Here is a 144179-nt window from a genome sequence, read left to right as displayed (position 1 = left end):
ATTGGACAGCATGTCAGAAGACAACTTTCATGAGGCCCCCAAGGATGAGAATTTATCCTAACAAAGGGAATCACTGGGAATGAAGACTTATTTAGTAGTGGGTTTTTTTTCTTTGTTGTCTATAATAATAGATGGTGACGTCGATTCAGTGAAATCCAATCATGTAAACTTGCTTTCCCTCTTTCTCAAAGTAGTTTATCCCAGTGACCTCAAATCACCTTCCTTAGGAAATGACCCTTCAACTGACTTTGAATTTATTAAAAACAAATGATATCTTTTGCCTTGATGAAAGGAAAGTACAGCATTTCCAGTATCTACCAGTCTAGAGACTGTCCTTTTTTTTCATAAAAGGCGTTAACTCACTCAGCAATTTTTTATTGAGTACCTGTCATATACTGGTTTTAGTTCTAAATGGGGATACGTATGTCTAGTAAAAACACAGATAAGGTCATGTTCTTAAGCTCTTTTCCCTAGGGTGTTGCTGTCCATGGAAATATAACAGAAGCCACATATGTAATTTTATTTTTGGAGTAGTCGTATCACAAAAAGTAGAAGGAAACAGGCGAAATTCATTTTAACAATGTGTTGTATTTAACTCAATAGATGCAAAATGTTTTATTAATGAGGCATTTTATATCCCTTTTAATACCAAGTCTTCAAAATCCAGTGCATATGTTTACATACAGCTCATTCCAGGTAGGACCTAGCCCATATTCAAGTGCTTGGTAGCCACTGTGGCTAGTGGCTACTGTGTTGGTCAGCACAGAGGCAGGGATTGGAGGGAGATGATAAAGAAATGAACAAATAAGATCATTTTATCAGTGATATCATATCAGAGATATGATCTATGAGGAAAACGAAATAAGGTCATGGGATCAAGAGTGACTGGATGGGTCCTTTTATTTTTTATGTATTTATTATTTTAAAAAGACTATTTATTAGAGAGAGAGGGCATACGTGCGAGCAGGGGTTGGGGCACAGGGGGTGGGAGAGAGCGAATCTCAAGCAGACTCCCCATTAAGCGCACAGCCCAACCCAGGGCTTGATCTCGTGACCCACCCCCCCTGCCCTGAGATAATGACCTGAGCTGAAATTAAAACTGCAGCCCTTAGCGACGGAGCCACCCAGGTGTCCCTGGGGCAGATGTCTGTGATCAGATGGGTGAGAAGGACCCTGCTCTGCTACAGGGAGGTGGAAGCGGGCAGGGATAACGAGACCAAAGTCTCTGTAGCAGGAAAGCATCTGGGAAGGCGCAGGAACAGAACGAAGGTGAGCGTGGCTGGAGCTCTCCAAGTGTATGTGTGAGCAGTGGGGAGTGGGGACGGGAGGGTGAGGGCGGAGGAGGTAGGAGGGGCGGGTGGGCGGGTGGGATGCTAAGAGACCAGGAAGGAGAGGTCAGCGGGCATCCTGTGGGCATTGTAAGGACTTTGGAAACGATGTTGATTGAAATGCTTTGTTTCTATGTGAAATCACACTTGTTTCTGGTGATTACATTCATTTTTAAAGTATAGACATCCATTTAATAATCAATTCTGGAATTTTGCTGGGGATTGATATCTAGATTTTTCCATTGAAGTTTTCAAAAGCCATCCCTTTTCCCTTGTTGAACCTTGGGACATTGTCCTTTGGTGTATCCCTTAATTCCCGTGATTTTCCCTAGATCTCTTGAGTCTATCCCTGTGAGTTCCTCCAGTACTCAGGGATGTAATCCGAAGAGGTCTGCAGATGTAAACACATTTTCACTGAGTAAATTCTTCTCTTTACCAGATTGTCCCACATTTTTGCTTTCATTTATCTTTTTGTAGAATTTATACTCTTCAGTTCGAAGATGTCACTTGATGGGCAAAGCAGAGAGATACAGTAACAACTGAACTCATTCTGCTCTCTACTGGTTGTTAAAATTGCACCATTCTCCCTACCTTCTTTATTTGCTCTGAACGTACCCATCTTGGTTTGAGTTTTTTTGCACAAGTTTCAGCTCATAGAACGTATGGCTTTCTAAATATCAGCGCTTTCACGATTTCTTTGTCTCGCTATTTACAACAGTTGATGCTGATACACCTTCCTCCCATCACCCCACATGCCAGGGCACCTTGACTCTTCAATTTTCCCTTTATCCAACATTTGGCCAATCCTTATGTTAGTTAGGACTGTCCATTCAAAGGTAAAAAAAACACAGCGCAATCAAGCCCAAAGAAAATGGACTAATTCGTATGATAAGGAAATTGACTGCTTTCAAGCACAGAAGGATCTCAAGTCTCAAAGATGACTCTTTTTTTGTTGTTGTTAGTTTTGTTTTGTTTTTCTTTCTTTTTGCTTTGTGTTTTCTGTTTGTCTTCATCCTCAGGAGGCTCTTTGGCTTTGCCATACCAGCTGGGAAAAAAAAAGTCTCGTTTCTGATAGCACTGGCAAAAATCAGTCCACAAGAGCATAATAACCTTATGGTGTTCTCATGGGCCAGGTTTGGGGTACAGTCCTGCTCAAGCTGGATGGCCTGCACAGGGTAAAGGTGTTTCCTCAGGGAAAGATCAGAGCTGTGTTGTGAGAAGAGAGCGTGGATATTATCGAAGTGCAAAACAGCCACGGGGCCCCACAGTCTGGTTACAGTGCAGCTGGTACTTGTTCTCTGCTCCCCACACACTCCGCCTGTTTAGCGGCTTGGATTTTTTGGGGGAAAAAAAGGCTCTTGGGGCACCGGGTTGCTCAGCGGGTTAGGCCTTTGCCTTCGGCTCAGGTCATGATCTCAGGGTCCTGGGGTAGAGCCCCACATCAGGCTCTCTGCTCAGCAGGGAGTCTGCTTCCCTGCCCCCTTTGCCTGCCTCTCTGCCTACATGTGACCTCTCTCTGTCAAATAAATAAAATCTTTTTGTAAAAAAAAAAAAAAAAAAAAGGCTCTTCACCAACCTCCCAGCTTCTGCTTCTTCAGCACAGCTCAATACACGATTTCATGGGGACACACTTAGTAGGAAAATCTACGAGAACACGCTGCCACACCATGGACCTGACTCTTCCCAGCTCCCCCTGCCCACGTGGAGCCCCCACCCCCAGGATACTCTTCTAATTGTGTAGTTCTCAATGGGCCAGAATCTGTAGAGCCCACCAGACTAGGAAGGAAGTCAGAAAGCTCATTTAGAAGGGGCAGAGAGGTACCATGCTGAACAGGTGGAGCCTGAAATCTGACATAACAACGAGAAACAAGAGCCGCCTTGTATTAGACTAACTCATGAGGGGAACGCGTCAGGAAACATACAAGAACCACTGGCGAACCACAAGGAACTCGCAGTATGGTAAAGGGCGAGAACCTCGCAAGTGTATGCTATAGGGGAGTATGTAGGAAGGCCACACGAGGGTTCCTGTCATATCTCACAGATGACGTACTGTTGGAAGGATGAGGGAGGGCGCCATGATGACAGCCGAGCTGGCCCCTGAAAGACCGGTAGGGTTTTGTTGGCTGGGAGCAGGTGAGAAGGAAGGCACAGCTGGCAAAGGGAACGGCTCAGGCAAAGCCATGGCGGGTTGGTAGGAGGGCGGAGAATGGAGAGTTGCCCAGATGAGCGGTGTCCTGGGTGGCTGGAGACAGATGCTGAGACCAAGTTTCAATGAGATTGTGGAGGGGTGTTGAGTGCATTGGATTTGGGGGATGATGGAAACGTGGCACGTGCCATAAAAGAAGCACAATCCGAAGGACAAGCGGACATTGTCTGGTGTTCTAAGGGATCATTTGCCTTTTTTTTTTTTTTTTTTTTTTTAAGATTCTATTGCTTTATTTGAGCAGGGAGCCCAACTTGGGGCGTGATTCTAGGACCCTGAGACCATGACCCTAGGTGAAACAGACACTCAACCGACTGAGCCACCCAGGGGCCCCTCCCTTTCTATGCTTTCAAGAGAGTGAGAAGGAGAGCTCTCGAGATCTGGCGGTGGGGAGCCTGTCTCCTGACTGCTGTGCGGCTGTGGTTCTCCTACCATCAACGGGAGGGAACCCGCCTGTACCTTGCCAGCTGGGACTCATGCCTCCAGAACAGATTATAGTGCCATCCTGATATTGAATCCTTATTCTTGGCCCCATCTTTGCCCCCTCCAGCCAGGCTGTGTTTATCCGGGGTTTTCTGGTGAAACTGAGGCAGCCACAGGGGCGAAGCAAGGTCCTGGGGCAGGCAGCGGAGACGGCGTGGGCCCTATTTGCATGCTCGGTGTGTGGTATAATTTCCCAGCTGGCCAGAAAGGTCAGCCAGGGAATCTTGGTTGTGAAAATAGAAGGGAGCATAAGTTGCTGACTATTTCTTTCTTAATTCTTTCTCTCTCCTGTCTACCCTGGGCCTGGGAGTTGGGTTCTGCTTCTTGCCAGGAGCGTTCCTTCCTTGTCAACTGACTGCCTCTCTTTCTTCCCTTCTCAAAAGGAAGGATGGGTTCCTTGGCTGTATTTCTGGTAGCTTCTGAAAGGCTTTCGATTCTCTCCTGGCAGAGGCTGGCTTCAGTATGACTCATTCAACATGACATGTTATGTGCATCAGGACTCTGCCCCAGGGTGTCCCCGGAAACACACTTCAGCAAGGCCATCCCTGCTGTCCCCTCAGGGGTTGCTGAAATAGGGGAGCAAGGCGTGGCCGAGTTAAAATACATCTGTGTAGGGTGAACCGCGTGACCAGTGTGGGCAGCTTCTCATGCTCCAGGATCCCAGGCCATTTGGATGAGGTCACAGATGTCTCCTCTTGGATCCAGATTGGTACAGAAAGTGCTGGGCAGCAAACAGATGCTCGGATGTGGGGAGGGTTCATTTCTGTAAGACTTTCCAAGTCCAGGGCTGGATTTCAAGAGCCTTCTCCTGCCCTCCTTCCTTTGGGGGAGGATTGGGGTCGATCTCAGAAACCCAAGGCAGATGCCTCTCTCCCCGCCCATCGGAAGAACAGGTACTGATCTTTTGGCCGGAAATATGTCTGGACTTTGCTTGGAATATGCTTGAGAAAGCTCCCCTGACCTGTGTAAAGGAAGCCCGTCACTGATGTCTGCAAAAAGGAAGCCCACACTGCAGGTGGGGAGAGCATCTTAGAGTCAGACAGACGCAGGCAGAAATCCCCAGCTCACCCGCTTGCCTGTGAGACTGGCAAGCCACATTCGGCGCCACCGTCTCCATATTTGTTAGATGGGATATTAGCAATGCTCACATGATGATGATCGTGGAAGGAATAAACAAGAGAATGCGTGTACATGGTTTAGCACAGTGCTTGGTGCTTAGTAAGCCCTCAGTAAGTGATAGGTATGGTTGACATGAAAGCAGTGGTTTTGCCTTTATTGTTTGGTGTTGATTGACTCGAGAGGGAGGAATGGTCCCAAGGCTGGTCTCTGCGTGCACCAGACGGCTGTGGCTCCCCCAGTCTAGGCAGCTGTTACAGAATAGCATTAACATGGGAGCTAATTTAACACAGTATTAATTTTAAGATGCAGCTGGGTCATCCCCAGGCTCCAGTGCCTTCCCGCTCACGTCTGGCACACTGCCCTGGAGAGACAGTCTTCTCTGTGACTTCCAGATTGACCTCAGGAGGGTGTTCGTGGCTCAGCGATCAAAGGGTTGTTAATTTTATACGCATACCATATTAACACACATTTGAAATGGTCTCATTAGTTTTTCTGCTGATATCCAGCTTTGAAATTATTGCTTTGACTGCAGAGCCTCGGCGGACAGGAGCTCTCATTATTTTTAGGGATAACACCCCCACACACCCATAAATCTAGGACAGCTGCCATTGGGGTTTTTCTCTGTGGTTCCACTGGTCTATTATACTGGCGAGGCAGGAAGTCAGAAACTGCCGCTTTGATGTTCTGTTGGGATAAATGCAGGTAGAGCAAATCAATTGTCAAATGGAGGAAGCGAGCAGGGTGTGTAGGTGAAAAGAATCGGGTGCTACAGTGGACCACAAGCTTGAGAGCGATCACTGTATAACTCAGTTGTGACTAACACTGAGTTAGAGTGTGGGTGTTTGTCCCTTATGCTCAGCCCAGTTAACCCCCGAAAGAAACAACATTACTGTTACATTTTTAGTTTTGTCTCTCTCCAGATCTTAGAACCATTACTTCTCAGGGATTTCTTTTAAAATGAAAGTTAAAAATTACTTTATAAAGCCTTGATTGTTGAAATATCAAGCTGTGTGAGGGTGAGTGCTGAGTCCCTTTCTGAAACAAATATGGGGGGAGGGGTGCAAAGCACCCGCACAGGAAGATCCATAGTTCTGGGGTGCTCTCTCCCCGACCTGAGGTCCGGTGGGAGGCAGCAGCCAGGCTGACGGTTAGCCCTCTCTCTGTGGCTTCCCCTCACCCCTGCTCTAGAGGCATCTGGTCGTGCAGGGGCACCCCCGGACCAGGCATTTACGTTCCTCCACCAGCCGCAGAACAGCCCGAAAAAGTGTTCATCTCCCTCTCCTTGGGACCGGTGCCTGGAACAGTGACCAGCTCCCTGGCGGGGTGGCGGGAGATACATGAGGGTTGGGAGCTTGCGGACGGTCACAGGCCTGACGGTCAGAATCAGGCCTCCCGTCAGAAACGGAGGAGATTGAAGTTCACTGGGCAACTTTACCCAGCTGGCATCTTTGGCACGGAACTCCTGCCAAGGAACCCACGGCTAACTTTAATCCGGCCCGCAGGCAGCTGACCGTGCAAACCCTGTGTGTACATCTCAGAAGCACACCCGACGATGGTGCGAGAAACTCCCGCCAGCAGCGCCCTCACCTGCCCACACAGAGTCAGCACTAAGCCAGCGGGTGCGGGTGCTTGGCGGACGCAGTTCCCCATTCTGGGTATTATTTGATCCTCACGGCATCTCTGTGAAGTCAATGTCATTATTTCCATTTCACAGATGAGGAAACGGAATTTGAGAGGTGAAGCAAGTTGTTGTCCCGGGTCTACCCACTGGGTGACAGGATGGGGATTCAAGCCCAGATTCTGTCCGAAGCAATTCCAAATTTTCTAGGACGACCCAGGTAGAATCTGACCCGTGGATGAGCGGGTCTGGGGCCAACCCGCAAACTCAGTGTGAGCCGGGAAGTAAGGCCACTAGCAGTTTTACTAACAACCGTCCGATATACTCTGGCGTTTGATTTTTCTTCCTAATGCATGTAAGCATTTGATCAAACGGAGTCATTAATAGCATGAGTGTGTGTGTGGGTTTTTAAAGATTGATTGATTGATTGATGATTGATTTTAGAGAGACAGAGTCCAGGGGAACAGGGGACAGTAGGGAGGGAAAGAGGCAGAAGAAGCAGACTCTCTGCTGAGTACAGACCCCCAGTGGAGGTGGGGGGATGGGAGTTGGGGCTTGATCCCAGGACCCAAGAGTTGGGTCATGACCTGAGCCAAAACCAAGAGCTGGCCGATTAATCAACTGAGCTACCCAGGAGCCCTGATTGTGTGTTTTTAAGGTGTCTTTTAAAAAATAATAATAATATTTATTTATTTATTTGAGAGAGAGAGAGAGCAGAAGCAGGGAGGACTCCTGGTAAAGAGGGCATCCAGAATGGGGCTGATCACTGAACCCAGAGATCACGCTTCGAACCAAAGGCAGGTGCTTAACCGACTGAGCCACCCAGGCACCCCAAGACAGTATGTCTTAAAGTATATCAATGTGTTTGATGTATCTTATCACAGAAAATTTAGAGATACAAAAAAAAAAGAAGAAATTACCAGTTGCTTATAATCCTACCAAAACTTAGCATTCTGGTCTTTTTTTCATTGTATGTGCATATAAACACATGATAAAATACAAATTAGACTTAAAAAAAAATCTCGATTTCCATTTTCCCCCTCAACTTAATATAGTAAGAATTTTCCATATAATTATTTCTTGAAAGTAATATTTCAAAAACTTTCCACAGGTTCTGGGACATAGTAAATGGCTAACTACCATTACTTACAACATAACGATCCACTAGATGAGTGGACTGTAATTTTTTTGACTTTCTGATTTTGATGAACATTTAGGTTGCTACCTTTCCCCCACTATTATAAACAATTGTATTAGAAATTTTTTGTATATAAAATTGTGTTTAGGGGCACCTGGGTGGATTCAGCGGTTGGACGTCTGTCTCTTGGTTTCTACTCAGGTCATGATCTCGGGGTCCCCTTTTGGGCTCCACACTCAGCTTGGAATCTGCTTGAGAGTCTTTCTCCCCCACCTCTCTCCCTCTAAAATAATAAATGTTTTAAAATAAGAAAATATTAAAATTGTGTTAATCGTTACGTCATATATGTGAAACGAATATAACTTTCTCAACTATACTCAAATAGAAATAAAAATAAAATAAAAGTGTGTCTGGGTTTCTCATCAATTTCCTAGGTTAGACCCCTGGTAAAGAATTACTGGGTCAAAGCCTGGGCACTTTTTAATTTATCTGGGACACACACTGCCAAACGGCTTTTCTAGAAGGAGCGTATCTGTTTAAATTCTTTTTTTTTTTTTTTTTCCTTTAAGTAGGCTCCACGCTGGGCCCTGAGATCAAGACCTGAGCCACCCAGGTGCCCTTACCTGTTTAAATTCTAACAGCATTGTGGGAGAGGGTCCATTTCTCCATTTCCTTTCACACGGAACTTGGGTAAGAGTGTGACTTTGGTGAGCAGGGCTGTACTTTAAAACAGCCTGCCGGGCCCTACGTGCTTCTCACCCATGGAAGGACTCAACAAACAGGTGAGTTGGTGGGTGCCTGGGTGGCTCAGTGGGTTGGCCCTCTGCCTTCAGCTTGGGTCATGATCTTGGGGTCCTGAGATAGAGCCCTGCATTGGGCTCCCTGCTCAGCGGGGAGCCTGCTGCCCCTTGCCTACTTATGATCTCTCTCTCTCTGTCAAATACATAAATAAAATCTTTGGGGGTGGAGGGGAAGGTGAGTTGACCTTCAGACAACTCCAGTGAGATCTGGGCATTTCCCCTTCAGGTAAAGAGTTTGGGAGGCAGTGGGTTTCTGCTGTAATTAACCTGACCCTTGTGATGTGTCCTGAAAACCCCTGTGCTGCTTGTTATGGAATGTTCTAAGCCCTCCCCATTCCCCTGCCTCCCCCTGACCCCCGCTCCTGGGGAATTACTTGCCTATCCATCCTCCTGGCTGGACTGCAAGGTCCACAAGACCCAGTCTGTTTCAACATGCTGAGGTCCAGCATCGAGCCCGGTAGGCAGCGGTCACCCCGGGACCATTTGCAGTCAGAGAAGCCCAGCACTACGGAAACGTGCTTTGAGCTGAATCATCTTCTTGTGGCTGTGTGGGTTTAAATATGGAAAAAGAGGGGTGCCTGGGTGGCTCAGTGGGTTCAGCCTCTGCCTTCGGCTCGGGTTATGATCTCGGGGTCCTGGGATCAAGCCCCGCATCGGGCTCTCTGCTCAGCAGGGAGCTTGCTTCCGCCTCTCTCTGCCTGCTTCTCTGCCTGCTTGTGATCTATGTCGGTCAAATGGATAAATAAAATCTTTTAAAAAACAATGGAAAAAGTTTCTTATATATGATCAAACAGAGTAAGAAAGTGACAGAACATTCTTTAGGATCCTAGCTCTGTAAGAGAGAGGGGTCAGAGAAAGAGGGAGGAGTGGCTGGAGAGCCGGAGACCACCGCAGATGGGGAGACCCAAGGCAAGGCCTAAACCCTGAAGCATTACCAGGGGTCATCACAGGGAGGGTGATAAGGTTCCCTTTTGGGGGTATGTCTGCATTTTCCAAAGACTTTATAATGGGCGTGAGCTGGAAACGTTTTTTAATTAAAATTACCGGATCTCTCATAGTTCAAAACCTGTGTGGTATTAATGGTGATCTGGCAAACGTCACCTTACTTATGAAGCCCCTTTCTTCAGCTGGAGCCACCTTACTAATGGGCCCGCTTTTCTTCCCAGGGCTGTGATTTTTACTTTCCCTTGAAGACGCAGGGTGGAGAGGGCACCGAAAAGCTCGCAAAGTTCCTAGCTGTCCCCACAGGAGCTAGTCTCTTTGGGAAGGCGAGGGAATGATCTTCCTGAATGGGGGGGAGGGGTGTCTAAGGTCAGCATTAAATAGAGGTGTTGCTTTTCCCAGAGTTGCTTGCAAAGATCGAGTGTCTTCCTCTAGTGAGAATTTACAATGCGATGATTAACAGAAATTCCTCACAGCTTTACCAGGCTTCAGTTCCTATGCCCTGAGCGTGGGCCTCATTACCATCTCTCCTCGCCAGGGAACAGCCTTCAGAGAGCCCAGACCCCAGGGAGGAATGGCAGACTTGCAGCAGATTATATGGCCGGACAGGTACTAAGGGGAAGCCCAGGCGGGGAGGTGGGGGCAGGGCAAAGAGGAGGGGGCCACAAGGGGAGAAGAGGGAGAAACGACAGCTTCTGTCTCTGATGGGCTTCTGTTCTGCCCAGCATTTCTTCTACGGCTTGAAAATTTCCCTCCTCTACATTCTGCCCCCCGCGCACCCCCCCACGGTGATTGTAGGATCCTGTGGCGATAAATACATAGTCCCTGGAAATAGACTCCTAGCATTTTCTGACATCACACAGAAGAAAATGTATAATTCTTTTCATCAGGCATGGTTTAGAACATGTGTTTCTCTTTCTGCCTTAATTTTGAGGCCTGTGTGCGTTAAACTCCTCAAACACCGCCTCAGGGCTCTGGCTAGTTAATCCTGGGGCTTCTGGTAGATAATGACGGATACACTTGGTTTCGTACTGTAATTCCCCTCACAAATGACTGTGATCCTCCTTAGATGCCCGTTGGGCTAAAACGTGGTATATTTTCTTCTGTTCCTTCATTTTTTTTTCGACGGGTATGTAAAGGGTAGGCTGCTCTGACGAAAGCCTAGCCCCTTTCTTTCTAATATACACTGCCCGACATGAACGCCACAGACGGGTCGGTGAGTAGGGGGCTCTGGCCCAGGAGTGCCTTTGAGAAGCTGGTTTCCTGGGTGGCTCAGTGGGTTAAGGCCTCTGCCTTCGGCTCAGGTCATGATCTCAGGGTCCTGGGATCGAGCCCCGCATCGGGCTCTCTGCTCAGCAGGGAGTCTGCTTCCTCCTCTCTCTCTGCCTGCCTCTCTGCCTCCTTGTGATTTCTGTCTGTCAAATAAATAAATAAAATCTTTAAAAAAAAAAAAAAAAGAGAGAGAAGCTGGTTTCCCTAGGGTTGTGGACCTGCCATCCAATGGGGTGACATCACCGGGTGATCAAAAGAAGGCCAGACACTGATGTGCATTTCCGCTTGTTTGCAAAGTGAAAGAGCAAACTCCAGAGCAAACTGGTTATCTTTTTATCTTAAAAACAAAACAAAACAAAAAAACCCACTTTATTTTTTAGAGCAACTGTCAGTTCACAGCAAAACTGAGCTGAAAGTAGAGAAAGTTCCCATATACTCCCTCCCCCGGCACATGCATAGATTTCCTGCTACCAACACCCTGCGCCAGAGTGGGACATCTGTTACAATCCATGAGCCTGCGCTGACACATCGTTATTATCCCAAGTCTGTAATTTACATGGCACTACACTCTTGCTGTTGCACATTCTATGGGTTTGGACAAATGTATAATGACGTGTGTCCGCAGTGATAGTATCCTAATAGTCTCTAAACTCTAAACTCAAACTGTCATAACAATCCTCTGTGCTCTGCCTCTTCAGCCCTCCCTCCCCTCGAATCCCGGGCAAACACTGATCTTTTTACTGTCTCCATAGTTGTGCCTTTTCCAGAATGTAATAAACTGGGAGTCCTACAGTATGAAGCCTTTTCAGATTGGCTTCTTTCACTTAGCAATATGCATTTCTGTTTTTTCTTGTCTGCAGTGATCTTGCAGACGGTAGGTCATGAGACTTCTCAGTTCTCTAGAATTGTGTGAACCAGTCCCTCATAATAAATCTCTTTATATACATATCCTATTTGCTCTCCTTCTCTGAAGAACCTTGACTCTTACACCTGAAATAAAAATCCTCCGTAAACTCCTAGGAATACAGTATCTCCATTTTGAGCTCCTTTTCTAGACTCTAGGTTCCTTGAGGGTGGGAATTGTTCTTTTATTTATTGCTGAATTCATTCAACTGCACATATTTTCCAAATAACATATCATTTACCAATAAGGATAGCAATAAAATGATAGTTCTCACTTAGTGTGTATGCTATGCAGCACTAATGAGCTGTATAATTTTTCTTATTTAATGATCATGCCACAAAAGATGAATGGATAAAGAAGACGTGGCTCATATATACCATAGAATATTACTCAGCCATCAGAAAGGATGCATACCAACCATCTATGTTGATGTGGCTGGATCTGGAGGGGATTATGCTAAGGGAAATCAGTCAATCAGAGAAAGATAATTTTATGGTTTCATTCACATGTGGAATATAAGAAATAGCACAGAGGATCATAGGAGAAGAGAGCGAAAACTGGGAAGAAATCAGAGAGGGAGACAAATTATGAGAGACTTGACTCTGGGAAACAAGCTGAGGGTTGTGGAAGGAGGGGCGGGTAAGGAAATGGGGTAATTGGGTGGTGGGCATTAAGGAGGGCACATCATGTGATGAGCACTGGGTGTTATACACAACTAATGAATCACTGAACATTACATCAAAAACTAATGATGTACTATATGTTGGCTAATTGAATTCAAATTTAAAAAAAGAAGAAGAAAAAAGAATAATTACATACCGAACTGGTGAGAAAGGTAGCAGTATCCTCATTTTTCAGATTAGAAAAAGACAAGTTGTTTGAGTAAAGACACACAGCTAATAAGTGGTACATCTAGAATCAGAAACCAAATCTTATTGCCTCCAAGTCGTACTCTTTTTCTTTTTTTTTTTTTTTTTGCTACTCATATCCTCAGTCTATAAAATGCAGGTTTCAAAGGTCAATTATCAAATGAAGTGGCTTGTCTTAATGATCTCAGCCAGTCCATCAAGCCTCTGTTGAGTGCCTACTATGTATCCTCAATGGGCTGGGCGCTGGGAACTTGAGCCTGAAAGGCATGATGTTTCCCTTAAGGGAAAGAAGCCAATTAATAGACATCAACTTCACTAAGGTGAATGCCCTGGGAGAGACATGGGAGCACAGAAGAGGGGCCCATCCTGCCATTCATGGAGCTTTCTGAACAGGGTCCAATCTGGCTTGAGTCTTGGAGGAAGAGTAGAAGGTAGATGGGTGGCCCATGTGGGGAGGAGACTCCAGGGAGTCCAACCAGCTTGAGAAAGGGCACACAGATATGAGGGGACATGGAAGGACATGGAGGGGACTCTCCTTCTCCTGTCTTGTGGTTTAGAGCTCTCTGAAGGACGCTCCCCCAACACTTCCTGCCCTCTCTCCCTTTTTACTAATCAGAGTGGCTTCTGATTAGTGAATTTGAGAAGAGTGATTTGAGTGGGCCTGACTCAGTGGTCTTGTCTTCCTCATGGCAGGGAGCTCATGTTTGTCTCCTTCTGGGATCCACAAAGACAAAGTCCCCTCGCCTGCAAATAAAAGCCACTTTCTCCTGGGTAGACTTTATCTGTGATAAAAGGGCATGTTGGTTTTTCACATGTGGTCTCCTCGTCCTCTTCCTTTGGAAAGATTCAGAACGCCAGCAGGGAAGAGAGGTGCTATGTAGTGGGCCATCTAGAACACATGGAATGGGAATGTAAGGGGTAAAGTGGAAAGGGCAGGAGAAGATAAGTTTCAACAGGTTTGGAAGAGCCGGCTTATGGACTGCCTTTGTCTTAATGGCCATGGGTGGGATCCCTCTGACTTTGGTTTTAAGGTGGGGAGTAATTCACTGAGAGCTGAATTCTATAGATTTGTCTCTCAGGCCACAGTGCAGAACATGGATGTTGGCGGGATGACAGAAACACAGCCAAAGGTGGAGAGACGAAATGTGAGTGACTACAGCTGTGTGTATTGGGGAAGATGAGACCTGAGCTACATCACGGGACAAAGCATAGAGGATAATCCACTAGACGGCTGGGAGACCATATCGGTGAAATTTAATGATTGTCCACTTGTTGTGGAATGAATTACAATAGTCTGGGATGAGTGTCAGTTTTCTGACTTCAGTAACAGAGTGGATTGTAATGTGGGCTTACCAAGAGAGGAAATAGGAAATCCATCTGGTTTGGGGGAAATGGAGGTAATGATGCATGTGGTTTGGGCCATGCTGATATATATGTTTGGGACCTCCGGCTAAGATGTCCAGCAGTCTACAGTTGGAAAGGGATCCCAAGTCCAGTGGTGATATTTGTCAGTCTAGAAGATTTGAATTTGGAAGCATCAACCTCCCTTCTGGGAAGAGGAGCTTTAAAGTCATGACTGTGTGGGGTAGAGTAGGAAAATAAAACAGTGGGCCAGCAGGAAATCCTTGGGAGATCACAAACATTTTAAGAGGTTGGCAGAGGAGCAAGACCCCAGGAAATAGGACAGGATGGAATGATCAGACATGCAAGAGGAGAATTATGAAAGATGTCCACTCAGAGAATTTCAGGAAGAACTGAAGTCAAACACAGCAGAAAAGCCCAGTTAGACTAGGGGTAGCCAGTGACAATTTGGAGGTAATGTTCCTGAAAGCAGTGTGAGTTGAGTGGTACGGTCAGAAGCCAGGTGCACTGAGTGGAGAGGTAGGACGTGAAGACCCCATTTGGAGGGGCTCTTTTCAAGATGCTTGGCTGGGAAGCCAAGGAGCCATCAAGAGAGATTTTCTCCTCTAAAAGTGAATCTTGATGTAGGGCTGAGAGCAAGAAAATCAATTTATAGAAGAAGGGGGATTATGGATGGACCAAGGTCCTGAAAGAGGAAAGGAGATGATGAATGAAAAGCTGACATGGGGGTTGGGAGAAGGCTCTGTGTGTGTGTGTGTGCACATAACATGCAAGTGTGCCAGAGGGGTGGTGGTTCTCTTGAACAAGAGAAGAGATGCTTTCTTTCCTAAGACCCTGAAGATGAGGGAAAGGTGTGTCCAAAGGAGGTAAGCATTGTTTGGTTGTTGAAGTACCTTTGGTGAAGGCTGGAGGACAGGATGGAAGCCAAAGCTCATGCCCAAGATCAAACCTCATGTTTTATTGGTGAAACAGGAGGTAAGGCTACGTACTGACATGGCGCTGGGACTCGAGAAGAGATTGGAGGTTTGTCATGAACACTAGCAGAATGGGAGAGGGGACTCTAACCGAGAAAACATTCATCTACACTGGAGTTGGCCTGGTTGGAGAGGACAGAGGACTAGAGTTTCCTATAGACTGGGTGGAAATGGCAAGAGTGAGCTCAGCAGTGTCCGAATTACTAGCAGGGGCAAGGAGGGCATGAAAGCAGTGGAAACACAAGAGGTCATCAGCTGGTAGTGGTTTTGTTCAGTGACCCAGTTCTGTGACAATAACTAGTATTTGAACAGCTCTTGACATTTGGGGAAATGTTTTTGCAGACATATTTCATTTGGTTTTCAAAGCAGCGCTACGAGGCATATGGTATTGTGCTCCTGCTCTGCAGAGACCAAGGGAGCCTCCCAGAAATAGTCACTTACTCAAGGTCAGGCAAGTAGCAAAGGCAGGACTTCAAACTAAATTTTTGGTCTCCAGGCCTCATACACATAGAGTTTGATATTTAAATCATCGGTGATTCAAATCAAGAATAAAAATGTATACCATGGGTTGATTTTTCTAAGAGTAAGAATGCATCTTTTTTCTCTCCTTGTGACCCTAAGTACGGGACAGACAAATGACTTACTGATGTGATGTTTACGTCAAGGTGAGTGAGGCTTTACCTGGTTAAGTGGTCCACATTCATGTTGGTCCATGCACACCCTGTGCTCGTTCACACCCGCCCGCTTCTGTACCTGATGCCTTTCTCCCTACAAGATTCTCTCCATGGATGTCTCCTGGCCAGTTCCCACATCTTTCACAGCTCCTTCACCACCTTTCTTTCCACAGCCTACGCCAAAGACGCCATTTTGTGCTCCTGGTAGAACCCTGGGCTCTTCCCTTATTCCATCACACTGAAATTGTGGCCCATGCACCTGTCTCTCTCACTAGACTGAGAGCTCCTTGAGACCAGGAACTGTGTTCTGTGTCTCTCCATCTTCATACGAAGTGCTTGGCCCAGTGCTTTGTGCAGATATGGGTTGTCTCTTACAAACAAGGAACTACGACCCTGTGGCATGACTTTCTGTGGACGCCAACTAAGAACATCAGTCAGTCCACCACACAGTCAGTCTTAACTGTTCTTTTGCTGAGAAGACAAGATGTGGCAGAAGTATTGAGGGGAAGGTAATGAGCAAAGCCTATCCTTCCTTCCCCTGGACTTGTCTTCCTTTGCCCATATACAGTTCTAGAATTTACATCAACCCGGAACCTGACCGCTTTGCCCCACTGCTACTATTGCTGCTGGTCCAAACCAACATCCCCTCTGACCTGGAGACTAGCAAGAGCCTCATCACTGGTCTCCCCATTTTACCCTTCCCAGGGGACAGCCTGTTCCCCACACAGCACCAGAGCAGTCCCCTTATGGTGCAGGTCAGTTGAAGTCACTCCCCAGGTCAGGCGCTTCTATGGCTTGTTTTCTCATGCTGGTAAAAGCCAACATCCTTTCAAATCCCTTCTGAGCTCTAAGTGATGCGGGCCTTGCAAACCCGCGGGCCGCACCTTCTATTCAGCTGCATTGGTTCCTCACTATTTTTAAGGCACCAGGGCCAGCCTTCCCTTGCCTGGAATTTTCCACCTCCCGATTTCATCATCTCTCTCTCCTTTGCTCCCTCAGCTCTCTGGACTCGGGCATGCCCTGGGCGTCACCCCTGGCCCTCCTTCAGACATGATAACTTCTCTCTCCTAACCCTTGACAGGGACAGCCATCCCCTGCTTTATTTTTCTACTTAGCACTCAACGCTGAGTAGAATACTACACGTTGTACTTCCTTGTTTATTTTCTGCCTCCCCCAGTGGAGGCACGACTGAGAACTGACTGGGTCATGTCTGTATCCCTCATGGGGAACGGTGTCTGACACGGAGTGGGTGCCCCATGAATACTGAGTTGAATGAATGATTTCTGATTCATGTCTGACCTCTTATCTCCTGCTTAAAAATGGATGGTTCTCCAGTGGTTTCATACTTATTAACTTGGCTTGTTTAATTAGAGTACTTTTTTTTTTTTTTTTAATTTATTGGACAGAGAGAGACAGCGAGAGAGGGAACACAGCAAGGGGAGTGGGAGAAGGAGAAGCAGGCTTCCCACTGAGCAGGGAGCCTGATGCGGGGCTTGATCCAGGATTCTGGGATCATGACCTGAGGCGAAGGCGAATGCTTAATGACTGAGACCCCAGGCACTCCTAATTAGAGTATATTCGTCAGGAGTAGAGAGCTCGTTTACACTCTGTGCTTGTTGATTTTTTTTTTTTTTTTTTTTTTTAAAGTTTTTTTTGAATTTTTTTTTTTTTAACGATTTTTTTTTTTTTTAATTTATTTGAGAGAGAGAGACAGTGAGACAGAGCATGAGCGAGGAGAAGGTCAGAGAGCGAAGCAGACTCCCCATGGAGCTGGGAGCCTGATGTGGGACTCGATCCCGGGACTCCAGGATCACGCCCTGAGCCGAAGGCAGTCGTCCAACCAACTGCGCCACCCAGGCGTCCCTCTGTGCTTGTTGATTAACGCCAGGTGACAGCCCTCCTAGCTCCACGGCATCTGTCCCTTGTCCCACCCACTCCTACGTCTGGTCTGGCTCGGCTTGTCTCTGCCCACCACTGTCTCCACCTGCTCTCCCTCGACCTGCCCTGTTGCCTTATCTCAGGAAAACCTCATCACTCCCCGAGAAATTCTGCCTTTCCACACCTACTGCTGATTTAATCTTTGCTTTTTAATCAGATAAAAGGAGGTGGGGGTGGGCGTGGAGAATGAACCCAGACCACCATACATCATTTTATGGAAGAGAAAGCCTGCCATTTTCATTGGCAAATAAATCCTGGAGCTCTGGGACTGGAAGGGCCCGAAGAGGGCAGCTCATCCATCTTCACACCTGTGGGCCTTTCTGTATTGGAAAACCAGCCCCCAAATGCAGCTGTCTAGCCTTTTCTCTGACTGTTCTCTAGGGAAGCTACTTCCCTGACCTCCTTTGATCAGACATTTTAGTCTCTTAGTGGAAACTGTAGAATTATTATGGAAGCCCTTGCCGGGCAGTATAGGGCAGGGACTGGAGGACAAATGCTTAACCTGGAGGCCCAGGCAGCAGCCTGAGCTTGGAGGCCAGACCACCTTGGGTTTGAATGTTGCATTGATCCCTAATGAATGGGGTGACCTTGTGCAAGTGAATGTCCAAAAGAGATACTTACCAAGTCCTGAGGACTTTATATGTTTATGTGTGTGTGTAAATGAGTGTGCAAACAGGTGTGTAAAATAATAGATGGATCTGCTCTACCGACACGTCTTCTTTTCTTCCTTTCTTCTATTCCTCTCCCCTCTCCATCCAAATGCATTTCCATGTTTAAGAAATCAGCCAGGCCTTCATTGTAGAAGTTTTGAATCCAAGAGAACCTCCCAGTTTGGTAGTCCCCCCAACATTTGCAAAGAACGATTCCTAAGTCATTCCTATTTGAACATAAACACAGTCGATTTAGAGGTCAGACAATGCAGGCTCTGGAGAATGTGTTTGAATCCCAGCTTCAAAATGTATCTATTGAAGGGGGTGCCTGGGTGGCTCAGTCGGTTAAGCGTCAGCCTTTGTCTCAGGTCATGATCCCAGGGTCCTGGGTCTGAGCCCCAATTCGGAGAGGCCTCTGCCTTTTGCTCTCCCTGCTTGTGCTCTCTTTCTCTCTCTGTCAAATAAATAAACAAAATCTTAAAAAAATAAATAATGACCCACGAAGAAAGGTGATTGAGTTCTTTCCCCTCAAGGGATCTATTTTTTGCTACTAAGTCAGTGTGGAGGGTTGATGTTTATTCTGCTAAAGAGAAGGGGTAAAAGGGGCTCAGAGAGCTGGGGGCGGAAAGAGCAGTCTGTAGGAGGCGCTGACCCACTACTCTGGGTGTGAGAGTTGGTCCTTATTGTGTAAATGTTGGACGCTGAGATTCATTTCTCCTGCCTGACACAGGACTGCCTGCTCTTCCCCAGGGCAGAGTGGGAGAAGGGTGGCCAAGGGAGCCATAGAACTCTGGGGGCATTGTCGCTTAGTTTCTGTGGGTGGTGACTACCCGTCTCTCTGGAGGTACAAGGGACGGGAGGGACGGGGTGTGTGATTTCATTCTGCAAAAAAGCCATAGCAGGTCACCCTGACCTAACCAAATAAGAGGCTTGATTTGAGCCTAACAATGACTTTAATGGTGCTGTCAAAGTGCTCCAAAAACGTTTTCATTTAGACAGTCTTTTTTTAATTGCAAAAAAAAATTATAATGATTATTTTCAAAAACATTAAACAAGACTGAGCAAAAGAAAATTTTGGAGACTGTGACTGTATTATAATTAGTCATGAAAGAGAAAGCCTGCCTCATATTAAAGGTGCCTGTGGCTGCTGAATACCCAGATGATTCCTGACATAGAGATCTCAGGTGTAATTGTTTTCTACACTAAAAGGTGGAGATGGGCCATTTAAAAATAATAATGCAATTCCAGTTATCAGTGCAGGTGGCCAAGCCTGAAATGTCCTCCATGAACTGTTATGCTCTATTGAAACTCCCAATTTGCTTTAATAACGTTTCAACTTTTAGATGGTGAAGTATGAAGGTCAGCTGCTTTCTGAGAGCATTTCTATATGGGTTCCTGAAATACTCGGGGAGACAACAGGAGAACAGGATCATTTTTATTAGGAAGTGCCCCTCCCACTCACACCCCAAGCTCCCGACACAGCTGCCCTCTTTCTTTTGGCTCCTAGAGCCACACCCAGGACTTTGGAACCTAGTTCCTCCCTCCTGCAGTTTCCTCTTCAAGCCACAGTTCCTCCCTCTTGCATTCTCCTGGTGGTTGGCTTGGTGTCCATTAAGTTCAGGATTAAATATCATCCCTTAAGGGAGCTTTATCGTCTACGCCATCTGTGACTCCAGCTTGCAGTGTGCTGGTGTTTCAGAGCACCCATCGGCTTATTTCATGTTTGTTTCCCTGTGATGGGAGAGTCTACTAGGCTCTGAGATCCAGGAGGGGCAGATGGATGGGGTCCAAGCCCATCTCCATTCTCATTATGGTCTTAGCACCCAGCGCACAGGCTGTCATCTAGTGGAAACCCAGTAGATACTGGTTAAATAAGAGAAATAAAAGCTCAATGTTTCCTTTTCATTTATCACACACCTATAGAAAATATACTAGAACATGAGTCCATTTTTAGCTCTGTTCTTAGATCTACATAGGAAATTCATGCAAACTACTTAGCTGAAGATGGTTGGCATTTGACCTTGGGTCATTTAAGACCTGGCATAAGATTATCGAAATGTATTATTCAGTGACATCAATCTTAGCAAAAAAAAAACAAAAAAAAAGTGTGTGTGCGTGTGTGTGTGTAACCTCCATCCATCCTTTGGCAAGGCAACAGAAACAAAAACAAGACAGTATCAAACTAAAAAGATTTTGTGCAACAAAGGAAACCATCAATAAAAACAGAAAAGCAACCTACTGAATGCAAGAAGATATTTGCAAACAATATATCCAATATATTGGGTTATATCCAAACAATATACCCAATAAGGGGTTGATACATCCAATAAGGGGTTGATACTGAAAATATAAAGAATTTGTACAACTTAACAATAAAAACCCCCCAAACAACCTAGTTTAAAAAAAATGGGTAGGGGATCTGAACAGATATTTTTCCGAAGACACACAGATGGCCAACCAGCACATGAAAAGATGTTCAACATCACTCATCATCAGGGAAATGCAAATCAAAACCAAAACGAGATACTACCTACATCTGTCAGAATGGCTAGTATCAAAAAAGACAAGAAATAACAAGTGTTAGTGAGGGTGTGAGAAAAAGCACTGTTGGTGGGAATATAAATTGGTGCGGCCACGGTGGAAAACAGCATGAAGATCCCTCAAAAAATTAAAAGTAGAGCTATTGTACGATCCAGCAATTCCACTTCTGGTATTTATCCAAAGAAAATCAAAACCTAATTCAAAAAGATATATGAATCCCTATGTTCATCACAGTATTATTTATAATAGCCAAGATATGGAAGCAACCTAACTGTCCATTGATAGATGAATGAGTAAAGAGGATGTGATGTACACACACACACACACACACACACACGTGCTGGAATATTACTCAGCCATTAAAAAAAGAAACCTTGCCTTTTGTGACAACATGAGTAGATATGTGGGGTATATACTAACTGAAATAAATCAGACCAGAGAAAGATAAATACTGTATGATTTCACTTTATATGTGGAATCTAAAAGACAAAACAACAGAAATGCCCTCATAGATATAGAACAAATCAGTGGTTGTCATAGGGGAGTAGGTGAAGGGGATGGCTCAAATGGGTGAAGGAGATTAAGAGGTTAAAAAAATATTCCAGTTATAAAATGAGTAAGTCACAGGGATGTAATGTACAGCACAAGGAATACAGTCACTAATATGTAATGACTTTGTATGGTGACAGATGGTAACTAGACCTATCATGTTGGTCATTATGTAACGTATAAACATATCAAATCAGAGTTATACACGTGAAACTAACATAATATTGCATGTCAATTACAGTGTAATAAAGAGGGCATTACTCAACTAAATACAGTTTGATTTAAGGCTCATCTCCATTGGAGTAGTTGAGGACAGAGCTTCCTTACTTTTAACAGAGAAATGAGGGGCACCTGGGTGGCTCAGTTGGTTAAGCATCTGCCTTCAGCTCAGGTCAGGATTCCGGGGTCCTGGGATTGAGCCCTGCATCAGACTTCCACTCAGTGGGGAGTCTGCTTCGCCCTCTGCCCCTCCCACTCCCCCCTGTTCATGCTCTTTCTTTCTCTCTCTCAAATAAATAAGACGTTAAAAAAAAACAAAAAACAGAGAACTGAAAATGCCTTGACCTCGGGCCCTTCATAGCTACAAAGCCAGTATCTTATACAGCATGGGGACAAAAAAAAAAAATCATAGTCTCTTTCCTTTCCTTATAAAATTGTGAAACATAAAGATCAAATCTCAGAGTCTTAATAACATCTGGATCAAGAATCCGCTGTGTGGTGATGCAACATGGGGGCTTAAGTGGGTAGGAGAAGAATCCATGAAACAAGATGGGATAGGGAGGGAGACAAACCATAAGTGACTCTTAATCTCACGAAACAAACTGTGGGTTGCTGGAGGGAGGGGGGTTGGAAGAAGGGGGGTAGGGTTATGGACATTGGGGAGGGTATGTGCTTTTGGGTAAATTGGAAGGGGAGATGAACCATGAGAGACTGTGGACTCTGAAAAACAATCTGAGGGGTTTGAAGTGGCGGGGTGGTGGGAGGTTGGGGTACCAGGTGGTGGGTATTATAGAGGGCACAGCTTGCATGGAGCACTGGGTGTGGTGAAAAAATAATGAATACTGTTTTTCTGAAAATAAATAAATTGGAAAAAAAAAAAAAAAGAATCCGCTGTGTGCCAGGTACAGGGCTCATACTACAGAGTCCTTGGCATAGTAATTCTCATTTTACTAATGATGAAAATGAGGCCAAACGAAAGTAAATAACTTTCCCCTGTCTCCAGACTTAGCAAGTGGCATGGGGCAAGATCCAAAGCCAGGTCTGTCCAATGCCAAAACTCATATACTTAGCCTTATACCAAGTAAACAGTCCAGCTGTGAACAGCATCATTCTGAACCTACACTACACAGAGCCAGCAATGAGCATCTGAGAGCACAAGTTAAAGAAAAAGAGCTATTTCTGTTGGTACCCTTCCTTGGAATATGTTATCACAACATGTACAAAACATCCTGAAAAGGCACCCAGCAAAGGCAAGCCTGACATTTCTGAGTAATCATATGCAGAAGGACAAGAGAATGAGGTAACAGGAGTAGGTGGGCTGATTGCAAAGCCTTTGAAAAGGTGAATATGGTTCACTGGATTGTTTTTTCTTTTAAAGATTTTATTTATTTGACAGAGAGAGAGAAATCACAAGTAGGCAGAGAGGCAGGCAGAGAGAGGGGAAGCAGGCTCCCTGCGGAGTAGAGAGCCTGATGCGGGGCTCGATCCCAGGACCCTGGGATCATGACCTGAGCCGAAGGCAGAGGCTTAACCCACTGAGCCACCCAGGCGCCCTGGTTCACTGGATTTTAATGGGAGGAGAAAGTGGGATGGACGAAGGGAGCCCAGGAATGTGGTTTCCAGGGTGGTCCTTCCTGGCTCCTTCAACACCGTGCGCTGGATGGCTTTTGGGTTGTGGCCTGAAACAGAGCCAGGAAGGATGAGATGGATGGTCAGAATATCACATGTCCCAAGTATAGCCAACACTGGCCATGAGCTTCTTGAGGACCCAGGGCAGTGACCTTCAGGAGATGAGTAATTCTTCTTCCCTGTTTGCTGTTGTAAATAACTAGCTCCACTGTGGCAAAGGGACATGGGGCTGACGTCAGTAGTTGCTGGCACTTTCGCTGGAGTAGGACCCATGTGAGTATGGCTTCTAAGACTGTGCCACCAACGTGAAGTCATTAGAGTTTATATTTAGAATGAGGTGAAGAGCTTCTGTGCCCTTGGTTAACTGTGGGCTCCAACTTAATCCTCCGAGTGTGCTATAGAGGACAATGACTATGAGGGATTTTTTGCAGATTAGATTCCCAAAGAGCTAAGATCTGAAGGGGTATCATAACGCTTACTTGGGGAATGTTCCTGTCTATGGAGCTGGAAATAGAGGAAACTGTAGACTAAGTTCTAACAAAGGGAATTTGGGTTCTGCTGAACCCAAATTTGGTCTTTCTAGAGGACAAGAGCTTCCTCCTCTCCCTCCTCTTGCAAGTGATACCACAAAAAAAGATCTCAGCTTCGGCTAAGAGGATTAACTCTTTCTGGTTCAGAACACTGGATTCCGCCTGATGTTAAGACCAGGAAACAACACATGTGTGCTGCATCTCTGTGCCCTCCTACCCTACGCCAGGGTAGGCTCTAGATGAGTAAAAGTATGATTCATTTCTTCCACTGAATTTCTTCAAACTCCATTGACTCTACTTGTGCTTATTCTTTTTTTTTTTTAAGATTTTATTTATTTGTTTGACAGACAGAGATCACAAGTAGGGACAGAGGCAGGCAGACAGAGAGGGGGAAGCAGGCTCCCCGCTGAGCAGAGAGCCCAATGCGGGGCTCGATCCCAGGACCCTGAGACCATGACCTGAGCCGAAGGCAGAGGCTTCAACCCACTGAGCCACCCAGGCGCCCCTCTATTTGTGTATATTCTTATTGGCCATGCTGTGATATTTAGTATGCACTTAAGGTAGGTATCAAAGAAAGCACTTGCTTATTGCCAACATTTAATACAAGTACCTAATCATGTTCAAGTTACCTTGCTAATTATCATCCTATTCTATAAAGTTTAATAGTATTCTACTGCAATTAGTGATTATGTATTCATTCACCTGCTCAGAGGAGGGAAAAAACCATTAAATGAGGATGTGTAAGGTGAATTGTTGTAGATTAGATTTGATCATAAAATGTTTGTTAGAGTAAAATATACAATTTTGGATTGAACTCGCATCTTCAGTGAGCCCCGCGTCCACCATCAATTTTCACGAGTCTCTTACCTTCATAATCTGTCTTGACCATGAATTACATTTATCTAAATTTGTTTTAAAAAATACAACATTTTAAGAATTTTCTGTGTGCCTCAAGTTCATGAACGCTTTTTGGAAACTTTCTCTTCATAAGGGGTATGTTGAAAAATGTACCCCTTATTCCCTTTTCTTCCTCACGGAGAATATGAGAGTGGCTAGATGGGAAAACTCTCAGATCCTTGCCACTGAACCCACAGACATCCCAGCACCCACACTTATTCTAGGCTCCTTCCTTTCTGTGCCAGCCGATGCACATTCCTCCTTCCGTCCTTGGTCCTTATGCTCTGAATCTCAGCCTCACAAGCCTCCAACGACCGACCTCTGCCGGGACTTGATTCAACTTCCTCCACACAACCCGTCACTTCCTTCGGTCCTTAAATATCCTCTCAGTTTCTTGTGTGTATAAAACACCCCCTACCTTGACCCAGTGCCCAACCATCCACCCCTGGCTCCATCTTTCCCTCACAGTTGCTGGAGGACCTCTTGAAAAGCCATCTGTCTCCATGTCCTCACCAACCAGTCACTGTGGGCCGGCTCTGCTGCTTCCACCCTACTGAGTGGGCTTGTACCAAGCTTACCTGTGACCTCCCTGTGTTCCATGCACCAAGGGTGCCTTAGCCCTGAGTTTGCTCAGCTACTTGGTCACATTTGTTACCACAGAAAGTTCCTTCCATGTCGAAGCAGTCTCTTACCTGGGTTCCCACAAACCAACCTCACGGCATGGGCTCCTTCCAGGTTTCTTTGCTGTGTCCCCTTCTTCTGCTTGACTCTCCAATATTATTGAGCTTATTGTCTCTAGTTCTCTCTTCATTCAACATGTATTCTCTGAGCCACCTCTCTTGGTGCTCTTATTAACATCTATATGCTGCTGATTTCCAAATCTATATCCCCCTCATCCATTCACACAGCAGCCAGCATATTTCTCACACACTGATCTGAATCCGTCACTCCATCCAACACACTCTTCAGTGTGTTCCCATTGCTCTTAGGATAAAACTGAACCACTTTACCTTGTACATTCGTCATCCTCTGTCTCAGAGAATTCCATATTCCCATTGTTGCTAGACCTCCTTTCTGGTCTTTGAACTTTTTTTGGGTGGGGGGGACAGAGAAGGAGATCACAAGTAAGCAGAGGAGTCAGAGAGGAAGGAGCAGGCTCCCTGCTGAGCAGAGCACCTGATGCACAGCTTGATCCCAGAACCCTGAGATCAGGAACTGAGCTGAAGGCAGAGGCTTAACCCACTGAGCCACCCAGGCGCACCCCCTTCCTGGTCTTTAATGACCCATGCGCTTTCAGCTCTCAACTGCCTCTATCCAGTTCTTTCCATCTGGAGCCTTCTTCTACTGGCTTGCCTACCTGTCACCTTCAGATCTGTGATGAATGTTGCATCCTTTTGGGTGTCCTTCCCCCCACCCCAGACTAATTCAGGTCCCACTGCCTTGCGACCCCATTACATTTCTGTATATTTCCTATGACAATGTTTGCTATACTTTATTGATATTTCTGTTTAATTGCTCACTGCTCTATCGCACCTCCTAGACTGATGCCCAATATACACTAGAATCTCACAACTACTAGTTGAATGAACAGATTTACCTAAATGATCATAATAACATTATGTGAACATTCATATCTGAGAATTTTCACATTCCCTCCGGAAGGCAGTCCATGTGCATTCTCCCATTTGTTAATCTACCGCTAATTTAAAAGCAGCCCGTTCATCCAAAAACAACTAGGCTCCTTTATAAAATTGTGGAGGAAAAGACTGTGACACAAAATAACAGCTGTGTTCCTCTCCTTGTTTAGAAAACTGGCGGGAGTTTAATTGAAAAGGTGTCTAACGTCTGATTTAAGTAACTCATGGCTTTTATTCCCTTTTGACTTGCTGGCTAATTTGTGCATACACTCTGCAACCTGCTTTGAGTCGTATGATTAATGGCCGATCATGAAAACACTGTCCTTGAAACATTTAAAAATGACTGTATCCCTGGCTTTATTAACTCTTGGACCTAGGTTTTTCCAAAGGAGGGGGAAATACTGTGATTTCTAATGGAAAATCAGATAACTATGTAGATGCTAGAGCTTCATAGAAAACAATTCAGGAGTATACTAGTTTCATAAAATTGAAAAAGAAATCTTTTCCTATACCTCCTTCTGGGCGAGACACACGTAATTGGAGTAAGTGTCTTCCCGGGGCCAGTGGCAGATGTTCCTCTGTCTAAATCTTGCCCTACTGATTTTTGCGTCTTGCCATTTTGCAAATAGATTTGCCTGATGTTTCTTTCTCTACATCAGGACCCCAAATAGTGGGAAATAACCTAAGAGCAACACGATGCATTGTGAGAAGCCACGGATGACAGTTTGCTAATGTGGAGAACGTAGAGAATCGTGCTGATACCCCGCAGCACCGAGAGCACTCTGCTGCCCCATGGGGAAGCGATGCGGGCACATGCGGGGGCTGGGTTTTGTTCTGGGGGATGTTGGTTTGTGTGTGTCCTTGTTGAGCCTGAAATAAATGGCCAACAATGGAACAGTGGAGGTTTAAACTCAGTCAGAAGGAACGTCGCAGGCAGGATGGGTCACCACGAGGCTGGTTGAAGGGTGAGATTTTCTAAAGACAAGGGAAGGAACAGATGACCTTTCCAGAGCCCTCCTGTCAGCAGATTTTAGGATTCCGCGCACGTCCTCTGTCTAGACACGAAGTGTGGCTGCTCTTGCTTTGGTTGCGGATGCACGGGGGAAAGCATCACCGCTCCACCTACAGTCTGATCTGGGAAACTACTCAGCCTTATCCAGGAAACACAACACAACAAACAAGAAACAAGAAAACCCACTGGGGAGATTGTGGTTTTGGTCTATAATAGAGACTATTCCCTCCAAATTACATGCACTTTTACTCCAGCCTTTCAAAATGATTGTCACTTTAATACCCGGGTTTTGCACGCTCACCAGTATTCACAAGTATGTTTGGCGTCTAACGGTCTGTAGGACTGTTGGACGAAAAAGGAAGAGATGGGAAATTTGGCTTTTACTTGGACAAGGGAGGAGTCAAGACCTGGAGAGGTAAGTTAGCTGCCCCATGTCAAGACCCAAGTGTCTGACTGCCCAACAGACAGGTGTGCAGACTGTCTACACTTTGGGGACGGAGCCGACACTGCAGTACAATCAAACATTTGACCTCAAGTCCTTCCTCCTTCCACTCTGGCGCCCTGGTACTCACGCCTCCATATTCTAGGCAACCAGACGTCCATCTTGTCCCGCATCTGGCCTCCTCTCCTTCCTTACCTCCATCTGTAACTTAGAAACTTCCTTCCAGTTCTCTAACTTTCCAGATCTTACCAGGCTCGGGCCACAGCAGCCTCCTCCGTCTTTCTCAGACACACCGAAGAGCTGCCCGGCGTCCTTCCCTCTCAGTTGCCCACACGGATGGCTCTCTCTTTCCATCCGGGTGTCTGCCAAAATGTCACCCCCTCACAGAGGGCTTTCTCAACTACCTTATCTAGAACAGCACCCTGGGAGTTCTTCATTCAAGACCAGGGAAATGTATTTTTAAACTTTTATTTATTCTGAAGGGTAAGACATCTACTGAACGTTGCATGAAGCACAAAGCCTTCCTCAGCCTGCTGGGCGCCCAGCTCTTGGGCCCGGCTGTGCCCACCCAGAATCTCCCTTGTTTGACGCCACCTAGTGGCTGCAGGTCTGAATTACAAAGGAGGAAGACGGGACGAGGAAGAGAGGAAACCCTTCTCTTCCACTTGGAGTCCTCATTCTTGGTCCTAACTACGTTCTAAGATGGAGCCTCACATAAGCCTTCCTCTGTCAATAGGCACTGAATTTCTAATTACTCCTTAAGTAGCTGGAAGCATGGCACCCCTAAGGGACTGGGAACACCCCATGCCAGCTCTTAATCAGGAAGTCTGATAAACAAATTCCTTAATTTCCTATAGGATGGTATAGGGAATAGGATTTCGCAAGCATTGCCCATAACTACCCAATAAGTAATTACACGCTCATCAAGGGACTACTTTTCCTATAACTCCAGCTCCGCCAAAAAGTTTACTTTTGGAGCTGCCCTGTGTGTTATAATTAGCATAGTTGCTTGAGAGGGAATTTGAACACCTGCTTTAGTGACGGTTTGTCTCTTTCTGAACCTTCTCACCAGAGTTACTGTGCTGCCTACGAACCCACAATGTGACACTGAATAATTCCGCTTATCTTTTGGGGGCTTGAACCTGGAGAAAGACACTGCTAGTAGTGGGAGGTGAGCAGTTTTAAGAGCCTCATCACCTGAGGAAGTGAAAGAACAGGTAAAAGGGCTTTGGAAAGCAGATTTAGAATGAAAACAAGGACAACCTCTTACTGAGTGCCAACCAGCAGGCACTTTGATCAATGTTCTGTCAGTTCCCCTCTAGGTCACAGCAGTGTGTCCTAGTGCAGAACCAAGGGCTGTGAAATTGAACAGACCTCAGTTTAAATCCCAAGTTCAAATTCTGCCTTTGCCATATGTTTGCTCCGTGATTTTGCACAGATTATCCTCACCTTCCCAGTCTCACGTTTATTCATCTGTATGGTATAGAACCTGCCCCCATAGGTTTCTGGGAAAGATTAAATAAGAAAATGCATGTTAAGAGCTCTGTACAAGGTATGACACAAAATATTATTCTATAATGGTAGCTTTTTGTAATACTGGAAATGTTTTAATCTCTTAATTATAGGAGAAAAAGCATAAGCTCAGAACCAGCATCTGAACCCATTTTACTTTTTTTAAAAAAAATATTTATTTATTTATTTGAGAGAGGGGGAACACAAGCAGAGGGGATGGGAGAGGGAGAAGCAGGCCTCCCATTGTGGGGCTCGATCCCAGGGTCCTGGGATCATGACCTGAGCTGAAGGCAGAAGCTTAATGACTGAGCCACCCAGGTACCCCCCCCCCCCATTTTACTTTTATGCCATAAATCTTTCTGCTATCTGGTACTATCCCAATACTTAGCCTATTCTTTTTTCAGTTTTCTTTTCTTTTGGCAAAGGAGGCTCAGCAGAATTTATGGGCCCAAGTCCCTAGTTGCATCAAATCTGCCTATACACTGGTGACATAGTGATTTTTAATAATACATATTTGGTCTTCTTCCTGTTTCTGGTACACACAGCTCCTATAACTCTTGGAATTTCTTAAGTGAGGACACTCAGAAACTTGTCTTTTGTTATGCTAATGAGCTGTCTTTTGGACCACACCTAAGGTTGGGGGTTGATTGCCAGGAGAACCAACCTTGTGATCAGAGGGATGAACTTTCAGTTCCCTTCCTCGATTTCCTGGGAGAAGAGAGGAGCTGGAGATTGAGTCAATCATGAATGGCCAATGACTTGATCAGCCATGCCCACGTAATGAAGCAGCCATGAATAAACAAAAGGGGAGGGTTTGAGGCCCTTATAGGTTAGGGAATCAGAACCTTTCTGCATGCTACCAGGTCAAGCCCTGAACTCCGTAAGGACAGAAACTTTTGTTCGGGGACACGCCCTCTTAATCTCCGTTGGCTGTTGATTGGTATCTCCAGTAATCTAATGAGTAAACACGTTTCCTAATATCTTCCAGTCGCTCTGGGAAATTAATGAAACTTGAGGAGAAGGTTGTGACCAGCCTGATTTATAGCCTGTGGGTCAGGAGTTCAGATACCAACCCAGACTTGCGATTGGCATCTGAAGTGGAGGGCAGCGTTGGGGACTGAGCCCTTCCCCCCTGGGAAACCTGATGCTATCTCTGAGTAGATAGCGTCAGAATTGAGTTGAAATGGAGGACACCCAGCTGGGGTCAGAGAATTGCTTAGTGGTGTGAAGCCCCCTTCCCCACTCTTACACACATCTTGGAACTGGGGGGCAGAAGGCTTTTAAACCCCCATCTCATTTTCAGAGTCGTACCCCTTCCCCATCCATGCTTAAATTTTAACAGACAAAACTCAGTAAGATGGGGAGTTCAACTTGCTACCAGCACAATCTAACTTTGTTAGAAATCTGTCCCTATATCAGAAATCTGTCCCTATAACTATAGGAGGTAAGAGTTTATTTTAGGGCAATTGTAGAAGCATTTTGGTTCCTTAATTGGACCCTGAACTGGGAATTTAAAGTCATGAACTCAGCATCACCTTTGCCCAAGTTCCTTAGCACGCTTCAAAGCAATTAGCCAACACCTTAACCTCAGCTTCTACGGAAATGTTCTATGCCACAAATCCTCTATCCTCTAGAGCCTTGCCTTCCACAGGTGCTTGCTGACAGGTAACTACAAGTGATGGTTTAAGTAACCGCTTTGCTCCTGCGTATCACGGACTTCAACATACCCTTTTGTTTTGGAAACAGGGTCATTAATGACTTTAAAGCTAATTTGATCAGAGAAGCAATTGCTGATTAACATGGGACTAATTCAGAGAATGGATTTTTTTTAAGGTTTTTAACTGAAATATGGTTGACATCCCTTAGTTCCTTAGTTTTAGGTATCCAACATAGCTGAGCTGAATAATCTGGAGAGATCCGATTCTTAAGATTCTAACCTCAGGAACCACTTTCAGAGCCAAATCCTTTATCAGGTTTCTGTCAAGGAAGCCAGGATTTGACCCCAGGTCACTGTGAAAGCTGGTCCCACAGTGCATATGAGGTGACGGATTCTGTATCTGGGGCTGGGATCTGAAGTCTGTGGAGGAGGAAATTAGGAAGAAAAGATAAATGTGAGGTGGGCATGAGGGGGTGGCAAGGCCAGCCTAGAACTTGGGAGGCCATGCTGGAAATCGTGGTAGTAGACGGGCTTCTCTGTCGTCCCCTCACAGCTCTAAGATGGAGGGCGTCAGAGGCTTCACCACACATCAGGCCCAGAATGTGGAGAAGCTGAAGGGACCAGGGGGAGCTGCGGCTGCCGTGGGCCCAGATGCGGCCAGCGGCCAGCCAGGTGAACCAACAGGTGAGTTACAACACGACTGGGCACCAGGGCTTCACAGACTGCGCCATCTTCCCAAGCACAGAGAGTAAGATGGTTGCTCTCTGTTTCCACCTTCTGAACCTGCTGTCGAATGACTTGGGTAGCCAGGTTAACCTAGAACTGTGTAGAAAGTACTTCTGGTTAGCCATGCCAACCTAGAACTATGTAGGAAACCCAGTTCTGGCTCGGCTAAGCTGACATAATACAAGCCCACCGTATCACTGGTCACTGAAGAAATCTCACTGAAAATAGAAAATATTTGGAACTGAATAATAATGAAAATGCAACATATCAAAATTTGTGGCATACAATGACCCCAGTCCTTAGGGGGGATTTTGCAGTTTTAAACATTTATATTTTTAGAGGAAAAAAAAATTAAATCAGTGATCTGAGCTACTACCTTAAGAAGTTGGAGGAGGGGAGAGGGAGGGAGCGAAAGGAAAGAGAAAGGGATGGGGGAGAGTGACAGAGAGATCAACTTAAACCCGAAATAAAGAGAAGGAAAAGGAGGAAGACATTAATGAAATTGAAGACAAGCCATAGGGAAAAAATCAACAGAACCAAAGATGGTTTTTTAAAAAAGATCAATTATATGTATATTCTCTCAGCTATCCTGAGCAAGAAAAGGAAGAAAGCAAATTATCAGTATCAGGAATTAAACAAGAAACATCATGATCGATCCTATAAGCACTGAAAGTATAAGAGGGGAACGTTACAAACAACTTCATGGCAACACATTTGAAAACTTAAGTAAGTAAAATAAAACAAATTTCTTGAAAAACAGTATATCAAAAACTGACAAATGGAGAAATAAAAGTAGGAAAAGCCTTATGTCTATTAAGAATTTGAATTCATTATCAAAAATCTTACTCAAAAAAGAAGTCCAAGTTTGCTGTGGGATAGGCAAAGACTTCTTAGGTGGGACATAAAATGCAACGATTATGAAAGATGTAAATTGATAAATTGGTCCTAATCAAAATTGAGTAACTTTTCTTGTTTTTGATTAAAGAACCAAAATTAAGGTGACAGCTGGGTGGCTTTGGTCCATTAAGCCTCTGCCTTCAGCTCAGGTCATGATCCCAGGGTCCTGGGGTGGAGCCCTGCATCCCCAGGGAGCCTGCTTCTCCCTCTCCCTGCCACTCCCCCTGCTTGTGCTTCCTCTCTGTCAAATAAATAAATAAAATCTTTCAAAAGAAAAGCACGATTAAGGACATGATTGGAATAAACACTTGTAACACATATATATGGCAAAGGACTTGTGCCAATATGGAAAGAATTCTTATAAATCAAGAATAGAGAGAAAAACAACCTGATCTAAAAAGTGGCCAAACAACTGGAACAGACACTTCACAAAAGAAATGCTAAACAGCAGAAAAGCATGAGAAAAGCTGTTTAACATCATTAGTTGTAGAAAATACCAATTACGCACAAGGAGAGACACTACTGCCCAGGAACATACGCTACAGAATGGCTACAAATAAAAAGACTGACGAGACAGAGTGTTGTTGAAGATGTGGAGGAAAGGGAATTCTCATCATTCGTAGTGGGAATGTAAAATGGTACAACCCCTTTGAGAAGAGTTTGATGGTTCCTTATAAAATTAAACATAGATCTCCCCTAGGACGGAGCAATTATACTGACAGATATTTGCCAGGAAGAAAGGGGAACACAGATCCACACAAGGACCTCTCTGCTTGTTTGCAGCAGCTTCATTCATAATAACCTCACCTAGGAATTACCCAAGTATCCAGCAGCAGACAAGCAGATAAATGAGTCGTGATGCACCGCAGTGGAATGGCAATAAAAAGGAACAAAGTACAGACATACACAACAGCATGATTTCGAAACATGTAAGCTAAAAACAAAAACAAAAACAAAAACACACCCCCCCCCCAAAGAAAACCCACAAGAGTACACACTGCCTGGCTCAATTTTTAAGAAATTCTAGAACAGGCAAAATTAATCTCCAGAAACAGAAAGTAGGTCAGTGGTAACCTAAGGCTGTGGAGAGATTGCAAAGGAAAATAGAACTTCTGGTGAAGAAAACGTTCTGTTTCTTCGCTGGGCTGGTGCTTCTGTGAGGCATGCGTTTGTAGAAGCTCCTTGAACCATGCAGTGAGAACGAGTACATTTTGCTATCTATAAATTATACCCCCACTAAGTAGATTAAAAGGAAAAAATCCAATGAAGGGTGGACAAAAGTCACCACAGCAATTGCTCTCAGATATTGGAATGTACACGGAGTTTCCAGGGTCCCATTTCTTTCCCTGTTTGGGAGCACACGTCAGGAGGCCAAGTGTTCATCTAAGCCAATGGCTTAGTGTGTAAAATTCTAATTTTAGAATAAAGAGATCATAAAACGATATAAGAAGTGAATGAAAGTCTATAGTATAAATATTTTAAAGTCGAGTTATGAACTCTGGATATCATTGTGCTCTTTGGTGGTTAAGTCTGTTTAAGTCTATTTGAATCCTGAGTTGTCAAGGAGCTCAGAAAAATGTGCTGAGTACACAAGTGTGCCTTTTGGGAGGAGATGAATCAAATATGTTAAGTTTCTTATCAAATGCTTAAGGAAATGTGGTTAATCAAATATGTAAACAGTGCCAAGTGCTCAGGAGTATTTAATCAGTCAGACTTCTAAGTTAATGGTTGAGCAAAGAACTGAAAACATAATTTCTCTTACTTTTGTACAAATTTTACTGTACTTATATTTTAATAAGATGTTGAGCCTAGATTTAAGAAACACTAGGACTTCGATGTATTTTAATGAAGTATTTTTAAGTATTTTTCTTTCCATACCAAAACACTGCTTTGACAATGAAGCTCGATAACATAGTTCACACATGTCCTTCTTGCCTTTCCTAAGAAATTTAATTTCCAGGGAAGTTTCTTCTGCTTTACCTCAAAACCTTGTAAACTGGCTTTATGGTTTACAGCAGTGCCTTTTATTTTATTTATTTTTAAAGGTTTTATTTATTTATTTGACACAGAGAGAGAGATCACAAGTAGGCAGAGAGGCAGGCAGAGAAGGAGGGGGGAAACAGACTCTCTGCTGAGCAGAGAGCGGGGCTCGATCCCAGGACCCTGAGATCATGATCTGAGCTGAAGGCAGAGGCTTTAACCCACTGAGCCACCCAGGCACCCTACAGCAATGCATTTTAAAAATAAAATTATTTAGCAACAAATAATTTAGCTATCTTACATTTCTTATTTAAAAATTTACAGTCAGTAATGTGTCAATTTTACTTCTGGTTTTCCTCTCTTCCCCCTATTTCTAGTTCACCCCCTGTCTTTCACCCTCCAATGTTAAGGTGAAATGACCCAGGGGCTTTTTTCTTCCAGCAACTGATTTCCACTGACAGCCTATCCTAGGTGTAAGGACAATAATCATCAAACCTAGAAAGTAGAGGCACTGAGCGCAATTTACATGAATAATGGCCTCTGCTGGCATTTAATTGTTTCTAGCCTATTTAATCTTATTAGGTAGGCAGGATTTTCATCAATTTACAGATAGAGAAACAAAGGTCATGCGGTCTGCACGTGGCAGAGCCAGGACTGAAAGCTGTTTAGCTCCAAAGCAATCAGTGTCTGTAATTCCTCGCAGGTGAATTACACTCTGGCTGAAGCTATAGATTCTCCTCCCTGGTTTGTCATTTCTTGATGTGCTCAACCAATAGTTTTGAAGATCTGTTCTTTTTCTTTCTGTATCCAGGGGACTGTTATGTAATAATTGCGCAGATCCGTTGAACCCTCTGGCCAGTACTCATACTACTGATTCCTATATGGTCAGAATCCAGGGTACTGGCGGGTTTTGTTGATTTCCAGTGGAGGCGTGACTTTGGGGGGGAAAAAGGACCATCCGTCCTTGGTGAGGACCCATCTGATTCCTCTCTACTTTCCCTTTGACTCCTCCCAGACACTCAGCAAATGTCAGCTAATGAGTAAGAAATTATTGGTTAAAAAGACACAGATGGGGGTGCCTGGGTGGCTCAGTGGGTTAAGCCGCTGCCTTCGGCTCAGGTCATGATCTCAGAGTCCTGGGATCGAGTCCCGCATCGGGCTCTCTGCTCAGCAGGGAGCCTGCTTCCCTCTCTCTCTCTCTGCCTGCCTCTCTGCCTACTTGTGATTTCTCTGTCAAATAAATAAATAAAATCTTTAAAAAGACACAGATGAAGAATCTGCAGAGGTATTTGCAGCTCCTTCTGCGCCGTGCGGCACCTCGCAGGGGTTCATTTAGTGTTTACTGTAGAGAATGACACTTCCACTAGTTCCTTCAGCAAAGCAGTTATCAAACCTCATGTCTTTTAAGGACATGCAGTTTAATTCCGTATGGATTCACACACAGCCTCTCCTTTGAGGGCATCTGGGGTGGAGTAAATCAGGTGCACTAAACAGTGTTACGGGACAGAAAGCGTTAACTGCTGATAGAAGACTGCCAGTCAAGGCTTTTGACTTGGAAGAAGTTGTGAAGACCAAGGGAAAAGTCCTTTACTCTTTACACTGGCTTGTTTCTTTGGGTATCTGTTTTCATGTTCTCCTTAGCAATCTCACTGCCTCAAACTTTTCTTCTCTCTGGGTCAGTCCCAAACCCTTGTTCTGATTTGTCTCCCTACTTTCCCCCTTCCTCCCAGACACCAGCTCTATTTAAATAATCCGCCAGCACTGCAGACTTCATGCATCAAAACCTGCACTCAGAATTCTCTGCCAGGTCTGTGCCTGACTTCTTGAGGATGGGAAGAGAAGGAAACGTGGGCCAGGGCAATGAGAAGTAGGCAATTCATGGCATGTACAGACAGGGAGACAAAGAAACAGCAAAGAATAGGATGGCACCCGATGAAAGTCTCTGGGTTTTTGAAATGTGTTCTGGTGCCCTCTCCCTCCATTTCCTGATTTCTATCATGAAAGTACAGAATTTAATCTAGACTTTCCCTTTCTGATCTTGAGCTATAAAAGGTTTCCAAGTCAAGGGGGAAAGCCTGTCACTTGATGTTCCTGTGGGAAGGAATTTAGATCTTCACTTCCGTGAACACTGTCTGAACTCCTCTGGGGGAGACTCGCACAATGCAGTAGTCATTCCAGAAACACGGCAGCACCACTTAGCATAATACTGCCCAATGAGACTGGAATTTGAGAAAAAAGGAGGGAGGGCAGAGACTGATTATTACTAACATCTTTAGGAAGCTTTCCTCTCCCTGTACATTACACCCTTTCTTTTCTATTAGCTACATAGTGGTAAGAAACTAGAGGAAACTAACACTCGGAGTAATGGAATTAAGGGCATCAGGACATCTATCTAGTGGATGGGTAACTTAAAATACTCTGGGGGCACATTCATCTCATTCATCTTTGGGGCCCCCAAGAGGAGAACAAATGATGTGAGCATGGCAAACTGGCTAGCTATTCCAGAATGTGGTTGCCCCATCCTTCCAGGCACAACTAAGACACATTTTCCAGAATCTCTTTCAGTGAGATGGGCCATTCGACAAAGTTTTGTCCAAAGGAACACTCGTAAGGGATATGCAGGACTTTTGGGACCTCCTTCCCTGTGGGCTCCTCCAACAAAGACTACTCTGGAAACTGGAGACAGGCAGCCTCAAGATGGAAGAAGCCTGGGTCTCAGGATGACTGCAGTAAGCTGTCCACTGACCAGAAACATCCACACTGGGCTTTACGAGAGAAATAACCTTGGGAGAGTCCTGCAACTGCCTGCCAGTTTCCTCATGTCAAGGACTTATAATGGTGCCTGACCACAAGTAAAAGCTCAATAAATATTAGCTTCTATATTCGTAACAGTCCAAACCTCGGGGAAGCAGCAGAGGCAGTCCTAAGAGGGCAGTGTATCGTAACACAGGCCTACCTCAAGAAGCAAGAAAAATCTCAAATAAACAACCTGAACTTACACCTGAAACAGCTAGAAAAAGAACAACAAACAAAGCCTAAAGCCGGCAGAAGGAAGGAAATGGAGCCTAGAGCAGAATCAAATGATCTAGAAACTAAAAGAAACCATTCAACAGATCAGTGAAACCTGGAGCTGGTTCTTTGAAAAAATTGATAAAATTGACAAACCTCTAGCCAGACTCCTCCAAAAGAAAAGAGAAAGGACCCAAATAAAGAAGAGCACAAATAAGAGAGGAGAAATACAACAACCAAGAAATACAAGGAAGAGAACATTATGGAAAACACCAATAAATGAGACAACTAGGAAGAAATGGATAGATTTCTGGAAACATATATACGACACCAAAACTGAAGCAGGAAGAAATAGAAAACTTGAATACTAGCTGTCATTATCACAAAAAACAAAGTTTACTTCTTAATTTCCTTTTGGGGGGGGTAAAGTGAAGCTTTGAAGGCAGGGGTGGGGGTGGGGAGTTAGTGGAAATCAGGGGCCGTATCTGTCAGTTACAAAACACCACCTGGTTCTCTAGTATGTTTAAGTAGCACAACACTGTAACAGTAACTCAGAAAATAGTATTTTCTTCTGGATCCCAAGCATTACATTTTAGGACTGGTCTCTTGCTAAAACAAAAAGAATGTGATATCCCCTCTTTTCTCCCCTTGACATTGAGCATTTGGAGACATTTTAAAAAGTCCTGACAATCCATATCAATTCTGTGGTTTCAAATTGACACGGAATTTGTACAAAGAATACTTTGTGCTGTTACAATATTTAACTGATACAGTTTAACAATAGTAATAATCAACTTTTATTGATTTTACATAAATAGCTTATAGAATGCCTTTCCAAACCACGTTTTCCCAATATATTTATGTTACAACTCACAACATTTCTTTATGAAACTATTTGTTAGATCTTTTTGCAGAGAAAGTGGGGAAAAGTGAAGGGAGAAGAGGGAAAGTAAGATTTCAAAACTAATCTTCAGTGATCGGCCTAAATATTTGGCAATTACTTCCTTTTATAGGAAATTATAGGATTGTAACTTTGAAACGTATCAAAAGTGCAGTGCATCCATTTAATTAAAAAAGCAGTAGTGTCAAATATATTATTTGGGCATCAAATTTCCCTTTATAAATATATTCAGGTTCACATAGTTTTTATACTTATTAAATAATGGTTTAAAATAATAACCATCAAAATCTTTAAATAATCCCAGATCTGGATTAAATCGTGGTAGTAGCAGTATTTTTTTAAAATTCTAATTTGTTTTTTCCAGCAGTAAAATGTAATATTTGACAATGTCCCCAGAGAATAAGCGTCCTACACTGGAAGATGATAATCTTACTAAACCTGCTATTAACTAGGTCATTTACGAGGCCACTAATATGTTCTATCAGACATTTTTTTCACACTGATGTATCCACGTGAACAAAATACTACAGGTAGTCATTATTGTACCAACACTGAAGACTTAACCATTCCAGAAACAAGAAACCATGTTTATATTATTTCTTTGTTACGATGCTTAGTCTTGGTATTGTCAAGTACAATGTATTTTTCTTAACGATATGGGTGGATTTATTAAGGCAAAGGACATAACCTAGTCCTCTCAATAATTTATTCTCTATCCTCATAAAAATTGTTGTTGAGGCTATACAAGTTACAGATATGCTGGCTACAGAGACACCACTTGTCCTGGAGACCAACACCTAGTATGGTAAGCAAGAGGTTAAAATTTCGGTGTTCACAGCATTCCTTCTTTGATCTGCCATCACGATCATTCCTCAGCAGTACCCTTGAACACCACTGACCTGCTATGTCTCTTGGTTTTATGTATGTAGATTAATTTTCCTTATTAAAAATATTTCACAACAGTTAACAATAGGACAACAATCTACTCAGTCTTTGTAAACTCTCCACTGAATAATTTTTCATTTTTAAAACCGTTTTCTGCGTGGCTGTTGCGCTTTTCTTCTGTCATCTTCTTCACATAACTAAGTGGTCCCTTCCCTTCAAAGGAGGAAGGATTTTTGAAGGAGCCTCCAATTCTATCCCACAAGGTGAAATACTGTCCGTAGTTGTAGTCAAAGAACATGTGGTGGTCTGTGTGATGGGCTGAGCCATTAATAAATGGCCTTAAGATTTGGGGGACACGGAAGTCACCATCATGAATGGATATCGTCCAGATATTCACCAAAATGTACAAACTTAAGTAAACCACCTTGTGTAACGGGAAGATAAAAGGGTAGATATGGTAAGGTAGACTCTGAAGGAAGCCATCCACAGGGTGAAAGGCATGGCTTGCAAAAGGAGTCGGAATCTTCCAGAGATGATGAGGTTTGTGTATGCGCTACAGAAGGAAAGAACACAGTTAAGAACCACCTTTACTTTTCAACTTAGCTCTTCATGCTCACGCTGTGGAAATGACCTAACTAAAAAAAAAAAAAAAACCTCTTTAAATCCCCAAATCACTTTATTAACTGCACCCTTTTACCTGAACACAGTAACATTTTAACACAGGCTGTCCAGACCCATAAAGAACACATACAAAATGTACCTGGTGTCTGTCTTAACTGTGGCTACTCACGTATTCAAAAAGTTAGAGGAAATTCTTAGAAATACAAAACAGAATTTGGGGCACCTGGCCGACTCAGTCAGTTAAATGTCCGCCTTCAGCTCAGGTCATGATCTCGGGGCCCTGGGGCTGAGCCCCGCATTGGACTCCCTGTTCAATGGGGGAGTCTGCTTCTCCCTCTGCCCCTCCCCCTGCTTGTGCACATGCTCTCTCTCTTGCTCTTTCTCTCAAATAAAATCTTAAACTAGAAAACAGAATTTGTAACCATACACTGCTGAAATGTTTATTTTTTTCTCTTTCCCTTAAAAATGACTCTACCTGGGGCGCCTGGGTGGCTCAGTGGGTTAAAGCCTCTGCCTTCGGCTCGGGTCGTGATCCCGGGGTCCTGGGATTGAGCCCCATGTCTGGCTCTCTGCTCAGCAGGGGGCCTGCTTCCCCCCTCTCTCTGCCTGCCTCTCTGTCTACTTGTGATCTCGGTCTGTCAAATAAATAAATAAAATCTTAAAAAAAAAAAATGACTCTACCTTATACACAAGTCTATGATGAAGGCCTCTGTGAATCCAGTAGATCAGCATGTCGGTGAAGAAGAGGAAGGACAGTACGCTAAAGATGAGGCGAAACCAGCCTAGAAGAGACGACAGGGTATGTCAGAATCAAGATCCAGCTTCCAGGACCAGAGTTTACTTGGTACTTGTCCATCTAAGCGCATAAAATGGGAGCCTAGACTCAAACACTATAAACTGGACTAATGTGATACATTGTAAATTCATCTCCCTTAACTCTCTGGTATCTGCTGCTTTCCTCATTTCCCTCCCATAAAAACTTGAAGTTAATCTATGAAGGCACTTATGAGACAGACAAAGCATACACTTAAGGCATCTTTACTATTTAAATCTCTGAGCATAAGTAACACCACTTATTTTTCCTTCATATTAGTCTTTGTAAAACATATCCTTACATACTATCTTTGTGCTTAGGATTTTATTTTCCACTAAACACCTCAAGCCTAGCATTTACTCCATAACCCCACACGTTCTGATCTTTCCAGCCTCCTCTGTTCCTGTACTGAGCAGGCTGGTTTACTCAATGTCCTCCCCACATCTTGGAAGTCTTACCTCTGTACCTTGACTTGTTCTGTTCCGGGTTCCTAGAACACGATTTCTCTTTTTATTATTTTTACTCAAAATTCTATCCACTTTTCAAGGCCTAGCCAATTCATCACCCTGCTATGTATTTTTGTTCCTTCCTTTAAATATCTGACCTCTTCCTTGGACAGCAGGTGTGCTGGTGCCAGCAAGCCTGGGCTCCAGTCCTAGATCCGCCCCTTGAATGATCTGGGCAAGTTACGGTATGTTAATTTACTCACCTATAAAAGGAACCCAGCAAGACCCATGTCATAGAACTGATGTGGAATGGAACAGATTGATACGCGTGAAAAGCTTAGAACTGTAGCTGGTACATATTAACACTCAATAAATACTCACTACGATTCTTACTTTCTAATATTTAGATACTAGAGATGGGTCTTCATTGAATAATTTCAGAATTTCACAAAAATTTAATTTAGGCAGTATAGGACTATCTATAATAGCAAAAAAAGAGGAATAATGTAAAGATCTAAAATAATTGGGGATCATTTAAATAAACTATGGGTATCTATAAACTCTGATACTATAACTAATATACTATATAATGTCAGTATTTGCTGACATGAAAATATGGGCCTTTACACTACTAAGAAAAAAAAAAATCCAAACCAGTTTGTATGGTAGGGTTTCATTTTTGTGAATAATGTGTAAATAATGGAGTAGACAGTCACATATGTCAAAAGAGGTAGTTTCTAGGTAGCAAATTAGCGGATTTTAACACTCTGACTTTTCTGATTTTTTCCTAATTATCATGTACTACTTGAGGGTTTTTTGCTTGAATCTGAATTCAGTAAAGAGAACAGTGAATGAATGCAAAGGTCTCTCTCTCTGATCATACTCAGCTTCCCTGGGCACAATTCCATCTACCACCAAGACTTTAAAATTGATAGATTAGGAAATGAATGTATGTGGCAAGGCACAATACATAAAAACAGAGCATTAAAAACAACTAAACAACTTTTTTTTTTTCCCCCAAAGAAGAAGACTGGTTCTTTATTTATTTTTTTTTTTAAAGATTTTATTTATTTATTTGACAGAGAGAGATCACAAGTAGGCAGAGAGGCAGGCAGAGAGAGAGAGGAGGAAGCAGGCTCCCTGCTGAGCAGAGAGCCTGATGCGGGACTTGATCCCAGAACCCTGAGATCATGACCTGAGCCGAAGGCAGCGGCTTAACCCACTGAGCCACCCAGGCACCCCAAGACTGGTTCTTTATAGAAACCACTCTCTGATGTTCATCTTATGTACTTACCACTGGGAAACTCTCCTATGTCATCATACAATTTGCTGTAACCTCTCAACTCTAGCAGGAACAGGGACACCGTGGGAATGCTAATCCATGGCAATGACTGGACAGTAAATATAATCTCTCTATAGACTTGATTCTGAAAATGAAATGGTCAGTACTTAAAAAAAAATCACAAAATCTATGTTAAACAAAAAACAGCATAATATTGTCTTGGATTGGATTTTTACAATCTCTTTTATCTGAGGAAGCTTGTTGCCAAATTGTTTCCGTGAAAATGGTAACATGTGGGAATGTATGTGTAAGTAAAACATTCCTTTTGTAAAGAGCAAATGTAAGAAATACTTTAAATTCTGAAACTTTCACTCCTTCCCACAAAATCTGGATGCTACATTTCCATTTATGGAATAATCCTTTCTTTCACAAATAACATCCATCCCCAACCATCTTGATTTTCTCTCTTTTTTTTCAGTCCTTGGAGTCATTGATAAATATAAGTAACTGGAGGCGGAAAAAATGACTGTAAACAAATCTACAATCTCTGAGCTAGTCAAAAAATAGATATGTAATAAAAACGTAATTCAGTTTGAGAGTCAGATATTAAAACAATTACACAAATGTGTGCATTTATTGATTCCTCATTATTAGCAAAGAAATTGATTCCTATGTAACTAGGAAGACGCCAGGCTTATAATTAACAACAACAAAGTTGGATTCATTTATTCGTTTAAATTAAGAGGAGAGAGGGGATTAGCCCTACCAGAAATATCTAACGTATATGAGGTTAGCTGCAAAAATTTTATTTAATGGTTATAACCCAGTTTAATCTGAAAAGCTCACAAATACCTATTATTTTTACTGTAACTGTACCTAAAAAGTAGGTAAGACAATCACTTACCTTTAAAAATTGTGGATGCTTCATTAATGCATGGTCATAGACAAAATAATAGCTCAGTGTTGCAAAGAAGAAATAAAGGATATAAGCTCCAAGATTTGTTACAATCAGGAGACTAATAGTTTGTCGGAAGATGTTATCCTCAGGCCATGACACTGGATAGATGTACGGTGTAAAAAAATAATAATCTGCAGCATTGAGTACAAGATCCATCTTAGCCCCTAAAGGATAAACAGGCACAACAATTATTTACCCATGCAAAAAACTTTAGGAAAAACTGTACATGAAGGTCCTGCTTTAATAAGCACTTACAGTGTAAGCCTGCAGCTACCAGAATCCCTGAAATGCCATCTCTAGAGCCAAAAGGAACTTAAATGTCATCTCGAGCCCAATCTCTTCATATTATACATGGGGACAGCAAAGCTCAGAGAAACTGAGACCCAGAGGTTTTTTTTTTTTCCTTCTTCTTCTAACATCTGCTGATTAGTGGCATCGATGCAGATCTAATGCCATCTTTGTGTTCTTTTCCAACATCTCCTACGGCACCGTGGCAAGTAGTAAAGACGTGGAACGCAGGAAAGTAGGTACTCAGATGTTTCCTCCTCTGGCTACGAGTTTCAGTGATACGTCTCTTCTAAAAGGACTCCGATTTCAGAGGATTTTCCTTCAGTGCTGAGACTTAGAGACAAATTTGCCAGAAGGATCTACGCTGCCACCTCAGGGACTATCTGTTCTTGTGACAGAAGGAAAGGCCACTCCCATTGACAGAACAAAAGGAGATAGATTTTAGATTAAGAACTAGAATACACGTATTCCTCCTCCCCCAATCAATACTCTAGATCGGGGGCTGGCAACTACAAACTTGTAACTCAAAGTTCGAGGAGGAGAAGGCACAACAGAGTTGTCTGGAAATAATTTAAAATTTTCAACCGTCTTCTATCCAGCTTGCCTGGAGCTTGAATCACCTGTATGTGTTAGTGAATCAGCCTGAAAGTTTCTGCCCAGGTATTTTGTGAGGCTCATTCAAACACAGTGGGTGTGACTATATATGGAAATATCATTTCTTTGCTATTGACTTAATGAACATCCTACAGTTTGATGATACTCTCTGCTGGTAAGAGAGTATCATCAAACTGAGTATCATCAAACATCTGCCTTCAGCAGAGCAGTTCTTCAGGACATATCCTAGCTTGTTTCACGATCAATGAAGCAATCGGTGGTGTTTATTTACGTTCTTGTGGTCAAATCCACTTAAAAGATGGTTAGGATGTTCATTTTCTCTCCTGGGCTGCTGTTTCCAGTTTTTCATTAGTTCTTACGCTTCCCCACTGGGGTAAAACTCCAGCAATCTGTTTTTCCTGTCTCTAAGTCACATGTGTCGGTAATACCCACGCTATGCTCTTCAGTAGGAGGCCTCACAGACACTAGGTGTGAGCTCCTACAAGAATTTCATGTCTGTGTTATTCCTAATGACGGATGCTTCCATTCATTGTGTTATTCACATGGGTTATCTTTATTTAAAAACGATATTTCCATCTGCAATGAAACCCAAAGTAATAAAACAGCAAAGAGCAGAGGTAGGGGTATGTGACAGGGGCACCGACACACAGGGGGCACCTCAGTCCGCTGGAGGAAGCCTGTGCCGTCAAATGAGTTTGAGTGCCAGTCTTCAAAAAACAAAATAAAGCCATGTTTTTTCAGACCTTGAAACTGTGGCCAAGGGACTGTGGACCCGTGTTCGTTTGTGTGACCTCACTGCTGTTTACTTAACCCATGTATAAGTATTTGGATAGATTCTTACCTTATGCTATTTAAAATAACGCAACAATGATTAACCCAATATTGTGTAAACTTCTACAAGCGGAAGAGCTAGGACAGGGATGAACAGGCTCAGTAACCCTGGTAGATATGGCTAAGTTGCTCTGCACAGGAGCTGTGCCACTGTGTGAGCCCACAGCTGTGTAGGATTGTACCCGTTTCCCTACACCCTTACAGACTAAGAATATCATCAAATTGTAGGAAATTCGTTAATGTGATAGCCAAGAAATGTTATCTTGGTGTAGGTTTCTTTTTCTTATTATGAGTGAGGTTGAACAGCATTCTATATATTTAGAATAATTTATATTTTTTCTGTGCAATTCTTTTTTATCCTTTGCCCATTTTCCCACTGGGTTTTTAGTTTCTTAAAACAAATTCTAGAAGTTCTTTATTTACTGAGAGTGTTTATCCTTGTTTATGATATGAGTTGCAAGCAATTTTTTTCTCACTTTGTCATGGAAAGTTTTCTTTTAAAATATTCTTTTAAAAAAGATTTTAGTTATTGATTTGACAGAGAGAGACACAGCGAAGAGAGGGAACACAAGCAGGGAGAGCCGGAGAGGGAGAAGCAGGCTCCCAGCTGAGCAGGGAGCCTGATATGGGGCTCGATCCCAGAACTCTGGGATCATGACCTGAGCCAAAGGCAGAGGCTTAATGACTGAGTCACCCAGGTGCCCCTTAAAAGAGTTTTTTATTTATTCATTTGAGAGAGGGAGAGAGAGAACACAAGCAGTGGGTAGGGTCAGAGGGAGAAGGAGACTCCCAGCTGAGGAGGAACTCTGACCAGGGCTTGATCCCAAGATCCTAGGATCGTGGACTGAGCTGAAGGCAGACACTTAACTGACTGAGCCACCCAGACATCCCTGTCATGGCAAGTTTTAATTAATTAATGTTAAACACCAGATATTGACATATATCCTTCATTACACATTGTTAATTCATTCAAATAACAAGTATGAAGCACTACACTAGGTAATGAGCATATAAATATTGAAAACATACAGTCTAAATTCATCTGAAAGGTAAGGCAACTATGGAAACAAACAATTACATCAATAATAATGCTATAATAAAGCTATATACACAAATTCTACATAATTAAAAAACACAACTACCCCAGCTTATAGTAGAAGGCTTCATAGTGACATTTTATTCAGGCTTTAAAGGACATTATCGGAAAGAAAAGATTAGGGATGGCTATTTCAAATAGAAATAACAACTTGCACGGTGCCTGGGTGGCTCAGTTAGTTCAGTGTCTAACTCTTGGTTTCGGAACCATTCATGATCTTTTGGGTTATGGGATGGAGCCTCAAGTCAGGCTCCGTGCTCAGCAGGGAGTCCGCTGGAAGATTCTCTCCCTCTGACTGCCCCACCCCCAATAAATACATAAATAAATCTTAAAAAACAAAAAAACAACAACTGGAGAAGGCATAGAAAAAAGTCAGGGTATATTCGTGACTCACTGGGTGTCACTGATGGGTGCGAAACAGTAAGACGGGGGTGAAAGAGAGGGGGGAAACTGTTCCAGGATAAACCTGGTAAAAGGAAATTCGTGTCAGGCTGTGCAAAGCTCTGTTGCCTTGCTAGGGAATATGACTTTCCCTCATACACAATGGGGAGATTCTAAAGGTTTCTGAGCAGGAAAGAGGTTCTAATCAGACCCATATTTCATAGAAACTACTCCATTAGGAATATGTGTACCGATGAGAAGCAGAGAGAGAGAGAGACACACACACACTAATTTGGCTGGTCCTCTAACTAGCTTAGCAGCTCTGAGAACACACATGCACGTACACTGGAGATTTAGCAAGTAGAAAACCCACAGGGCTTGATGACCAACTGAATGCTGGAATGTGAACGAGGGAGAAATCTAGGATGACTGTGAGATTTTAGCTGGCCTGAGTGGACGGTGATGTCATCATCATCAAAAGAGGGCATGCTGGGAGAGCTAGCAGATTTGGTGCCACAGGGACAGGGTGCAGAAGCAATGAGGGGTTCAGTTTGGGTCTTAAATAAGCTTTAAGTCTATGCTTACTCTTAGACATAAGCAGTGGACTACAAAGAAATATGAACCTGAGGTTTAAAAGTGAGCTTGTAGTAGTTGAAACTGACGCCATAAGGGGTAGAGACAGCCAACAGCGATCTCGTGGTGAAGAAACTACACAAACTAATAGCAGGCAATAAACCTTTTGAAACAACCTAACAATTGAGAAAGATTTTGTGACACCACTAAAGGTTGGTTAAGCGTTTACAGACTAATCTGGATGTTACCTACAGTGTTGCTTACCCCTAAATCAGTACAGTACAGCCCAAACCAACTCAAACATTAACTAAGACTCTTCTTTATTCAATATTTAATATCAGATGCAAATAATTATTTTCAAAAGGTCTCAGTCCTTTTAAAAAAACTCCTTAATTTTACTTTTATCTGAAGACCACGCTAATTGTGTTAATTTGTACATTCCCTGGTCACAATTGCTGTTACAGTAAACCAGTGCCTGGAAGGGAGGAAGAAATGTGCCTCAGTCATTCTAGAGGCAGTTTAGATACTGGGAAATAAAACCTGTTTTAAGTGTTTTTAGAATTTTGGTTTCAATTAATTCTATTTGTTGAATGCAGTAATTAAATATTCATAAGTATACCACTATACTTTGACATCTAACACAAAATCTTCTGAAATCAGTAACAATATGACCTCAAAATCGCAAATCACATTTGAAGTTTAGTGACCTCATGGCGCAATGGTAGCGCGTCTGACTCCAAATTTGAAGTTTATATGCAGACCCACATCTGTAAAATGGAGATAACGTATTTCCATTATAGAACTGTTGTTAAGGTTTAGAGGCTAAGGCCCTAGTGTTTTGGCACCAACTAACACAGAAGTTAGTCAAATAGGAGCTATTATTACTGCTGTTAGGGAGCTGAAGCGGAATCAAAATTACTTTAACCTAAGGGAGAAAAAGAGGTCATTTGGCTTTTCCTTTAAAAATAATGGATGGTATCTAATATCAATATTTACTCTACACTTGGTACCATAAATATTACCACCTCTAACATTTTCAAGAAACCCTAAGGGTTCGGCACTAGTGTTAGAGATACTAGTATTATGGATGAAGAAGCGGGGCACAGGAAATTCAAGTAATCTGGGGCAACTGGGTGGCTCAGCCAGTTAAGCATCTGCCTTTGGCTTAGGTCATGCATCCCAGAGTCCCAGGCTTGAGACCCACGTTGGGCCCCCAGCTCAACAGGAAGTTTGCTTTTCCCTCTGCCCATCACCCTGCTCATGCTCACGAGTGCGTGCGCTCTCTCTTTCTTTCTCAAATAAATAAAATCTTTATAAAAATTCAAGTAATCTGCTTGGGATCATCAAATAAACAAATGCTGGGGCTGGAACTCAAACACTTGCAATCGGGTTACAAAATCCCGAGTTTGTTTTTTAAGATTTTATTTATTTACTTGTTTCACACACACACACACACGCAGGGGGAGGGAGAAGCAGACTCTCCGCTGAGCAGGGAGCCGGATGTGGGGCTTGATTCAAGCACCTGGGATCATGACCTGAGCTGAAGGCGGATGCTTAACCAGCTGAGCCACCCAAGTGCCCCTCAAAGTCCCAAGTTCTTAAACCAAGACGTGAACCAAGTTCGAATGCCTCTTCATCACGATCTCAACTCTTCAGCTCCTTATTTTTTAAAATTCTCAATGACTACCAACTCACAAAATTTTGCATATAATTTTAAGGTGTTTTTACTCCCTATGTCTGGGGGTCCACAGACCCTAAGTTAAATATCCCTGACTGAAACAGATGCTTGTATTATTTTACATTCACAGAAACAGAGAAAACTTTTTTTTTATAAAGTACAGTTATTAATAAAACACAATTAGGCTAGAATGACTGAGTCTACTATTACTTTGGCTTTACTTTAAAAATATAGATCATAATTGTTAACATTTGTTGAGAAACAGGTGTTATGTAAAAGCATTTTTTATGAATCACCTTGCTTAATTCTCACAACCCTACCAGGCAGGTACTTCCATAACTCCTACTTTATAAAAAAGGGAAACGGAGGACAGGAGTATTTAAGTAATTTGTCAAGTACCAAGTAACAAATGGGGGGTATATACCAGAGTCTGCTCTCTCAGCTTCTACATTATCTTATCTCTCAACCTGTATACAAACACATAGGGAATTCTGAGTATCTCATGCTAATTACATTACATAATGATAGGAAAAGCATTCTCTGAGTGATCACGAATCATGTATTCATCATTTTTTAGATGCTTATCATTAGAAACCTGAACACACGCACGCACAACGACAGGTAACCTGCTGGAAGGTTTTGGTTAAAAATACCTGGCCACCACAAGCTTTCCAGACTGGAAACTTTTTTTCCTAGTAACATTTGGAACTCCACCTATCTCTACCACCTCCAAATTCACTCTGCTCTAACACACGGATGCCGGCAGACACAGTGTTTTCCTTTTACGATGCTAACGTAACAGATCATTTCCCTTCCCTCTTAGTCTTGTCAAACCGTGGATTGTTGTCTCCCTCCATCCAGGAACTGGGGTTTGCTCTGTAATGGTCAGGAGGCCACAGCCTAATTTCTTTCCCCCTTTAAAAACGAAAGATCCCTCCAACCCCGAGGGCTATCTGTCTCGAAGTAAAGCATTAGTGTTCGCGGCACAGACTCCCTCGGATGAGCGCTCCGCAACATCAGGCATTTCGCTTCCTGCGCGCCCATCTCTGTGCCTGTTTCTTTCACGTGCGGGCCTCCTCGGCGCCCCGGAACCTCCTCCGGCTGGACAGAGCCCCCGCACCCCCGCTCTCCGGGCCAGCGGTGTCCCCTGCACCCCGCACTCGACGCATCACGGCCCGCGTCGGCTTCCGGGATGCCCGGCTGCCTGCCAGTCCCCGGTGCGGGTCACCGCGGAGAGCCTGACCCTCAGGCGGGGTCCCACCCACGCCCGCGCCTAGCGGGAAAGGAAAGGGCCGGCCGCACAGCTTCCCCACCTGGGATGCATCGCGCTGATGGCTCCCCATCCAACTTCCTCCCCCTTCCCCGCTCGTCCAGCTCCGGTGTATCTCGCCTCCTCCTCCCGCCCTCCCGTTATCCCTACCTCCAGAGAGTCCGTGGCCGGCTCGGCCTCCGCAAAGTCCTAGGCGGCCGGGGCCACTGGGCTGCCGGCAGCGGTCAGCCAGCGGGTTAGGCCTGGAAGGGCGTAGCCAGGCACACGCTCCTAGCGGCAGGAGCCGCCAGCCAATCAGGGGCCGGCGGCATAAGCTGATATGACGGCAGATCGCGCGACTTGGCTGCGCGCGGCTCTCAGTGGTCACGTGGGCGCCGCGCGCTCGGCCACGCCCCCTCCGTCCTCCGGTTGGTTGGAAGCGAGGGCGGGACGCTGGTTCAGGTACCCGAGCCGCGGAGAGCGGAGTTTCAGGTTTTGTTTTTGTTTGCTTTTCAGCTGCCACTACGGGTGTAGTTGAGTCTTGCACTCAGACTGACTGTGTTTATGCAGACATTCCTAAAACCGATGCCCTACCTGGAGGGGAAATAGGTGTTTTCCTTTGAGTTGAATGTCGGAGGCATTTCCCCGCTTACCTTGAGGGAAGTTCAGTACCTGTGAGACAAGGACTAGTATTTCCCAGTCGGAGTGTGTGGTTTGGTTTGGTTTTTGTGGTGGTTTGCGGTAGTCACGCCTGTAAATCGAATTTCTGGGAGCCTCCGTGTGGGGCTTCTCAGGGGCCAGCCGGCCGTGCTGGCATCCTCGGGGAGGGGCTTGGAAAGACGGGTTCTCGGGAGTCGCTCAGGCCTTCTGGATCCGAACGTGCCGGAGGGTCCCAGAAATCCGTATCTTAACAAACCCCAAGTGAGCCTGAGGTTTGCGGAAGTTAGAAAACCGCAGCTCTAATGAATTTGATCAGTCGGGAGAAAATGTTGTCCTTCCGTGTTGCTCCCTCGTGAGTGATCAGTAGAAGAAAATGCTGAAAAGTGATAATGCTGATAACTAAGTTTAGGAAAGACCCATTTCTGTTTCCTTACGGGAGCATCAGAAGTGCTACCAGGTAAGGGGAGAAATGAATTAGATTCCATAAAAACCTTTTATATGAATATTGTTTTAAATAACTGTGGCTTGCCTCCTATTTTCTTTCTTCTTCTTCTTCTTTTTTTTTTTGTGGGCCTGTAACAGTATATTAGTTTCAGGTGTACACCGTAGTGACATGATAACGGTATATTCGTTTCAGGTGTACAACCTCAAGACGTGAAATTGGCTCCAGCTTTCCAAATCACATTTGTTTCCTTTGTCATTCTCATTTAACCCTTTAATGTCTGAGATTAAGATTTGTATGTATCGTTTCTGAGAAACCTAAAAATGTGGTTTGTTAACCTTGAAAATAAAACAGCCAGTTATTTTGCCAGCAAAAAGGGGTTTACTTGAGAATAGTAGAGGATTGAAATTTAGGGCAAGCAAGCTGTGGCAAACTCACAGGCAAATCCACAAGGGAAAAAAAAGAAACTCTCGTTTATAGAGAAAAAGGGGAAGTCGGGAAGGCTGTTGTAAATAAAAGTCCATTGGAATAAACTGGGAGTTGGAAGTAGAATGGCTTTTCGTTGGCTTTGTTGTGATGGTCTTTCATTGGCTGGGTTGTTGCTAGGGCAGAGGGAAACCCTCCTCTTACCGGTAAAGTAACCGCAAAAGTAAATGGACTTGCAACGTTAGGCTCTTCCTTGTTGGGTCTGCAGTTGACTAAGAGTGAAAGGGTGTAAGAGCTCCCCCTGCTGGCCACTCAAGTCCCTTTTAGTGAGATTTCCTTTTGTTCTCAGATTTAAAAGGTCTTTATCTAGTACAAGGGTTCCACATTTGTGGCTGCTGTGGACTTGCTTATGTGGTTTGTTTAGTCCGAAAGTATATTTTCCCCTTGAATTAAGTAATTTCGCATTTTAGAAAAATTATCTATTGTGAAAGATTGGGAAATCTGACATTGAAATTATAAGCAAACCTCCAATATAATACCCCGAATAGCTGGAATTTTATCATTGAATATGTACAGGATCGTGCACCACCACCAGATGGTGATACATGCTATGAAGAAAACAAAAGGGTGAAAGGATCAAAACTGATGATGGCTGTTTTATTAGACAGCTTGGTTACAGTCCCTTTCTCTGTGTGGGGAGCATTTGACCAGAGTGGAGTAGGGGAGCCTCATTTCCTTGGTAGATTCTAAACCGATATTTAGAGTCAGAGTGTTTTTGATGAGCTGATGGGGCCACAGGCTCGCAAACATCTATTTGTATGACTTTAGTTTTTAGATAGAAAAGAGTATTCAAGGAGAGCCTGGGTGGCTCAGTTGGTTAAGCGACTGCCTTTGGCTCTGGTCATGAACTTGGAGTGCCGGGATCAAGTCCCACACTTACCTCCCTGCCCTGCAGGGAGTCTGCTTCTCCCACTGACCTCTCTCCTCTCATGTTCTCTCTCATTCTCTCTCTCTCTCAAATAAATAAATAAAATCTTAAAAAAAGAAAAGCATATTTAAGAATAAGGTAGGTGCACAGGCATCCAAAAACAGATACAGGAAGAGAAGATATTTATTCCTCAACCTGGTGCCATGGATTAGGTTTTAACCTGCAGTAGCTACTTAATATTTTAGGGATCAGAGATCCCTCTGAAAATTAAATGAAATCTATGGTCTCTGTCCCCCCAGAAGTACACATTGCATACAGTAGAAACTCTTCCCAACCAGTATCCACTTAACTAATGTTCTCAGTAGCCTTTCTGAAATGTGCCAGCGGATCTTTGGAAAATACTGAAGACTCAAAGCTTGTAGCCTTCACTTTGGTTTACTCCTGTGTATCTCCTTCCATTAGTGGAGTGGGATGCTTAACAAGAGTCAGTTATGCTACGAATCTGTTGATTTCTGTTACACTCCTCATAATTACATAATTAAATTTTACAAATTGATAAAATTTGAGTCTGCAAAGAAAAATAAAAATTTTTTTTTAAGATTGATTTATTTGTGAGAGAGCGAGCAAGTGTTCGAGAGTCCAAGAACACAAGCAGGAGGGGCAGAGAGAGGGAGAATCTGAAGCAAACTCTGTGCTGAGTGTGGAGCCCATCGTGGGGCTCCATCTCATGACCCCAAGATCACAACCTGGTCTTGGGGCTTACCCCCACCCAGGCACCCCAAGACTTGTTTCTGTGAAAACCAAGAACGTTTTGGGAAGACAACATGAAGATGTCTTCTAATATAAATAGCTATTGAATTGGGTATAGGCAAAGTGGTTATGAGAGACTAGAAAGACTTTTTCAAGCCCCAAATCTGGCAGGATTCTGCCTTCAATTTGATTTGCAAGAGTTAACTTGTCTCTAACTGCAAACAAATTAAAGCTGAAAATGCAAAGCACTGGGCCTATAGTTTAGGCAATAAAGACTGCCTAGAGCTCCAATCAGAGGGACTGTACTCAAAAGAAAGACCTTAGGGAATGACTGGAGAATAAATATTTAGGTAAAAATATATTTAGGAAAAATATATTTAGGTAAAAAAATTCTTAAAGCATATGTATATATAATATTGATGAGGATGTAGGTCATGTGATAGACACCCAAAATAACAGAGGTTTACTCCAGAGAAAAGGTTTTCTCCCATCCAAGTACTAACCAGGCCCGACCCTGCTTAGCTTCCGAGATCAGACGAGATCGGGCGCGTTCAGGGTGGTATGGCCGTAGACGAGAAAAGGTTTTCTTTCCCATGAAAGTGTTAATTAACATACTTGTCTGTGATAACAAGCCCCTGAATTACAATGACCCCAACACAGTAGAAATTTATCTTTCACTCAAAAAACAGTTCAAATGGATGATCCTGGTCATTGGGTAGCCCTCCTCCAAATGGGATCCAAGTTTTTCCATCTTGTAATTCTGCCATTGTCATAACTTTCTGTGTCTTATCTAGAGAAATGGCAAAGAGGGAATGGAATGTGCATACCCACTCTTTGAAAGCCTTGGTCTCAAAATTCCATACATCCTCTCTGACATTCACATGGCTACAACTCGGTTACATGGCTCCATCTAACTATTAGGGAGGCTGAGAAACGTAGCCTTCCTTCTGGTAGTCTGTTCAGCTAAAGTGAGTTTCTTTCTTTCTTTCTTTTTTAATAAAGATTTTATTTATTTGACAGAGATCACAAGTAGGCAGAGAGGCAGGCAGAGAGTGAAAGGAGGAAGCAGGCTCCCTGCTGAGCAGAGAGCCTGATGTGGGGCTCTATCCCAGGACCCTGAGATCATGACCTGAGCTGAAGGCAGAGGCTTTAACCCACTGAGCCACCCAGGTGCCCTAAAATCAGAGTTTCTAGGGGCGCCTGCCTTCAGTTCCGGTCACGAACGCATGGATTCTGGGATCGAGCCCTGAGTGGACACAGACTGACTGCAGACCAGTAAGGACCAGAAAGCATGCTCTGTCATTTTAAACAGTTGAGTCTATTTTCATCAAAGATGCAAGTGTGTATTTATTTAAAAACAAATACTATACAAGAGCTTATAAAGGACAAAAAAAAAAAAGGCGTGTCCACGTCCTAATTCTGCTCTGCGCAGTTAATTATTCTTTACAATTCCAGCTGTATATTATGCCATGTACCCATATATTCACATAAACATTAGTCATGCTTGCTGTGCCATTTAGGGATATCTCTCATTCTCTCACTTTGGAGCCTTAGGATTAGGACTCTGGGCTAGAAACAGTGCTTTTACAGAAAGCTGGCCATGTGACTCCTCTTAAAAACCAAAATTCAACTGAGTAGATCTGAAGATCTGTTTGGCTTTATTCAACCACATGAATCAGACAGCATCCCATCTAGCAAGTAGAGAGTAGCTCCAAGGAGGTATACAAAATGGAAGGTTTTATAGGCAGGAGGAGGGTGAGACAAGGAAATTGAAAGTGGATTGTTTGAGGCGAGGTCTCCTTCCCTGGGGGGAAAGCAGGAGTTCTTCCTGAAGCAGATCACCTCACTAATGCTGGTGTGGAAATCCCAGGCTGACTGGCTTCAAATTCCACTCCTGGGAGGCTGAAACTGTAGTGTAGTCAGTCAGGAAGTCTCAGTGGGGCTTAGCAAAAGTGACTCCATTTTGGATCTGCTGTTTCTTTTTCGCCTTCCCTTAGATGAGTTCCATAACAACAGCAGAGCGTAGATTCATTCACGTGCACTAATGAGGCATGCCCATAAATTTCCAGAAGTAACAAAGGGAGAGATTTTTGTCCGAGACCATGGGTGAGGGAGCAATTGATCTGTGACATTTGAACCGTTGGTGTTGATGTCATTCGTTAACTGTGGGCTGGTGGGTCCCGAGGCAATTGGAGTTGTAAGTAAAAAGCATGTGCTGGAACAGAATAGTGTGCAGACAGGATGTTGACTTTCTCTAAGGAACACCAAGCAGCTTCCCAGGTCAAATTAAGACTTGAAGGAGAAATGGGAGTTCGCCGGTGTCAGGCAATAGGTAGGACTAGAAGGACAAGGAGTTGTCTGTGCCGTGGGTGACATCAAAGAGCGTAGCCTGGTACAGTAAAGCTCAAGGTGAAAATTGTCTTGTAAATGAGACCGTGGAGGATGGACTCATGAATGACTTCTATTTGTTGGAATTCTTTTGAAGCCTGGAATGAATTTCTTTATGGGAGAATTTAAATTAGCATCTGCCAGGCTTCTGGGGATTCTACTAATGGAAAGTCTCTCTAACTTAAATTTTCACTTTGAGGTCTTTAATACTACCAAGACAACAAGAATTTGGCCTCAGGCCTGGCATTCAACTCTAACATCTTTTTTTTTTTTTAGATTTTATTTTTAAGTAATCTCTACCTCCAGCATAGGGCTCAAATCTATGACCTTGGGGTGGAGAGTCACACGCTCTACTGACTGAGCCAACAGGGTGGCCCTGTTTGAAATTACTTGTCAGTGGTTTCCTCCCTTTGCTCAGCACCGACATTTGAAATTTTTTATTGGCTTCTGTAGTCCTCTTGAGCCAGTGGTGGAAATTTTTTAGTGAAGAAGTTTATCCAGATACCTAGGTCACCAAATAATCAGAAACAGAATGAAAACCATCTTTCTGATGAAAGAGGCTAGCATTTTATTTATCAGCATCTTACCTATTGAGAAAACTATTTACACATTTCTGCACTTTATAAAATTTGAGGAAAGGGAAGAACATGAAAATGGCTAGTCCACAAAGAGCTAGACTTCCCCAAACATCTTTTATCTACTTATTGCCTTTCTTATCACCAGTGGACTTTGAATGTCAGAGCTAATTTATTCTGGTCCCAAGGTAGCGCCAAGAACAATAGTTTTGAAGACTTGGGTCCAGTGCCAGCATGGTTACACTTAAAGTTGGTAACTTTGGGGATTTGTTCCTCCTCTGTAAAACACAGAACGCTAATACATACTCTACCTAGTAGTTTGCTAGGGCTTCCACAACAAAGTACCATGAACTGGGTAGCTTAAAACAACCTAAATTTATTGTCTGACAGCTCCAGAAGCTGGAAGTCCAAAATCAAGGCGCTGGCAGGGCCTCCTGAAATGTTTAGAGGAGAGAATCCTTCCTTTCCTCTTCCTAGTTTGAGGTAATGGCCCTCAGTCCTTGCTGTTCCTTGACTTGAAATTGCCTTACCTCACTCTCTGCCTTTGTTTGTTACATGTGTATGTCCATATTTCCTTTCTTATTAAGGACATCAATTATTAGGATTAAGGACACATACTAATTCAGTAGGACCTGATTTTCATTAACTGATTATTTCTACAACAGTCCTATTTCCAAATAAGATTACAGTGTGAAACTCTGGAAGCTAGAACTCCAACATTACTTTTCGTGGAATTCAACTCAATTCAATTCATAACAACTATCTTCTAGGTTATTCCCTTCTCTGTGTTCTTCAAAACACGTCGTAGGTGTTATTGTATATACTTTGGTTAAAGCACTTATCATGGTTTGTTTTAAAGCCTGCTAACCTTTTTTTTTTTTTTAAGATTTTATTTATTTATTTGAGAGAGGGAGAGAGAGCGAGCATGAGAGGGGAGAGGGTCAGAGGGAGAAACCGACTTCCGGCTGAGCAGGGAGCCGGATGCAGGACTCAATCCCCGGACTCCAGGATCATGACCTGAGCCAAAGGCAGTTGCTTAACCAACTGAGTCACCCAGGCGCCCAAGGCTGCTAACCTTTTTATAAAAAATTCCAGTGTAATTAACATACAGTGTTTTATTAGTTTCAGGTGTACAATATAGCGATTCAGCAATTCTAAATGTTACTCAGTGCTCATCAGTGTAAGTGTACTCCAAATCCACTTCCCTTTTTCCCCCATCTTCCCACCCACCCTCCCCTCTGGTAACCATCTGTTTGTTCTCTATAGTTAAGACTCTGTTTTTTGGGTGGTCTCTCTCTCTCTCTCATTTAATATTTTAAAAGAGATTTTATTTATTTATTTGAGAGAGAAAGAGAACAGAGGGAGAATGACAGGGAGAAGCAGGCTCCCTGCTGAGCAGAGAGCCTAATGGTGAACTTGATCTCAGGACTCTGAGATCATGACCTGAGCCAAAGACAGACACTTAACCAACTGAGCCACCCAGGTGTCCTGGTTTGTCTCTTTTTTATTTCCTAAATTTCACATATGAGTGAAATTATATGGTATTTTTCTTTCTCTGATTTACTCCACTTAGCATTATACCCTCTAGATCCATCCATGTTGTTGCAAATGGTAGGATTTCATTCTTTTTTTTTTTTTTTTCAAATGGCTGAACAATATTCCATTGTATTATGTATGTGATGTCTGTTCATCTACCGTTGGACTTTTGGGCTGTTTCTATAGTTTGCCTATTTTAAATGCAATAAACATAGGGTACCTCTATCTTTCCATTTTGGCATATTCATATCCTTTGATTAAATACCCAGTAGTGGAATACTGGATCATATGGTAACCCTATTTTTCATTTTTTGGAGGAACCTCCTTCATACTGCCTTCCACAGTGGCTGGAGCATTTTGCATTCCTACTAACAGTACACAAGGGTTCCTTTTTCTCAACATCCTTGCCAACACTTGGTGTTTCTTGAGTTTCTGATTTTATCCATTCTGACAGGTGTGAAGTGATATCTCATTGCAGTTTTGATGTGCATTTCCCTGATGAGTGCTGTTGAGCATCTTTTCATGCTTCCATTGGCTATCTGGATGTCTTCTTTGGAGAAATGTCTGTTCATGTCTTCTGCCCATTTTTAAACTGGATTTTTTTTTTCTCTTAGTATTGAGGTATATCAGTTCTTTATGTACTTTGAACCCTAACCCTTTATTGGCTGTGTCAGTGCCAATTACCTTTTGCCATTCAGTAGGTTGTCTTTTGCTTTATTGATTCTTTCCTTTGCTCTGTAGAAGCTTTTTATTTTGATGTAGTCCCAATAGTTTATTTTTGCTTTTATTTCCCTTGCTTCAAGAGCTCTATCTAGAAAGAAGTTGCTATGGCCAATGTCAGAGAAATTAATGCCTGTGCTCTCTTTTAGAAATTTTATGGTTTCAGGTTCTCATGTTTAAACCTTTAATCCATTAAGTTTATTTTTGTGTATGGTGTAAGAAAGTGATTTTTTAATTTCTTCTTTGATTTCTTGATTGATCCATTCATTGTTTAGTAACATGTTATTTAACCTCCATGTACTTGTGTTATTCCAGACTTTTTCTTGGGTTGATTTCTAGTTTTATAGCATTGTGGTCAGAGAAGATGTGTCGTATGATGGAAGGTTTTTTTTGTGTGGTTTTTTTTTTTTTTTTTTTTTTTTTTAATTTGTTGAGACTTGTGATCTGTTCTGGAGAGTATTCCATGTGTGCTTGGAAAAGGGTGTGTGTTTTGCTCTTGTAGGATGGGATATTCTGAATATATCTGTTAGATCCATCTGGCCCACTATGTCACTCAAAGCCACTATTCCTTGTTGATTTTCTGCTTGGATGATCTGTCCATTGTGGTAAGTAGGCTGTTAATGTCCCCTACGATTATTGTGTTACTATCAATTACTTTATTACTTTATTTATTATTAACATCTTAATTTAATTTTATTTTTTTCATGTTCCAAGATTCATTGTTTATGCACCATACCCAGTGCTTCATGCAATATGTGCCCTCCTTAATACCCTCCACCAGTCTCACCCATCCCCCCCACCTCCCTCACTTGGTAATTACTTCCTTTATGTTTGTTATCAGATGCCATATATATTTGGGTGCTCCCATGTTCAATGCATAAATATTTACAATTGTTATATCTTCTTGTTTGTTCATTTTGATTATGCAGTGTCCTTCTTTGTCTCGTTACTGTCTTGATTTTAAAGTCTATTTTGTCTGTTATAAATATTTCTACCCCAGCCTTCTTTTCACTTCCATTTGTGTGATGAATGTTTTTTCATCCCTTCAGTTTAAATCTGCATGTGTCTTTAGGTCTGAAATGAGACCCTTTCGAGCAGCATATAGATGGATCTTACTTTTTTTGTCCACTCTCACCCTGTGTCTTTTGATTGAAACATTTGGTTCATTTACATTTAAAGTAATTATTGATAGATATGTATTTATTACCATTTTATTACTTGTCTTACGGTTGTTTTTGTGGTTCTCTATTTCTTCTCTTGCTCTTTTCTCTTATAATTAGTTTGCTTTCTTAGTGTTATACTTGGATTCCTTTCTCTTTATTTTTCTTGCATATTTATTAACATTTTTTGATATGCATTTACCATTAGGTTTATATTTAATGTTTTCTGTATATGGGTCATTTAAGTTTGAACCTATTCTAAAAGCATTAGATTTTTACTCCTTCAATCCCCTACCCTGAAATTTTGGGTATGTAGTGTCATACTTTACATCCTTTTGTGAGTCCCTTGACTGATTTGCATAGTTTGGCTATTGTAAATAATGCTGCAGTAAACATAGGGGTGCGTATATCTGTTTGAATTAGTGTTTTCATATTCTTTGGGCAAATAGCCAGTAGTAGAATTACTAGATCATATGATAATTCTATCTTCAGTTTTTTGAGGACCCTCCATACTGTTTTCCAGAGTAGCTGCACCAGTTTGCATTCCCACCAACAGTACATGAGGGTTCCCTTTTCTCCACATCCTTGTCACACTTGTTGTTTCTTGTGTTTTTGATTTTTGCCATTTAGCAGGTGTGAGGAGATATCTCATTGTAGTTTTGATTTGTATTTCCCTTTCGATGAGCGATATTGAGCATCTTTTCATGTGTCTGTTAAGCCATCTAGATGTCTTCTTTGAGGAAAGGACTGTTCATGTGTTCTTCCCATCTTTTATTTGAATTATTTGATTTTTGGTGTTCAATTATGTAGTTCTTTAGATGTTTAGGATACTAATCCTTTATCAGATATGTCATCTGCAAATATCTTCTCCTATTCAGTAGGCTGTTTTGTTGTTTCTTTTGCTGTGCAGAAGCTTTTTTATTGTGATGTAGTCCCAATAGCTTATTTTTACTTTTGTTCTCTTTCCCTCACCAGACATATGTAGAAAAATCTTGCCATGTCCATTGTCAGAGAAATTACTGCCTGTGCTCTCTTTTAGGATTTTTTTTTTGGTTTCAGGACTCACTTTAGGTCTTCGATACATTTTGAGATTATTTTTGTGTATGATGTAAAAAGGCGATCCAGTTTCATTCCTTTGCATGTTGCTGTCCAGTTTTCCCAACATCATTTGACTTTCTCCCATTGCATATTCTTGTCTCCTTGGTTGAAGATTAATTGACCATATAATCATGGATTTATTTCTGGGCTTTCTACTCTGTTCCATTGATCTATGTGTCTGTTTTTGTGCCAGTTTTATACTCTTTTCATCATTAACAGCTTTGTAATATATCTTGAAATTTGGAGTTATGATACCTCCAGCTTTTTTTTTTTTTGGTCTTTTTCATGGTTGCTTGGGCTATTTGGGATCTTTTATGGTTCCATACAAATTTTAAGATTATTTATTCTAATTCTGTGAAAAATGCTGTTGGTATTTTGATAGGAATTGCATTAAGTGTGTAGATTCCTTTGTAGTATGAATATTTTAACAATATTCGTTCTCCCAATCTGTGAGCATGGGATGTCTTTCCATTTGTTTTTGTCTTCAATTTCTTTCATCAGTGTTCTATGGTTTTTCACAGTATAGGTTTTTTGTTTTTTTTTTTTACCTCCTTGGTTAAATTTATTCCTAGGTATTTTGTTATTTTGTTGCCATTGTAAATGAGATTGTTTTCTTAATTTCTCTTTCTGTTGCTTCATTATTAGTGTATAGAAATGCAACGTATTTCTGTATATTGATTTTGTATCCTGTGACCTTATTGAATTCATTTACCAGTTCTAGTAGGGTTTTGTTTTTTGTTTTTGTTTTTGTTTTTTGGTGGAGTCTTTAGGGTTTTCTACTTATAGTGTCATGTGTTCTGAAAATAGTAAGTTTTACTTTTTCTTTACCAGTTTGGATTCTTTCTTCCCATCTGTCTATCTATCCATTCATCAATTTATTTCAGTACTGTGCTGAATGAAAGTGGGGAGAGTAGACATCCTTTTCTTGTTCCTGACCTATCCTTTCTCTTATTGATGCAATGTATCATGTTGATTGATTTGCAAATATTGAACCATTTACGCATACTGGGAATAAATCTCACTTGATTGTGGTGAGTGATTTTTTTTAACGTATCTTTGGATTTGGTTCACTAGTATTTTGTTGAAGAGTTTTGCGTCTATGTCCATCAGAGATAGTGACCAGTAGTTTTCTTTTTTTGTGGTATCTTTATCTGGTTTTGGTATCAAGATGATACTGGCCTCAGAATGAATTTGAGAACAATAGGTATTAATTTTTCTGTAAGTGTTCTGTGAAGCCATTGGTCCTGGACCTTTTTTGTTTTTTTAAGATTTTATTTATTTATTTGTCAGGGAGACAGAGAGAGCAAGGACAATCGGGAGGAGCAGCAGGCAGAGGGAGAAGCAGCCTCCCTGCTGAGCAAGAAGCTCAACGTGGGACTTGATCCCAGGACCCCAGGATCACAACCCTAGCAGAAGACAGACACCTCGGGCGCCTGGGTGACTCAGTGGGTTAAGCCGCTGCCTTCGGCTCAGGTCATGATCTCAGGGTCCTGGGATTGAGTCCCGCATCGGGCTCTCTGCTCAGCAGGGAGCCTGCTTCCTCCTCTCTCTCTGCCTGCCTCTCTGCCTACTTGTGATCTCTCTCTGTCAAATAAAAAAAAAAAAAAAAGACAGACACCTAGCCGACTGAGCCACCCAGGCATCCCTGATCCTGGACTTTTGTTTCTTGGGAGGTTTTTTTTTTTTTTTTTTTTTTTTTATTATTATTGATTTACTTTCATTGTTGGTAGTTAGTCTGTTCAAGTTTCCTATTTCTTCTTAATTCAATTTTGGGAAGTTCTATGTTTCTAGGAATTCATTTCTTATAGGTTTTCCAATTTGTTTGCATATAATTTTTCATAATATTGTCTTAAAATCCTTTGTATTTCTGTGGTGTTGGTTGTTACTTCTCCTCTTTCATTTCTGATTTTGCTTGAGTCTTCTCTCTCACTCTTTTTCTTGATAAGTCTGGCTAGACGTTTATCAATTTTGTTGATCTTTCCAAAGAACCTGCTCCTGGTTTCATTTATCTGTTCTATTGGTTTTTTAGTTTCTATCTTATTAATTTCTGTTCCAATCTCTATTATTTCCTTCTTTCTACTGGTTTTGGGCTTTGTTCTTCTTTTTTCTATGTCCTTTTAGTGTAAGGTTATGTTGCTTATTTGAGATTTTTCTTGCTTCTTGATGTAGGCCTATACTGCTAAAACTTCCCTCAGAACAGTTTTTGCTGCATCCCAAAGATTTTGGACAGTTGTTTTCATTTTCATTTGTCTTCATGTATTTTTTAAATTTCCTCTTTGATTTCGTGGTTGAGACATTCATTGTTTAGTAGCATGTCATTTAGCCTCCATGCATTTGTGTTACTCTACATTTTTTCTTGTGGTTGATTTCTAGTTTCATAAGATTGTGATCAGAGAAGATGCATGGTATGACTTCAGTCTTTTGAATTTATTGAGGCTTGTTTTGTCGCCTCTTCTAGATGTTCTCTGGCAAATGTGATCTCTTTCTGGAGAATGTTCCAGAATGTGCACTTGAAAAGAATGTGTATTCCAGTTTTAGGATGGAATGCTCTGAATATATCTGTTAAATCCATCTGGTCCAAAGTGTCATTCAAAGTTACCATTTCCTTGTTGATTTTCTGTTTGGATGATCTGTCCATTGTTGTAAGTGAGGTGTTAATGTCCCCTCCTGTATTGTAGTACTATGAATTACTTCTGCTATGTTTGTTATTAACTGCTTTAAGTATATGGGTCCTCCCATGTTGGGTGCAGATATACTTACAGTTGTTATATCTTCTTGTTGAATTTTTCCATTTATTATTCTATAATGTCCTTGGTCTCTTGTTGCTATCTTTGTTTCAAAGTCTATTTTGTCTGGTATCAGTATTTCTACCCTGGCATTCTTTTCACATCTGTTTTCATGATAAAGGCTTCTCCAACCCTTCATTTCAATCTGCCTGCATCTTTAGTCTCTTTGTAGGGAGCATATAGATGGATCTTGTTTTTTTATTCACTTTCTCACCCTATGTCTTTTGATTGGAGTGTTTAGTCCGTTTACATTCGAATTAGTTATTTATAGGCATGTATTTATTGCCATGTTTTTACTTGTTTTATGGTTATTTTTGTAGTTCTTTCCTGATCAGTTGGCTTTTTAGTGATGTACTTGGATTCCCTTTTCCCTATTTTTTCATATCTACTACTGGTTTTTGATTTGTGCTTACCATTCAGTTTGTATATAAAAATCTTCTACATATAGCAGTCTATACTAAGTTGATGATTGCCTAAGTTTGAACCCATTCTTTACTCCTCCCCCACCAATGTTTTAGGTATATGGTGTCATACTTTTCATCCTTTCATTTTGAGTCCTTGGAATTTTTACAGATATGCTCGCTTTCTTTCTTTCTTTCTTTTTTTTTTTTTTTGCTTTTTTTGCTTTCCTTACTCTTACTTATGGCCTTTCCTTTCCACTTCAGGAGTCTCCTTTAACATTTCTTGTAGGGCTAGTTTATTGGTCATGAATTCCTTTAACTTCCATTTGCCTGGGAAACTCTTTATCTCTACTTCTATTCTGAATGATAGCCTTGCTGGATAGAGTATTCTTGGTTGCAGATATTTTCCTTTCAGCACTTGGAATATATTATGCCAATCTCTTCTGGCCTACAAAGTTTCTGCTGAAAAGTCAGGTGATAACCATAAGGGGTTTCCCTTGTATGTAACTGTTTTCTAGTCCTGATTAAAAACTCTATGATTGTTTTTTGCCATTTTAATTACTATATGTCTTGATGTGGACCTCCTTGGGTTGATTTTTGGGGGCACTCTGTTCCTCCTGGATCTGGATTTCTGTTTCTTTCCTGGGTTTGGGAAATTTTCAAATAAATTTTCTGCTCCCAATTTCTGTCTTCCTTCTAGTATCCCTATAATGTTATTGTTATTTGCTTGAAGATGTCACTGAATTCTCTAAGGCTATTTTTGCTTTTTATAATTCTGTCTCCTCTCAAGCTGATTTCTTCCATTATTCTGTCCTCCCTGTTACTCATCTGTCCTTCTGGCTCTAGGCTACTGTTCATTCTACCTCCTATATATATGTATAAAGATATTATTTATTTTAGAGAGAGAGGGAAAGAGTATGTGAGTGGGGAGAGGCCCAGAGGGAGGAGGACAAGCAGACTCTGTGCTGAGTGCAGAGCCCAATGTGGGGCTCAATCTCACAACCCTGAGATCATGACCTAAGCCAAAATCAAGAGTTGGACACCTAACTGACTGAGCCACCCAGGTGCCCCTCCACCTCATATATATTTTTTTTTTTTTAGAATTTATTTATTTATTTGACAGAGAGATCACAAGTAGACAGAAAGGCAGGCAGAGAGTGAGAGAGAGGGGAGCAGTCTCCCCGCTGAGCAGAGAGCCCGACGCGGGACTCGATCCCAGGACCCCGAGATCATGACCTGAGCCGAAGGCAGCGGCTTAACCCACTGAGCCACCCAGGCGCCCCCACCTCATATATTTTTAATTGCAGTTATTGAGTTCTTCATCTCGATTGGTTCTTTTTTATGTTTTCTGTCTTACTATTTTCTCCTGTCCAGTGAGTATTTTCATGATCATTACTTTAAATTCTCGATCAGACATATTATGTATCTCTATTTCACTAAGGTCTCTTGCTATGATTTTGCCCTGTTCTTTCATTTGGGACATATTCTTCTGTCTCTTCATTTTGTTTGTCTGTTTCTGTGTCACAGGAAAGTCTGCTATGTCTCCTGCTCTTGAAAGTCATGGCCTTATGAAGAAGAGGCCTTGTAGTGTCCTGTTTTACAGAGCCCCCTGTTCACCAGAACCTGGTTCTTTGGAGGTGTCTTCTTTGTGTTGCGTGCACCCTGCTCTTGTGGCTTGGCCACTTTTTCCTTCAGTCTACTCATCTGTGATGGCTCTCTTCCTGTTGTGTGCATTGTTTGGTCTCTGAAGTGTTAGCGGACCTGTCTAGGGCTGCCTTAAGCTTGAGTCAGACCAGGCATTTGCCAGAGATGCAGCAGTATCAAAGTTCAGGGTACTTTCCCTATATTGTCCCTTGAGAAGCCTTCATTGGTGCATGGGGCTTGCAGTCCGACTAGATGTCTGCTCCCAACCCACTGCTGAGGCCAAAGTCTGACTTTTGTGTGTGGCTATCTTCCCCTATTTCCAGGGAAGGAGTCACTTTGGAGTGGTGCCAGCCCCTATTGGGGCTGCTTGCACAACTGCCAGGCCTGTGGCATTGCCCTGGATGGGCTCCAGGCAAACAGCATTTGAGGGCTCAGATTTGCCTTGTGGACAGGGGAGCAGGTTGGCAAGTGTGGTGGTGTTAGCAAGGCTTGTGTGCTTCCTGTCCTCTGTAGGAAGGGCATTTGCAACACTGGGCCTGAGACAGGACTGGCTGGAGGGGGAGGTCTACCAAAGTGCAGGGGCAGTACATGTGGTGTTAGTAAATTAGGCAGCGAGTATAGGCACTGCACTGGTTCCCACAGATGGCCCTGTGTTTATGCTGGGGGGTGGGAGTCTGCAGTGATGTTTGCCAGCTCCTTTGTTCCTGCTGGCATCTCCCAGCCATTTCTGTCTCTTTGGGGACTTGCTCTGAGATTAGTAACACTTCTGTATGGCCCAGGTGTTTTTGAAACTGCTGCTTATAATCTTCATCTCCATAGGACTGTTGTTGTGTTGTCTCTTTAAGGATGCGGACTCAGTTTTCTGTCCATTCTCCGAATTCTCTGAGAGCCAAGCCTATGGGTTTTTAAAATTCCAGGGTTTGGGTGATGGGTCTTAAGGGAAGCACTTGTTCTATTGAGCAGTGGGTGGTGTTATGTAATGATGAGTCATTCAATTCTACTCCTGAAACCAGTACCATACTATATGTTAACTAGCTAGAATTTAAATAAAAATTTGGAAAGTCGGTGGCTCAGTTGGTTAAGCATCTTGTCTTTGGCTTAGGTCATGATTCAGGGTCCTGGGATCAAACCTCCTGTCAGGCTCCCTGCTCAACTGGGAGCCTGCTTCTCTCTCTGCCTGCAGCTCCCCCTGCTTGTGCACTCTCTCTGACAAATAAATAAAATTAAAAATTTGGAAAGAAAAAAATAAAATGAAATTCCTGGGTAAGTCCCACTGGTTGTAAGAATTCATGAAAATTCATCCCCCGTTATTTTCAAAGCCAGATGTTATGGGAACTCATCTTCCTTGTGTGAGCTTGCCTGTGTAAGGGTCTGTTTCTCTCCTCTTTGCCTGTGGGTCCCCCCACTGCCCTGATAGACAGTCCTGTAGTGTGTCTAACTCCCCACTGCATCTCTGCCCTTATTCTTCTCTGTCTTTAGTTGTAAAGTTTGTTCTGCCAGTCTTTGGGTCATTTTCTGAGCTGTTATACTGATGTGAGTGTTGATCTGTTTGTATCTGTGGGAGGAGGTGAGCTTATCCTCATACTCTGTCATCTTCCCTTGAAGTCCATTCCATAGTCTTTTAAAGAAATGTAGCTGTAAATGTATAATTCTCCCTCTAAAAAAATTAAATTTGTCTTTTTTACTTACCCACATAATTTTCTTGTGTTCATTCCTTTCATAAGCTCTGAGCTACCATCTGGTATCATTTTCCTGTACCCTGAATTACTTTTTAGTGTTTATTGCAATGCTGCTCTTCTGGAGATGAAATCTTTCCACTTTTGTCTGTCTTGAATGTATTTTTCATTTGTTTTTGAATGATGTATTTTGCTGCATATAGAATTCTAGTTTTATTTTTTTTTTTCTTCAAGCACTTAAAAGTTGTCTTTCCATTGTCTTCTGGACCACCTAGTTTCCAATGAGAAGTCAGCAGAATTCTCACTGTTGTTTCTCTGTATGTAATATTTGTAGCTGCTTCTAAATTTTATCTTGGTTTTCAACAGTTTGAGTCTGATGTGCCTGTGTGCTGGGTACTCTGTGTGTGTGTGTGTGTGTTTATCTTGCTTGGAGTTTGCTAATTAACATCTTTAAACAATTTTGGAAAGCTCCCAGCCATTGTCTCTTCAACAGTTTCTTCTACCCCATTCTCTCTTTTTTTCTGGTATTTGAATTACTTGTATGTGTCTCATAGATCTCAGATATTTCATTGCATTTCCTAATTTTTGTATTTTGGTTTATATAATTTCTGCTCTTTTTCCATTATAGATCATTTTCTTCCTGTGCCCAGGCTGCTTCTGATCCTATCGAATTAATTCTTCACTTAGGCTATTGTATTTTCCATTTCCAGTGCTTTCATTTGATCATTTTTATCATTTCGGTCTCTTTGCTGACATTTCCCATATGTCTGTGAATGTTGTCTAGCTTTCCTTATAGATCCTCTAACATTTTCCTGGTTATTTTAGAGTCCCTGTCTCATAATTCCAATGGCTGATCCATCTCCTGGTCTGCTTCTTTCCTCTCATGATCACGAGTTGCATTTTCTTCTTTGTATGTCTCCTACATTGTACATTGTACATTGTACATTGAACACCATGTATATGAGACTAGTAGATGTTAAAGGAAACAATATTTTCTATGGAAAATTCCTCAGCCCTTCTTCTGTGAGAATGCCTAGAATCCCTAGCCCTGTAGAGGCCCCAGGCAAGTACCAGTAACTCTTCATTAATTCCTTTGATAATTTACAGACTAGACACCCGCTTTTTGAAACATGAGAGATTTCTGTCTGCTTCACAGCCTGTTTTCTAGCATTTTGAGTCACTAGAAATTTCTGTTGGCTCTGCAGTTCTGTCCTTATCTTTATATACCCAAGGAGAGCTCTTTCTGTTCTACTAGTCTGCTTTTAGTCTTTGGTATTTGCTGTTTGCACTCAGTAAAAGCCCAGAGTGCCTGAGAGTGATTTCCCTCCTCTTTCTGCCTTGCTCGTACACTTCACTGAGCATCATTTTACTTGGGAGAGGTCAGAGCACCTTATATGGGATCTCTCTAAGCCCTTCTGCTCTTCTTCAGCCTTTAGCTTATAATCCATGTGCCTTCCATGAGGGCCTATGGTAAATAGCTGGCAGGTGCACACTCTGCTTGGGGCTCCTTGGGGTTCTAGTTCATCATGCTACTTCACATGCAATCATTAAAAATTCATTAGGGGCGCCTGGGTGGCTCAGTGGTTAAGCCGCTGCCTTCGGCTCAGGTCATGATCTCAGGGTCCTGGGATCGAGCCCCGCATCGGGCCCTCTGCTCAGCGGGGAGCCTGCTTCCTCCTCTCTCTCTGCCTGCCTCTCTGCCTGCTTGTGATCTCTCTCTGTCAAATAAATAAATAAAATCTTTAAAAAAAATTCATTAAAATGTGGCTGGCTTCTCCTTATCACCTACTATGATGACTGTTTCATCTTTCAGCATTTCTACTATAGATTTCTACTCTTAAAGGAAGGACTCTTTACTTTCTAGAGCTTCATTTAGTTAGATTTATTTTCTGTCCTCAGGTCTCTGTTGGGTGAAGAACTATGATTTTGTAGCTTATCTGGTTTTTAATGATTAGGGTAACACCAAAAATCTTTTGTGACTGAAAGTTGGAAGGCCTGAAATTTGCATTTTAATGACCTCTAATAAGAGGCAAAGTCTGGATCCAAGGAAGGGTAAGAAGTAGAACCCAAGATTCTAGTATAAGCCAGGACTCTAGAAATGGTTGATGTAGAAACAAATCACTCAAAGAGAAACTTCTCTTTAGGCTGGTTCTAGAATGAATAGGAAAAGAAAGATCCTACTTGGGAATTTTGAACCACAAGCCCACACTCTTGCTGTTTTGGGGACAAAATTCATGCTAGCTATGTGGTCTGAATACTATCAAGCCAGATTTCATTTTAAGTGGCCATAGGTTGGTATTGCCTTTATGCTCCTGGCCTGGGAGGAGCAAAGCAAATCTTCCCTGTGTAGTTGATGCATGGATTTCAGCTCTTTCTGTACCTGGAACAGTTATGACTCATGGTCCTGAAACATATAGCGCCCCAAAGCATTAGATACTCAACATACTAACTGATGTTTTTGTCCTTTGTGCATCCACTGGCCCCTCTCATTATTTTACTAAAGAACAGATTCAAGTGTGCTCTGAGAGGAGACAAAGTAGATCTGCAGGCCATGATTCCTTAAGCTTGACCGCAGGCTGCAAACCAACATAGGATACCCTGCCAGTTATGAATGTCTTCAACATTGACAAGAGTGGCAAGGATTTCTATGTGATCTGTGACCCAAAGGTCACCTTGCTGTTCATCATTATGCCTGAGGAGGCCAAGTATAAGTTCTGTGACATGAGAAAGATCTTTGTGGGCACCAGCGAGATTGACAATCCTCTTAGATTGATTCAGGACTTGGCCAAATCAATTGGGCATTCCATCAAGTTCTGCTAGTTATGTATGTTGACTGAATGTGCTAACGTGGGCCACTGACAGAAGGAGGAAGACAAGCTGCTCTTGATGTGGCTCATGTGAAAGATGGCAATAGCTTTGCCACCAGGCTTTCTAAAATACTCATCTTTGGAGAACACGACAAGCCATGGATCTCCCTGCCCAAAGGGAAGAGTAATGGCCCGCCTCCCTCCCATTGCTGAAGACAGAGACTATTATCCTGATTGAGCAATGGGTGCAGTGATTTCCAGATAAGAGAAATGGAGAGCTCCTGGCAGTTAATTAAGGATATATAACCACGGGGGAGAAAACAAAACATTTTGAGAGACCTGCCACCTAAGGAACATGCACTCACAATTTTTTCTTAATTACCAAAGCACATGAAGAAACAAGCCCACCTAAATGAACATCAGCAGGAAAAACAAACAAACAAACTGAAGGGTCAGAATCCCTCGACTGATATTGGAATTATCCAATACAGATTACATATCAACAGTGTTTAATCTGTCTAAATTTTAGTTGCATAATGAAAATGAGAATCCTAAAAATGATAGTATTGAATGAAAAAAGCAAGTCTAAAATTGGTAACACAGATCAATGAATTTTAGTCTATTCATACAGCAGCATATCCTAGAGCAGTTTGAAGAAAAAAATGCACTGGAGCTATACATACCAACATGGGTGAATCTGAGAAAGAGAATCAAAGTGAGACAAGCATTTGTCTTTTATCTTTTAGATAAGCTACAAAACCTAGAAAAATTCAACATTATATTGTTTAGTGACATATCATATATTGTAAAGCTAATTTTTTTAAAAGTATCTGCTAATTTATAATTCAAAATATTGGCTTCATATGCATGCGAAGGAAAGGGAGAAGAGAGGGGGAGTGCAGTTAGCTTAGAAGATTTATTGGGCTGTATGTTATTTCTTAAGCCGGGGGTTTTACACAAGGTGTTTGTTTTTATTAACATTATTTAAGGATATGAGTTTATTTCATTCATTATTTTGTATGAGTGGCTCTCTTTTTAAAACTCAAATCTTGTTTTAAGATCAGTGATCTAAATCTTTCTTAGGAAGACTTCACTGACTATAAAGCTGTTTTTTCTCTGAAGACAAAATATCAAATAGGTCCATCTAGTGGTGGATTACAGAATCTCAAACAGGGATACTCCAGCTTAAAGGCATACAGGAGGAGGTAAGGCTTTTGCTCAAATATAGCCCCTTCAACAAATAACCCGGTTAAAAAATGGGCAAAAGACGTGAGTAGACATTTCTCTAAAGAAGACGTCCAGAGGGCCAACAGACACATGGAAGATGCTCCACATCACTCGGTATCAGGGAACCAGAAATCGAAACCACAGTGAGACACCACCTCAACCTGCCAGGGTGGCTAACATCAACAACACAGGAGACAACGGGTGTTGGCGAGGATGCGGAGAAAGGGGAACCCTCCAACACTGGTCGGGGGAATGCAGGCTGGTGCAGCCACTCTGGAAAACAGCATGGAGGTTCCTCAATAAGTTAAAAATAGAGCTACCCTATGACCCAGCAATCACACTACCAAGTATTTACCCCAAATATCCAAACAATACTGATTTGAAGGGATACATGCACCCTAATGTTTATAGCAGCGCTATCAACAATAGCTGAATTATAGAAAAAGCCTGAATTGTGTGTCAACTGATAAATGGATAAAGAAGTGGTGTGTGTGTGTGTGTATGTATGTATATGTACATATATGTATGTATATATGTGTGTATGTGTGTGTATATATATACATGTATATATACACACACATACACACATATATACATATATATATATGCACACACACAATGGAGTGTTATCAAATGTTACGCATCCATAAAAAAGAACAAAATCTTGCCATTTGCCGTACTGTGGATGGAGCTAGAGAGTATTACGCCAAGTGAAATAAGTCAGTGAAAGATAAATACCAGATTTCACTCATGTATAGAATTTAAGAAACAAAACAGATGAGCATGGGGCAGAGGGAGAGAGAGGCAAAAATGAGAAAACAGACTCCTTAACTACAGGGAACAAACAGGTTTACTAGAGGGGAGGTAGGCAGGGGGATGGGCATTAAAGAGGGCGCTTGTGATGAGTGCTGGGTGTTGTATGGAAGTGAGGAATCACTAGACTCTATATCTGAAACTAATATTACACTGTATGTTAACTACCTGGAGTTTAAATAACAACTTGAAAAAAATAGCCATGAATACAAATAGAAAAAAAAAAAATCATGACTCAAGTGACGAACTCTTTGTTTTCCGAAGCGTGGTAAAACTTTCCGTCTCTAACTTGTTGAAAGATTAAAAATCAACTTTAGGCAATTTGTGGGGCTCCAACCTCCTATCTGCTTCACTTTTATCCCTCGTTGGCAGGTTTTCCCCCTTACTTCCCAGTGCTGTGGCCCTTTCCTCCAGACCTGTTTTTTATTGCATCTCCCCTGCCTGAGCACTGGAGAGCTCCTTCTCACCCCATTTTTTGTCTGTGTTCCAATGCTGCCCTCACTTCCACTGTAAGGTCCTGAGATATATCCGTGTGGCTGTTCAAGATTCAGATCACTCTATCTGTGTGAATAAATTCGCAAAATGCACAGAGGACAGAACTGTTTGAGCACATGTTCTTTTTTTTTTTTAAGATTGACTGAATTGAGAGAGAGAGAGCACACAAGCGGGAGGAGGGGCAGAGGGAGAGGGAGAAGCAGTCTCTCTGTGTGAGGCTCAATCCCAGGATAGTGGGATCATGACCTGAGCCAAAGGCAGACATTTAACAGACTGAGCCTCCTAGGCAATTCCCTACCCCCCATTTTGTATTTTTAAAAAGGATACGTATGTATTTTCATATATAGAAATTATTTGGGGTAGGACACACAAGAAACTGATAACCTGGGCCTTTAGAGTAATGGGGGGAGGACTCCGGGGAAATGGAGAAAGAGACTTTGTTTTTCTTTTACTGTCTGTTGATGCTGGGTTTTGTTTTTGTTTTTTTGGCAATGTGCATATATTACTTCTTCATATAAATTTTAAAGCAAGGAAATACTATGTATTCTATCCATGTAGATGCTATGACACTGAGAAACTTCCTACAGATGAAATACATTGATACTTCCTAACAGATTTCATTTAGATCTTCTGCCCTGGATATATTTGTGGAAACGTGTGTATGTTTGTGTACTGTGCCTGGAGTGTAAGACAGACTTGGGTTGCGTGGGGAAAGGTCTTGCTTGGACAGAAAGGCTCTCTCGTGTGTGTTTGGACATATTCATTGCTCTTAATATTTAGCTGTGACTTTTAGCTTAAAGTGATTTATCTTACAGTTGACCTTTTTTTCCAACTAGGTCAAAAACAATTAGTTGACATTTTTCTTTTTTTAAAGACTTCATTTATTTATTTGACAGAGAGAGATCACAAGTAGGCAGAGAGGCAGGCAGAGAGAGAGAGAGAGGAGGAAGCAGGCTCCCCGCTGAGCAGAGAGCCCGACGCGGGACTCGATCCCGGGACCCTGAGATCACGACCTGAGCCGAAGGCAGCGGCCTAACCCACCGAGCCACCCAGGCGCCCCAGTTGACATTTTTTATTTACGTTTCAGTCTTGATAATTTATCAACTGCGTTAATCTAACAGCAATCTCAGAATGGCACATAACCTTTGCAAAGATCTTATTTTAGACACTAACTGGAAGACGCACCGTAATTCCTTTTATCTTAGCAAACTCCAAAATGAATGTACAATCAAGGATCACCAGTGAAAATGCAAGGGTTTCTGAGCAAGTATTTTGTAGTGGATGGAGTGCTTGATGCTTCAGTGTTCACTCTCCCTTCCCATTGTATGTATGGCAGCAAGAAGCTTTGAGGAAATGGCATGAGCTCCACTGATAGGCCCTGGTTAGGAAGCCAGTGACTGTTTCAAGGACCTAGCCCTACCATTGTTTGGGGGAAACATAAATGGGCCCCAAAGAGGATAAAGACTTCCTTTTGGTGGCTTAGGGAGAGGCAGTTTCTCTCCCCTTCTGGATGTAAACAAAGGAGTAAACAGGCCTTATTGTAACTGGCAGCTGCCCTATAGCCTGGAGGGGAAACCAGTCCTGGATTGATACAGATCCTGTGGTTCTGGAGAAAAGAGAGGGAAAGAAGTAATGGTCTTGACACAGGTTGCTCAACCAACCAACCATGGAGTCTGCCCCATCCCTTCTACGTGATTTCTGCACCTGTACCCCAGCCGCCCTTCCTCCTGCCATCAGGGTCATCTCTGTTCTTGCCCACTGTTTACTTCTAGGAATAATGAGCACATCAGGCAGCTGCTGGGGACTGAAGCTAGGAGAATGTGAGACCAGCTTAGAGGGCATTTGTAATAATCTCAAGAGCACCGCTAACTGGGGGCGACAGAACTAGACCGCACATCTCCCATGCCAGAAAGACTCGGTGCGTTCAAGTGGGGCAGAAAAAAACCAAACTACCAAGTAAAGGGAAATGGTCAACCACACTAAATTCTACAACAGTGCCCACACCTATAAAATCATACTCATTACGTAGTCTAGTCCCTTCGCAATCTTGTCACTTCTCCGGACTTACGTCTTAACTCCAGCTAGGTTAGATAGCTCGTGTGTCCGTAAGCACACCGTGCTGGTTACCACGTTATTGTTTCTCAGCGCCAGATTCACCCTTCGCCTGAATTGATAAGACACCGCCCAGTCCTCTCCCTAGAAGGCATCTTGGCTTGCCTAGCTTATTCCTTTGCATCTTCCAAGACTTGGTTCAAGCGAAACTTCCTCTAAAAAGCTTTCCATGATCTTCTCTGTTACATGGAATCCGCCTGAGCACAACTCCGTGGAGCCCCTCTTGGCTGTAAAGGCTTTATATCAGGAGAAGCTCATTTGAATAATGATCAGATGTGAAATAAGCAGAAAACAGAAGAGAGGATTAAGTAGCAGCTGTTAGAAGGACTGACTCAGGAATGAACGGAATACCAGCCCCTAAAAGTGCTTCCTCAAGAGAGGGAGGCGGACACATGAGTTATGATGTGCACACATCCGTATGTCACCGCCTGAGTTAAAGCAGATATATAGCCCATATCGACATATGTCTTGTGTGTATGTATATATAAAGTACTAATTATTATACTTCACTATGTATGTATATATAATCGAAAGCCCGAAATGGACAGATTTTTTTTTTAATCCATTTGTAACTGGGGCAAAACTGATCTGGCTCTAAATTAATTAGAATGACACACTATAATAGCAATTTGTGTTACAAACTGTTCTTGAGGCAACCATCTGTACTACACAAATAAATTTCGCTCTGAAACTGCAAGGCAACACTTTCCCAGAGTCCTACAGAGAATCCAGATGCAAATTTGCCTGGCTCGCTGCCTTTGCTATATCTCTTTGGCTCACCAGTTTGTGAGCAAATTTATATAGAAAATTTTAAAAGCTGGCTCAGGACTCTAGTGTGAGGCTGAAACATAATAATAGCAGTTTGTATTTATGTAAGTAGAATATTGGTCCTAAGTGATCAGATCATTCCAAAATGGGCTCTCATTCATTTATACCACATTATCAAAAGTGGAGAAGGTTTAAATAAATATTTTAAAGTGATTTGAAGTAAGGAGTCTTTTCAACAGTCTACATTAGTTTGAACCAGATATGGGTGTTGTAATTTGTATGTTCCTTAGGGAATGTTCCAATGGAATCATTCTTTCAATCCAGAAATTTTCTCACCAACCGATGGTTTGAAGTCCCTTAAGGTTTTTTTTCCTTCATCTGTCATGCCTATGATCTGTCAAACACTGAGCTCCGAACTAGAAATAAACGAAATCGTAAGACCCAAACTTTGGAACACATAAAACTTACAGCTTAATTATTCTTTCCTTTCCCCAGCTTTATTGAGATATAATTACATAGAACATACAATTGTGGTGGTTTGAGACATATATCTGTCGTGAAATGTTTACCACGGAAAGGTTGGTGAACACATTTTTTACCTCACATAATTACCATTGTTGTCCTTAACCTAAGAACATTCCAAGTCTACTCTTAAAACAACTTGCCGTATACAGTATGGTAGCGTTAACCACGGTCACCATGCTGTGTGTTAGATTCCTGGAACATACTCCTTGTATAACTTGGAAGTTGCACTCTTTGACCAATATCTCCTCGATTCCCCACTTCCAGTCCCTGGCAACCAAGGTTCTATGCTTCTGTGAGTTCACCTTTTGAAAAGTCTACATTGAAGAGGGGATCATATGGTATTTGTTTTTGTCTTTCAGTCTGACTGAATTCATTTAGCATAATGCCCTCAAGGTCCATCTTTGCTGTTACAGGGGTAGGATTTCCTTCTTTTGAAAGGCTGATTAAACGTTCTTGTGTGTGTGTGTGTGTGTGTGTGTGTGTAGTTATATATATGGGTGTATATACATAGTATACATATAATTTATTAATATAACTTATTAATCTGTTGATAGACACTTTGGTTGTTTTCATGTGCTGGCTATTGTGAATGCTGCTGTAGTGAACACCAGGGTGCAGATACCTCTTCAAGACAGTAGTTTCATTTCCTTTGACTATATAGACAGAAGTGAAATTGTTGAATATGATAGTTACATTTTTTCCCATTTTTGATTTTTTTTTAAGTAATCTCCACACTTTTCCACAGTGGTTGGCACCAAGTTACACTTTCATCAACAATGCATAAGTGTTCCCTTTTCTTCACATTCTTGCCAGCACTTGTTATCTCTTGTCTTATTAGTGCTAGCCATCCTAATTGGTGTGAAGTGGTGTCTCATTGTGGTTTTGATTTGAATTTCCCTCATGGTTGGTGAGACTGAGCACCTTTTCATGTACCTGCTGGCCATTTGTATGTCTTATGTGTAATAATGTCTATTCAGGTCCTTTGCCCATTTTTTGATTGTGTGTCTTTTTTTTTTTTTTTTTGGTGCTGTTGAGTTGTATTATCTCCTTTCATATTTTAGATACTAACTCCTTGTTAGGTGGTTTGCAAATATTTTCTCCCATTCCATAGGTTGCCTGTTCTTTTTGTTCCTTGTTTCTTTTGCTGTGCAGAGCTTTTTATTTTATTTTATTTTAGATTTTATTTATTTGACAGGCAGAGATCACAAGTAGGCAGAGCAGCAGAGAGAGAAAGCAGGCTCCCCACCGAGCAGAGAGCCCAATGCGGGGCTCGATCCCAGGTCCCTGAGACCACGACCCAAGCCGAAGGCAGAGGCCTAACCCACTGAGCCACCCAGGCACCCCTATTTTTATTTATCATATCATAAGTGTACTCTTTAATCTCCATCCTCCCCACTCACCTCACCTCTGGTAGCTGTCAGTTTGTTCTCTGTAGTTAAGAGTCCGTTTCTCGGTTTGTGTCTGCTCTTCTTTGTTCATTTGTTTTGTTTCTTAAACTGCACACATGAGTGAAATCATATGATATTTGTCTTTCTCTGCTGACTTATTTCACTTAGGGTGATACTGTGTGGCTCCATCCATGTTGTTGCAAGTGGCAAGCTCTTATTCTTTTTTATGGCTGAGTAATATTCCTTGGTGTGTGTGTGTGTGTGTGTGTGTGTGTGTGTGACATCTTTATCCATTCATTTATTGAAGGACAATTGGGCTGCTTACATATCTTTGTTATTGTAAATGCTATAATCAACGGGTGCATGTATCTTTTCGATTTAGTGTTTTTCATTTTCTGCGGGTAATACCCAGTAGTGTGAGTACTGGGTTGTAGGATTGTTCTATTATTTATTTATTTGACAGAGATCACAAGTAGGCAGAGAGGCAGGCGGAGAGAGAGGAAGGGAAGCAGGCTCCCCGCTGAGCAGAGAGCCTGATGCGGGGCTGGATCGCAGGACTCTGGATTCATGACCTGAGCCCAAGGCAGAGGCTTAACCCACTGAGCCACCCAGGTGCCCCAGGATAGTTCTATTTTTAACTTTTTGAGTGGCTGCACCAGTTGCATTCCCACCAACAGTGCACAGGGTTCCTTTTTCCTCCACATCTTCAACACTTGTTTCTTGTGTCGTGGACTTTAGACATTCTGACAGGTATGAGGTGATATCTCATTGTACTTTTGATTTGCATTTCCCTGATGATAAGTGATATTGAGCATCTTTTCATGTATCTGCTGGCCATCTGGATGTCTTCTTGGAAAAATGTCTGTTCCTGTCTTCTGCCCATCTTTTAATTGCATTATTTATTTTGGGGATATTGAGTTGTATCAGCTGTTTATATATTTTGGATACTAACCCCTTATTGGATATGTCATTTACAAATATCTTCTCCCATTCAGTAAGTTGCTTTCATGCAGAACTTTCTAGTTTGATGTAGTACCACTTATTTTTATTTCTGTCACTTGTATTTTTGGTGTCATATTGCAAAAGGCTTGTCAAGACCAGTATCAACATTTATGTCTATTTTTCTCTTCTAGGATTTTTATAGTTTCAGGATTACATTTAAGTCCCTAATTCATTTCATGATAATTTCATGAGTAGAGATTAGGGGTCCTATTTTATTCTTTTGCATATGATTATCCAGTTTTCCTGGCATCATTTATTGAAGAGACTGTCCTTTCTCCATTGAGTATTCTTGGATCCCTTGTCAAATATTAGTTGACTGTATATGTTTGGGTTTATTTCTAGGTGTTCCATTTTGTTCAATTGGTCTGTGTGTCTGTTTTTATTCTAGTACCATACTTGTTTTGATTCTTATCACTTTGAAATAATAGTTCGAAATTAGGAAGGATAATAATTCCTGCTTTATTATTCTTTCTCAAGACTTCTTTGGCCATTTGGGGTCTTTTGTGGTTCCATTCCAATTTTAGGGTTGTTTTCTATTTCTGTAAAAAATGCCGTGGAATTTTGGTGGTGTTTGCTTTGGAGATTATGAACGCTTTAACAATACCAATGCTTCCGGGCACCTCGGTGGCTCAGTTGGTTAAGCAGCTGCCTTCAGCTCAGGTCATGATCCTGGAGTCCCCGGATTGAGTTCCACATCAGGCTCCCAGCCCCATAGGGAGTCTGCTTCTCCCTCTAACCTTCTCCCCTCTCATGCTCTCACTGTCTCTCTCTCTCAAATAAATAAATAAAACCTTAAAAAAAAAATACCAACACTTCCAATCCATGGCTTGGAGTATCTTTTCATTTATTTGTGTCTTCTTCAGTTTCTGTGATCAGTGTCTTAGTAGTTTTCACTTCCTTGGTTAAATTTATTCCTGAGTATTTTATTCTTTTTGATACTGTTATAAATGGGATTGTTTTCTTAATTTTTAGGTAGTTTATTGTTTCAGTACAGTAATGCATTTGGCTTTTGTATATTATCTCCTGCAACTTTACTGAACTAATTTATTAGTTCCAACAGTATTTTTGGCGAAATTATTAGGATTTTCTATATACAAGATCACGTCATCAGCAAATAGAGACAATTTTACTTTGTCCTTTGTGGTTTGGATGCCTTTTATTTGTTTTTCTTGTCTAGCTGCTCTGCTAGGACTTCCAGTACTATGTTAAATAAGAGTGGTAGGAGTAGGCACCCTGGTCTTGATCCTTAGAGGGAAAGCTTTCAGCCTTCCACTCTTGAGTATGTTAGCTGTGGGCTTGCCATCTATGGCCTTTATTATGTTGAGCTACATTCCTTTTATACTCATTTTATTGAGAATTTTTATCAAGAATGAATGTTGAATTTTTGTCAAATGTGTTTTTTGCAGATGATCTGCATCATCCCATCATTTCTAAAATGATCATGTGATTTTTATGTTTTTCTATTAATGTGGTCTATCGTCTTTATTGATCTACATATGGTAAACCATCCTTGCATCCCAGGGATAAATCCCACTTAGCATGATGTACAAGCCTTTTGGTGTGCTGTTGAATTCAGTTTGCTAGTATTTTGTTGCGAATTTTTACATCTATATTCACTTGAGATTTTGGCCTATAGTTCTCTTATAGTGTCCTTGTCTGGTCTTGGTATCAAGGTAATGCCGGCCTTATAAAATGAATGTAGAAGTGTCCCCACTTCTTCAATTTCTTGGAAGAGTTTGTTAGGGATTGATATTAATTCTTTAAATGTTTGATAGAATTCATCCATGAAGCCATCTGATCATGGGCATTTCTGTGTTGGGAGGTTTTTTTTGTTTTGTTTTGTTTTGTTTTGTTTTTAAGTACCAACACAGGGCTTGAACCCACAATCCTGAGATCAAGACCTGAGCTGAAATCAAGAGTTAGATACTTATCCAACTGCACACCCAGGTGTCCCATTGGGAGGTTATTGATTACCAATTCAATATTGCTCAGTAGTGGGATGTTCAAATTTTTTATTTCTTCCTGATTCAGTCTTGGTAGGTTGTATGTTTCTAGGAATTTACTTATTTCTTGTAGGTCGTCCAGTTTTGTTGGCGTAATTGTTCATAAATGCCTTTTATGATTCTTTGTGGTTTTTGTGTATCCATTGTAATGTCACCTCTTTCATTTATAGTATTATTTGAGTCCTCCTTTTTTCTTGGGAAGTCTAGCCAAAGGTTTGTCAGTTTTACCACTTCATAACACCAATTCCCAATTTTGTTGATCTTATCTATTTTTCTGCTCTTTATTTCTGCTCTGATCTTTGTATTTCCTTCTTTCTGTTAACTTTTGGACTCTGGGCTTAGTGTGTTCTTTTTCTGGTTCCTTGATGTATAAAGTTGGGTTTTTATTTGAGATCTTTCTTTTTTCTTAATTTAGGCATTTATCACTATAAACTTTCCTCTTAGGACTGTTTTTGCTACATCTCAAGTTTTGTTTCATTGTTTTCCTTTTTTGTTTGTTTGGAGGTATTTTTTTTTACTTCCCTTTTGATTTCTTTTTCACTAGCTGTTCAGAAGTGTGTTTTTTAACTTCCACATGTTTTTGAATTTCCTAGGCTTCCTTTTCTTTGTTGTTGTTGATTTCTAGTTTCATACCATTGTGCTTAGAAAAATTACTTGGTATGATTTCAGTATTTTTTAATTGCTGAGACTTGTTTTATGGTCTAGCATACAATGCATCCTGGAGAGTGTTCCATGTGCATTTGAAGAATATGTATTCTGCTGCTGTTGGATGGGATGTTTTGTCTATTTCTGTTAGACCCATTTGGTCTAAAATATAGTTCAAGTCTAGTGTGTCCTTACTAATTTTCGGTCTGGATACTCTTTCCATTGTTAAAAATGGGGTGTTAAAGTTCTCTATCATATTGTTGTCTGTTTCTCCCTTTATATCTATTGGCATATTTATATATGTTTATGTATATTAAGTTTATAGGTTTATTATGTTCCTTTGGTGGTGACATGATTCTTCATCACCCCTCTAGCCTTGTATAGATGTCTGCACATTTGAAGACACAGTCATATCTTCCAGACTTTATGGACCAATTTTGATTAGGAAAGACCTTTACCCCTGTGAGTGGGGACACACCAGAACATGTTGGAGCCCTGGAACCACATGTGAGGGCTTGTGATGGTCCAGGCTTGGACCCTCAGGCTTCTGGGGTCCAAGACATCAACAGCTACATGGTTCTAGACAAGGACTGCAGAGGGATTACAGTGACTACAAGGCCTGCTGGGAGTCCTCAACGGTGCCTCCAGGTCCAGTGGCCAGTGACCAAGGTGAACAGAACTGGTGATGTACAGATACTCGGTTGTGGGGACCACCCATGCCTTGCAGTGGCAGGGGTTGGATCAGGCACAGAGGTGGTAGCCAGGGCCAGCAGCATGGCACCGCAGCTAACTGTAAGCACACTGGCAGCTGTAGGGGGTCATGGCTGTCAGCGTGCACTTTGTTGCTGCAGACTCACCCTACAGGCACAGCAGAGCAGGACCAGCCAGGGATGGGAATCTCTCTGGGGGCGTGCACATGCATAGTGGGAGGGGCTAGCTGCAGGTGAGCACCCGTGGCTCAGGCCAGCACCAGGAGACAGGGCCAGGACCACAGGCAGCTGTAAGGGCCCTGGATTTGGTGTTCACTGTTAAGGCTGTGGGATCTCTCCACCGGTGTGCATGTGCTGGTCGAGGTTGGCAATGGAAATCAGGCCAGAGGCATTTGGGTACACAGCCAGAGGGGCTAGTTAGCCCCAGATGTGTCTGCCGTGGTGGGGTGTTGGCCACCAGCATTATCAGCTGACATCTGTACTCTCACAGCCACAGAAGCCAGGGCTGGCTGCCTGCATAGATCCTAGTTCTGAGAGGGGGGTCCGGATTACGCACAGAGCAAGAAGGGCGTCAGGTAGCTGTCAGCTGTGAGGAGGAAAACCTTTGAGGGGAACCCTCAGTGGTGAAATCTGTAGGGGTCCATGCTGCTGTGTTGGTCATTGGTTTCTTCAGTGGCAAAAGCTACTGCTGTCCTCCGCAGAACAATTCACTGGGAACCACGGTCACTCCTGCTGGTGGCTTCTGCTGGTAGCCCTCCTCTTCTTCCGGGCTCCTACTACCTCTGTATGTTACAGCATTTTCCACCTCTGGGTGGGATGAGACCAAAGTGGGTCCCTTGTCCAGTGCCCCCAAAGGCTCGGGGACCTGGGGGATGGGATGGTGCTGGGAAAGCTATCCTGTTTCTCCTTCCTCTTTTGTGTGGTGGTTCTCAGGTTTCATTGTTCCATTGTGTTGCTTGCTGAAGTGGAAGTGGACCTTGAACTCTATCAGAGCTATTTTCTGTTTGTGGAGAGCTGTCTTGTTGATGTTTATGGGTGGATGGAAGGTGGGTCTCCTACCCTGCCACAGTGGTGATGGCACTCAGCTTCATTATTCTTAGCAGTAACTTGACACCTCTTCTAAACATAGGACGTTCGCTTTCTAGCATGCTTTTTAAAGTATTATAGATTTAATACAGGCTTATTTTAAAAGTTGGAAAATATAAAAAAGCAAAAGGAAGAATGTTGAAGCCATCTGCAATCTTAACATTTAGGAATAGCTATTTGGTAATTTTGGTGCCCGGGTGGCTTAGTCAGTCGAGTGTCCCACTCTTAATTTTGGCTCCGGTTATGATCTCCGGATCCTGGGATCCAGTCCCATGTTGGGCTTCCTGCTCAGAGGGGAATCTGCTTGTCTCCCTCTCCCCCTCCCTCTCTCTCTAAAATACATGGATAAATCTTTACTTGAAAGACTTTATTTATTTGAGAGTGAGAGAGACAGTGCAGCGGGGAGGGGAGCAGTGGGAGAGGGGGAAGCAGACTCCCTGGTGAGCAGGGAGCCTGATGGGGGCTGGATCCCAGGACCCTGAGATCATGACCCGAGCTGAAGGCAGGCACCGTGGTAAGTCTTTTTTTTTTTTCTTTTTAAACAAATTGGTACATTTTGTAGTCTTTTTAAAGTGCTCATGTTAAAATATAAATTTTATGTAGTTTACACAGATCTTGTTTTCCAAATAAAACATAATGTGAATTTTCAAAAGTGGCAAAATATCCTTCACAAACTTTATTTTAATGACTGCATGGTTATTTACACAACCATTAAATATTTTTTATATATCCTTTTATGTCAGTTCATCATTGCTTGCAGGTTTAAGTATAAACTTGGCAGTGCCTCTAAGACTATTATTAAACTTTGCCTTGCCTCATCTCATGCTTTCCTCCTTCACATTCTAGACTAGCTGTGCTCAGTTTCCATGTATCATATTCTGTCTCATCTCCTGGACTCTACCTCTGTGTGTCATTCTAAGACATTTTTATTCTGTTTCTGCCTCATTCCCTCTCTCCACTTCTCCTACTCCTTTTTTTTCTAGTTAACACCTACCAATCTTCGATGGAGGGTGAGTGTGTGGATAGAAAAATAGAGGGAGGCCTAGGACTAAGGCCTTGATACCTCATTTATAAAAGCAGAGAACCAGAAGAAGATGAATACTGGCCAAAGAGGAAAAGCAGGAAAATACAGTATCACAGAAAGTAAGCAAGGAAAAGAAATGTCAAAATTTGTAGACCAACAGAACAGAATAGAGTTCATCAGTAGACCCATGCATATGCTGTCGATTGAGTTTGACAAAAGACATAAGGTAGTCTTTTTAACAGAGGGGGCTGGAACAATCAGATATCCATATGGAAAGGGAAAATGTTAAGCTTGACCTCACACCATATACAAAATTAACTCAAAATAAATCATGTACCAAAATGTAAGGATTAAACCACAACATTTCCAGATGAAACCATAAAATATAATCTTTGAGATTTAGGGGAAGGCAAATGTCATTAAGAAGATTTTCAGTGAAGGGGAGTGAAGACCAAAACCTGATTGAAGTGGGTTTCTTTTGTTTAATATTATTATTTTTTAATTTCATTATAGTTCACGTACAGTGTTGTGTTAGTTTCAGGTGTACAAGCCATTGACTTCTGTACATTTGTCAGTACTGTTCAATTATGTTATTTAATCCCATCACCTATATCCCTGCCCCTGCCCTCTAACCATCTGTTTGTTCTCTCTTAAGAGTCTGTTTCTTGGTTTCTCTTTTCTCCCTTTGCTTATTTGTTTTGTTTCTTAAATTCCAAATATCCGTGAAATCATATGGTATTTGTCTTTCCTGACTTATTTCACTTAGCATTATTCCCTCTAATTTCATCTATCTTGTTTCAAATGGCAAGTCATCTTTCTTTCTTTCATGGCTGAATATTTCATTGTGTGTGTACATTGTTAAAAGGTTTTCCATATAAGGCCTTAATTTGGACCTACTTTTTTGAGGGGTTTTATCATAAATGTATGTTTTATTTTGTCAAATGCCTTTTCTACATCTCCTGAAAGGATCAAATGTTAATTGACTTTGGAATATTGAACCATTCTTGCAGGCCAGGAATCCCTCTTGATTATGCTGAGTGGTTTTTTTTTTTTTTTTAGTGTATTGTTGGATTCGATTTGCTAGTATTTTGTTGAGGATTTTTGCATCTATGTTCATCAGAGATACTGGCCTGTAGTTCTTTTTCTGTGGTGTCTTTATCTGGTTTTGGTATCAGAGTGTTACTGGACTCAATTAATATGGAAGTGTTCCTGCCTCTTCTATTTTTGGAATAGTTTGAGATGAATAGGTATTAATTCATTTTTAAATGTTTGGTAGAATTCACTGGTGAAGCCACCTGGTCCTAGACTTTTGTTTGTAGGGAGTTTTTGGTTATGGACTCGATTTCATTGCTAGTTATCAGTCTGCTCAAATTTTTTATGTCTTCCTGTTTCAGTTTTAGTAGGTTGTCTCTGGGAATTTATCCATTTCTTCTAGGTTGTGCAATTTGTTGGCGTATAGTTTTTCATGATCTCCTCTTACAATCCTTTGTATTTCTGTGGTGTGTGTTATTTCTTCTCTCTTGTTTGTGATTTGGATCTTTTTTTCTTTTGATGAGTCTGGCTAAAGGTTTAATTTTATTGATCTTTTCAAAGAAAAAGTTCCTGGTTTAATTAATCTGTTCTATTTTTTTTTAAGTTTCTAAATCATTTATTTCTGGTCTAATCTTTATTATTTCCTTCCTTCTGGCTTGGGGCTTCATTTGTTCTTTTTCTATCTCTTACTTGTAAGATTAGGTTGTTTGAGATTTTTCTTCTTGAGGTAGGCCTGTATTACTATAAAATTCCTCTTAGAACAGATTGTATTGCATTCCAAAGATTTTGGATCGTTGTATTTTTTTTTTAATTTTTATTTATTTAATTGACAGACGTGGTGGGAGCGGGAGAAGCAGCCTTCCCATTGAGCGGGGAGCTTGAAGCGGGGCTCAATTCCAAGATCCTGGGACCATGACCTGGGCTGAAGGCAGACACCTAACAACTGAGCCACCCCGGTGCCCTGGACCATTGTATTTTTGTCCTTTTTTTTTTAATTCCTCTTTGATTTTTTGGTTGACCCATTCATTTTTAGTAGCATGTTATTTAACATTCTTGTATTTATGCTCTTTCCAGATTTTTCTTATGATTGGTTTCCAGTTTTATACCATTATGATCAGAAAAGATGCATGGTAGGATTTCAGCCTTTGAATTTGTTGAGACTTATTTTGTGCTCTAACCTGTGATCTCTTCTGGAGAGTGTCTTATGTGCACTTGAAAAGAATGTGTGTTCTGCTGTTTTTGGATGGCATGTTCTGAATATATCTGTGAGATCCATCTGGTTCAATGTGTCATTCAAAGTCATTGTTTCCTTGTTGATTTTGTTTGGAAGATTAATCCAGTGATATATGTGGAGTGTTACAGGCCCCTGCTTTGCTCTATCACTATCAATTACCTTGGTATTAACTGCTTTATGGATTTGGGTGCTCCCACGTTGTGTTATGTAAATATTTACAATTGATATATCTTCTGGTTCTATCGCTCCCTTTGATTATAGCAAGAGAGAAAGGAAACTGCATAGTCTTATTTTTTCCCCCTTTAATTTTGTCTGATCTATTTCTATGCTGGCTTTCTTCTCACTCCCATTTGCATAATAAATGCTTTTCCATCCCTTTTAATCTGCATGTGTCTTTCTGTCTGAAATTATAGACGGGTCTTGCTTTTTCACCCGTTCCATCATCTTACGTCTTTTGATTGGAGCGTTTAGTCTCTTTACAGAAAAAATGGGCACTTTAAATAACATAGCCATTCTGGAAAGCAGAGTCTCCTCATTCTTGGAGTTTGTTGTTGCTATACATCTAGGGTTTTCCTGTATTATATAGTCTTTGTGGGGCTGAATTCTCTGATTAGCTTAATGGTGAGCCAATAATTGGACACAAATTTTCTTAGATGCCTAGAACCACTGTCTTCCAGTCTTTGCAGAAGGACTCTATGTGTGTATTGGGGCAGGTCTTTAACCTTCAACCAGGCTGTTTCCAACTGTTTTAGCCTTTACTTTCTGCTTGAGCGGTGCCTCAATGTTACCCCGAGTGAGCTCCTCAGACCTTCTCAGCTCTTTCCTGAGCATGTGTATGGTGCTGGCCTTCCACACCACTTTATGCATCTGTATTGCCCTCTAGAGTCCTGGGAATAGGCCACAGCATTTCAGAACATTTTTATGTCTAATTAGGACTTCAGTGGGGTGAAGACTGAAACCTGATTGAAAAGAAACTTTTTCTTTTATCCCCCAGATTTTTGGTTATCCTATTGTGTTTTAAACAAACAGCTCTTTTTTTGCTGTCTCTGGTAGTTGCCAGGCTGCTGGTCTTAGCTGTGATTGTGGCCTCCTGCTTTTCATGGTCACCAAAGAGTTGGAGGAGAGGGTGGTGGGGACTCAAAATGCCACAAGGCTTATTGTTCATACCAAGATGTGGCTATTTTTTCTCGAACATGTTTCCCAATTGCTTAAGTCTTCGATTAGTGTCTAAAGGTTATTGACATTCTTTTCCAGTGTTCTCATTGCTTTTGGAGAAAATTTTTAGAGGTCCTCACTCTGTCATTTTTACTAATATTACCCGTATCTTAAGCTTATTTTTTTTTAAACTGAAAATACATTGTCAAATATGTTTTGAATACTAAAAGGTCTATTTATGCTGTAAAGAACAGTCAGGTAGGTCGTGTAGTAGTCAAATGTATTGTGGAAAGAGATGTTGGAAAAAAGGGAATGATGAATTTTACATCCTAATTCTGTAAGTGCTCTATCTGGTTAGGACGTACATGTAAATAACAGCTTGGAGGGAGGGTTATGTATTAAATAAAGTAGAAATAGCCATATTCCTCAAGATACGTTAATAAAAAGTCAGGAATGTTATTAAGAATTAAGGTGGTCTCTGGCTATGTTAAACACGGAGGAATATTTTACTCTGGAATATTCAACCTCCTTAAGCACTTGAAAAAAATAGAGGGGCTTCCTTTTTTCCAACAAATCACAAGTTAGATCAAAATCTCTCATACAGTGTCTCTTTAAGACTCTAAGCTTTAAGGCGCTGAATCTTAAAAAGGTGTACTGGGTCACACCATCATCAGGCTGGTAGACAAAAGGAGACGGAAATGCAATGCTTACCCTCTTAAGCAGCAGTTAGTTCTGAGCCTCTGGCTGCCAGGACGTGCTTGATAAATGATTCTCTTATGTGGGAAATACTCTCGAGGGCACATTCATATTTTGACAAATATCTCCCAAATTTGGAAGTCATGCACTATGGTACTGTGTAATCATCAGAAGAGTTAACTGCCCATCTGTAGTGGTGGCTCTTCATGATCTAGTGCAGAGATGAACTTGGGCTCTAGGGCAGGACAATTCTTAGCATTCTGTCCATGATGCCTTTCTCTTGTGTCCCAGAATTCATAGATATGTATATATTTATAATTTCAGGACTTTGGAGCCCAAAGACTTCGAGAAGAAGACACCTATTCACCACACTCCTGCCTAGAAAACAACCAGAAATATTTGGTAGGTTTTAGATTCTTTTGAAATATGAAAGTTAACCACAAGCAGATATAATCATGTCATTGAGTCTAAAATTCAGTTCTTTTTGTATTTACTATTGAAGAACTAAGACAAGTTTCTGGTGAAGCATGACCCTTTGTATAAGCAGATGTGGAAAGGGGAATTCTTGTTTTTCATGCTTGAGCAGCAAGAACAGTAATAGAAGTTCCTGTAAATGGTTTTCATTTCTGTCCCTTTTGAAGTGTAATTAGAATGACTAGTCTATCATGTAGGTTACAATATTTGCTGGTAAACAACTTATTCATATGTTTCTTCTGAAATAAGAGTGATTAAAATGCATGAGACTGTTTTCTGGAACGAATCATTCAAGCATTATTTCTGATGGTGGGAACTGAATTAGAAAAGTGAGATAATTAAGTATCCTCATATGGTATTTTTCCATGTAAGAGGGTTTTTTTCCCCACCTCAAACATTTGCTAACACCAATAATTTAAGTTGTTTTATGTAACATCCATTGAAGAATGAGCTATTTAAAAGTACAAGCCATTTCCTGACCAGTGCCTCTTGGCCCTTGGTGTATCATTGGCTTTCTCTTACCTTTTCTTCATTTTTAATTTAGATGGAAAAAAGAATGGAGGGTGAGGAATTGGGGAACTGTGGAGAAGGGAATTATAAAAGCTCCTAGGACTGAGAATGTATACTATAGAATTTTGCTCAGATTCCATGAAAAATAATGATTCCCTTTCTACTTGGTAATGCAAATAGCCTAGCTGACCTCCAAGTACCTACCGTGCAACATCTGTTCTGTGGAGGGAAAGCATTTTTACACAGTAAAGATGGAAGATATATAGTCTAATCATTCTGTGGTATAGATCAATATTTTTAATACCAAGGCCTCATAATATGAAAAGCTCTTACCCCTCTCAGCAATGATTTTCAAGGGGAATGTACATGACATCCTTTGCAAATTTCCACCAGTCAAGATGTCAATCTTTTGTATAGTCTATATTACTAAAGAAAGATAAAATTATACACTTGGAAAACAAAAGCCATCTTAAATGTGCTTTTATTCTATAAACATTGCCCCTTCCCCAAAATGACAAAATGCATGGGGGTGGGGTTGATGTCTTATCCATGGATGATAATTATTGCTACACGAGTGGTCCCCAAATTCACTGGGGGTAGGCAGAACCTATTAAACTTGTACTAATATTTTTAGCTAACAAGGGAAACAAATTAGAGTTTCCTAATAATGAACGTTAATGCTGATACTAACCAAATGAGAGTAAGTGCATACTTACCTGTGACATACTGAACCTGAGTATTCTGAGGAAAGGGAATTTGAGTGTAGAAGTTTTAACAGTGGTACTTTCCTTCATTCACTACTTTATCACATTGTGACTTAGGCAATTTACACTAAGTGGAATTTATAAGCCTAAGCACAACACAGTAATTAGATTAAAATTAAGCATCTTTAATGTGAAAATACCTATACCATTGTGTTTTAGAGACACGGGGTATTAAATGTTACAGCACAAATTAAATGAGTAATGAAAAAAATTTAGGATCAAGCTAAAGCCATTCTTAAAAACTTATGTTAAAAAAATTATGTAAAATTAGCTAAGCCTACACTTTGAGGAGTTAGGAAAAATAACAGGAATGTAGTAAGAATGAGCCAAAGCTAATAAAGTAGAACACAAATACAGTTAGAAAAGATTTACGAAATGAGAGGGTTTTTGAAACATTGACAAAACTGCCAAGATGGATTTAAAAAAAATAGTCTAATAAACTTCAGGAATGAGTAAACTGTAGACATTTCAAAAGAGATAAATAATCAACTTAATGCAAAAACACATTTACTTATTTGAGAGAGATAGCACAAGAAGGGGGGAGTGGCAGGGATAGGGAGAAGCAGACTACTTCTCTCAAATAAGGGACCCATATGTGTTGATCCCAGGACCTTGGGATCATGACCTGAGCTGAAGGCAGATGTTTAACCAGTTGAGCCACCCAGGTACTCCTAATGCGAATATTTAAAATTTAAATATGATGTATTAAAAGTAAAAATAGATTATCAAGATAGTAAAAATTATTAGAGGAATTAAAACAATAGTTAAATTCTTCCACAAAGAAAACTCTGGGGCTGTAGGGTCTATAAAACATCAAAGGAGAATTTCCAATCTTCTAAAAAAAAAAATAAATTGCAGAGAATTTTTGAAAAGAAATATTCTGGAACTCAGGAAGAGAGCATAATTTTGGTATACAATTCCAGTGAGGACAGTAAGAAAGAAAAAGTTTAGGCCGTTACAAACTCAGCAATACAACAGTTTTCAAAAAGATTAGTATTTCATAAGCAAGTTTTATGTATCCAAGGAATGCAAAATTGGCATACTAGAAAATTCACAATGAAAGGAGAAAAGCCATATAGAATTTTATAGATGGGAAAGCATTTGAGAAAATTCAGCATCCAGAGTATAAGCAAATCTCATACTTAATGGAGACAAGACTGAGTTTTCATTTGTATCAGAAACAAGACAAAAGCCAGGAAGAGTGTCCTTGATATCCTACCCAACACAGTAAGACAAGGAGAAGGAAAAAAAGGATTGGAATGAAAAAAATTATTTTAATATACAAAAGGCAATCATTTCAACATAGTAGCCCCAATTAGCCCCAATTAGAAGATGTATTTAGAAAGATTACATTACATTAACAAAAAATTACTTACAGTTTTTTTTTTTTTTGAAGGTATGAAACCTCCAGAGGGGAGCAAAAACGGTATTATTTGGAAAGACTAAAAACCTAAATAGAACATACTATGTTCATGGGTAGGAAATCTCAACGATAACAGATTTCAAATGGATCTTTGGATTCAGTGCACCTCCAACTGAAACCCCAGTAGAAATTTCCCAAAACAACACAACAAACCTAAGTTTTACTTATATGAATGCATATGGAAGAGCAAATTGTATCTGCCAAATCTGTATTTGCTGATATGGAACAGCAAATGCCAAAGAATCACCAAGATCTCCTTGATAGAAACCATCAGGAAACAAGTCCTATTCCCTTCAAGGTCCGAGGTGGACTAAGAATCAAAATTGACATGGGACAGGTTAACAGAAAATAAAATTTAATGGTGTACATATAGGGAACCTACTCAGGCATGCAAAGTTCAGAGACAGGCAAAATGAGGTGACTAGGTCATTCTGAACTAAGGAGAAAAGGGTAGAGGGTCTGGGATTTCAGAGGAAAGGACTGTACTTCACAGGGTGATGAGGGAAGCTGTTTGGTAATTACATGTTAACAATTTTTTTCTAAATTTTACTCATTTATTTGACAGAGATCACAAGTAGGCAGAGAGGCAGACAGAGAAAGAGGATAATTAGATGTTTACCTGCCATACAGATGGCTCACCTAGATAAAATTTATTTCTGCTAATAATGGCTCATTCTAGGGAGGACTACCAATTTAGACTCTTAGATGTAGTTAAGGGAGGAACAAAAATTTCTCTTGAGCCCATAGGGTCTTGACTGCCTTTAAGAATAACTTTATACCGGGACGCCTGGGTGGCTCAGTGGGTTAAAGCCTCTGCCTTCGGCTCGGGTCATGGTTCCAGGGTTCTGGGATCGAGCCCCGCATCGGGCTCTCTGTTCGGCGGGGAGCCTGCTTCCTCCTCTCTCTCTGTCTGCCTCTCTGCCTACTTGTGATCCTGTCAAATAAATAAATATTAAAAAAAAAAAAGAATAACTTTATACCTTCGGAATAACCTTTATGCTGAAGTAGTTTGTTTTAGGGCAGCCTGCCCTGGGCCGCTACAGCTACTTCCTTTGAAACTTCCATGAATTTTCACGCATAAAAGTTGAGCTAACAGCAGATATGCCAAGGGTAACAATCCTGTCAGTGTAACTCGGAAAAATCATAGAGGCCACATTGAAAATGGGTAGGAAGGGTGGAGATGTGTTCAGGAACCAACCAGTCTGCAAGGCCAACCACCAATGGAAGGGACACCAGAAGCAGAGAGAGGAACAGACCCTACCACCAGGCAGCCCAGATAAAGAAGTACCTAAACTGGGAAGACAAGTCCTTATTTGGTTTTTAAAAACCAGAGGGGCTTAACTTTGTGGGTGTTCCATAAGTGGGGCTTAACATCAGGATCCTTGAAAATCAGTGGGCTCAACTCAGAGCTGGAGAGTTGGAGAAATGGAGTCCCCACCCTTAAAGAGAACGGCACAACAAACAACCCCGTCCAGATACAGCAGAGAAACAGCAGTTTGAAAAGAGCCTAGGGCCTGTGGGGAAGGAGTTGTATTCACTAATCTCAGAACTGGGGGGTGAGGGGGGTGGGGGGGAGGGATCTATAGGAGACTTCTCAAGAACAAAAGAGCTAATGGTGTCTCTTCTCTCCCCTGCTCCCCCAGCCCAGGTACACAGACACCTGCGGAAACCAGTACAGAACCCTCACCACTTAGCTTTTGCTAACAGCATACCTTGCCACTGAGTTTTCCTGAAGACTGTCCCATTCAACCTGAAGACCTCCCTCCAGAGTGATTCCTCATTGTGCCTCAACGGGGGTCAGCACCACTCCAGAGGTACTCTTGCCCTGGGGAGAGCAGAAGATAACCGCACACACAGCAGTTCAATGGCAGCCCCGACGCCCCACCCACCAACAGAAACCTCCCGGGGGTGGGGGTCAGCACAAAGAGAACCCAGTCATTCAGGATCACTGCAACCACCACAGAAGACTGGGGACAGACATCTTCTCTTACTCCTGACCTTGCCCACCAATGAAAGCCCCTTGGGGACAACAGAGGGAGAGAACTCTATAGATTGGTGCATCCATGGTTCCAGCAAGTGGGCTGAAGGCAAGTATTGGGTCTGACCTAATTCAAGCCCAGAGTGGCCCCAGACTGGCACCTTAACAGCACAGGGACCAAACCCTGATGACAACAGGCAAAGAGGGCCAGGGAAGCCAACTGGACTAAAGGCAAATATGGCTCAACGACAGTAGTAGGGTACATGCAACACACACAGGAGATCCCCCTGAAGCACCAGGGTCTACGGAGGAGGGAACATTGCCCTATAGGGCATTTCAGGATCGCTTCATAAGGCCTCTCATTTCAAGATCAGGAGACCTAGCTGACTTGAATACAAAGAAGCAGAATTAGGAATTATGCCCCAAATGAAACAACAGGACCAAGAAGAGAATGTAATTGTCATAAAGATACTCACTAGACTTAAGATTGAAAGATCCCCACGTGACCTTCAGCAAAGAAAGAAAATATTAAAAAGAACCAATTAGAGATGAAGAGTTCTGAAATTAAAAATATGCTCAAGTCAATAAATAGTAGGCCAGAGGAAGCAGTAAAACAGATAGGAAGCTAGATGACGGTAATGGAGCAACCAAGCTGGACAGGACCCCCCCCCCCAAAAAAAAAAAATGGTAGGAGAACTCAGCAACAGCATTAGGTGTAATAACAGTCACATTCTAGGGATCCCAGAAGGAGAAGAGAGACAAAAAGCAGAAATTTTGATTAAGTATCTGAAAACTTTCCTAATCTGGGGAAGGAAATAAATCTAGGTCCAGAAGTCACAGAGAGCCACCAAAAAAAAAAAAAAAAAAAAAAAAAATCAACCTAAGGAGGTCCACACCAAGACACATAAAATGGCAAAAAGTAGTGAGAATTTTTAAAGCAGCCAGAGGAAAAAACAATTATATACATACAAGGGAAACTCCATAAAGCTGTCAGCAGATTTTTCAGCAGAAACTTTGCAGGCCAGTGGCGAGGGGGATGATATGTTCAAAGTGCTAAAGAAAAAAACCCTGCAGCTAGGAATACTTTATCCAGCAAGACTGTCATTCAGAATACAAGGAGAGAGAAAGTTTTTCAGACAAAAGCAAAAGGAGTGCGTGACCCCTAAATCAGGCCAACAAGAAATACTAGGGGGAATTCTTTGAGTGGAAAAGAAAAGGCCATGATCAGGTATAAGAAAATTAAGAAGAAAAAAATGTAAATATAACATGTTTACATGCTCAGGCACCTGTAAACATAAAGTAGATTAACCAGTACAGAGATTAAAGTACAAAGCAGTAAGATCAGTTAGATCTAGAAAAAAGTCAGTAAAGGAATTCACAAAAGAATATAAGGTATGATGTTATATACATAAATGTGTGGGGGTGGGAAGAATAAAAGTTATATTGTCCATGCTACGCATAGCAATCTACAGACATAATGCAATCCCTAGCAAAATACCAACAGTATTTATCACAGAACTAGAACAAACAATCCTAAAATTTTAGGGACCACAGAAGACCCTGAATTGCCAAATCAATCTTGAAAAACAAAACTGAAGCTATCCCAAGTCCAGATTTCAAGATAGACTATAAAACTGTAGTAATCAAAATAGTATGGTACTAACAAAAATAGACCTATAAGTCAACAGAAAAGAGAGCCCAGAAAGAAGCCTACAATTACATGGTCAATTAATCTACCACAAAGGAGGTAAGAATATACCGGGGGAAAAGCCTCTTCAACAAATGGTGCTGGGAAATCTGAACAGCTACATGCAAAGGAATGAAACTGGATCATTTTCTTATACCCCCCCCACACACACACACATCTCAAAAGGGATTGAGGACCTCAATGTGAGATCTGAAACTATACAACAAAGGAAGCCAGAGTATGCAGTGCGACCGTTCTCTTCAAAAAATGTTGGGGAAACTGGACAGCTACATACAAAATGAAACTAGACCACTTTCTTCCACCATACACAAAAACTCAAAATGGATTAGGGTTCTAAACGTGAGACCTGAAACATAAAAATCCTGGGACAGTGCACAGGCAGTAGTTTCTCTGCCATCACCCATAATATTTTTCTAGGTATCTCCTGAGGCAAGGGAAACAAAAGCATAAATAATCTATTGGAACTACATCTAAATAAAAAGCTTTGGCGCAGTGAAGGAAATAAACAAAACTAAAAGGTAACCTGCTGAGTGGGATGGGAGATTTGCAAATGACATATCCAACATATAAGAGTTGATGCAACTAAACACCCAAACAACAATTAATTAAAACCAATTTAAAAAGTGGTCAGACATGAACAGATATTTCTCCACAAGGCATACAGGTGGCCCAAAGACCTGAAAAGATCAACATTACTCATCAGTGAAATGCAATTAGAGGTACAATGAACTGTCACTTCCCACCTGCCAGAATGGCTAAAGTCAACACCACAAGAAACAACAAGTATTGACGAGGATGTAGAGAAAAAGGAACCCTCGTGCACTGTTGGTGGGAATGCAAGCTGGTGCAGCCACTCTGGAACACAGTATGGGGGTGCCTCAGAAAGTTAAAAATAGAGTACCCTAAGGTCCAGTAATCACACTGCTGGGTATTTACCCACAGAAACTGAAAGCAGTAAATCAAGAAGATACAAGCATCCCTAGGTTTATTGCAGCATTATTTACGTTAGCCAAGATACGGAGCCAGTCCATGTATCTTTCCATAGATGATAAATACATGGTATAAATACAGAAGGGAGTATTACTCTGCCATAAAAAAGAAAAATTGTCATTTGCAACATAGAATTCTATCTTCTAAATCCATCTGAGTGAAATAAGTCAAAGACCTATCATAGGATTTCATTCATATATGGAATTTCAGAAATGAGAAACCAAAAAACATACTCTTACCTATAGAGAACTGATGGTTATCACAGGGGAGGTGGTTGGGGGTACAGGTGAAACAGGTGATGGGGATGAAGAATACACTTAGCACTGAGTAATGTATAGAATTTTTGAATCATTATATTATACCCTTGGAATCTATGTTTGTTACGTTTGGATTAAATATGAATTAAAGATAATTTTTTTAATTGAGCTGGTAGTTTCATTGAAATAGTCTCTTGGTCATCCATATAATAGTTGAGCTCATTTTAGGAGGCAGTCAGGTGTATTTTGGTTCAAGTAATCAGGTATTAAATAGGAGGCATTTTTATTGTCTATACATTAGCTGCTGTTGTGATTTCTCTCAAGTTTACATCAAGTCATTTATACTTAATTCACAGGGCTTCAGGAAAGAGGGCAGTTTTAACTCTCAAATGATTCCAAGTCAGCAAGGTGGGAGACAAATCAAAATGTTAGTTTGGAAAATCATAGCCCGACATTGGAAGATACTAGGAGAAATCAGGATCTAGTCTAGTTTATAATGCATAGCAATAACATCTAATATCTACAAAGATGTTGCATTTTTTAAAATGAAAGAGCCAAATTAATAGTGGTTTGTTTTTAAAATTAGTTTAAAAACAAACTTGGCCTGAATATTAAGTGCAGCAGGAATACTGGTTGACCATACAGAGTTTTAAAAACCCTGCTTTTGGGGCGCCTGGGTGGCTCAGTGGGTTAAAGCCTCTGCCTTTGGCTCAGGTCATTATCCCAGGGTCCTGGGATCGAGCCCCACGTTGGGCTCTCTGCTCAGCGGGGACCCTGCTTCCTCCTCTCTCTCTGCCTGCTTCCCTGCCTACTTGTGATCCTTGTCTATCAAATAAATAAATAAAATCTTTAAGAAAACAACCCTGCTTTTCTGGAACTTTTCGTAAGTCCTCTCTAGATTTTGACAGCATCTCATGGCCTGAAACCACGCTAAAGACTTGATGTCAGACTTTGCCTACAATACCTAATGGATGTGAGTGAATTCATCTCTTTGGGGTTTCTGCACCTGCCAGGAAGGAACCTTCTTTATTCTCTTGGTAAGGCTGCTGGGAACTCTAAGGAAAGGTACCAGGCTGAGATTTCTAAGGGGCCTCACTGGCTCCATAAACTCAATCTTAATTCTTTTTTAAAGCTATCTGGTCATATCTGAATCTATGTATAGCTCTCACAAATATTAAATTCTAGTCAAAGCCCTATTTCCAATTGCGTCCTAAGGAAAACATACTCTCATTGAAAATATGCAAATAAATATATTGCCATAAAAAAAATCTAAACACTTACCTGAGAGTCTGAATTCTCAAGGTGTCAGGTAGGGAGAAAAGATCAATGTTTCCGTTTGTTCAAGAGCATATTTTACCAAATTGCTGTAAGTTAGTTTAAAGAGAAAAAGTTCACTTAAATCTGGAGAAAAAGATTGCTAGGAAAATGGCAGAGTAGGGGGACCCAAGCTCGTCTTGTTCCATGGATAAAACTGCATAACACATTAGTGTAAATAACAGAGAAAATGACCTGAAAACTAGGAGAACGGACTCCACAACTAAATGCAGAGAAGCCACATTAAATAAGGTATGAAGGGTGGAGTCATGGTGGGTTGCTAAAGGGACCATGGGCCATCTGCGGGAGGGACGGACCCGTAGGCATAGACAAGGCAGAGAAACAGACGTGGACACTGTGGCGAGCCCACGTGGTGAAAAAAAAAATAAAATCACTATAACATTTGGCTTTGAAAACCAGAGCGATTGAATTCTTTGAGCTCTTACAACCAGCATGACTGAAGACCTGGAATTTTAAAAATGAGCAGGCTGAATTCTGGGAGAGTCCAGAGGGTGATAGGAAGCTGAGTTCCCACCCTTAAAGAGACAATAAAACAAACAGCCCTGGGAGATACAGCGTGGAAGCAGCAGTTTTGAAAATTCGGGAGGGAGGGTATTCATTTTGGAACAGATCCCAGAGGAGCAGGGATGGCTAAGGGAATTCTCCAGGAACGAAGCTGCTGGCAGGTGCCATCTCCCTTCTACACGCCACACCCACCATAAACATGCTGCCGCCTGCGGAAACCAGAGCAGTGTCAGCATTTACCACCTAACTTGCTTACACCAAGCCCTGGCCCCCTTTGCACTTTGGCAGATCTTCCCTTTCCAGTCACACTTGCCTCAGTCCCAGTACTGTGAGCCTCCCTCCCCCAGGACACTGACTCAGTCCCTGCCAAGATGCCATGCATTTTGTGGGGCCTCGGTCCTGGCAGTGGGCCCTGCAGAAACTGGAAGTACACCCTGTTAAAACTGCATGCCACACCCCACACACTTCCAAACCTGCCCAGGCTGATCCTCCCTCCCGCTGTGGCAGGTCTCATTTTGCAAGCAGGACCAACACATCTCACCTCAGCTGGAGACCAAACGTAGTCCACAACAGTCAAAGAGCACTTATGCAGGTAAGGGGACTGAAGGGGGGAAAAAAGGCCAGACACAAGAGCAGGGCACAAATAACACAAATAGCAGCTAACCCCCAAAGTGCCATATTCCGAGGAACAGGGAACATTGTCCTGCAGGGCACTATGGGACCTCTTCTTCATAAGGCCATTATTTTCAAGAACAGGAAAGGTAGCCGACTTTCCTAGCACACACAGCGTTAGATAAGAGGGGACAGAGGAATAGGTCCTAAATGAAAGAACAAGATAAAGTCACAGCAAGAGACCTAAGTGAAATGGGTACAATATGCCTGATAGAGAATTCAAAGGTGTGATTATACAGATATGTACTGGACCTGAGAATATCAGTGTACAGGATATCAGTGAGACCCTTAAAAGAGATAAAGAACCAATCAGAGGTGAACACAATAAATGAAATTAAAAACACACACTAGATGGAAGGGTGCCTGGGTAGCTCAGTTGGTTAAATGCCCAACTCCATCTTAGCTCAGGTCTTAATCTTGGGTCGGGAGTTCAAGCCCTATGTTGAGCTCCATGCTGGGCATGGAGCCTACTTAAACAAAATAAAACAACAACAACAACAAACTCTCCCCACTAGAAGGAATAAATAGGCTAGAGGAAGCAGAGGAACCAGTACTGGAAAGTAATAAAACTGAGCAGATGAGGAAAAAAAATATGAAAATGAGAACAGCTTTAGGGAACTCAGCAACTCCATCAAGAATTATAACACTTGCATTATAGGGATCCCAGAAGGAGAAAAGAGCAAAGAGGGGAAGGAGTAGAAAATTTGAAGTAATAGCTGAAAAATTCCTTAATCTGGGGAATAAAACAGATATCCAGATCCAGGAGGCACAGAGGCTGCCCAAAAAGTCAATCCAGGGAGGTCTACACCAAGACATGTAATTATAATGGCAAAGAGTAGTGATAAAGAGAATTTTAAAAGCAGCAAGAGAAAAAATGACCCTTACCTTCAAGGGGAACTCCATCCCTTTCCCACCCTGCCCAAGACTGAGATTTTTCAGCAGAAATTTTGCAGGCCAGAAGGGAACGGGATGACCTATTCGAATTGTTGAAAGGAAAAAACAAAAACCAAAACCTGCAGTCAAGAATACTCTATTCGTTAATACTGTCATTCAGAATGGAAAGAGAGTCACTCAGACAAACAAAAGGTACAGGAGTTCATGACCACTAACCCAGCCCTACAAGAAATATTAAAAGGGACCCTTAGAGTAGAAAGGAAAGAGCACAAGTAAGAACAAGAAAAGTTAGAAACATAAAGGCAGTAAAAGTAAGTATATCTGTACAAGTCAGTCAAGGGACTCACAGAATAAAAGTAAGTACAGTATAGATCCTCATACCTAAAATGTGGGGTTTGGAAGTGGGGAGTAAAGAATGGGTTCAAACTTTAGCAATCATCAACTTAATACAGAGTGCCATATGCAGGAGATGTTATATATAAATCTAATGGTAACCACAAATCAAAAGCCAGTAATAGAGGTGCCAAGGATAAAGAAAAAGGATTCTAAGTATATCACTAAGGACAGTCAGCAAATCATGAAAGATGAGAGCAAGAAAAAGAAGGGGTCAGAGAAAAACTATAAAACCCACCACAAAACAAAGTGCTAATACATGTATATCAGTAATTACCTTGAAGGTAAATGGACTAAATACTTCCATCAAAAGACATCCAGTGATGGAATGGATTAAGAAACAAGTCCCATTTATATTCTGCCTCCAAGAGACTCATTTCAGACCCAAGACAGCTGCAGATTGAAAGTGAAGAGATAGAGAGACATCTATCATACAAATGGATGTCAAGAGAAAGCTGGGGTAGCAATATTTATTGAACAAAATACACTTTAAAACAAAGACTAATGAGACAAAGGACACTTTAATAATAAAAGGGGACAGTCCAACAAGAAGATATAACAATTACGAATATTTATGCACTCAAACCTGGGAGCACCCAAATACACAGAACCATTAATGACAGAAAGGGACTAATCAGTCATACTGCAATAATAGTAGGGAACTTGAACACCCCATGTACATCCGTGGACAGGGCATCCAAACATAAAATCAATAAGGGAACAGTGGCTTTCGATGACACCCTGGATTAGATGGATTTAACCTATGTATTCAGAACATCCCACCCTAAAACAGCAGAAGACACATTCTCCACAAGCACACATGGATAACAAGACAGAGGATCATAGTGGGGAGGGAGGGAAAAATGAAACAAGATGAAACCAGGGAGGGAGACAAACCATAAGAGACTCTTAATCTTAGGAAACAAACTGAGGGTTGCTGGAGTAGTGGTGGGTGGAAGGGATGGGGTGGCTGGGTGATGGACATAGGGGAGGGCATGGGCTATGGTGAGAGCTGTGAATTGTATAAGACTGATGAATCACAGACCTGTACCCCTGAAACAAATAATACAATATATGTTAATAAGAGAATGCTTTGGGTGTTTTGGAACAGAGAGAGAGAGAAAGAGAGAGAGAAGGGGAGAGAACACATGGAAAACTCCCCAGAAGAGATCACAGGCTACAAAATAAGTCTCAAGAAATTAAAAAAGACTGAAGTCATACCATGCATTTTCTTGGACCACAATGCTATGAAACTAGAAATCAACCACAACAAAAAAATCTGAAATAACACAATACATGGAGGTTAAATAACGTGTTAACTAAACAATGAATGGGTCAACCAAGAAATCAAAAGAAATAAAAAGTTACATGGAGAGAAATGAAATGAAAACAGTCTAAGATCTTTGGAATGCAGCAAAAGCAATTCTAAGAAGGACACTTATAGCAATAGAGGCCTACTCAAGAAGAAAGAAAGAAAAAAAAATCTCAAACAACCTAACCTTACATCTAAAGGAGGTAGAAAAAGAAAAGAAAAAAAAAAAAAACAACCCAAGATCAGCAGAAGGAAGTTAAGATTAGAGCAGAAATGAATGATACAGTAACTAAAAACTATAACAACAACAAACCAAATTAATGAAACCAGGACTAACACCACAGAAATACAAATAATTATCAGAATATTATAAAAAGCTACATGCCAACAAATTGGACAACCGTGGAAAAAAAATGGATAAAATCCTAGACACATATAAACTGTCAAAACGGAATCAGTAAGGAATAGTAAATTTGAACAGACTGATTACGAGCAATGAAATGGAATCGTTAACAAAAAAACTACCAACAAACAAGGACCAGATGGCTTCACAGGTTAATCCCACCAAATATTTAAGAGTTACTACCTATTCTTTTCAAATGATAAACCCTCCCCCACACACAAAATGGAAGAGGAAGGAATACTTCCAAATTCATTCTATGAGGTCAGTAACACCCTGATACCAAACCAGAAAAAGACAACATGAAAGAAGAACTATAGGCCAATATCTCTGATGAATACAGATGCAAAAATCCTTAACCAAATACTAGCAAACCAAATCCACATTTAAAATAAAATAAATAAAATCACTCACCACAATCAAGTTGGATTTATTCCCAGAGTGCAAGTGTGGTTCATTATTTTCAAGTCAATCAGCATCCTACATCATATTAATAAGAGAAAGGATAAAAACCATATGATCCTTTCAGTAGATGTAGAAGCATTTGACAAAATACAACATCCATTCATGATATAAACCCTCAACAACATAGGTCTAGAAGGAACATACCTCAATATAATAAGGCCTTATATGAAAAACCCACAGTGAACATCATACTCGATCAGGAAAAATAGAGCTTTTCACCTAAGGCCTGGAACAAGACAGGTATGTCCACTTCTCACTTCTAGTCAACATAGTACTGGAAGTCCAAGCCACAGAAATCAGACAACAAAAAGAAATAAAATGCATCCAAACTGGTAAAGAAGGGGTAAAACTTACAATTATTTACAGATGACATCATACTATATATATAGAAAACCCAAAAGAATATATCAATAAGTTGCTAGAACTGACAAATTCAGTAAAAGTTGCCAGATAGAAAAACCAATGTGCAGAAATCTGTTGCATTCCTCTATACTATTAATAAAGCAGAAGAGAAATTAACCCCATTTATAATTGCAACAAAAAGCATAAAATACCTAGGAATAGACTTAACCAAAAAGGTGAAAGACCTACTCTAAAATCTATAAAACAATGATGAAAGAAATTGAAGTTGATACTAATGGAAGGATATATTCATGCTCATGGATTGGAAGAATATTTTTAAGAGGTCTTTAATACTCAAAGCAACCTACAGACTTAATGCAATTCCTATCAAAATACCAACAGTATTTTTTCCACAGAACTGGAATAATCCTAAAATCTGAATGGAACCACAAACAACCGTGAATAGTCAAAGCAGTCTTGAAAAAGAAAAAAACTGGAGGGATCACAATTCCAGACTTCAAGTTACATTACAAAGCTACAGTCATCAAGACCATATGGTACTGGCACAAAAATAGACACATAGAGCAATGGAACAGAAAACCCAGAAATAAACCCATGATTATATGGTCAATTAGTCTTCAACCAAAAAAAAAAAAAAGGCAAGAAAATGCAGTGAGAGAATTTCTTCAGTGAATGGTGTTGGGGAAACTGGACAGAACATACAAAAGAATGAAACTAGATCACTTTCTTGTAGCAGACACAAAAATAAAACAGATTAGGAACCTCAGTAGGAGACCTGAAAGGAAAATCCTTGGAGAGTACAGGCAGTAATTTCTGACACTGGTTGTAGCAACATTTTTCTAGGCAAGGGAAACAAAAGCAGAAATAAATAAACTATTGGGACTACATCAAAGTAAAAAGCCTCTGCACAGCAAAGGAAATAGAACTGAAAAGAAACCTACTGAATAGGAAAAGATATTTGCAAAAGACACATTTCATGAAGTGTTAGTATCCGAAATATGTGGGGAGTTTATATAGCCCCCCCAAATAATCCAATTAAAAATGGGCAGAGGACATGAACAGACATTTCTCTAAAGAAGACATCCAGATAGACACACACAAGGAGGGGCAAGATGGCAGAAGTAGGAGACCCTGTTTCAAACAGTCCCCTAAAGTGAGCTAAATATCTACCAGAACACTCTGAACACCCATGAAATCAGCCTGAGATGTACAATTATACACTTCTGGATCTCTACGGGGTCAGAAGACCTCAGTGGGGAGGTAAAGCACAGTGGGAACACTTGGAGTGATATCGGAGGATAAACAAAAGGGGGAGGGAGCCATCAGAAGCCACCCATTGGAAAGTAATACCCCAATATGAAAGTGCCCTGTGATTGGGAAACAGCATTAACTTGGAGTCTGGTTAAAAGTACTCAAAAAGAACAAAAGACCTTAAGGGGCAACTGATGGAGTCAGGTGGTCACAGACACAGGCCTAAGCTCACAGTCCCAGGACTATCACCTCTGGTGACCACCCATGCCAGGGAGAGCCCAGAGGGGTCCCTGAGCTTACAGCTTTGTGCTTGCACCACCACTTGGCTGGACACACTCCCGCCCCTGCCTGAGTGAGCCTAACGTGGGTGCCAGCCGGTGGTCCCTGGGCCCACAGCCTTCTTGTGACTGTGGGGTCTGAGGGCTCCCAGCCAGCACCTGAGAGAAACCAGTGCAGACTCCTGTTGGGGTCCCTTGGCCCGCAGCCTTCATGACCTGTGCCTCCGCTGGGTGTGAGCACACCTGGAGTGGGTGTGGACCCTGAACAGCAGTTCTGGCAATGGCAGCCACTGGAATAGGGCTCTCCAGACCAATATCACTCATGGGTTTAGTAGCATAGGGGTGCAGAGACAAGTGCGGGCCTCAGGTGACCACTGGGACCGTGGCTGGGGGTGCACACCACCCACAGGAGGTTGTACTGTTCAGCAGAGTTTTCAGAGTGGGAGTCTGTGTGTTCTGGGACATCCAGAGGGGAACAGTCTGAGGGTTCTCTCTGAGGCGGAGGTCTGTGTGCAGTTTACTTTCCACCAAGCCTCCAAAAAGCCACAACAAGCCACCAAAGAACAAAAACCTCCAGAGAACAAAAGCCTGAAAAGCCAGTTTCCACAGAGCCAAGCCCTTTGATGGGGGCAGGGCTACTCAGCCCAAACAAGACTGATGGGAGAACAACGCAGCAGGCCTCTCCCCCAAGAAGACAAGCCAGGGGTACCTGGGTGGCTCAGAGGGTTAAGCCTCTGCCTTCAGTTCAGGTCATGATCTCAGGGTCCTGGGATCGAGCCCCATGTTGGGTTCTCTGCTCAGCGGGGAGCCTGCTTCCCCATCTCTATCTGCCTGTCTCTCTGCCTACTTGTGATCTGTCAAATAAATAAAATCTTAAAAAAAAAAAAGACGACAAGCCAAAAGAACAAGAGGGCAACCACCACAAGGTCCCCATAAAACTGTACAACCCCAACATCAGGGGAAAACAATATATTAAGCTCCCAGTATTGCCCCCCCCAACCTGTATATTTCATAGATACAACTTTTTAATTCTCACGATTGTTCTTTTTAATTTTTTAAATCTACTTACCATTACAACTAGAAGTTTAAACAACATATTCCTTAATAACTTTTTAACTTGAACTTTTTTCATACATATACCTGTGTTTTTCTTTTTTAAAAAAATATACATATAAGCTTCAAGGTAATCCTTTTTCCCTATTCAGTACTACCCCAATATGTAAACCGTTTTATTTTCCCTCTATCTCTGAAAAGTTGAGTCCTTTAACAAGGATAACAAGATATACCCAGGAAGAATGAAATAAACTTCTTTGCCCACATTGAGGGTTTATAACCACCTTCCCATCTTATTCTTCTGTCAGTGTTTCCGTGTATTTGTTTTTGTACTATATCTTATTCTTGGAGTTCATTTTGGTGGGGGTTTTTTTTTCCTTGTCTTTTACTTTTGTCAGTCTTTTTGTTCATTTTTGTTTATGTACCTAATAAATCTTACTTTTGGGGCTCATTTTGGCTGGGTTTTCTCTCCCCCCCCCCTTTTTTTCTTTCATTTTGGTGGTGACTTCCAATTCCTCCAAAACTTTCCAGGGTGCACTTTGCCTGGATCGTGGTTGATTTATTCAGCTATACATCCCCTCAACCACCTTTCACCAAAATGAATAGAAGGAGGAAAACCCATCAGAGGAAAAACTCAGAGACTGTGCCCTCTGCCACAGAACTATTGGATATGGACATAAACACTATGTCAGAAAGGGAATTCAGGGTAACAATTATCCAGGCAATGGTTAGGTTGGAGAATACCATTAGTAGCAACATAGAATCTCTAAGGGTGGAAGTGAGGGCTGATCTGGCAGTATTAAAAAATGCTATCAATGAGAACCAATCTAATCTAAATATTCTAACAGCTAGGGTAATGGAGGCAGAAGATCTGATTAGTGATCTAGAAGACAAACTGATAGAAAAGAAAGATCAGAAGCCATGAAAACAGAATTAAGGAAATAAATGACACCATGATATGTTCCATCAGAATTATTGATATCCCTGAGGGGGTAAGGGAAGAGAGAAGACTAGAAGATATAGGTGAACAAATTCTGGATGGAAATTTCCCTAATCTGGGGAATTGAACAAGTGTTCATATCCTAGAGGCAGAAAGGATACCCCTCTCCAAGATCAATGAGTCTGGAAAGACTTCCAGACACTTAATTGTGAAATTCACAAATCATAATTTCAGACACGAGGTCTTAAGGGCTGATAGGGGGAAGAGATTCCTTATGTACAGAGGAAGGACCATCAGAATAATGTCAGACCTCTCCACAGAAACCTGGCAAGCCAGAAAGGACTAGCAAGACATATTCAGGGCACTAAATGAGAAGAACATGCTGCCAAGAATACTTTACCTAGAAGGGCTGACATTCAGAATGGATGGAGAGAGAAAGAGCTTCCAAGACTGGCAACGTTTAAAAGAGTATGTGACCATCAAGCCGGCACTACAAGAAATATTAAGGCGGGGGGGGGGTCTATAAAAGAAGAAAGAACCCAAGAGTGACATAGAACAGAAATTTACAGAGATAATCTATAGAAACAAGGACTTCACAGGCAACATGATGTCAATAAAAACTTATCTTTCAGTAATCACTCTCAACATGAAAGTCCTAAATGCTCCCATAAAATGACACAGGATTGTAGACTGGATAAAATGACAGGACCCATCCGTATGCTGTCTACAAGAGACATATTTAGAACCTAAAGATACATCCAGACTGAAAGTGAAGGGATGGAGAACCATCTTTCATGCCAATGGGCCTCAAAAGAAAGCTGGGGTAGTGATTCTCATGTCAGGTAAATTAGATTTTAAGCTAAAGACTGTAGCCAGAGATACAGAAGGACACTACATCATTCTTATGGGTCTATCCACCAAGAAAATCTAACAATTATAAATATTTATGCCCCCAATATGGGAGCAGCCAACTACATAAGCCAATTGTTAATCAAAATAAAGAGTCATATTGATATGAATACATTAATTGTAGGAGATCTTAACACGCCACTCTCAGTAATAGATCAGCTAAGCAGAAAAATCAATAAAGAAACAAGAGCTTTGAATAACACACTAGACCAGATGGACCTCATAGATACATACAGAACATTCTACCCTAAAATAGAACACTCATTCTTCGAGTGCTCATGGAACTTATTCCAGAATAGACCACATACTGGGTCACAAACCAGGGCTCCACTGATATGAAAAGACTGAGATTATTCCCTGCATATTCTCAGGCCACAATGCTTTGAAACTGGAACTCAACCACAAGAAAAAGGTTAGAAAGAATACAAACACTTAGAAGCTAAAGACCATCCTGCTCAAGAATGTTTAGATCAATCAGGAAATCAAAAGAAGAACTTAAACAATTCATGGAAACCAATGAGAATGAAGACACATCGGTCCAAAACCTATGGGGTATAGCAAAGGCAGCCCTTAGTGGGAAATATATAGCCATCCAAGCCTCACTCAAAAAAAAAAATTTGAAAAATCCTGAACACACCAACTCTCTTTATACCTTAAAGAACTGGAAAATCAATAACAAATTAAGCCAACCCCATACTCAAAAAGGGAAACAATTAACATTAGAGCAGAGATCAATGAGTGAGAAACTAGAGACACAGTAGAACACATCAACAAAACTAGAAGCTGGTTCTTTGAAAGAATTAATAAGATTGATAAACCACTGGCCAAACTAATACACAAGAACAGAGAGAGGACCCAAATTAGTAAAATTATGAATGCAAGGGGACAGATCACGACTAACACCAAGGAAATAGAAACAATCATCAGAAATTATTATCAATAGTTATATGCCAATAAGTTAAGCAACCTAGAAGAAATGGATGCATTCCTGGAAACCTATAAACTTCTAAGACTGAAACAGGAAGAAATTGACAACCTGAATAGACCAATAACTAGTAGTGAGATTGAAGCAGTGATCAAAAACCTCCCAAAAAACAAGAGCCCAGGACCTGACAGATTTCCTGGGGAGTTCTACCAAACATTCAAAGAAGAAATAATATCTAATCTTGTGAAGCTGTTCCAAAAAAAAAAAAAAAGAAAGAAACAGAAGGAAAACTTCCAGACTCTTTCTATGAAGCCAGCATTACCCTGATCCCCAAACCAGGCAAAGACACCATCAAAAAGGGGAATTTCAGACCAATATCCCTGATGAATATGGATGTCAAGATTCTCAACAAGATCCCAGCTAATAGGATCCAACAGCACATTAAAAAGATTATCCACCATAGTGAGGTGGGATTTATCCCTGGAATGCAAGGGAGGTTCAACATTTGCAAATCAACCAATGTGCTAGAACAAATCAATAAGAGAAAAGAACCACATGGTCCTCTCAGTTGATGCAGAAAAAGCATTTGACAAAATACAGCATCCGTTCCTGATTAAAACACTTCAAAGTGGGGGGAGGAGTCAAGATGGCGGAGAAGTAGCAGGCTGAGACTACTTCAGCTAGCAGGAGATCAGCTAGATAGCTTATCTAAAGATTGCAAACACCTGCAAATCCACGGGCAGATCAAAGACAAGAAGAACAGCAATTCTAGAAACAGAAAAACAACCACTTTCTGAAAGTTTATCTAACATATATATTTTTTCTTTTTTATACTTTTCTTTATTCGTTTTCTTTTTTTAATTCTTTTCTTTTTTTTTAATTTTTTTTTCCTTTCGTTCTTTTTGAACCTCTTTTTATCCCCTTTCTCCCCCCTCACGATTTGGGATCTCTTCTGATTTGGTTAAAGCATATTTTCCTGGGGTTGTTGCCACCCTTTTAGTATTTTACTTGCTCCTTCATATACTCTTCTGCATCTTCTGCTCCTTCACATACTCTTATCTGTACAAAATGACAAGGCGGAAAAATTCACCACAAAAAAAAAAAAAAAAAAGAACAAGAGGCAGTACCGAAGGCTAGGGACCTAATCAATACAGACATTGGTAATATGTCAGATCTAGAGTTCAGAATGACAATTCTCAAGGTTCTAGCCGGGCTCGAAAAAGGCATGGAAGATATTAGAGAAACCCTCTCGGGAGATATAAAAGCCCTTTCTGGAGAAATAAAAGAACTAAAATCTAACCAAGTTGAAATCAAAAAAGCTATTAATGAGGTGCAATAAAAAATGGAGGCTCTCACTACTAGGATAAATGAGGCAGAAGAAAGAATTAGCGATATAGAGGACCAAATGACAGAATAAAGAAGCTGAGCAAAAGAGGGACAAACAGCTACTGGACCACGAGGGGAGAATTCGAGAGATAAGTGACACCATAAGATGAAACAACATTAGAATAATTGGGATTCCAGAAGAAGAAGAAAGAGAGAGGGGAGCAGAAGGTATACTGGAGAGAATTATTGGGGAGAATTTCCCCAATATGGCAAAGGGAACGAGCATCAAAATTCAGGAGGTTCAGAGAACACCCCTCAAAATCAATAAGAATAGGCCCACACCCCGTCACCTAATAGTAACAAGCCTTAGTGACAAAGAGAAAATCCTCAAAGCAGCCCGGGAAAAGAAGTCTGTAAAATACAATGGTAAAAATATTAGATTGGCAGCTGACTTATCCACAGAGACCTGGCAGGCCAGAAAGAGATGGCATGATATTTTCAGAGCACTAAACGAGAAAAACATGCAGCCAAGAATACTATATCCAGCTAGGCTATCATTGAAAATAGAAAGAGAGATTAAAAGCTTCCAGGACAAACAAAAACTGAAAGAATTTGCAAACACCAAACCAGGTCTACAGGAAATATTGAAAGGGGTCCTCTAAGCAAAGAGAGAGCCTACAAGTGGTAGATCAGAAAGGAACAGAGACAATATACAGTAACAGTCACCTTACAGGCAATACAATGGCACTAAATTCAGATCTCTCAATAGTTACCCTGAATGTTAATGGGCTAAATGCCCCAATCAAAAGACACAGGGTATCAGAATAGATAAAAAAACAAAACCCATCTATATGTTGCCTCCAAGAAACTCATTTTAAGCCCAAAGACACCTCCAGATTTAAAGTGAGGGGGTGGAAAAGAATTTACCATGCTAATGGACATCAGAAGAAAGCAGGAGTGGCAATCCTTATATCAGATCAATTAGATTTTAAGCCAAAGACTATAATAAGAGATGAGGAAGGACACTATATCATACTCAAAGGGTCTGTCCAACAAGAAGGTCTAACAATTTTCAATGTCTATGCCCCCAACGTGGGAGCAGCCAACTATATAAACCAATTAATAACAAAATCAAAGAAACACATCAACAATAATACAATAATAGTAGGGGACTTTAACACTCCCCTCACTGAAATGGACAGATCATCCAAGCAAAAGATCAACAAGGAAATAAGGGCCTTAAATGACACACTGGATCAGATGGACATCACAGATATATTCAGAACATTTCATCCCAAAGAAACAGAATATACATTCTTCTCTAGTGCACATGGAACATTCTCCAGAATAGATCACATCCTTGGTCCTAAATCAGGACTCAACTGGTATCAAAAGATTGGGATCATTCCCTGCATATTTTCAGACCACAATGCTCTGAAGCTAGAACTCAACCACAAGAGGAAGTTTGGAAAGAACCCAAATACATGGAGACTAAACAGCATCCTACTAAAGAATGCATTCAACCGGGAAATTAAAGAAGAATTGAAAAAAATCATGGAAACAAATGATAAGGAAAACACAATGGTTCAAAATCTATGGGACACAACAAAGGCAGTCCTGAGAGGAAAATATATAGCGGTACAAGCCTTTCTCAAGAAACAAGAAAGGTCTCAGGTTCATAACCTAACCCTACACCTAAAGGAGCTGGAGAAAGAACAAGAAAGAAACCCTAAGCCCAGCAGGAGAAGAGAAATCATAAAGATCAGAGCAGAAATCAATGAAATAGAAACCAAAAAAACAATAGAACAAATCAATGAAACTAGGAGCTGGTTCTTTGAAAGAATTAATAAAATTGATAAACCCCTAGCCAGACTTATCAAAAAGAAAAGAGAAAAGACCCAAATAAATAAAATCATGTATGAAAGAGGAGAGATCACAATTAACACCAAAGAAATACAAACTATTATAAGAACATACTATGAGCAACTCTACGCCAACAAATTTGACAATCTGGAAGAAATGGATGCATTCCTAGAAACATATAAACCACCAAAATTGAACCAGGAAGAAATAGAAAGCTTGAACAGACCCATAACCAGTAAGGAGATTGAAACAGTCATTAAAAATCTCCAAACAAACAAAAGCCCAGGGCCAGATGGCTTCCCGGGGGAATTCTACCAAACATTTAAAGAAGAACTAACTCCTATTCTCCTGAAACTGTTCCAAAAAAATAGAAATGGAAGGAAAACTTCCAAACTCATTTTATGAGGCCAGCATCACCTTGATCCCCAAACCAGACAAGGATCCCATCAAAAAAGAGAACTACAGACCAATATCCTTGATGAACACAGATGCGAAAATTCTCACCAAAATACTAGCCAATAGGATTCAACAGTACATTAAAAGGATTATTCACCACAACCAAGTGGGATTTATCCCAGGGCTGCAAGGTTGGTTCAACATCTGCAAATCAGTCAATGTGATACAACACATCAATAAAAGAAAGAACAAGAACCATATGATACTCTCAATAGATGCTAAAAAAGCATTTGACAAAGTACAGCATCCCTTCCTGATCAAAACTCTTCAAAGTGTAGGGATAGAGGGCACATACCTCAATATCATCAAAGCCATCTATGAAAAACCCACTGCAAATATCATTCTCAATGGAGAAAAACTGAAAGCTTTTCCGCTAAGGTCAGGAACATGGCAGGGATGTCCATTATCACCACTGCTATTCAACATAGTACTAGAAGTCCTAGCCTCAGCAATCAGACAACAAAAGGAAATTAAAGGCATCCAAATCGGCAAAGAAGAAGTCAAACTATCTCTCTTCGCAGATGATAGGATACTATGTGGAAAACCCAAAAGACTCCACTCCAAAACTGCTAGAACTTGTACAGGAATTCAGTAAAGTGTCAGGATATAAAATCAATGCACAGAAATCAGTTGCATTTCTCTACACCAACAACAAGACAGAAGAAAGAGAAATTAAGGAGTCAATCCCATTTACAATTGCACGCAAAACCATAAGATACCTAGGAATAAACCTAAGCAAAGAGGCACAGAATCTATACTCAGAAAACTGTAAAGTACTCATGAAAGAAATTGAGGAAGACACAAAGAAATGGAAAAATGTTCCATGCTCCTGGATTGGAAGAATAAATATTGTGAAAATGTCTATGCTACCTAAAGCAATCTACACATTTAATGCAATTCCTATCAAAGTACCATCCATCTTTTTCAAAGAAATGGAACAAATAATCCTAAAATTTATATGGAACCAGAAAAGACCTCGAATAGCCAAAGGAATATTGAAAAAGAAAGCCAAAGTTGGTGACATCACAATTCCGGACTTCAAGCTCTATTACAAAGCTGTCATCATCAAGACAGCATGGTTTGGCACAAAAACAGACACATAGATCAATGGAACAGAATAGAGAGCCCAGAAATAGACCCTCAACTTTTTGGTCAACTAATCTTCGGCAAAGCAGGAAAGAATGTCCAATGGAAAAAAGACAGCCTCTTCAATAAATGGTGTTGGGAAAATTGGACAGCCACATGCAGAAAAATGAAATTGGACCATTTCCTTACACCACACACAAAAATAGACTCAAAATGGATGAAGGACCTCAATGTGAGAAAGGAATCCATCAAAATCCTTGAGGAGAACAACACAGGCAGCAACCTCTTCGACCTCAGCCACAGCAACATTTTCCTGGGAACATCGCCAAAGGCAAGGGAAGCAAGGGCAAAAATGAACTATTGGGATTTCATCAAGATCAAAAGCTTTTGCACAGCAAAGGAAACAGTTAACAAAATCAAAAGACAACTGACAGAATGGGAGAAGATATTTGCAAATGGCATATCAGGTAAAGGACTAGTGTCCAAAATCTATAAAGAACTTAGCAAACTCAACACCCAAAGAACAAATAATCCAATCAAGAAATGGGCAGAGGACATGAACAGACATTTCTGCAAAGAAGACATCCAGATGGCCAACAGACACATGAAAAAGTGCTCCATATCACTCGGCATCAGGGAAATACAAATCAAAACCACAATGAGATATCACCTCACACCAGTCAGCATGGCTAAAATCAACAAGTCAGGAAATGACAGATGCTGGTGAGAATGTGGAGAAAGGGGAAACCTCCTACACTGTTGTTGGGAATGCAATCTGGTGCAACCACTCTGGAAAACAGCATGGAGGTTCCTCAAAATGTTGAAAATAGAACTGCCCTATGACCCAGCAATTGCACTACTGGGTATTTACCCTAAAGATACAAACGTAGTGATCCAAAGGGGCACATGCACCCGAATGTTTATAGCAGCAATGTCCACAATAGCCAAACTATGGAAAGAACCTAGATGTCCATCAACAGATGAATGGATAAAGAAGATGTGGTATATATACACAATGGAATACTATGCAGCCATCAAAAGAAATGAAATCTTGCCATTTTCGACAACATGGATGGAACTAGAGTATATCATGCTTAGTGAAATAAGTCAAGCAGAGAAAGACAACTATCATATGATCTCCCTGCTATGAGGAAGTGGTGATGCAACATGGGGGCTTAAGTGGGTAGGAGAAGAATAAATGAAACAAGATGGGATTGGGAGGGATACAAACCATAAGTGACTCTTAATCTCACAAAACAAACTGAGGGTTGCTGGGGGGAGGGGGGTTGGGAGAAGGGGGGGTTATGTACATTGGGGAGGGTATGTGCTTTGGTGAGTGCTGAGTGCTGTGAAGTGTGTAAATCTGGTGATTCACAGACCTGTACCCCTGGGGATAAAAATATATGTTTATAAAAAAATTTAAAAAATATTTAAAAAAAAACACTTCAAAGTACAGAGATAGAGGGAACATTCCTCAACTTCATAAAATCAATCTATGAAAAACCCACAGTGAATATTATTCTCAATGGGGAAAAGCTGACAGCCTTCCCTTTGAGATCAGGAACACGACAAGGATGCCCAGTCTCGCCACTGTTATTCAACATAGTGCTAGAAGTCCTAGCAACAGGAAACAGACAACAAAAAGAAATAAAAGTTATTCAAATGGGCAAAGAAGTCAAACTCTCTTCACAGATGACATGATACTTTATTTGGAAAATCCAAAAGACTCTACCCCCAACCAACTAGAACTCATACAGCAGTTCAGTAATGTGGCAGGATACAAAGTCAATCCACAGAAATCAGTTGTATCTTATACACTAACAATGAAAATATAGAAACGGAAATGAGAGAATCAATTCCATTTACTATAGCACCAAGAACTATAAGATACCTGGGAATAAACCTAACCAAAGACGTAAAGGATCTGACTCGAGGAACTACAGAACACTCATGAAAGAAATTGAAGAAGATACAAAAAGATGGAAAAGCATTCCATGCTCATGGATCAGAAGAATAAACATTGTTAAAACGTCTATACTGCCCAGAGCAATCTATACTTTCAGTGCCATCCTGATCAAAAGTCCACCAGCAGTTTTCAAAGTGCTGGAAAAAACAACCCTAAAATTTGTATGGAACCAGAAAAGACCCTTAATTACTAAGGAAATGTTGAAAAAGAAAAAGAAAGCTGGGAGCATCACATTGCCTGATTTCAAGCTTTACTACAAAGCTATGATCGCCAAGACAGCATGCTACTGGCACAAAAACAGACACATAGACCAGTGGAACAGAGTAGAGAGCCCAGATATGGACCCGCAACTCTATGGTCAAAAAATCTTCGACAAAGCAGGAAAAAATATCCAATGGAGAAAAGACAGTCTCTTCAATAAATGGTGCTGGGAAATTTGGACATGTATAGAAGAATGAAACTCGACCATTCTCTTACACCATACACAAAGATAAACTTGAAATGGATAAAAGACCTCAATGTGAGGCAGGAATCTATCGAAATCCTAGAGAATGTAGGTAGTAACTTCTTCGACAATGGCCGCAGCAATTTCTTTCAAGATAGGTCTCCAAAGGCAAAGGAAATAAAAACAAAAATGAACTTTTGGGACTTCATCAAAATCAAAAGCTTCTGCACAGCAAAGGAAACTGTCAACAAAACAATTCCCACGGAATGGGAGAAGATATTTGCAAATGACACTACAAAGGGCTGATATCCAAGATCTATAAAGAACTCCCAAACTCAACACCCCCAAAACAGATAATCATATCAAAAAATGGGCAGAAGATATGAACAGACACTTCTCCAAAGACGACATACAAATGGCTAACACACATGAACAGACACATGAAAAAATGTTCATCATTATTAGCCATCAGGGAAATTCAAAACAAAACCACATTGAGATACCATCTTACACCAGTTAGAATGGCTAAAATTAACAAGACAAGAAACAACAAGTGTTGGAGAGGATGTGGAGAAAGGGGAACCCTCTTACTCTGTTGGTGGGATGCAAGTTGGTGCAGCCACTTTGGAAAACAGTGTGGAGGTTCCTTAAGAAATTAAAAATAGAGCTACCCCATGACCCAGCAACTGCACCACTGGGTATTTACCCCAAAGATACAGATGTAGTGAAGAGAAGGGCCATCTGTACCCCAGTGTTTATAGCAGCAATGGCCACAATCACCAAACTGTGGAAAGAGCCAAGATGCCCTTCAACAGGCGAATGGATAAAGAAGATATGGTCCATATATACAACGGAATATTTTGTCTCCATCAGAAAGGATGAATACCCAACTTTTATATCAACATGGACAGGACTGGAGGAGATTATGCTGACTGAAAAGTCAAGCAAAGAGAGTCCGTTATCATATGGTTTCACTTACTTGTGGAGCATAAAGAATAACATGGAAGACATTAGGGGAAGGAAAGGAAAGTGAATTGGAGGGGAAAATGAACCATGAGAGACTGTGGACTCTGAGAAACAAGCTGAGGGTTTTGGAGGGGAGGGAGTGAGGGGGATGGGAGAGCCTGGTGATGGGTATTAAGGAAGGCATGGATTGCATGGAGCACTGGGTGTGCTGCATAAAGAATGAATCTTGGAACACTGAAAAAACAATTTAAAAAAAAGACATCCAGATGGTCAGTCAACAGACACATGAAACGATGCTTATCATCATCATCACTCATCATCAGGGAAATACAAATTAAAAATACAATGAGCTATCACTTCCCACCTGTCAGAATGGCAAAATAAATACAAGAAACAACAGGCGTTGGCAAGAATATGGAGAAAAAGGCACCTGCTTGCACTGCTGGTGGGAATTACAACTGGTGCAGCCACTCTGAAAAACAGTACAGGGGTTCCTCAAAAAGTTAAAAATAGAGCTCCTCTATGATCTAATTATCACACTATGGGGAATTTACCTAAAGAATACAAAAACACTCATTCCAAGGGATATATGCACCCTGATGCTTATTGCAACTTCACAATAGCCACAGGTCCTAGTGTCCATTGATAGGTGAATGGATAGAGAAGATGTGGTATATATATACACCAACAGATTATTATTCATCCGTAAGAATGAAATCCTGCCACTTACAACAACATGGGTGGATCTAGAGACATAATGCTACAGGAAATAAGTCAGAGAAAAAGAAACACCATATGATTTCATTCCTATGTGAAATTTAAGAAGCAAATGAATAAATTAAGAAGACAAATCAAAAAGCAGTCTCTTAACTATAGAGAATCAACTGAGGGTCACCGAGGGGAGGTAAGTGGCAGGGGGGATGGGTGAACTAGGAGAAGGGGATTAAGAGTACACGTGATGAGCACTCGGGAATGCCCGGAACTGAAATTAATGCCCCTGAAATTAATCTAACACTAAGTTAACTGTATTGGAATTAAAATATAAATATCTAGAGAGAAAAACATTTTAAGAAGTGTTTCAAACAAAAAAAACCTTAAGTATAATCATCTTTCCTTATTCAGACATCTTATTCCTTCTTGTTCTGCCTGAATCTGGTTTCTCTACTTGTTCTGGAAATTTTTACCTAAGTTCAGTTTTATGATTTTGGGGTTATCAGAAACCTGTATGCTGCCCCCCACACACACCTTCCATGAGTTCCACTGAAGATGAAGCTCATTTGTAAGCAAACTTTTATTCCTTTATAAAAGTTAACAGTCTGTAAATAATAAGACAAAATGGCTATGGCTAAAGATCTGATTAGAATTGATTACAAGGTAATGGACAAGGAAATCTGGTAATTTTTGTTACGTACAACACTTCCAGATAATATACCAAGACATCAGATTTCTAGGCATTTCAGACAAGTTAGAACACAACTTCATATCTATATAAATATCATCTAAGAGGGTTTAGTATCATTTCACAATGCTTCACATGTAATTTAACACCAGATAAACCTAATTAGCTTAATTTTTCATTTTTTTTTCCCTGAAGTGTTCCAGGGGCCCGCTGGAAAATTTCAGTTCGATTCGAACTGGAAAACTAAGCAGTAAGTAATTGTGTCTATTACACCAGACCTCCTTACATGGGCAAGTTTATGAATATATTTCACAGTTTTTAGAAACATTTTTTCATTGTATAATCTTGATGTGGGAAGCAAAGGCAAAAATAATTGAAATTCCTTACTGCCTATAGCCCACTGGCAAGTCCTTGAACCAGGCAGAGTGACATTCCTCTAGGAACTCAGCTGCCTCAATGTTCATACTTTGCTAAGGGCAAAAGGCTATCTTAGCCTGACCCCCAGGATCCTGTGAGTCTACTGGAACACATAAAAATTCCTTTGGAAACTTCCTTTATCTCTATACCCACCAAGAGACATGTTGGCAATCATCTCCCAAGCATATGGCCCATCGATACACATCTGAAGGGTCTCCTGACCAGGGTTTTATTAGCCAGTAATAAATGATCTTTTCCTAACAATGGCTAGCCCCCTCAAGGTCCTGGAAATCTTGCTTCCAAAATTCCTTAGAGACTTCCACTATCCCTTCCCAACTTGAAAGTACATAAGAGGCCACTCCGCATGACCCTAGTGCAGCTCTTTTTGCCCAGGGTCTTGTCCTTGTGCCTTAATAAAATCATCTTTTTGTACCAAAGACATCTCAAGAATTCTTTCTTGGCTGTTGGCTCTGAACCCTGACTGTTTTCCTACATTAGTCTTTCAGCAAAGCATAGGCTTAGTAACAAACCCAAATTTATCTTTAGATTCTCTATAATAAGACAAAAGTAGGCAAAATAATGCAACATTAGGTACTGACCATGGTTTATCTTATTTGGAAATGATCTAGATGATCAATGAAATTAACTCATGTAACTTAGCAAAACTTCAAAATCTTAGGTTACCCAAGGCAATTTAAAAGATTATACAAAGTTTTATTTACATCTAATTCACTTGTTCTTAACAATTATGCTTAGACTACCCACAGAACTTCACGAGAGACAGAGGCATTAGATTGTCAGGCATTATTTTAACATTTTCTGACAAATTTTGCAAGAGATACCATGAGTTTTGACTTTAGTAAACACAAGCAGAATATAAGTTTTATATTTAATGCTACCGCCCAAATACATGTCTAATTAAACCAACAACTTTAAGTTAGCTTTAATACCAAATATTTTCTCAAATCACATGAAACTGAGAAACATTTAGGTTAGTTTCTATCCTGAGTTATAAGAGGCGCAATCCTTGTAAGTGCTTGCTTTCAAACTAACTAAATAAAGCTCTCTTATGAATTTTAGCATTACTGTCTGGAGGTAGAGAAAATCTCCTATTTACAAAAAAAAAAACCAGACAAGATATGAACAAAATCTTAGTTTTGTTCTAACATTTATGAAGAGGCCATTACAGGTGCAATTTTCAAATACTTCCTTCTTTTTCTTCAGTCTCAGGAGACTGTGGGCTGTGTTTACATTCCACAAACATGAAATTTATCATTTCGATGGACAAAGAATGTTAAAAAAAAAAAAGGAATTTTTAGGGTTTCAGAGTAATTGTGATTGAAAACTTACTTTTAAGTTCAGAACAATTTCGTTCCAGTATCCTAATCTTTTATCACATTTATCAGCATTTTGAGAGGTTGGCAGAGATAGGTGGGCTTTAACTTGTTTCCAGCATTTTAGTTCTGGTTTTGTCAAGATTCATAAAATAAAGACAGCTGTTCCTAATTCTCCAATGACCTGGACTGCAGCCTGAATATCAAAGGATTGGCTCATCTTTTTAGCTAAATTTGCCCATTTATATCAGGAAGAATGTTAACCAAAATGGGAACAAGATTTAGGGCTCTATGAAGTCTATATAAAGCATTTTAACAAAAGCCTTCTTTCCGGGTGCATAACTTAATTTTGGCCTCTATTAGTCCCTGAGTATCAGCCTTTGCACACTTATAAGAGGGTTTAGGAGGAATTTAGGTCGTTTCTTTGCAAAGGGAAGGTTGTAAATACAGTCAGACAGTTTTCTTGTTACTCTCTAAATTTGGTAGAATCTTTTCAAAGTAGAGGTAAAAGGCTTTATAATTTAAAAGTTCTGCCACTGTCTAGGGATGCCAGTTCTTTTGCAGTGAGGAGGTGGGGGTGGGGAGGCTAGGATACATCTGCCAGGGATGTCGTGTAAGAATGCCTGAGGCTTGACAGAGCCTGATCACAGAGCCCTGGAAGGTAGGAGCAAACCAAGACTTACTGTCAGTCTTGGGTACTTTTGCTAAATTCTTTTTCTGGCTTCTAGCATTTACATGTGCAACCTGTATCACCTCAACCCTAGAGATTTAGGCCAGAGTGATCTGTCAATCTTGTAGGGAAAGGGAAGTTAAAACAGGCAGAGAAGACGGCAGATTTTAAGAGGGGGACTTCACCTTGGATGGGGACATTTCTTTCTGTCTTGGGTCTAATTTGTTCTTTGATCAAGGGAGTCCCTAAGACTAGCTGTTACACGAATAAGACAATAGAGAGCTTTTTATTTTAAATATAGCCAATTTAAAGGATTCGTCATCTGGCCATTGAGGAGTAGTATCTATGAACAGCAGCTTATGGTTAAGTCATTAAAAAAGGCTTATTGGCAAAGACCCAGAGGCATCCAGAGAGGGAACAGAGGATCTAGACCCATGATCCACAAGTTCACTCTTGAAATTAGTCTAAGAAAGCAAAGACATTTGTTGCACAGGCTGTAAGGACAATGTAGTGAAAATGGGGTCTCTGCCTGTGAAAACATGAGACACCCCCCACTGCCCCCAAATCACAGATCTGCTAATCTGTGACACAACATGGGCAGATGCTCCTGGAATGGAACTTTCTTTGCACTAACGAGCAATGAAGGCCCAGATGACAAAGGCTGCTCTGGGCTCAAACCTCTCACAATTAACACCCCTAAGAACTGGCACAACCAGACAGAGACACACTGAGGTCCCCAGTCTATTCAACTGGCCACCAAGGTACAACCCAGTTAGCACACCCTCCAGATGGTGGAAACCAAAAAGGATATTCTCTGTGGTCAAAAAGCTAAGCTCTTGGGACATAGAAGACTGAAGAAAAGAGATAAATATGCTTTCCCTAAGCTTTGGTTCTCTTGGGAGCCACGCAAGTCACTGGGAGGGCTTGGCGGCAGGGCTAGGGACTGCGTGTGTTCTACAGTGGACCCCACTGGAAACATGTTTGCTTGATGTTGGTGGGGGACCTAGAGGCCATCGAACCCCATCCAGCGACCAATGTACCTGGTCACTGGGGAATTCTTGGGATGGTGAGCACCCTTACAGCTTTGAGGCACTCAACCTGTGCCCATCAGTTTTGCAGCTGTGGCTTGTCAAGATGTCCCCTAAGCAAGAGGACAGACAACCTGCGCCATGAACAAAGGAAAACCAAGACCATCCATCTCCAGGAGGAAATGGATCAGTAACCAAAGAGCATGCCACCCAGTTTAATCAAAGAGACACTGAGCCCGAGGGGCTAGTTCCGGTTATGTTCTCCTGCTATTGAAGTTCAGAAGGAGAAAAGGGATTCTCACCCCTCTCATTCCATCAGGTTCTGCAGACAGATATTCTGGGAGGCTAACATTCCAGGAAGCTTGCCTTCTGCTGGCCGTAGGTCAGATTTCCCAAGGACCTCTCACTGCAGCAGTGTTGGGGGCGGGTGGTGTGCAGGGAGTCAAAGTGTTTGGACTAGGCCACCTGTCAGGAAGCAAGGATTCCTGTGGTCTCACAGGTCCTTCTAGTCGGACTAGGAAAAGACAGGGACAGATTAATGGGGAAATCAAATTTAAGAGTGTACATATGGGGAATCCGCACAAACATGAAGATTCCAAAGACAGTCAAGCAAAATGAAGTATATAAGTCATCCTGAACTAAGGAGAAAAGAGGAGGAGTCTGGGACCCCAGACGAAAGGAATCCAATTCATGGGGTGTTAAGAAAAGCCATTGTCTTGGTCTACAGATGGGTCACTCAGATGAAACTTATTTCCACTAATAATGCTTACTCAGGGGAAATCCACCAGTTTAGATTTTTCTATGCAGGTCAGGGCGAAAGTTTCTCTTGAGCCTGTAAGGTCTTTTTTTTTTTTTTTTTTTTTTTTTAAAGATTTTATTTATTTATTTGACAGACAGAGATTACAAGTAGACAGAGAGGCAGGCAGAGAGAGAGGAGGAAGCAGGCTCCCCGCTGAGCAGAGAGCCCGATGTGGGGCTTGATCCCAGAACCCTGGGATCATGACCTGAGCCAAAAACAGAGGCTTTAACCCACTGAGCCACCCAGGAGCCCCGAGCCTATAAGGTCTTGATTGCCTTCAGTACTGAATAACCTTCATGCCAAAGTGGTTCATCTTGGGACAGCCTGCCTTCAGCCCTTACGAAGTAGAATGGGACATCCTTCTAGGTATTGAGGCAATAAAGCCATAGTACTTAAGACAGTGGGGTCTTTGGGGCAGGGATAAAGAAAGAGGCCAATGGGTAGAATAGAGTTCAGAAGGAACCCACGCATACAAAGCAGGCATTGCCAAACAATGGTTTTAGAAGCTGGACATAGGTCAGTGAGGTATTCTCCAACTTGAGAGGTCACCTTAAGACCAAAAAACAAAGCAATCTATTCCATACCATTTAGAGTTTTATTCAGTGTAACTTACTGATAGGGCTTCGGGCAGGTGGAAAATCCAGGTGGTAACCAGCAATCCCCTGCCCAGTCCAGAACTCCGTCCCCAGCTCTTATGGAGGGGAGGGTATGGTGGTCTGTGCACCAGTCAGCTCTACCAGTGACCCAAAGTGACACCTTCTGTGGGCCATTTTAGGGAACATCAGAACAATCCTTCCCTCATTCTGATCAATGCCTACATTAACTTCCACAGGGCTAGGAACACGCATGCCCAAGGGAAGTCAACTCATGGGCATGAGCAAGATGGAGGGCCAAAGATGAAGTCCGTGTTGTCAGCCAACCTACCCTCCACCACTGAACACTTTATGGCCTGTATCATCCTTTCATACCTTTCTTCCCCGATGACCCTAGAGCCAGAGAGGGGGAGGGCACTTGCATCCCTACGCCACAGCAGCAAGAGAACAGGAGACGAACCAGTACCAGCTTTTTACCGTTCCTCATTCTCAAAAGAGAGGGAGGGAAGGCAATGATCACTCTAGCTCCTTCCTGCTGAAAAGGGGCTTAGATGGGGATTCAAGGAATGAAACTGCTTTTTATCCCACTGCAGATTCCCCAGTACCAGGCTGAGAGCTCCCATCCTTCGTGGAGCCATTTTGTGTGTGTGTGTGTGTGTGTGTGTTCTCATGAATAGTCCTAGCATCTTATTCCACATTTCATAACAAAGTGATGATTGTGATATCATGACGCCTGTTCATTACCCAACCGCCTCATTTCAGGAGGTGGTCCAGCCCATGGGCTTTCAAAGTCAGACCTGTTGTGTGCAAGCAATCAGGTCAAAAATTAGCCAGATATGCAAGGAAACCAGAAGAATGCAGGATACAGCCTAGTTTTATAGGTAAACAGATATACGAGGATAATTAATCAGAACTAGAATCTAACAACTATGGAGATGTGTTACCGAAATAACTTTTTCCCCACCCTAAAATCATTCTGATTTGTGGTTGTTTGTAGAACAAGTCCGGTTTTAACAAACTTGGCCTATTTACCCAAATTCAACAAGAACAGCACCTGGCCATTTAGGTTCTTTGAAATCTCATAAGGAATTGGAGATCGAGCCAAGCCAAACACATGCCATCAGACTTGCCTTCAGTATCTATAGATTTGAGTTACTTCCTCTCTTCTCAGAGTCCTTAAAATATCCTGAGGTTCCTGAGGTTGCCAGGACACGTGACCTTCCTTACTCACCTGATAATGCCCCTGGGAACTCTGTAAATAAGGTACCAGGGTGAGACTTTTCCCAAGGGGCTTCACTGCCTCCATTAAAAAAAAAAAAATTTAAAACCATCTGGTCATCTGAGCCTATCCGTGTCTCTCTCAAATAGGACATTCCAGTCAAAGCCTGGGTAATATAACCAGTGTTTTGTTTCCAGTGCTGTCCTGTTTTAAGAATACATTCTTGGGGGGTGCCTGGGTGGCTCAGTTGGTTAAGCGACTGCCTTCAGCTCAGGTCATGATCCTGGAGTCTCAAGATCAGCAGGGAGTCTGCTTCTCTCTCTCTGACCCTCCCCCTTCTCATGATCACTCTCTCTCTCTCTCAATAAATAAAGTTTTTTATTAAAAAAAAGAGAATACATTCTTACTGAACTTACGCAAATAACAAGAATTTATTTCCCATTTAGCCATTATCACAAGCCCTAGCCAAACCCTCCTGGATATGAACTTTCATCCAATTCACAACTCACATCTGGCATTGACACCCCCAAGGACTACATGTGGTTTACTACTTTTTACCTTTAAGAGTGTGTCTTGTTGGTTGGCACCCCAATCCCATTGGCTTCCTCCATTTTTTTTTAAGATTTTATTTGAGAGAGAGAGCATGAGAGAGCATGAGAGAACACGAGAAGGGTGAGGGACAGAGAGAGAAGAATTCCCACTGAGTAGGAGCCTGACATGGGGCTCGATCCCAGGACTCTGGGATCATGACCTGAACTGAAGGCAGATGCTTAACTGACCGAGCCACCCAGGCACCCTGCCCCTCTCCACTGGCTTCTTTTCTCAACCAAGGTTGATAAAGGTCTTGCTGTCTGGGCTTGATTGTGAATAAAAGGTCTCCAGTAACCCAGTACCCCAACCAGAGCCTGTAATTCCTTCACCATGTTAGGGACTGGGGAAGGCTTATATTTTCTCAGCGACCATCCCCAGCATCACTTCTGTCCTCCCTGCCCAGATAAACACCCAGGGTCTTTACCAACGGACTTGGGCCTTGGATCTTGTCGGTATTTACCTCCCATCCTCGTGACTCAGTACTCGTGTAATGGTAAAGCTGCCTAAGATGGGGAGGATAACTCACAAGTTAACATAACCTCATCCACAGAAGAATGAATCACCATCTCCATGGTCAACTTTTCCAAATCTCTGGCTACCATCCTGTGACATACCTGTGGTAGAACTATGGAGACACCATAGGGAGGTGGCTGGAAGGTCCACGGTCTCCCACTCCACAGAAAGGTGAATTGGTCTTGGGATTCATGTCCTAATGTAATGCTGAAAAAGGCAGTCACAGGCCCAGTACGAAACGATGGGTCTTAATGGCTGCCCTGGTGTCCCCCCCCCGCCCCCCCCACCGCCCCCTAACAATAAGGCTACATTAGGTGGAACAGGCATTTGGGGTAAATTTGTGGGGTTTCTTATAATCTGTTGTCCTTCACCAGACCCCATTAGATTTCTTTATAAGCCAAACTATACTGCTGAATGGGCTTTGAGCAGGTCCAATTCCCCCCACCCTTGGTAAATCTCTCATGGCAGTGATCTCATGCATGCCAATCTGTAGGTAGAGACTAGGTTGTCTGACCTAGATAGTTTGTCCCCCATAACCATCAGTAGCCTTTATTTCTCCCTCAAATTTTGAGAGGTCTCCATAGATGTGTACATTCATCTCTGGCGTCTCTTAGAGCCAGTACAGTCTGTTAGCATGAGATCAGTCGTTACTTCCCCATGGCGCCCCTGGTGGGCCCCTACCACGTGCACTAGAGGGCAAGTTGGCCAAACTCCTAGCCTGTAGGGGTCGGGGGATCCAGGCCTGAAATGGCTCTGTGAGCGGAGGGCCACTCAGTGACACACCCGGCTTGTTCGAGCCTTCAAGGGAATAAACTGCTTTCCTTTAGGCAAAGCTTTTTCACTGTCTTAGCAAGATTGAATTGAGTTGTTTATCTGGATTTCCTCTCCGCATCCCAGATGGTATTAGATCTTGCCACAATTGCTTCAAAGACACCTCAATGGGCCCCCTTTCTGCCATTTTATCGTTGGCAGGATCCTTTGTTTTTCCGCTTTTTCAACCCTTCTCTTTCTCTTATTCTGGATTCCTTCAGTTCCAATGAAGTCAGCCACCATAGCGGCCACTGTGACAAAGGGCCTGTTGGCCACGGGGGCAGACAGATAATAAAGTCTGGAACCATCCATGCCCCAGGGCTGGCTCTGAGATTCGGGCTTTCCCACCAGAGGAAAACAATTCTCTGGGCTTCTAAAATGCTGAGCATACATGGCGTGTTTCATCCCCGGTTCACACGCGATGTCGTGCAGTTCTTTCACAGGAGTCCAGCGTAACAATGAAGCGGAGGGCACACCCCCTTCTTCCCACCACGTTTTCACACTAGCCCTGATCTAACTGATCCAATTAGCTAAGCGCTCGCGATTCTCGCCCAGGCCGGCGGCGCACCATCTCTACCACAGGCAGATAGAACCGCGACCAAGGCCATCCCCAACATCCCAAACCCACCCAGCACAGCCCCATCTCCCCTGAAACCCTCAAGTCTCAACAACCAAGCTGCCGCTCCTTGCGGGCCCCAACCCCGCTTAAGCAGCTGGCTCACCCCACCAACTCTGCGGCAGAACTTTCTGCGTCTAAAGCCAACACTTCGCTCACCTGTCCGAGTGCTCCCTTCACACACAATTCTCCCTCCGCAGGGACTCAAACGCACACAGCCATGGCCAGACTCCACCCGCGAGAGTTTGCTCACTTCACTTCTCAAACTCCTTCTCCCCAAAGCTTAGGATAAAGCAAGGATCCCTTGGGTGTTCTCCGCGTGTCCTCTACTCACACGCCGGTCCCAAATGCTCCAGAGACCTGGCCGTCTTCCCAGGGGGTGGTGGCTGGCCAGCGTGGGACTCCCTCCAGACAGTGACATCTCCCCCAGTGACCTCTCTACCCACGTTTGTTCCCTTTCGCTCTCCCTGCTTGGCCTGCCATGGTTAGAAAGTGGAGAAAAGCCAGTGAAGTTTCCTCTAGCCTAAGAAGTCACTTTGAAACTGGAAAAGGAAGCCAGCTACTACTCCGTACCACTCCCACGGTGTCATGCAGGGTAACTTACGGACCAGGACGCAGGAGGGCGAGGACCCGGTCTGTAGACCACCATTCTCTGCAACGCTTTGGCCTCTCTGGCCCTCCCTCCCCGGCTTTATGGAGCAGGGGCGTGGTGGTGAGGTCACGGGGTACTTATTCAAATGGACACCATCTGTGGGCCACAGGGTCTAGACTCATTACCTAAAGTGGGGCCTTCTGTGCGCCACTGTAGGGCCGATCAGAACAAGCCTTCCCTCTACTCCAGCGAAGGCAGACATTAACCTCCATAGGGCCTGGAACATGTAGTTCCAACGGCGGTCGTCTGAGGGGCATGAACAACACGAAGGGCCAAAGACGGAGTCGGTGTTGTCAGCTCTCCTACAGACGGAGGAAGGACAGTTCTATAAATGGTGCTTGGGCTGTGTGTTACCAATTGGAAACAAGCTTACACACATGTAAAACCTAGTAGATTAAAGACTTAAATATATAATTTGAAATTTTAAAACATTTAAAAGAGCTTTATGAACTTAAAGGATTTCTTAAAATATACACTGATGCAACTAACATAAATCGATGATAAATCAATTATATTAAAATTAAGACTGTAGGGTACCTGGGTGGCTCAGTCAGTTAAGCGTCTGTCTTAGGCTCAGGTCATGATCCTGGGGTCCTGGGATCGAGCCCCACATCGGGCTCCCTGCTCAGCGGGGAGCCTGCTTTCCCCTCTCCCTCTGCTGCTACCCCTGCTTGTGCTCTCTGTCTCTGTGACAAATAAATAAATAAAATCTTCAAAAAAAATTAAGACTGTATATTGCAAAAAAACAGAGGAAGGGTAAAAACAGTTCACAAATTTGGAGAAGATTTTTTTTTTTAAGTAGTTACTATGCATAGTGTGGAGCCCAACACAGGTCTTGAACAATAATACCCACCACCTGTTTGATATTATAGAGGGCACTGCTTGCATGGAGCACTGGGTGTGGTGAAAAAATAATGAATAATGTTTTTCTGAAAATAAATAAATTGAAAAAAAAAAAAAAAGACCTGGGCTATCAAGAGTCGGGACGCTTAACAGACTGAGCCACGCATGTGCCCCTGAAGATCTTTTCAACACATGTCATCATAAAGATTATGGTCCAGAATATAAAAGAATTCTATGAATCCATAAAATGACAATTTATTAGAAAAATGAGCAAAAGACATCAACAGATGGCACAGAAGAAGAAACAAAACTGAGTCACAAATTTATGTAAAGATACTTAACCTTAATAGTAATCAAGAATATTTAGATTAGAGATACAAGATACTGTTTCCCACTCAACAGATTGGCAAAAATAAAAAAGCTTTCCAAAACCAGGTGTGGGCAAGGAGTCCCAGTCCATGGTTTCTCTCTTGCATTGCCCTTAAAGGAACAGTTGGATACAATCACTTTGGAAAACCATTGGCAACACGTTATAAAGTTCACCGTCCACTATGAGCCAACACATCCAGGCTGGATATACACCTGGAGAAACAAAAATGTGTGTGGTAGCACAATTCGTGATAACAATAATCTCTATTGGATACAGAGAAAATGTCCTTTTACAACAGAATGGTACATGGGTTGTGGGTTATTCTTGTAATAAAGTTCTATACAGAAGTAAGAATAATTAACCAGAGCTATACACATCAGCACAGATTCTTCTCAAAATGATGGTGCTGGGGGCACCTGGGTGTCTCCTGCCATGGGCTCAGGTCATGATCTCAGGGTCCCAGAATCGAGCCCCGCATTGGGCTCCCTGCTCAGCGGGAAGCCTGCTTCTCCTTCTCCCGCTCCCCCTGATTGTGTTCCCTCTCCGTGTTTCTCTCTGTCCAAGAAGTAAATAAAATCTTTAAAAAAAGATGGTGTTGAGTGAAAAAAGCAAGTCAGAAAATGCGTCAGTGTGAGCTGTCTCATATGTAGTCTGAACGCAGGAAAAAGGAAGTGTTGCATTGTTTGGGGTTACATATGTTGTGGTAAAAATATAAGGAAAAAAGAATAATTAAAAAGATAATGGGTATGTGAGGAGGAGGAGGAGGAGGAGGGTTGGGCGCATAGGTTTGACTGGGGGGAGCCGCGCAAAGAGGTTTCAAGACACTAGTAATATTCTATTTTGTGACCTGCATGGTTGGTACATGAGCCTTCGGTTTATTATAATTATTTATCGTTATTCACTCTTGTATAAAGATGACACATTTCACAACGAAAACTTTAATTAAGCGTTTGCAATTCTGCAAAGTGTATTTGGACACTTCCTCTGATTATTTACCAACATGCATCTCAAAGCTTTTTAATAAATTAGAAGTCACATTCATAAGCAAAAATAATGTTAACACCAGCAAATCCTATTAATTTGCTGGTATTTGCCTGATGCTTACAGAATTCCTGGATAAGTATCTAAAATTTTCAAAAAAAAAAAAAAGGAAACCTATTCTATCACTTTGTTTCTACTCAGGAACGACTACATAATAATCATTTAAAACTTCATCCTTTAAAAATTTATATATGTTTTATAATATACATAAGAGTAAACTAGTGCTGGGATCTAATTTGTTCACAAAACCACAAAATACTGAATGAAGCTCCTCCCAAAAGTGTATTACTGCATAGACAATCAAAACATTTGGAGGTCACTACTCAAGAAACAGGCAGTTTGGGGTGCCTGGGTGGCTCAGTGGGTTAAGCCTCTGCCTTCAGCTCAGGTCATGACCCCAGGGTCCTGGAATAGAGCCACGAAGCAGGATCCCAGCTTGTAGGGAACTGGGAGACTGTTTCTCCCTCTCCTGCTCCCTCTACTTGTGCTTACTCGCTCGCTCGCTCTCTCTGCCAAATAAATAAATAAAATCTTAAAAAATATATATAGAGGCAGTGTTTCTTACTGAGGGTGCCCACGAGTCTTCTGAGCACCTGTTTATTCATTTATTTTTTAAAAAGATTTTTATTTGAGAGAGAGCATAAGGGAGGAAGGGCAGAGGGAGAGGGAGAAGCAGACTCCCCACAGAGCACAGAACCCAACGTGGGGCTCCAACCCAGGACCTGGAGATCATGACCTGAGTCAAAAGCAGGCACTCAACTGACTGAACTACTCAGGTCCCTCTCCTGAGCACCGTTTACAATGCTGTGTCCTGGACATAACCTCCAGGAGTCTGATTAAGTCAGTATGGAGAGAGACCCTGATTGTGTATTTTTCATGCACACTCCGGGCTATTCTGATGCTAGGGGCTCACCGGCCCCAATTTTGCTGTAAGTTTAGACAACAGTTAAGCCACAGCTTTATAGAGCTATGTCTCCAGACTGTGCAGAATTGCTTTTCCTGAATGGAACTTTGGCGTGATGCCATTGACTTGCACTGAAGGGCTCTGTAAGAACGGAATGGCCCTTTTAAATTCATGCCGGCACCTAGAATGAAGATGTAATTGATATGATATATGTAGAGGGCAGATCACAGAGCCTAGCACAGAGTGCATTTTCAATAACTGGTGGCTTCTTATTGTTGTAATTCTGTTTTATGTATTAATTCTTCTTATGAGAGCACTTAAGAGCAAGTTCTCTCTCTTAGTATAGGGAAGAATTATGCTGTTCTTTATAACACAGCAATTTGACAGTCTGGTTCTTAGTTCAATTTATTTTGATACCTGGTTTAAACGGCTGTCATAGCTGACAAAATGTACCTCCCACGGATATATAGATCTCAACAGAAGAAGTGACTCATTCGTTGGACTTACTAAATGATTATGCCTACTTTTTCCACCTCACTAGTTATTCTAAGCAATATGTACATGCATGCGTGTGTGTGTGTGTGTGCGTGTGTGTGTGTGTGTGTGTGTGTTTACAACAGACACTCAACTGAGTGACGTTTGCATTGTTTTCTAGGGAGTTCGCAACCAAATCAGGGGCTCTTAGCACCTCGGTAGAATTTTATGACGTGCAAAAAAGCATCTAATTTTTCACACTGTTTTATAGTCTTACCCTTCTCGGCTACTTCTAAATAATGCTATTTTTTGGTTATTTCTGCATTCCTTTTATCGCTTGAGAGAGTCGTTGGAAGGCAGTGAGAGGAAGGAAGGGAGAAGAGCGTGGCAAGGAGGAACATGGCAGAGCCTGGCCGAGAGCGGTCAAGGGGAGGCAGGAGGGACCTCCGCTTCCCACGGCGTCCTGGTGCCTTCATCAGAAGTCGGGGTCAGCTATCACACCCTTACCACGGTCTTTCGCGGCTATTTTGCTTCCTCTCTCATGGATATTTATCCACTAATTCTATATTCATTATGTAAATACTACTAAATTAAGAAGCTTTTCTGTGGAGAATTATCGGTGGTTTTTGCTTATAAAGTAGTCTCCATTGTATCCTGAAAGGTTTGAGATGCGTGTCTCTAACTGCTTGGGGAAATTTCCAAGTGTTCAATTTAGACAATGACAGAAGATCAGTCCTTCACCCACTTCTCTTGGATTCTTTCGTGAACCTAGAAAATTAATTTTAATTAGTCTTGAGGTTTTCATTGGCTGAATTTTCATAGGCTAAACTAATTGTTACCATTCCAACTAGCGCAAATAGAATTTGGTGAGGACGGACAGTTTTGGTTTTTGAAAAGAAGTTTCTATTTTTAAATAGAAACAAATAGCAGCTTTTCATCTTACATGTCTACCTGCTGGTGACATTTAGCAAAAAAAAAAAAAAAAAAAAAGATTTCCAAGTGCAATAATAATAGGTCTGAAATGAGTGTTTACATAATTTTTTAATAAATGAAAGCTACTCATTTTCTTTTCATCAATGCTTCACTGTTTTTAATGGCTTTTAATTTCTCATGGCTTTTTAGAAAGGCTGAATGCTTGATAATTTTCCTTTTTAAGTAGTACTTCAGCATTCAGAAACACCAGCCGGCTTTAGAGAGAGTATTCCCATAAGAGATATCCGTACGAACGCTTTTACAATCAGTGGGCAAGTATTTTTAAGATGTTAATAACTTTGCTGATTTGGTCCCTCCTCAGGTTGCAGTTAAAGTTAATGGGGGGGAAACCCCCAAACACTCATACACTTTACATGACAACCAAATAGGATGAAGGCATGGTGGACGGGTGAAATGGGTTTAACAATGGTCCGCTCTCTCGTGGACAATGAAAAGTGAAGCTTCGTGAGAAATTTATTCTTGCACTCTTTTAATGATTGATAATGTCAGTAAGGAAAGATGACCTGTACAATGCTGGTTTTATTGGCATTCTTCTAAACACAATTCTCTACCTGCTTCTCTGGGCACGTCTACTGTACAAAGATAATTGATGACATTGAGGTAATAATAAAGATTGGGAAAAAACCCTACTATCTACTTATTACAGACAAAGTCCCATGTTATGTGATTTAGATTTGTCATCTCACTAAACACTCTGACCAACCACCGGGGACAGTGGTGTTATCCCTAGTTTATAGAATTTATGGGTTCTCAGAAAGATTTTAAAAAATGCCCAAGATCTTCTTGCACTCAACATAGTTGGTGTCTCTGTTCTGCTTGAAATACCCTCTTTCTTGGGTCCAATCATGCTTTCTCTTGGGCTCCCAGTTTCCCTTTGGTCATTTCTCCTTCTCCTCCTAACCTCTCAGTGTTGGTCCCGTAGATTCTCAGTGCCCTTGAGTTTGAAGCTCGATCTGTTCTCTCTCTCTCAACTCAATCTTCAGCATAAAATGTTATCTAGATGTATATGATTCCTCTCTATGGTTTATCACCATCCCAGACTAGTCTGACGAGTTCCTGTCCTATCTCTTACTGCCTACTTGACACCTCCACTTGGCTTTCTTACAGATAACTAACGCTCAACATGTACAAATCTGAACACTTGATTTCTCCCTGAAACTATTTCTCACTAAGTTTCTCCATCTCGATAAATGACATCACCATCCATCCAGAGGGACCACTCAGAAGCATTTCTGATTTCTATCTTTCTCCTACCTTCAAATCCAATACATGACCTGGTCCCATAACTTGTTCCTCCAGGATAAAGCTCAAAGTCAGCCCTTTCTTTTTGTATCCTTGGTCCCTGGGCGTTTGCCAACACGCCAGCCCTGCACTAACACAGTAGTCTGTACTTCCTGCTTCCTCCTCTCTCCAAATCTATTCCCCATATAGTATGTTAAGTTGTTTTTAAAATGTAAATGGGGGGAGCACAGAGGATTTTAGGATTAGAGGATTTTGTATACGATCCCTAGTGGTGGGTTCATGTCATTCTATGCGCTTCAGATCTGTACCTTGTCAAAACCCATCATATCTACAACCCCAAGAGTGAACTCTAATGTAAACTGTGAACTCGGGGTGGCGATGTGTCACTTACGGTCATTGCTTGTAACAAATGAGCCACTCTGATGGAGGCTATCGATGGGCCAGGGGTATTAGGAAAACCTATCTTCTGCCCAGTTTTGCTGTGAACCTAAAACTATTCTAAGAAAATATTTTTTAAAAAGATGTATTCATTTATTTTGGAGAGCGAAAGCATGTGCAAGCAGGGGGAGAGGCAGAGGAAGAGGGAAAGACAGAATCTCAAGCACATTCCCTGCTGAGCGCAGAGCCTGATGCAGGGTTTGCTCTCACGACACTAAGACCATGACTTGAGCTGAAATCAACAATCAGAGGCTCAACTGACTGAGCCACACAGGCGCCCCCAAAGTAAAGTATCTTTTAAAAAGTAAACTGGATGATACCACGTTCAATCTTCTAGCGGCTTACAATTTGTTTTTAAAATAAAATCAAGGTGACTTTTCATGGCGGACAAAAGCCCATGTCTCTCAGCCCCAGCTGTGCCAGTCTAGAACTTTCCACCCATGCGAGCTCCTTCTCCTCTCTGTGAACATGCCACTCAAGCCTCCCGGCCTTGCCTTTGCTCCAGCCTCTGTCTGGATGTCCTCTCCCTGTTTCCTTCTTTTTTCTCAAATCTCAGCTGAAGCGAGGCAATCTCCAAGGGCCTGCCTGACCTCTGTATCTCAACGAGAGCTCCACCCCCATTTCTTCTCAAAATGTCCTCTTCTTTTTCCTTCACGGGACTTTTCTCCATGGGAAATGACATCTTCACTAGCTTACCTGTTTATTATCGTTCCATCCCACAAAGCTCTAAATTCTACTGAGGGCAAGGGCTATATCTGTTCTCATTTAGCCGCTGTAGACCTGACGTCTGGTGTAAAGGAGGCAGTCAGTAAATATGTGGTGAATGACTGAATGAAGTGCATCTGGCTAGCAAGTGGTAAAAGTAGGATTCAAACCCAGAACTGTGTGCTTTGGAATCTGTGTTCTCTACCATTACGTTGTGAGAAAAACTAATTCGTCTTTGGTGGCATTGTAGCGTGAAAGGAATTTTACTATAAAAATCCAAAATTCTTCTGACATGGGATGATCCATATGATGATCCTTCTGTGACAACAGAGGGCTAGGTTGGCCTTTATCCTCTGAATGAACAGTGCTGCCGGATAACATGAAACACACGATATTTGGCATTTTGTTTACTAAGATGCCCAGAGTCCCCTACTGTGGTTCTTTCAACTTGATCAAATATTCTGTGAAATCTGATAAAAATGACTTCGGGAAAGTTACTTAACCTCTTCCGACCGCTGGTTCTTCATCTATAAAATAATGGAACAGCTACTTCATGGGATTGCTCAGGAGGACTAAAGGAAATCATAGATGAGACGTCCTCACCATGGGGTCAGTCTAAGGTGAACAAAAACATCTGTGGTTCTTTCTTCCTTTTTTTTTTTTTTTTTTTAAGACTTAATTCTTCACTTGACTGAAAAACTCTGATAATCCTACTTTAAGGGTAACTAACTAACCAGGGTTCCTTTTTTAAGCGATTTCTAAGCTCTGGCACGGTTCAGATGCACTGGATTGATACACCAAGTCATCAAAGACTAATGATACAGGGAGAAGACAGGCAGGAGGGCTGTCCCTGCAGGGGACCTTGGATATCCGCAGGCAGCCTCTAAATCCGGACCAACCAGATTCTCCATCTCCCCTGAGCTCACATTTATCCCACAGGCAGCAACCCGCCCGCCCGGGGTTTGAAGTTCGTACTGTTCCTACAATTTGTGTTTGGCTCCGAAGTTTACATTCTCCACCAAGGCACAGCTTTGTGTGAAAAATAAGAAGAAAATTTTCTTTAACAAGAAAAATAGGGCAACATACCTGCTCTTTGCTAAGTTACTTTTCAAGAGAAGTTTGATTCTGGTCATTGATTCTGCCTGGAAGAACAATAATAACAAAATAAAGCACACACTGATATTTAGGGATGGGAAATTGTCTTTCTTTCTTTTTCTTTCTTTCTTTCTTTTTTTTCCTTTGCCTTACAGGACATTGCTGTCCAGGATTAGCCAAGCATCCTACTTCATGTACTTAATGGAAGTCATGGGTCCCATTTTTCTTGAGAGCAGTCGGAAATGGATCCTATTTCTTTCTTAGGAAAAAAATACCGGAATTTCTTTTCTAGCTCTCAGGTTTGGGATGTTACGGTGACAAAACCAGACAAGCTGGCAGAAGAAGCCACAGAGTTTTTAGAGAATGTGGAAATGTAAAAAATGGAATTGCATGGATTTAAAAATTTTAAATTTGTAATTGAACCATAGCTGACATATAAAATCAGGTCTGTTTCCATGTACAACATGGGTGATCGACAATTCACCACCCTTAGTGTGTTACAATGTCATTGACTATACTCCCCATGCTGCACTTTCCGTCCTCATGACTTATTGATTTTATAATTGGAGGTTTCTACCTTTTAACCCCCCTTTACCCTCTTTGCCAATCCCCCCACACTCTCCCCTTCAGCTTCCACCAATTTGTTCTCTGAATTTATGGGTCTTTTTTTCTCTTTGTTGTCATTGTTGGCGTTTGTCCTTTGGTTTTGTTTTTTTGGATTTCACAGGGAAGGGGAATCGTATGATATTTATCTTTTTCTGCCTGGCTTATTTCACTTAGCATAACACCCTCTAGGTCCACCCATGTCATTGCAAATGGCAAGATCTCATTCCTTTTTATGGCTGAGTAATATTCCTACTGTATATGTACTGTGTTTCCTATATCCAGTTATCTGTGGATGGACACTCGAGCCGCTTCCGTATTTAGGCCATTGTAAATTATGATGTAGTAAACATCAGGGTGCCAACTATCTTTCCAAATTGGTGTTTAAATTTTCTTCAGATCAATATCTAGAAGAGGAATTACTGGATTGTATGGTACTTCTATTTATAGTTTTTTGAGAAAACTTTATACTGCTTTCCTGTGACTGGATAGATTCCTAGTGCCTTTTAACTCCAGAAAAATTAAATAGACATTTTTCTGAGTATTTATTTGTTTTGGAGAAGAAAAACTTAGACCTAAGTACTACAAATCTGAAGATTTATCATAATTATATTATTTCTTGCAACTCACCCTGAGGCCTTATGTTGCTAGACACACACACACACACACAGAGAAAACTGTAGAATTAATGGAACCTTACCTGCCCTTGGTGACTGAACCTTGGGCAAAAGGGAATGGCAAGGAAATAGTCTGACAACATCCTAGGGGAAAATTATGGTACTTCTGATGTCTCTTAGGAATTGGCTTTAATATTTATTTACTTACTGTTCAAGGTAATCAGTTTAATTTTTTTCATTTATAATTTCAGTGTTTATTCCAAAGAAAATTGTATCAAGACACTTTGTTCTTTCCTCCACATGAGTTTAGTGTCTACAAGGAATATTTTATTAAATTCAAGCTTTCTTCCTCAGGGTAACCCTGTCTTTACATTTCATTTCTCGGTTCTGGGCTCCATTCGATTTTTACTCACAGAATTAAATCTGAGGGAGTCATTGTTCAGCTTCGTACAGTATTTCCAAATATCTCAGAAAGACAATTAAGATCATTTTCTCCTACTTTTTAACAAAGTGTGCTTAGGGGTTTTGCAGTAAAAGTGAGCTTTCCTTTTTCAACATTTCTGGAATAGGAAGACACGTGGGATGCCATCTGCTCCGTCTAGCTCCCTCCAGTTCCCATGGGGGTCAGGACCAATCCTGCCCCCACCGCGTGTACTCTACCATCCCCAGCCACGCTGTGTTACGCACTGGAATGAAATGTTTCTTGGCCTTGTTACGCACCAGAATGAAATGTTTCTTGGCCTGCCTTCACAAAACTGAAAGGTTATGCCAGTCTCATTTTTCCAGCTTGTATACATTTACACCCTTCTGGTGACAGGGAAAACCCCACAATGGGACTGGAATACATAACGTGGGAATTGGTGAAAATGCTTACCTTTACAATTATTTACACCAATAAAATAGCCCTTGGAAGACTTTGCCAGTGATCAATGACTCAAGTTCATGTTTTGGGGTGGCATTTCAAGAACCCACTTCTAGGAGTAGACTCAAAGAGAAGGCATTTTGTTGTTTTTGGAGTGGTTTCCCTAACAGAGCACTTCAGAATGATGCTTTTTGGTAGAAGTCTTGGAAATACACCCCCACAACTTAGGATATTTTATTATGAAATTTTTAAAGCCGCCATCCAGTTTTAAGTTGTCTAGTTTCATCCTCCCATCAAAGTATAGGAAACTGTAAAGCAGAGGAAGTAGAAAGAGCTCGCACTGATGTCGCTGCGACGTCCTTTGGTTTCTTTGAGTCACGGGGGCCAGGAAAATTGATTTGTGATGAATTTGTGTTTCTAGAGGATAATGCCTAGAAATACCACGAGGTCCTCATGTGTTGTGACTGTTGGAAACCGCCTTTCCTAAAATAAGAAATATTTAGACTCGTATGATGATGTGTTTCCCAATGATTTAGGCAGCCTGGGCTTTTCAGGGTGATTTGCCTAAATAGCATGCATTTAAACTGATTGCAGTCATTGGGTAAATTATTCACTGTGGTCCGGGGCTAAGATTTCTCTCCCTCCGTTGACTCAGTTCTTGGATTCCACGTAAAGTTACTTAGTGAAAGTCATTGTTTATAAAAAGGACGAGGCTAAAAGTATGATTCAAAAATGCTAACACATAGGAGCTGGGAGTAAAGTCTACAGTGACTGGGCATCTCTAGGCTCCACTGATTTTGAATTAATATTCAGAATACTCTCACAGTTCTACTTCGCTTCATTTTATGCCTTGAATATTCCCATATGACACCTAGACGTTTTCACATTATGTGTTCAATCATGTTCCCCTTGTCGAATTAGTTTGCCAAATTGCTTTCTGATCAGGATTCTTCAGGAGAGCAGGCTTTCTCCCTTGCGTGGCCAGAGCTATTCCTTATAGCATTTTGCAGTCATGAACACAGAGACCCATGGATGGCGTGATTGAATACATACTTGTAACTCTTTGAGTTCAATGGTCTGTGTAGATATATATGATACATTTAAGGACCAGGACAGGTGGTTGCGTTAAGAATGTTTATGGCAGGTCAGAGGAAAATACTGGGAACCGTGCATTCTCTGCCTTTGCTTAATATATTAATTAATAGTATATTTCTATATGAATATAGTCTTTAAATCAAAGACTGCTATGAGTTCTGGATAGATCCAATGCAAAGATTTTCAAGACCTAAAGTAATGAAATATATTTTCCCTTTTGATAGATTTCTGCCTAATCAGAATAGGGTCATATCTGTGTATTTTTGTACATTATACTATCCCAGGAAGAAATTCAAGAGTAAGGGGGAAATTTTCAAGGCTTCTTTGTCTAGGTTGTTTGTTCCTAAAAGGCTTAAAAGACTTGAAAGGCTACTATCATCCTAATTGTCTCATTACCAGTTGGAAATTATGAGATAAACCTCCAGGCATGAGCTCACATATACGGGTGGGTGGGGCTTTTTCTTGAGTTAGTACTTTATGCTGGTGTATGTGCAATTCAACTTCAATTTAACACCCTTCCTCTAATTTCCCTGTCAAGATGCAGCATGATTTAGAATTGAAAAATATTAAATATAGGTAGGAAAGCACTAGAAGTTATGAAAGATGCTACAGGACCATAAGGTACTGTGATTTCATCTAATGAGAGAACATCTTAGTTTCAAAACTATTTTGCAATCAATGTTCTACACTAACAGATAAAACAGTGGTTGACCCAGAGGCTACATACAAACAGAAACAACAAAACGTACAGTGAACGCTCTCCCTTCATTTGTTTCCTTAGCAAATAGAATTTGATTGCCGAGTTCTTCACGGAACGATGAGTCTTTTTGTGTTTTATTTCTATCTATAGACACAGAGATCTGTCCCTCTGCCATGGAGATGTTGTCTTATATGAGAATCGTATTTCAGCAAACATAATTAAACCATCACAAACACAGTCTTCCATTAGTCGGATGCATGTGAAAGTATTTCACATTCTGCTGGGGGAAAAGACCACTAAATATTTCATGGGCGTCTCTTGATCACATTGTTTATTTCTCAACATTTTAAAGAGATAGTTAATTTTCCCCGACAGCTATTTTTGTCAACGTGTTAGAGTAATAGATATTAAGGGCAAAATTTGCATGGGATGCCAAAAGCTGGTATTTTCCTGGAATGATGCGTACTGTGTGCATTAAAATAAATCTCACATGGTTCCCCAGAAAATGTCCTTGGCATTTAGTGTGTTCTTTAAAGCTATATTCTGGTAACGTTCTGCATCTGAGGTTTCGAGGAGGGGGAGAAATCATATTTTGATTGGTGTGGTTCAATAGACATTTGGGTTTCATGCAAAAAAAATTAAAAGGGGACACTAGAGGGCGCTGTTTGATTTTCTTTTTTTCCCCTCTGTTGTGTCGCAGATACCAGTGCATGGGGCACTGAAAAATGCCATCGTGTTCTCCAAACCAGGGCCAAATTACAATGAAATACAGGGTACAGAAATCCCCTGAGTTCCAGGAGAGAGGCTGGAAGCTTCAGCATAGGGTAGATGCTAAATTAATTCAGAAATAGTAAACAAGTAATTCTTTATTACCCTAAACCTGTATGAGTATCATCTTTGGATAATTACTAAATTCCTTTGGTTGAAAGAAAGATTTCAAGCTCCCACTAAATGTCAAATGGTACTAAAAATAGCTAGAATATTAGACAATGTAAAACAATTAGTGCTCTCAAGTTTTGCCATCAGGACTTTGAGTAGCGCACATACCTACCACTGGTTAAGAAACTAATTATAGAATTCCCAATTGTCAGAAGTGCCAGACCCCAAGATGTTGTTTCTTTTGATAGCAGACAAATACCAAGTTAATAAGATTCCCAATTAACTTCCTTTTAACCTTTGCTAAGCAAGTGACTTTTCTTTTCCCCCCACTCCCTTGAGGCAAATCTTTCTGAGTGGCAGGAAAAGGCAATGTTCTGGAGTGAATCTAAATATATACTGTCGTATGATTTACAATTGTATAGTCTCACTTTCTAACATAACAATATTGAAAAAAGGCTTCATATTCTCCCATTACAGAAGGAAAGTTAAGGCATCATGCTGCCTTAACAAGGGTCAAGATCATCTTCCGATTCTGCCTTCCAGATAGTCAGATAAAGGGTCTGTTTGGTTTTAGTTCTGTAAAAATATTTCCCTTGAATATGGATAGGAGTGACTGCCTCAAAGATCACGTGACAGCTGTCCCTGCGATTTCTAGTTCTTCTGTCCTCTGGCTCACCAGAAGCTTGTTCTTTGCTGCTCTCAGTTAGTTACAGCCACAGAACTGCTTCGGACAAGGAAATGGGAACAGAAGTGACATGGTGTCCCTTCCAGGATGTGAGTCTCCGCCTTCTCTCCCCCTGCCTAGGTGAGCCCTAAAGCCTGGTGTTGACCTGGCAGCATTAGGAGACAACAAAGTCTCAAGAGATAACAAGTGTTGGCGAGGATGGGGAGAAAAGGGAACCGGGCTGGTGGGAATGGAACTTGGGGCCGCCGCCACAGAAAACAGTACAGAGGTTCCTCAGAAAACTAAAGGAAGGACTAGCGTACAATCCAGCAATTCCACTTCTGGGTAATCGTGCAAAAAAGACAAACCACTAACTTGGAAAGTTAACTGTGAGCCCAGGTTCGCTGCAGTGTTACTTACAATAGCCAGCCTACAGAAACAACCTGAGTCCCTCGATGGACAAACGGATCAAGAACTGCTGATACACATACACACAGGAGCGCGCGCGCGCGCGTGCACACACACACACACACACACACACACACACGCTCTCTCTTATTCAGCCACAGAATAAAGAAGGAAATCCTGCCATTTGCTACATCATGGATGGACCTGGAGGGCATTCAGCTAAGTGAAATAAGTCAAAGAAAGACAAATCCTGCATAATCTCACTGAGACATAGATTCTTAAGAAAAAGTGAAAAGAAAGAGTTCACAGATATGGAGACTTGCCAGAAGTGGCCGGGGGGCAGTGGACAAAATGAGTGACGGAGTCAAAGTGTACAAGTTTCCAGTTAGCGAATAAGTAAGTCTTGAGGATGTGATGGACAGCACGGCCACTATAGTTAATAATACTGTGTTGCATATTTGCAAGTCAGTAAAGAGAGATCTTGAAAAGTTCTTATCACAAGAAAAAATATTTGTAACTATGCAAGGTAACAGATGTTAACTAGACTTATTGTGGTGATCATTTCATAGGACCAAAGCCCACTGGCATAGGCAAGAAAGAACCCTTAGTGGGTTTTTAAAAAAGATTTTATTTATCCATTTGAGAGAGAGAGCGAGAGAGTGCACAAGTTGGGGAGAGGCAGAGGGAAAGGGAGAAGCAGACTCCCCACTGAGCAAGGAGCCCAATGTGGGACTCGATCTCAGGGCCCTGGGATGACGACCTGCGTCGAAGGCAGATGCTTAACCATCTGAGTCACCCAGGCACCCCAGAAACCTTAGCGTTTAAGCCACTGAGATCCTGAGGTGTTCTGTTACAGCACCACAACCCAGCTTCTCCTAATGATAGACGTGCCTGGATGTCAACCAAGTGACAAATCAAAGGCCAAGAATAAAATTGTGGCAGGAACAGTTTTAATTAGAAGAGTTAAAAAAAAAAAAAAAAAGCTAAAGCCCAACAAATTATAGTCTTTCATTCAGAACTTTCTAATGCCTTTGATAAGAAAATCAATAAAGGCAAGTTATTAAACATGAAAACACTTCCTCCTTATGTGTTTTTAGCTGAGACCCATCTCAGAGAATCAAATAAAAGAATCAATGAGACATTCCTGTGTTCAATTCAGAATCTGACTGTGAACACCTAAACCACCAACTGCATCAACAAGACAGTTTTTCATGTGAAAATAGGACATGCAGGGAACATCGATTTCTCTCTTGGTGAGGAAGCCACATTGTGTCTCACTTGCAAGAGACATTTGAGTTCCTTAACCCCTCCCAATGCTCAGCTTTTCTCCACATCTCAAAATGTCCAAGCTAACGTAGACACATCTTTTTCCCCAACACCAGCTGCTCTCTAAGCCACCTCATGTAACTGGCAAGACAAGCTAGAACTTGTTAATCCTCCCAGAAGATGGGAGGTCAAAGCATCCTGGCACAGGCTCCGTCTACACTCCAATTTCTTCAGCCCAGCTCCAGTGTGACGTGGTACCCGTTACACACAAGACAACACCGATCACATCCACACCCACAGGCAAGGACATGAGGATTTATGCTCAGCTTTTCACAGAGTTTCCAGAAAAATGCAAAAATACCATCTGCTTAAATCCAAACAACTTCAAAATAAACTCCAAGTGGGTTTTTGTTTTGAACCTGAAAAAGAGAGGCAGTCCACGGACTGTGCTCAGCAGGGCCCTGGTTTGTACTATGTACAAAAGACAACGCTCCCTGATTCTCTGCCACTCTACACGTTCATGTCCTAATGTTCTGTAAGGACACATGACAAAACACATTCAAGCTCTGGGCAGTGGGGTCTACGTGGCCCAACAGCTGCTGCTTTTATGAAATCAGACCACGCAATGTAATATGCAAAGCTTAACATCGTAAGAATGATACCAGTCACCAAGTACTGAGAGTACTTGAACATGAAGTTTATTTAAGCATAAAACACATTAAAAATTATTTGGTTGATTTGTCAGAGAGAAGGGTCTGGGTGTGGGATGGGAGGTGGGGTTCCCCAGGTCTGCAAACAGTATCCCGAGTGGCCAAGCTGCCATGGCAAGGTGGAGGGACACGAGGGTAGCGAAGGAGCTCATCAGAAACAGGAGTGAGCAGCACATGCGTATCATAGATCAGACACTTCCAAACATCAGAAAGATTCCTTAGAGAGAGTCAGACCTTCCAGTAAATGCTTCTCGAGATTGCTCTGACAGGCCCTTTCTCGGTAAAAAACTGTGATCCAGAAATAGCACCGGCTTGAGAGATTTTTCTGATTAGACTTCTGGTCAGACTTCCCTAACCAGAGGTGTTTGTTTGTTTGTTTTTTCTTTATTGGTTTTTCATGGGAACCAAAGTTTCCAGTGACAACAGTTTGGACATTTTGGGCAAGATACCTGCTTTCTGCAACTGGCTTTTGGAAGCCCCATTGCATACTCTGAAAGAGGAGGTGGGCATTTCACACATTTCTGGGACTCTGACTATTGGAGGCAGGTGGTATCGCTTTGAGATGCTGGACACTTTCAATCAGGCTTTGACTTAAGGGCACACACATTTTATCCTACGGGGGACTGAAGTAAGTAAATTACAGTACTTTATATAGCAACCTTGAGTTAATTATGAGGTCGTGCCTGATTTATAGACAAAATGCCATAGTGAAATCTGGGTCATGATGAGAAGCAGCGTCCAAACTTGAAGTTCAATAGAAGAATTAGAGGCTGTGAACAGAGAGGAACATAGTAAGTCCTATGAAGAGAGATAGTTCTTTGATAGGAATCAGAAATCTGTGGTACTCAGCTAAATGAATGAACCCACTCACTTCACTGCCAAGAACTCACTTTCTCCAAACGGTGCTGACCGAGGTAGGAAAGAAGCAGAATTAACTCGACCTTTAGCTAAGTCCTGCTAACCTCAGGGAAACCCATGTGCTAAGGCAACTGCAAGAAATCTTGGTTTGTTGGATCAACCATCCCAGTCCCAGTCCCAGCCCAGGTAGACTTGGTGACCAGATTTAAGGCCAATATTTGGTCCTGAAATAGAGCTCACCAAGATGGTGCTAGAATTCCTTGGCATTCCCCTCATGTCTCCATCTTAATTTCTGGAATTTTCATAAGCCAGTTGCTGACTGAGTGGGCTTCCCGTGTGAGTGTCCCCTCCTCAGGGGAAAGGGCTCCCCATGCCCAGCCGCCTGCCCGGGACAGGGCATGCATCTACCTCTACAGCTCTTGCCGTCCTCCTGCAGGGTCCCAGTCACACAGCTGCACAGAGGCCCGTCGACTCGGCTTGTGCAAATCTGCTCACACCCTCCGTTGTCCTCACACCAGTCCAGCCCTGAAAAAGAGCAGCTGGTCAGGTCAAATCTTGGACGTAGATCTCAGGGCAAAGCTTTAAACAGAGGACAGCAAGAAGAAAAGCCCAGTGCCACTGTGGCACTTTCGGAGCCAATGAAAAGCTTTCACTGTGGGGTCCTCCACTTTTGGTCAGTCACCAGCTTCATATTGTAGTGGAACCGCACCCAAGAGTTAGTCCGAGCCTTTAAATCCCATTGTTTTAATAATTTATCATGTGTTTTGGGGGACATACATACTTTTTCTCCTAATAGGTCCCACTGAAATGATCTGTTCTTTAGG

At 41.7% G+C, this 144179-nt stretch overlaps 2 protein-coding genes and 1 long non-coding RNA gene across 4 annotated transcripts in view; 1 reads left to right on the top strand and 2 right to left on the bottom strand.

The window, feature by feature from the left end:
* Positions 1 to 38284: 38284 nt before the first annotated feature.
* On the bottom strand, positions 38285 to 50403 carry SC5D (sterol-C5-desaturase). The gene is made up of 5 exons (XM_044258066.1): positions 50301 to 50403; positions 43365 to 43582; positions 42473 to 42605; positions 40600 to 40700; positions 38285 to 39850 (listed from the first exon to the last, which is right to left on the bottom strand). Exons 2-5 carry the CDS (start codon positions 43572 to 43574, stop codon positions 39395 to 39397), a joined length of 900 nt encoding a protein of 299 aa, XP_044114001.1. The 5' UTR covers positions 43575 to 43582; positions 50301 to 50403; the 3' UTR covers positions 38285 to 39394.
* Positions 50404 to 50568: 165 nt separating this feature from the next.
* On the top strand, positions 50569 to 94065 carry LOC122912378. Its single transcript, XR_006385607.1, has 3 exons — positions 50569 to 50621; positions 88366 to 88443; positions 92856 to 94065. It is a non-coding gene; the product is annotated as an uncharacterized LOC122912378 (long non-coding RNA).
* A 49101-nt stretch (positions 94066 to 143166) lies between these two features.
* Positions 143167 to 144179, bottom strand: part of LOC122912377 (tubulin-specific chaperone cofactor E-like protein) — a 156859-nt gene continuing 155846 nt past the window's right edge. For both annotated transcript variants that reach the window (XM_044258063.1, XM_044258064.1), the window contains 3 exons: positions 144137 to 144179; positions 143764 to 143880; positions 143167 to 143267 (listed from right to left, as the gene is read on the bottom strand). The exon at positions 144137 to 144179 is cut by the window's right edge and continues 45 nt beyond it. In XM_044258063.1, the coding sequence (XP_044113998.1) occupies positions 143167 to 143267; positions 143764 to 143880; positions 144137 to 144179 (261 nt within the window). The remainder of the gene's footprint in view (positions 143268 to 143763; positions 143881 to 144136) is intronic.

This window comes from Neovison vison, chromosome 7, assembly GCF_020171115.1.
Source record: "Neovison vison isolate M4711 chromosome 7, ASM_NN_V1, whole genome shotgun sequence".
NCBI lineage: Eukaryota > Metazoa > Chordata > Mammalia > Carnivora > Mustelidae > Neogale > Neogale vison.
Note: the sequence above shows the minus strand (reverse complement) of the source record. Positions and strands in the feature narration are given on the sequence as shown.

Bases quoted from the DNA above. Each gene is read 5' to 3' on its own strand.
- SC5D (XM_044258066.1), bottom strand. From the start codon at position 43,574: ATGGATCTTGTACTCAATGCTGCAGATTATTATTTTTTTACACCGTAC. The intron at 42,606-43,364 runs GTAAGTGATTGT...TTTCATTTTCAG, and splicing joins AGCATCCACAATTTTTAAAG to AATCAAGTCTATAGAGAGAT. The intron at 40,701-42,472 runs GTAAGTACATAA...CGTCTCTTCTAG, and splicing joins CATAGGAGAGTTTCCCAGTG to GCTGGTTTCGCCTCATCTTT.